The sequence below is a fragment of the Bubalus bubalis genome, chromosome 6 (genome assembly GCF_019923935.1).
Source record: "Bubalus bubalis isolate 160015118507 breed Murrah chromosome 6, NDDB_SH_1, whole genome shotgun sequence".
Classification (NCBI taxonomy): domain Eukaryota; kingdom Metazoa; phylum Chordata; class Mammalia; order Artiodactyla; family Bovidae; genus Bubalus; species Bubalus bubalis.
Window position 1 is genome coordinate 64,040,222 of NC_059162.1, and position 144,179 is coordinate 64,184,400.

Below are 144,179 nucleotides of genomic sequence, written 5' to 3' on the forward strand. Positions count from 1 at the left end.
CTAATGTTGAAGCTGAAACTCCAATACTTTGGCCACCTGATGTGAAGAGCTGACTCATTTGAAAAGACCCTGGTGCTGGGAAAGATTGAGGGCAGGAGAAGAAGGGGATGACAGAGGATGAGATGATTGGATGGCATTACCGACTCAATGGACATGGGTTTGGGTCAACTCCGGGAGTTAGTGATGGACAGGGAGCCCTGGCGAGCTGTGGTTCATGGGGTCACAAAGAGTCGGACACAACTGAGCGACTGAACTGAACTGAACTGAATACCTTCTCACAGTCAATACAACAATAATCCAGATTCTGCAGTGAAGAGATTTTGCAGAAGTAATTAAAATCTCTAATAAGTTGACTTTATATTAATCAAAGGGAAGATTATTCTGTGTTAGCCTGATTAACCAGCCGAAAGGCTTTTAAAAGAGAGCTGAATTTTTCCCTAAGCACAGAGAATCCAAAGAGTAAGAGAGTCAGCAATCCCACTCCAATCTTGCCTGGATCTTCCTTCCTGACAGTTTGTAGACAACAAAGTTCAGACCATGTCCACAGGGTTGCTGTCTAATCATCACTGTTCAATTCAGTACAGCCACTCAGTCGTGTCTGACTCTTTGGGATTGACTGCAGAATGCCAGGCCTCACTGTTCCTCACCAACTCCTGGAGTTTACTCAAATTCATGTCCATTGAGTCGGTGATGCATTCCAACCTTCTCATCCTCTGTCGTCCCCTTCTCCTACCACCTTCAACCTTTCCCAGCATCAGGGTCTTTTCCAATGAGTCAGTTCTTCACATCATGTGGCCAAAGTATTGGTGTTTCAGCTTCAGCACGAGTCCTTCCAGTGAATATTGAGGACTGATTTCCTTTAGGATGAATTAGTTGGATCTCCTTGCACTCCAAGGGACTCTCTAGAGTCTCCTCCAACACCACAGTTCAAAAGAATCAATTCTTTGGTGCTCAGCTTTCTTTATAGACTAACTCTCACATTCATACATGGCTACTGGAAAAAACATAGCTTTGACTAGACGGACCTTTGTTGGCAAAGTAATGTCTCTGCTTTTTAATATGCTGTCTAGGTTGGTCATAGCTTTTCTCTTAAGAAGTGTCCTTTAATTTCATGGCTACCGTCACCATCTGCAGTGATTTTGGAACCCAAAGAAGTAAAGACTCTCACTGTTTCCATTGTTTCCCCAAATATTTGCCATGAAGTGATGGGACCAGATGCCATGATCTTAGTTTTCTGAATGTTGAGTTTTAAGCCAACCTTTTGACTCTCTTCTTTCACTTTCATCAAGAGGCTCTTTAGTTTTTCTTTGCTTTCTGCCATAAGGGTAGTGTCATCTGCATATCTGAGGTTATTGATATTTCTCCTGCCAATCGTAATTCCAGCTTGTGCTTCATCCAGCCCAGCATTTCTCATGATGTACTCTGCATATAAGTTAAATAAACAGGGTGACAATATACAGCCTTGACGTACTCCTTTTCCTATTTGGAACCAGTCTGTTGTTCCATGTCCAGTTCTAACTGTTGCTTCCTGACCTGCATACAAATTTCTCAAGAGGCAGATCAGGTGTTCTGGCATTCCCATCTCTTTCAGAATTTTCCACAGTTTGTTGTGATCCACACAGTCAAAAGCTTTGACATAATCAATAAAGCAGAAATCAATGTTTTTCTGGAAATCTCTTACTTTTTCAATGATCTAGCAGATGTTGGCAATTTGATCTCTGGTTCCTCTGCCTTTTCTAAATTCAGCTTGAACATTTGGAAGTTCACAATTCATGTACTGTTAAAGCCTGGCTTGGAGAATTTTGAGCACTGCTTTGCTAGCATGTGAGGTGAGTGAAATCGTGTGATAGTTTGAACATTCTTTGGCATTCCCTTTCTTTGGGATTGGAGTTAAAACTGACCTTTTCTAGTCCTGTGGACACTGCTGAGTTTTCCAAATTTGCTGGCATATTGAGTGCAGCACTTTCACAGCATCATCTTTTAGGATCTGAAATAGCTCACTGTAGTTCCATCACCTCCACTAGCTTTGTTCGTAGTGATGCTTTCTAAGGCCCACTTGACTTCACATTCCAGGATGTCTGGCTCTAGGTGAGTGATCACACCATTCTGATTATCTCATTCATGAAGACCTTCTTTGTATAGCTTTTCTGTATGTTCTTTTATGTTTTCCTAATATCTTCTGCTTCTGTTAGGTCCATACGATTTCTGTCCTTTATTGAGCCCATCTTTGCATGAAATGTTCCCTTGGTATCTGTAATTTTCTTGAAGCGATCTCTAGTCTTTCCTATCCTATTGTTTTCCTCTATTTCTTTGCATTGATTGCTAAGCAAGGCTTTTTTTTTTTTTAATCTCTCTTTGCTATTCTTTGGAACTCTGCATTCAAATGGGTATATCTTTCCTTTTCTCCTTTGCCTTTAGCTTCTTTTGTTTGTTTGTTTGTTTTTTCCTCAGCTATTTTTAAGGCCTTCTCAGACTATCATTTTGTCTTTTTGCACTTCTTTTTCTTGGGAATGTTTTTGATCCCTGTCTCCTGTACAATGTCATGAACCTCTGTCCATAGTTGATCAGGCACTCTGTCTATAAGATCTAATCCCTTGTATCTATTTCTCCCTTCCACTGTATAATCAATCATAAGGGATTTGATTTAGGTCATACCTGAATGTTCTAGTGGTTTTCCCTACTTTCTTCAATTTAAGTCTGTATTTGGCAATAAGGTTTCATTATCTGAGCCACAGTCAGCTCCTGGTCTTGTTTTTTCTGACTGTATAGAGCTTCTCCGTCTTTGGCTGCAAGGAATATGATCAGTCTGATTTTGGTATTGACTATCTGGTTATGCCTATGTGTAGTCTTCTCATGTATTGTTGGAAGACAGTATTTGCTATGATCAGTCCATTCTTTTGGCAAAACTCTATTAGCCATTGCTCTGCTTCATTCTATACTCATGGCCAAATTTGCCTGTTGCTTCAGGTATTTCTTGACTTCTCACTTTTGCATTTCAGTCCCCTATAATGAAAAGGACATCTTTTTGGGGTGTTAGTTCTAGAAGGTCTTGTAGGTCTTCATAGAACCTTTCAACTTCACCTTCACAGCATTACTGTTTGGGGCATAGACTTGGGTTACTGTGATATTGAATGATTTGCCTTGGAAATGAACCAATATCATTCTGTCTTTTTGGAAATTGCATTCAAGTTCTCCATTTCAGACTCTTTTGTTGACTATGATGGCTACTCCATTTCTTCTTAGGGATTCTTGCCTACAGTAGTAGATATAAACTCATCTGAGGGAAATTCACCCATTCCAGTCCATTTTAGTTCACTGATTCCTTTTGTCAATGTTACTCTTGCCATCTCCTGTTTGGCCACTTCCAATTTGCTTTGATAATCATCATTATACCTTCTTAACTGCCTGCTCTATTGACTATGTATTTGGTCAGCCATTCCTCCACAATTGCATAAGCCAATTCCTTGACATACATCTCTACATATTATTCTATTTGTTTTGTTTCTCTGGTTGAGCCCTGACTGATGCACTGCCAAAAAACATTTATTGAAACTAGTGCAATTACCAGAGATTGCTGTTGAAATAACTGCATTCTGTAAATGTGTATGGATGCTTGGGGCTGGTGCACTGGGACGACCCAGAGGGATGGAATGGGGAGGGAGGAGGGAGGAGGGTTCAGGATGGGGAACACATGTATACCTGTGGCAGATTCATTTTGATATTTGGCAAAACTAATACAATTAAGTAAAGTTTAAAAATAAAATAAAAATTAAAAAAAATAAAGTTCAAGCATGAAGAAAATTAATTTGTATAATAAATTTTGTTTTGTACAGAATGTCTGTGAGAATGCAAGTAAACTATGAACATTTTGAACAAGAATTCACTTGGTTTTATAGTCAGTTCATCTGAAGTAAAATGAAATGGGAAAATTATAGTTTTATACTGAAAAACTGAGTAAATGTGTTGAGTAAACCATAGACTGAGACAAAATCTCCATAACACTAATGCCTTGATATTCTTTGAATCGGCATCATTGAAAGATCTAATATATAATATGGTAGTTGCAATATGTTTGTAGTTATGGCATTTTTCTACAGGTAATCATTTGCTAATCAACCAGTGTGTGTTTTTCATAAGAGAATTTAGGTCAATGATAGTCATCCTGTTTGTCCCAAGAGAGAATTCACAGGGTATAATAAAGAAAAACTTCTGAGTTAGGATGGTTTGTTTTTGTTTCTCCTTACTAGGAAGATCTGTTGTTGAAGGACAAAGGAGGAACAGAGGTAGAAAACCATATCAATATTTACTTTTCGTAAAGTATGTGTCCCTGTATTAGGAAATGTGCTAAGTTTAATTAAATAGTATAATGTATTTGATATTTTTATATTTTTCATAGAAGATCTGTGTATACAATACCCACCAATGTGCCAGGAACCCCTGGGATCCCTAACAATCAACACAGATATCAAGTAGAGTGATCTGGACTCTGTTATTGTTATTTTTGATGTTGTACTTACTTAGGATAGAACAATGAAAAAATGCATTGCCTGGGTATTATTTTAAGTACCATGGGGAAAATAAAGATGAAAAACATGTATTTTCCTATGGCTGACTCATGTTGATGTTGGGCAGAAACCAACACAATTCTGTAAAGCAATTATCCTTCAATTAAAAAATAAATTTAAAATTAAAAACAAACAAAAAAGCATGGATTTTTATTTTAAGCAAAGTATAATCTAAAACTCTTTAGTTTTTACTTAAAAGTTCAGAAAATCTTATATTTATATTTAATTAACTAATTGGTCATTTCTTTTATGTGTATATGATCTATTAGTAAGAAAGTGATAGGAAAAGCACAGACTTTGTTTTGAAAAAACATACATTTTAGTAAGTAAATGAAATGATCATGAATTTAGATCATTGAAGAGATTCTTAGGAACCATAAGTAGAAATATGAGTCTTATGTAATATGACATAACACAATAGTGAAAACTAAATGTCTCTAATGTTTACTAGAATTTTCATAAAAGTTGATGCTTAAGTATACAGACATAATTTTTGATGAATTAACTGATTTATATAAATTTCATTTCTTAACTATATAAAATCTAGATTCCCATTTTATTTTATGGAATGCTTTAATTGTCAGATGTTCTTGATCCTTAGTCACCCAGAACCTAGGGAGTATCCTTATAAATAAATGTCCTCTGATTATCACCTTTTGTAAAAGTGGTTTACCTTACAACAGAAAAGAACTAAAATGTATTCTTGTACTTAGTCATGTCCTCTTCTTTGTGACCCCATGAACTGTAGCCTGCCAGGCTCCTCTGTCCATAGAATTTTTCAGTCAAGAATACTGGAGAGGGTTACCATTTCCTCCTCCAGGGGATCATCCTGGCCCAGGGATTGAACCCACATCTCCTGTTTCTCCTGCGTTGCAGGCAGATTTTTTACAACTGAATCACTCAGGAAGCCCTAAAACGTATGCTAGAACTCAGCATTTCAGCATTGAAGGGCATCTTGCTGGCTACAGAGTCAGTCACATTTCTAGTATTTCCTCTCAAGTGAACCATTTCAATATTATAGATACTTGATATGGTGGCTCTTATGCTCTTCCCCTAGGGTTTGTTCAGCTGAATTCTATGTAGTATGCATTTAATGTGAATCTGTTTCTAACAATTCTGAGTTCACCATTTAGCTAGATTGAAGACTGCAAACTACGATCTAGGGACAAAATCCAACTCACATATATTTTTATAGATAAAGTTTTATTGGTAATCATGCTTTTTCATTCACTTACATTATTTTTCTCTGCCTGCTTTCACACTAAAGCATGAAGATTTGGTATTCTGACAGATACCACATGGTCTGTGTGGTAGACAGAAGCCTAAATGGGCCCCTGTGACTTCTTGCCCTGATTCCCAGGACTGTGGATATTGAGACTGTCTGACATGCATTGTAGCTCAACCTCTCCCTCTGCCCAATTTTACTTCTTTCACTCCCTTCCACAGGTTATGATCCTGATACAGGGGTGCCTTAGCCTGCTTCCTGGAGGACACAACCTACATCACAGAACTTCATCATCAAACTCACTTATTCTCAAGGGTCTGGGCTGGGCTTTCTCCAACTCTGTTATTCTTGCTACTTGCAAATAATTGACAAGTCTTTAACCATTTATAGGAATGCGGTGATTTTCCTCTGAATGACTTTTTTTTTCCTCTCTCTCTCTGCAATTGCCTTCTTCCCTGGCTTGATGTCTTACTTAGAAAGGCCTTGATATTGTGGTGTAATTAACATTATAACATTCTGAATCTTGCACAATTGATGTAAGAGTTGGGGCTTTTTAAAGAAAAAGCCCCTACAGGTGAGAGATTCTAAAACTTAAACTCTACCCTAAATCCACCTCTAATTAGAGCCTGGGATTTGAAAAGAAACAAATTAGCTCTTTCTTATCTTATCTGGCCTCTTATTAATTTTTGAAAGTAGCATTCTCAAAAGATGTCTGATTTGGAGTCAAAAAGTATTGATGAGGGTTTAGAATTAAACAGACCTTATTCAAATTCAGTTTTTCCCATACAAGCTGTGTCATCTTGGACACCTTATACAGATTCACTAAACCTAATTTATTCAACTGTAAAATGCTGTTATTAACATCTACCTTGTCATTTTTCTGTGAGCAATACATGGAGGAAAAACAGTACAAAACCCATGGCACACTGCCTGGCACGCGTCTGTCCTTAATAGCAATATTAGTCATTTTGATTGTTTATTATATTAGGAATATTATTATTATTGCTTCATGCTATATATCAATTCTTCTTTATAATCCATTGACTATTTTCCTTAAGATAAAATCCACAATCATCAGCATGGTTCATAGGGCCCTATGTGACCTGGACAATGTTGCCTAATCCTCTGCCTTAATTTTGCCATTTTTACTTACACACTGGCTTCATTTTGATTTCTTGAATGCAGCAAACTGTCTACGTCAGGGCACTTCCACATGCTGTTCCTGGGTATGGTATTGTCCCTTTCTCTCTTTAATTTAGCTAATTGCTACCTATCCCCTGAGTTTCTGCTCAAAGTTAGTTTTAAGGGAAAAAAAAGTTCTTTATCCTCATTACCATGACCCTTCTTTCAGGTTTAAATTAAGAACACCTTATTATAATTACTCAACTCAGTCCTTTCTTTGGCTTCATAGCATCTATTGTTGGATATAATTACATTTCTGTGACTTTTTTTAATAATGATTTTTTTTTATAATTACATTTCCTACGATCAATGTAGAATGTAGCTTCCATGACAGCAGGGTCATTACTCATTGACGTGATTCCAAACCTACAGTAGTCCTTGCTCTTAACAGGGATTAAATGAATATTTATCAAACAATTGTTGTGTTCTTCATTAGACTAAAATCTTTTTGAAAGCAGGCTGCATATGATTTTATACTCCAGGGCCTTATATAATGCCTGACATGTATTAGGATCTCAAGAAACATTGGTAAAATAATTAAATAAATGAATAAGTAAATGACTCTAATGGAGAAGGAAATGGCAACCCACTCTAGCATTCTTGCCTGGAAAATCCCATGGACAAAGGAACCTGGAAGGCTGCAGTCCACGGGGTCCCAAGAGTCAGACACTACTTGACAACTAAACCACCACAAATGGTTCTATAGTTTTCTCTTATTAGATAAATAACTACATAAGAAAAGGTATAAAAATATGTTAAAAGGTAAAACCTTGATAATGTTTGCATCAGTTCAGTTCAGTCGCTCAGTCGTGTCCGACTCTTTGCGACTCCATGAATCGCAGCACGCCAGGCCTCCCTGTCCATCACCAACTCCCGGAGTTCACTCAGACTCACATCCATCAAGTCTGTGATGCCATCCAGCGATCTCATCCTCTGTCGTCCCTTTCTCCTTCTGCTCCCAATCCCTCCCAGCATCAGAGTCTTTTCCAATGAGTCAACTCTTCACACGAGGTGACCAAAGTATTGGAATTTCAGCTTTAGCATCATTCCTTCAAAAGAACACCCAGAGCTGATCTCCTTCAGAATGGACTGGTTGGATCTCCTTGCAGTCCAAGGGACTCTCAAGAGTCTTCTCTAACACCACAGTTCAAAAGCATCAATTCTTCGGTGCTCAGCTTTCTTCACAGTCCAACTCTCACATCCATATATGACCACTGGAAAAACCATAGCCTTGACTAGGCGGACCTTTGTTGACAAAGTAATGTCTCTGCTTTTCAATATGCTATCTAGGTTGGTCATAACTTCCTTCCAAGGAGTAAGCATCTTTTAATTTCATGGCTGCAGTCACCATCTGCAGTGATTTTGGAGCCCAGAAAAATAAAGTCTGACACTGTTTCCACTGTTTCCCCATCTATTTCCCATGAAGTGATGGGACTGGATGCCATGATCTTCGTCTTCTGAATGTTGAGCTTTAAGCCAACTTTTTCACTCTCCACTTTCACTTTCATCAAGAGGCTTTTTAGTTCCTCTTGACTTTTTGCCATAAGGGTGGTGTCATCTGCATATCTGAGGTTATTGATATTTCTCCCGGCAATCTTGATTCCAGCTTGTGCTTCTTCCAGCCCAGTGTTTCTCATGATGTACTCTGCATATAAGTTAAATAAGCAGGGTGACAATATACAGGCTTGACGTACTCCTTTTGCTATTTGGAACCAGTCTGTTGTTCCATGTCCAGTTCTAACTGTTGCCTCCTGACCTGCGTATTACCAACATAAATAGCATTATTTATCCAGGCTCACTTGTTAGCTTGGGTCTAGGGAAAAAAATAAATTAGAATATTTCATAAAATTTAAGAAAAGTTATAAAAGAGTAAGATAAGTTTTAGTTGTAATTTGGTATACATACTTAGGGGTCTTGATTGGAGTTGCATATCTGTTTTTATACTGGGAATTGAAGCTGGTTTTGGTAATAAAGCTTTAGAGAAACTTATTCCAACAGAAATGGTGGTTTTAATCCATTCTACTTTTATACTGTCATGTAAAATTTGGACTATGTTACAACCAGCACTTTCTTTATTTGAACATTTAATTGATTTCAAACAAAATTGATATGTTGGTTTAAAACTTGGCTATTGATTCCACCATACTGAAAACAGTCTGGGAAATGTGCTCTCCAGTGAGCACAGATCAAAATAGTTAATGTATTACAATGAATTCCCCAATGCAGCTTCAATGAAAATTTATTTTTGCTATCTCAATTGCAGGGCTCTCACTTGACATAATTAAATGCAGTTATAGAGACAACAAAACTTCTTAACATAACTATCAGCCTGCTCCTTGCAGCTGTTTTTCTTGAATGAACAGAAAGGGACAAGGAAGGGGCAGCATGGATGACATTTAATGATTTCTTTTCAATTGATATTTATGTAATATATAGGAGCATCACTGTAGTTGATAAGAAATTACATAGTTTATGAACACAGTATTTGTTTCATCCAAGCTTCAAAATACAATATTGTTTGAGAGTGACAATGTCTCCAATGATATTTTGAATATACAGATTTTCAAAAATTTTTATTGTGCAGCATATTATCTGCCTTCAGCAAACTAATCCAAGTACACACACACACACACAATCTTGTTATTAGCAGCCCCATGGACTGCAGCCCACCAGGCTCCCCCATCCATGGGATTTTCCAGGCAAGAGTACTGGAGTGGGGTGTCATTGCCTTCTCTGTTATCATTTTTAGGTGCCCTAAAAAGTATTGTAGCTTTTTAAGGAACTTACAAATAAAGAATTCAATGAAATGTTTAAAAAGTTAAATGTGGGATGTAAGTTACTTGAATCACACTGTGTGAATCTTACATGTTGTATTTGGAATACACATTTTATAATCATGCATAAAGAGTATTATAGTAAATATTTCATGGCAACTCATAAAATCTGTTATTATTATTTGTGTTTCTGTAATACAATAGACATATCATAAAAACATTTATATGAAGATATGTTTTCCTTTTTGTTTAAAATGCAAAGTTTTTTTTTAATAAATCAATTTTATACCACAATCTTGCATACCTGATGTGTGTCCTTAATGCTCTTTCATAAAGCCAGCCTTTAAACTCTTAGCTAATGCAGGAAAATTTGATTTACTAAAATATGCACCTTGATTGCCATAGGAAAATGTTTACAGAGGTTTGCAGTATTAAAATTACTTCCAATTTCTTTTTACTTAACTCTACGGATGATTGACTAATGTCAGAAGGTTCTATATTTATAAGCAGACACATTGATGGGGATATCATTACTCTATTCATGTGTAAGTATTAACTTTCTATGTTTCTGATGATACATAAAGGAAATTATTATAATAGAAGAGAAGGTTTGTTGACATCAATCCTAGTGCTAAAACAATAGTGAGCTCTCTGGGCTAAGGAAATCTGTTATTGAAACATCATAGATCAATATTAAATATAAAAACAATAAAGAAACACTACAATGCTTTTTCTTTGTAATCATTTTTCATTTCGTCTTTGTGCTTTATTGAGCTAATCTGGGCTCAAAGCTCCAAATGAATTGAAAAAGAAATTTTAGAAGCAGAAGAATGAGAAATTAGCCTGAGATATAGTCAGTCTAATACTAAGCCTACAGCTTTTATTTTTAGAGTTAGACAACATTGAATATGTCCTATTATGTTTCTGTTTTTGTGTGTTTGCTTGGTTGGTTTCTGCCATATTACTCTTTTCAAGTTTTCCTGTCAATTGCTAAACTGCAAATCACTCCTTATTTTTCTTCTTTACCAGAACTTGTTCACTGAGTTGTTCTTGGTGGTATCTTGCATTCTGTTTATTCTCCTATCACTCTTCTACTTTTATATTCTTACCTTAAGGAATATTATCTGTTCCCATAGTTTCAACTATCAACTCTGGAAGCAACCTTGACGTCCATAATTCCAATCAACATTTCTTTCAAAATGCAGAATGATATGCAACACTTGTAAAAATGTCTGCCTTGACACAACAAAGAAAATCTACAAATCAAATCTGGCTCTTTACTGTCCTTTTCCAAAATATTATCTCTGTAGGAGAGGAAAAGACTAAATCAGAATTTCTAGTCCTAAAGGGCTTCAGCTAGTGCAGAAGAAACAAAGAACAGTGGGAGAAGCAAAAAGATTGCACAGAATTTTTGGAATGTATCGAACAATATTTTCTACAGTAGAGAAGAGATTCCAGAAATGTTCTAAGCTGAGTGTTGAAGCATGCCAGTGTTCTATAAGGGTTTCTCCACAGCAGTCTTAGGCAAAACCAGTACCCTGGGATTGGCTTTCCCCTGTTGGATTGACAGAAGCAAGGATACAATAAAAAGCAGAACATTTCTTCTAATAACTGTTAGAGAAAGACGCTGAAGTACCTTAGACTTTGCAAATGTTTTCTCCAGTGGTCCAAATGTGAGCTAGTCAAGTGTCATTTTAGATGTGGAGACTTTTTTCCGATTTGCTGTGATTTGTGCCACCATAAAACCAACTTGGTAGAAGAGTTGAGAAAAAGGAATAGTCTTATGTTGGTAACAGCAAGTGGAGGCAGCAAAAACCAACAGATGAGGTGGTTCCAGTACATGGGGAAGCATTTCACAAACTCCAGTATTGATAGTGATATCAAAAATGCACACTTGTCTCACAGAGAATACTTCAGTATTCTACTGAGAACCAGAATAAATTGGGAAAAGTGGAGAAAGTGTAATAACTAAACAATACAGTAGGAGACCTAAGTCGAAATACCTTGTATTTGTTAATAATCTATATCACCTCCACAGCTCTTAGAAAGAATGTTCTTGAAAAAATGGCACTGTCATACATTAAATCAACCAAGTGAGAAAAGCAGGAGTCATCTTATGTCTCTTTAAACTAGGTCTAACTTTGCTCTGATTAGCTCTACCACTTTGATGCTTGGGGCCTCATTACTACTACATGGGATTTTTATAGCAGCTTGCATTTCTGAAATTTGAGGTTACCTTCTTATACCACATCCATCCACATTTCTGTTATTAATCTTTCTAAAATACACATTTGGTTATTTCAGCATCTTCTAATGTTTTCTAACATTATAAACTTCACTTCTTTAGTCTGGTAAAAGAGACTTTATACCCTGTCCTTTGATTTCCAATAAGTACCTGCCATTCCAGACTACAAGGCACATCAAGCCTCCAGTTTCTTCCTTCCACACTCAGCAGACCCGGTATATCATATCCTATACATATTTCAATAATTTGTTAACTTTAGGGAGGAAAAAAAATTTTTTTTTCCTTTCCTCTCTTGGTTCTTTTAGCTGATCGAAATATTAAAATGATGTAAGACAGAGTAACAGGAGATAATCAAATTTAATTTTATGTATACAGGGATCTGGAGAAGGCAATGGCAACCCACTCCAGTACTCTTGCCTGGAAAATCCCATGGACCGAGGGGCCTGGTAGGCTGCAGTCCATGGGGTCGCTAGGAGTCGGACACGACTGAGTGACTTCACTTTGACTTTTCACTTTCATGCATTGGAGGAGGAAATGGCAACCCACTCCATTGTTCTTGCCTGGAGAATCCCAGGGACAGAGGAGCCTGGTGGGCTGCCGTCCATGGGGTCGCACAGAGTCGGACACGACTGAAGCGACTTAGCAGCAAACAGGGATCTCATAAGAGTTTGAGCCAAAAGGACAATTAGTTAAAGTAAGGTAATATGCCATCCTGGACCAAAGAGAAGTGGAGGGGTCTGGGACTTCAAAGGGAATGAAGACAATTCACAGGGAGATTAAAAAAGAAAAAGCACAAATATTTGGTAAACAAATATTTGCAGGGCCATACAGAAAAACTGGCTTCTCAGATGGCCCAAGGGGTAAAGAATCCACCTGTCAAAGCAGGAGACACAAGAGACGTGGGTTCAATCCCTGGGTTGGGAAGATCCATGGAGTAGAAAATTGTAACACACTCCAGTATTCTGGCTGGGAAAATTCCAGGACAGAGGAGCCTGATGGGTTATGGTTCATGGGGTTGCAAAGAGTCAGACACTACTGGACATGTGTGTACAACATACAGAAACAGTGGGGCACAAAAAAGAATTCTGATAAACAGACTTTGCTAGGTGTTTCCACATCCACATCCTAGTTCATACTGTGCTGTCGTTATCTGTAGTGATATCTATGGTGTTCTTTTTCTGGGACAGATTCTTAATCTAAATATCTTAGGGAGTTAATGTAGAGGTAAGAAAGAAAAACTTCCTGACTTGTTTCTTAAAAATATTCAATCTAAAACAATCCTCATGCCAAAAAGATACATTTTGGGATGGCAAATTTTGTTCCTCTATGCTAATCCAGTACCTCCTGAAAGGGATCTTCATTTAACCCTCCTCTCTTTTTTGTCTTCCATAAACAGAACTAGTGACTAGTATATTATCTGTGTAAAATTTTCTTTTAACAATATAGCAAAAGACTGAAATATGATCATATTCTTAAATCTGATAATTACATTTCTAAAAATTTGTCCTAGTTACAATGCTTAATTTTTATTCATTGATCTACCTTATAATGGTAATTTGGTGACTTATAATAAGAAAATATATGTTCTTCTCCATTCTGGCACAGAATTCTGAAAATTCTTGGAATTTCTGAATGATGAGAACCGTAACTGTCTTTGTATTACTAAAACTAACTACTTTAAACTTATTAACCATGTTAATGGGTTACTTTTGGAAAGCCCTTGAGGATTTTCCAGGGGAACCAACCAAGTGATTAAATTTTGGAATTTTCACCACTCCCTCACAATTTCTGGGGAAGGGAGAGGTAATATTTGAATTAATCACTCTAAAGGCAAATGATGGAATCAGTCATGCCTAGGTAATGTAGATTTCACAAGAAAATCTAAAAGGATTAGGTTTGGAGAGCTCCAGGTTGATGAGCCAGAATGGATTCATGTGCTGGGAGAGTGGTAAGTGTTACACTCCATAAGGACAGAAGTTCCTTTGCTTGGGACCCTGTCAGACTCTGCCTTGTATATTTCTTCACCTAGCTGTTCATTTGTATCTCTTAATATCCTTTGTGACAAAACAGTAATCCAGTCAGTGAACTGTTTTCCTGACTTCTGTGAGCAGCTCTACCTAATTAATTGGACCCAGGGTTGGGATAGTGGAAACCTCCAGTTTATAGTGGGCCCAAGGAAGTGTGGGTGAAATCTGATTTATAACTGGTCAGTCAGAAGCATAGGCAATAACTTGGACTTGCAATTAGCATCTGAAATGAAGGAGGGGACAGTTTTGTGATATTGAACCATTAACCTGTAGGATCTGAAGTTAACTCCAGATAGCATGAGAACTGAATGTATTGTGGAATACCCAGCTGATGTCACAGAATTTCTTTATGTAGGGGGGAAAAAAAAAAATCCCACATATTTGGTGACCAGAATTGAAGAATTGAGAATAGTGCTTGAATATACAGAAAATATGGTTTTTTTCCTAAACGATATTTAAAAATTTTTAAAAAGTAATGATCATAGATTAAGAAGATTATTAAAAATTAAGAAATTACTGTACCACTAAAATCACTCAATAAATATTATATCAATGACATTGCAAATGATTATTGAATAATGATGGTTGTCAAATACATTAGTGTAAAACACTCTATATGGTATGTGATACCAATTTTATCAATGACTACTAGTATATAAAGACTTACTTCACCAACATCTGTGAAAACATTTATCTCTGTTAATATTGTTTCCATTTTTTTAAATTAAGAATCTGTATATATTAAAGACTTTCTTTCATTAAATCATTCTGAAAATTACCAAGAGCATACTTACAGATCTTTTTTGACTTAGGAGGGGATTACACCCTGCTACAGCATTAATATTTTGAAATTATCATAAATTGAAAATGCATATAGTACACCTACCTACTGAACATCATAGCTTAGCCTAATCTACCTTAAACATGCTCAGAACACTTATATTAGCCTATAATTGGACAAAATCATATAACACTAACTTTGCTTTATAATAAAGTGCTAAATATCTCATGAGATTTATAGAATACTGTACTGAAGGTGTTTAGATATATACTTTTTGAAATTCATATTCAGCTTCATTTTCTTACCTTGTTACCAGGTGTTCTTATGTAGGATAAATTCTAGTATTACGTGCATGCTATACCTGGAACTATTTTTCTTCTCTACACTTACTGTCCTAGTCTACTCAAGTTTGAATACAAAATGTCATAGACTGAGTTGCTTAAACAGCACAAATCTATTTATCACAGTTTTAGAGGTTGGAGAGTCCAAAATCAAGGTGCCAGATGATTTAGCACCTGGTGGGACCTCTGTTCCTGGCTTGCAGAAGTCTGCTTTTTGTTGTGTGCTCACATGGTGAAGATAGACCTCTGGTTCTCTTCCTCTTCTGATTAGGGCACCAATCCTATCTGATTATGTCTTCATTTAATTTTAATTACCTCCTGAAGGCCCTATCTCCATATATAGTTGCATTTAAAGTTTAGACTTCAAAATATGAATTTTAAGGGAACACAATTCAGTCCATAGCACTTACCATCAATTATTCATCTATTCATAAAAATTGACTGAGTACCTAGGGTTACACAGGGAACAGAGGGTACAAGTCTGAATTAAAAAGGCTCCCAGCATGAAAGGAACACACATTCTTGAAGGAAAAAGAAGTACATCAACAAATAATGGATAGAGTCTGATAAATGCTAAAACAGAATTACTTACAATACACTTTCAAAAACAATGAGTAATTATTTGTTTACTGAAAAGTGACATTGCTCCTAGTATTTGAAAATAGGTATAGACTTCCCTCATAGCTCAGTCGGTAAAGAATCTGTCTGAATGCAGGAGTCCTGGGTTGGGAAGATCCCCTGGAGAAGGAAATGGCAATCCATCCCAGTATTCTTGCCTGGAAAATCCCATGGACAGAGGAGCCTGGTGGGCTATAGTTCAAGGGGTCGCAAGAGTTGGACATGACTTAACGACTAAACCACCACCATAGCAAATTAAGAGGCACATATTGCAAAACAGGTCCTGGAAGGTAAAAGAAAAAAAAAAATAGAGTATGACATGTTTGGAGATTCCTGTATTGTTTATTACATTTAAAGCATTTGTGTGTGTGCTAAGTCGCTTCAGTCATGTCAAATTATTTGTGATTCTATGGACTGTAGCCTTCCAGGCTCTTCTGTCCATGGGATTCTCCAGGCAAGATTGCTGGAGTGGGTTGCCTTGCCCTTCTCCAGGGGAACTTCCTGACCCAGGGATCAAACCCAGGTCTTCTGCATTATTGGCAGTTTATTTACCATCTGAGCCACTAGGGGAACCCACATTTTAGTATAGTTATAGTTTAAACTGTATTAAACATAATATTATCTAGTTGAATCAAGAATATTGGAAATCCAGGGGCAAATTTCAATGTAGGATGTGAAGTTGGAAGGCTGTGGATTGGATAAAGGTTAAGTGTATGAGAGAACTGCAGAACTCTAGGGCCTCAAAAGTAAAACAGTTTGTTACTCTATACTTTCTGGACTCAGACTGTTCTTCCAAGCTGCATGATTTCATTCTCCAAAATCTACAGCAGTGAAGACTTCTAAAATCTTAGTTAGAAATTTTAGAATCTAACAACTTTTAGTTTTCTGAAAACTTTCCATAGTTTCTAATCTATATTTCTTTAGTTTGTTCTTATATATTTGCATTCTATCCTTCATATGTATCTTTATTCATTCAATGAATATTTATTGAACATCTAATATTCAGGTAACTTTCTAGTGTCTTGTTACACAAAATTTAAATACATGCCCTCAAAAATATTGCGTTCTTTCTTGAAAGAGGTAGTCAAATTCAGGAACAGAATGTAAAGAATTTCAAAACTCTAGTCCAGACTTTATCCCAACATCATAATACTCAGTTAGGTCATGTATATATGGCCCAGATTAGAAGACAAAGAACTGCAATCTGGGTCAAGAAGTCCCTGAATCTAAAGAACAAAGAATTCTCTATTCACCTTTTAAGAAGTTTTGTTTGAATTTTTTTGAATTGAATTGTTGAGAAAATTGAGCACACATTTATCAAATGGCTGATAACTCCATAGAACACATTTCTTTCTTTCTTTCCTTAAATGAAAGAAATGACAGTTTCAGTTAAAAACACATATTGTGTTTTTTTCTATAATTTTTGTTATTAACTTATTGCCCTGCATATATTCCACTGTGTTAATTTTTGAATGCAGTTTAAAATGTGTTCTTTTTAACCTTCAGTTCATTTCAGTTCAGTCTCTCAGTCGTGTCCGACTCTTTGCCACCCCATGAATTGCAGCACGCCAGGCCTCCCTGTCCATCACCAACCCCCAGAGTTCACCCAGACCCATGTCCATTGAGTCAGTGATGCCATCCAGCCATCTCATCCTCTGTCGTTCCCTTCTCCTCCTGCCCCCAATCCCTCCCAGCATCAGAGTCTTTTCCAATGAGTCAACTCTGCGCATGAGGTGGCCAAAGTACTGGAGTTTCAGCTTTAGCATCATTCCTTCCAAAGAAATCCCAGGGCTGATCTCCTTCAGAATGGACTGGTTGGATCTCCTTGCAGTCCAAGGGACTCTCAAGAGTCTTCTCCAACACCACAGTTCAAAAGCATCAATTCTTCAGTGCTCAGCCTTCTTCACAGTCCAACTCTCACATCCATAACATGACCACAGGAAAAACCATAGCCTTGACTAGACGAACCTTTTTTGGCAAAGTAATGTCTCTGCTTTTCAATATGCAATCTAGGTTCGTCATAACTTTCCTTCCAAGGAGTAAGGGTCTTTTAATTTCATGGCTGCAGTCACCATCTGCAGTGATTTTAGAGCCCCAAAAAATAAAGTCTGACACGGTTTCCACTGTTTCCCCATCTATTTGCCATGAAGTGATGGGACCGGATGCCATGATCTTCGTCTTCTGAATGTTGAGCTTTAAGCCAACTTTTTCACTCTCCACTTTCACTTTCATCAAGAGGCTTTTTAGTTCCTCTCCACTTTCTGCCATAAGGGTGGTGTCATCTGCATATCTGAGGTTATTGATATTTCTCCCGGCAATCTTGATTCCAGCTTGTGCTTCTTCCAGTCCAGCATTTCTTACGATGTACTCTGCATATAAGTTAAATAAGCAGGGTGACAATATACAGCCTTGATGTACTCCTTTTCCTATTTGGAACCAGTCTGTTGTTCCATGTCCAGTTCTAACTGTTGCTTCCTGACCTGCATAACAAATTTCTCAAGAGGCAGGTCAGGTGGTCTGGTATTCCCATCTCTTTCAGAATTTTCCACAGGTTATTGTGATCCACACAGTCAAAGGCTTTGGCATAGTCAATAAAGCAGAAATAGATGTTTTTCTGGAACTCTCTTGCTTTTTCCATGATCCAGCGGATGTTGGCAATTTGATCTCTGGTTCCTCTGCCTTTTCTAAAACCAGCTTAAACATCAGGAAGTTCACGGTTCACGTATTGCTGAAGCCTGGCTTGGAGAATTTTGAGCATTACTTTACTAGCGTGTGAGATGAGTACAGTTGTGCAGTAGTTTGAGCATTCTTTGGCATTGCCTTTCTTTGGGATAGGAATGAAAACTGACCTTTTCCAGTCCTGTGGCCACTGCTGAGTTTTCCAAATTTGCTGGCATATTGAGTGCAGCACTTTCACAGCATCATCTTTCAGGATTTGAAATAGCTCAGCTGGAATTCCATCAGCTCCACTAGCTTTGTTCGTAGTGATGCTTTCTAAGTCCCACTTGACTTCACATTCCAGGATGTCTGGCTCTAGGTCAGTGATCACACCATCATGATTATCTGGGTCATGAAGATCTTTTTTGTACAGTTCTTCTGTGTATTGTTGCCACCTCTTCTTAATATCTTCTGCTTCTGTTAGGTCCATACCATTTCTGTCCTTTATTGAGCCTATCTTTGCATGAAATGTTCCCTTGGTATCTCTAATTTTCTTGAAAAGATCTCTAGTCTTTCCCATTCTATTATTTTCCTCTATTTCTTTGCATTGATCGCTGAGGAAGGCTTTCTTTTCTCTCCTTGCTATTCTTTGGAACCCTGCATTCAGATGTTTATATCTTTCCTTTTCTCCTTTGCTTTTCACTTCTCTTCTTTTCACAGCTATTTGTAAGGCCTCCCCAGACAGCCATTTTGCTTTTTTGCATTTCTTTTCCATGGGGATGGTCTTGATCCCTGTCTCCCGTACATTGTCACGAACCTCATTCCATAGTTCATCAGGCACTCTATCTATCAGATCTAGGCCCTTAAATCTATTTCTAACTTCCACTGTATAATCATAAGGGATTTGTTAGGTCATCCCTGAATGGTCTAGTGGTTTTCCCTACTTTCTTCAATTTAAGTCTGAATTTGGCAATAAGGAGTTCATGATCTGAGCCACAATCAACTCCTGGTCTTGTTTTTGTTGACTGTATAGAGCTTCTTCATCTTTGGCTGTAAAGAATATAATCAATCTGATTTCAGTGTTGACCATCTGGTGATGTCCATGTGTAGAGTCTTCTCTTGTGTTGTTGGAAGAGAGTGTTTACTATGACCAGTGCGTTTTCTTGACAAAACTCTATTAGTCTTTGCCCTGCTTCATTCCGTATTCCAAGGCCAAATTTGCCTGTTACTCCAGGTCTTTCTTGACTTCCTAGTTTTGCATTCCAGTCCCCTATTATGAAAAGGACATCTTTTTTGGGTGTTAGTTCTAAAAGGTCTTGTAGGTCTTCATAGAACCGTTCAACTTCAGCTTCTTCAGCATTACTGGATAATCTTTTACTGATGATTTCCAACTTAAAAATCAATTCCAACATAATAATCTTCTAAATATATCCATCAGAAAGTTCAGTTTTGTTTGTGATTAAATCAATTTGATGTTCTTATATGAAAGATCTTTATATTTTTTAAAACCGAGGATTTTGTCTTAAGCTTATTAGATTTTAGCACACCAATTTTACATTACTGAAATGCTTTGATTTTTAAAGCATCAGACAGTAATGCAAAGATTTTCAGGTCAAGAAAAATATGTACCATTTTTAATGTCATTTGGGTGAAATGAGATACACTTTCTTTAGCTAATAGTCTTAGTAAAATATTTCAATAATGTTTTTATTGAAGTTTGGTGGCTACAGTTTATCAGTTGATGAATGAACTATATGTTAGCTTTGTTTAGTAATAAAGCTAGGTTTAATTATATAGCAGAAAACACTACTGGAGAAATAAAATGACCGGTAAGTAGCCTTACTAATGTATTTTCATAGGAGAGTTTAGAATGTTTATTATTTTACACACATATCTGTTAGATTTTCACACCACCAAAGATTAGCATTATTGAGAATCCATGGCATCCCACCACATCTGGCATCTAACTGACCCCATATCACTGGTTGTTACTCCTATCACTCTCTTCAACACTCTTCTCTTGTTCTCCTACTTGCAATAGGTGAATTTATTCATCAGTGATATCACTGAATACCAGAGAGCTCTAGCTGTGGTGTGGGCCTCAAGGATTTTCAGAGTATTTCTCTTTTGGCAGAAGGCAAAGAGGCTAACTCTTCTGGTCAGAGGTAGAGGCTAGGGGAATAAAGAGAAAAACAATATCCCAGTGAAATTGGCTGTGCGGGGCTGGAAACTTGAATTTTGTATGTCCTATTTACAGTTAGAATCTACCTGCAAGGCAGGAGACCTGGCTTCAATCCCTGCATCAGGAAGATCTCCTGGAGAGTGAAATGGTAACCCACACTCCACTATTCTTGTCTGGGAAATCCCATAGACAGAGGAGCCTGGCAGGCTAGAGTCCCTGGGGTTGCAAGGATAAGACATGACTTAGTGACTAAACCACCACCACCACTTAATGTTAAGTAAAGTTTACTTGTGAAATATCAAAGAAACCATGTCTTCAGAATATTCAGAGAGAGTAGATTTATTCTTATTTCAAATTAGATCCTTAGGAGTGCTATATTCTCTGACTATGAGGATAGTGGCCAGCAGACTGAAAGAGGGTGAATTTAGAGTCAAAGATATTGGGGAATCGGTACCTAAAAGGATCTTTCTTAGCCTTTTCTTTCAAAACTTAATTTTTACAAAGAGGCTTATATTATTATACTCCCTCCCAGAACACAGGAAGAAATTGACATTTATTGTTTTCAGATTTAATGTATTTGGCTCATTTTTAATGCCTGTCAAAATTCCTCAAAATTCTGATTCTGTCCTTCAGCTTATTCAGTCTATATTCAGACATGGGCAGTGCCTCAGCAGTGCCTTCATCTCGTGCGTATGTGTGTGCTCAGTCACTCAGTCATGGCTGACTCTTCACGGCTCCATGAACTGTGGCAGCACATCGGCTCCTCTGCCCGTGGAATTTTCCAGGTATGTATACAGGAGCAGGCTGCCATGTCCTACGTCAGGAAATCATCTCCCAGGGATCAAACCCAGATATCTTGAATTGACAGGCAGATTCTGTACTACTGTGCCACACAGGAACCCCATCTTCATCTAGATGTGGATTGTATACACTGAATATAGTCAAATGGTGTGACTCTAGAAAACTCCAATCCAGTTGACATAAGTTTCATTATCTAGCATATTCTTCATGAATGGTCATTTAATAATGAACGACATAATATAAAGTTTTGTCATAAATCTACACAGTTGTATTATTGTTTATTTCCTACTGTTTCATCTGATTTACATGAATATCATCCACTAATTCAATTTTTGGGCAAGGGAGACAAGTTGTCCCTAAGTAAAATCCAGATGTGTACACTTATTTATCAGGCTAGAAACCCAGCAGAAAATATTTATATAGAATTATTTTATGATCAAAGTATTAAAATGCAACTTTGTTTAAAATACAAATTCTTTGGCATTTAGCCCTTTTTATGGTCCAACTCTCACATTCATACATAACTACAGGAAAAACCATAGACAGACCTTTGTCGCCAAAGTAATGTCTCTGCTTTTTAATGTTTTCCATAGCTTTGCTTCCAAGGAGCAAAAGTCTTTTAATTTTGTGTCTGCAGCTACCATCTGAGATGATTTGGGAGTCCAGGAACATAAAGTCTGTTGCTGTTTCCATTGCTTCTCCATTTTTTACCATGAAGTGATGGGATCAGATGTCATAATCTTAGCTTTTTGAATGTTGAATTTTAAGTCAGCTTTTCCACTCTCCTCTTTTACATTCATAAAGAGGCTCTTCAGTCCCTCTCCACTTTGTGCCATAAGGGTGGTGTCATCTGCATATCTGAGGTTACTGATATTTCTCTCAGCAATTTTGATTCCAGCTTGTCCTTCACCCAGCCCAGCATTTCACCTGATGTACTCTGTATATAAATTATATAAGCAGGGTGACAATATACAGCCTTGATATATTTCTTTCCCAATTTGGAACCAGTCTGTTGTTCCATGTCTGGTTCTAACTGTTGCTTCTTGACCTGTATACAAGTTTCAGAAGAGGCAGGTAAGGTGGTCAGGTATTCTCATCTCTTTAAGGATATTGCACAATTTGTTGTGATCCACACAGTCAAAGGCTTTAGCATAGTCAATGAAGCAGAAGTAGATGTTTTTCTGGAACTCTCTTGTTTTTTCTATGATCCAGTAGATGTTGGTAATTTGATTTCTGGTTTCTCTGCCTTTTCTACATCCACCTTGAACATCTGGAAGTTCTTGGTTCACCTACTGTTGAAGCCTCACTTGGAGAATTTTGAGAATTACTTTGCTAGAGTGAAATGAGAGCAATTGTGAGCTAGTTTGAACATCCTTTGACATTGCCCTTCTTTGGTATCAGAGTAAAAACTGATCTTTACCACTCCTGTGGCCACTGCTGAGTTCTTCAAATTTGCTGTCTTATTGAGTGTAGTACTGTAATAGCATTATTTTTTAGAATTTGAAATAGCTCACCTGGAATTCCATCACCTCCATTAGTCTTGTTCATAGTGATTCTTCCCAAGGCCCACTTGAATTCACACCCCAAGATGTCTGGCTCTAGGTGAGTGATCACACCATTGTGATTATCTGGGCCATGAAGATCTTTTTTGTACAGTTCTTCTGTGTATTCTTGCCACCTCTTCTTAATATCTTCTGCTTCTGTTAGGTTCATACCATTTCTGTCCTTTATTGTGCCCTCTTTGCATGAAATGTTCCCTTGGTATTTCTAGTTTTTTGAATAGATCTTATCCTTTTCTATTCTATTATTTTCCTCTATTTCTTTGCATTGATCACTTATCTCTCCTTGCTATTCTTTGGAACTCTGAATTTAGATAGATGCATCTATCCTTTTCTCCCTTGCCTTTCACTTCTCTTCTTTTCTCAGCTATTTGTAAGGCCTCCTTGGACAGTTGTTTTGCCTTTTTGTATTTATTTTTCTTGGGGATTTTTTTTTCTTTTTAATTTTATTTTATTTTTAAACTTTACATAATTGTATTAGTTTTGCCAAATATCAAAATGAATCCACCACAGGTATACATGTGTTCCCCTTCCTGAATCCTCCTCCCTCCTCCCTCCCCATACCATCCCTCTGGGTCGTCCCAGTGCACTAGCCCCAAGCATCCAGTATCCTGCATCGAACCTGGACTGGCAACTCGTTTCATACATGATATTTTACATGTGTCAATGCCATTCTCCCAAATCTTCCCACCCTCTCCCTCTCCCACAGAGTCCATAAGATTGTACTGCCTCCTGTATAATGTCATGAATCTCCATCCACTGTTCTTCAGGCACTCTATCAGATCTAATCCCTTGGATCTATTTGTTGCTTCAACAGTATCATGGTAAATGATTTGATTTAGGTCATACCTTAATGGCCTAGTGGTTTTCCCTACCTTCTTCAATTTATGTTTGAATTTGGCAATAAAGGTTTCATTATCTGAGCCACAGCCAGCTCCTGGCCTTGTTTTTACTGACTGTATAGAGCTTCTCCATCTTCCACTGCAAAGAATGTAACCAATCTGAATTCAGTATTGACCATCTTGTGATATCCATGTGTAGAGTCATCTCTTGTGTTGTGTCACTGTGACCAGTGCATTCTTTTGGCAAAACTTTGTTAGCCTTTGCCCTGCTTCATTTTGTACTCCAAGGCCAAACTTTTCCACTTCACCCAAAACTCTCTGAGATGCAATATGGTGCTGGTATTTAGAGGTTTGGCTTTGTAAATAATATTTCTGTTTGCTATATTCAGAGATGTAATTTGTTTTATATATATATATATATATATATGTATATACACACACACACACATACATATATATGACTGAAAGAGGGTGTGAGTCTGGCTGCTCGCTGCTCAAAAGCCAATAAACAGGCCAGGCTGGTGGAAAGGAGATTTTGCCTTATTTCAGATGTCAGTAACTGTGGAGGGGAAGGGCAGCTTGTCTGTCCAAAGGTCAACTGCCCCTCGCACCTTGCCACTGGCGACCACTGGGGCAAATCTTTTATAGACAGAAGGGAGGAAGCAGCTACATACAGAAACAGCTTAGCTAGCTCTGACAGTCATATTCAGATTGACTGTTGGTTATCTGACCAGCATCATCTTGATTGTTTTAGGTAGCTAACCTCCAGTCCGTGGGTGAGAAAGATCCCCTGGATAAGGAAATGGAAACCCACTCCAGTATTCTTGTCTGGAAAATCCCACAGGCTATAGTCCAAGGGTCAGACATGACTTAGCAATCAAACCACCACCACCAATATTCAGTTCTAGGGTCAGTTTGTTTCCATTTCTTTGAGGCCAATTCTCAGAATTATGGTACCTCATGCTGTGGGTACAGTCTGGTCATCATGTAGTTAAATTCTCCACCTGTGTGGTTTAGTATCTAATAAGACAGCTCACAGGATTGTCTCAAAATATTATCTATAGCCCTTGAGAAGGAAATAAAGGTCCTTGACTATGCTTAATGACTACAGTATTATTATTTAGTCTCTTTTGACTATTTTCCTTTGTTTCTGCATTTCTCATTTCACTGATTAAACTTATTCTTTGACTAAAGTTCTCCACAGATAAAAGGCAGGCAGAGGACATGATGGGGGGTGGGGGAGGCGAGCAAGGACCATAGTGTCCTGTTCCGTTTCAGTGCCCCCTTTTCCTTGATAATCCTCAGTCCTGAGGAGTGATAGGTACAGAACAAGAAAGGGAATAAGCTTTCATATTACCTGGACAAACATCTGAAAATTGCTAGATATAACACAATGAGGATAATAATCAAAAAACAACTTTGCATTTTTTCTGAATATATTTTTTTTCATAATGGTTAAAGCAGATGTACAATGCATGTTTAATAGGCCAGAAAAGTCTGTTTTGGTTAGCCTAAAGTTCAAATTAAATCATCTATAGGTCAGAATTATTTCCCAATACCTCAATATGCAAAAATTTCTTTCATCATTTTCCCCAATTAAGTTGCAACTCTTTCCATACGAAGCATTGATAGTCAATATATTTTTCCAACATTGCCAGAGTGTTTCAGTTGCCTGCTCTGAGTCCATCCGTGTCCCTCGATGCTAGACCTCCTTTTTGTTCATATATTTGCCTAGTTGTCCACATTGGGGGAAAACTAATCGGGTATCACGAACAGGTTCAGAGATACATTAATAGGGAAATGCTTTACAGGCTATACACTTTATCATTTATGCCCAATTGTCACACAAATATTGTACATGTGTTTTAATCAGTAAACTTAAAACCAAGAGTATTACACTCTGACAACTTTGTTGGACAAATTTTTCCATCCTAAACATTGGGATCAAAAAACAAAACAATTACTTTTCATTAGAAATCTCTGTTACCAAAATCAAATCAATATTCCAGGAGAACGTTACCTTCTTAATAGAAAGAAAAACCAAATTCAATCTTGCATCAGTTTGCTATTAATAACAATATTCATTTACCTATTAAATTCCTGTCTAATCTTGATCCTGACAACATAAAAAAAATTCTTTGCTCAAAGTTCCTTTTTAATAAACCATGTTTCTGGATCCAAATAAATTTGTCCTATATTTCCCTATACGGAAACAAACTATTGTAGGACAAAATTATCATCATTTTCCCTCAACAAAAAAATCTCTGTTTTTTATGCCTTCTGTTCTCCAACACATATCCTATTTATTTTACACACAGAAATGTTTCCCTTATTATTTTTACATATCACAATTTTTAACCCTTGAAACCTTAACAAAACCAAGTGTAACAAAACCAAATGTTACACCAGTATTTTCTGATTGGCAAACTTAAGAAACATATTCCATACCTCTAAATATACACTTTCTTCATACAATAACTTTTCTTTAATGGTACAACATGCATGTTTAATAAACTCAAACATCTTTAATTTTCCTCTTTATCTTACAAGAAGACAAAAGTAGGTAAATTTAGATTTGTTTGATTTGTAAATGCTTACCTTTTTTAAGGCCAATTAAAGAGGTCATTTACAAATTAACCTCAGCAACATTTTTCAGAGATAAAAACATATATCTAAGCATATAAAACTCCAGACTGAGATCTCATTGTTTCATCTTTCTACATTTCATAAATTACTCATTGCAATTAAACCTGTCTGTTTATAAGTAACTTCCATAATAGCCAAATTCACACACTCAGTTTTAAAGGCTTCTCTCTTTCTTTCTCTCTTTTTTTTTTTTTCCTCTTGACTTGAAGTTTTACAGTTAACTGAAGGCTGAAGTCCAGGCAAATGTACTGTGTTTGTATTTCAAGAACATGATAAGAGTTAACTTTAAACGTTCTGCTAAATATATATTTGTTTTCTCAGGGTCTGAAAAACAATGTTTTATTAAGCTAGCTTTCTCTAATTGCATATACAAAAAGAACAGGTTTTTGGAATTTCAAGAGAGTTTCATCTTAACCAATTTTCTGCAGAGTCTAAAGAAAACTGTTGCCATACACTGTCCAAAAAAAAAATTTTTTTTTCAGTCATAATTTTATGACCAAATTTTTTCTTAATGAATTGAACCTGAATTTCCTATTTCATTAAGGCAACAAGAGCACCAATCATACAAATGGAGTACACACTCACACATCAAATGACAGATCTGTCACAAACCCTCTCAAAAGGTGACTGACATGGAGTCCTAAACAAACACTTCCTCAAAACAAATGGTCCTCAATGGTAGTCAAACATCAGAACCAATTGGCAAAATGCCAAAATGGTACTCAGTGCTCACAAACAGTCCTCAACAGTAGACAGATGTCAGAACCAATTGGCAAGAATGCCCAAATAGCACTTCATGCTCACAAACGGTCTTCAGTGGTGGACAGACATCAGAATTAATTGGCAAAAATGCCCAAATAGCAGTCAGTGCTCAGAAACAATCCTCAACAACAAATACACATCACAACCAATAGGCAAAATACTCAAAAAGCACCTCATATCCCAAATAGTTCTTACATCAGACAAACTTCAGAACCAAAGGGCATGAATGTCCAAATAGCACTAAGGCTCACAAATGGTCCTTAATGGCAGTTAGACGTCGATCCAATTGGCAAGAATGCCCAAATAGCACTCAGTTCAGTTCAGTTGAGTTCAGTCGCTCAGTCTTGTCTGACTCTTTGTGACCCCATGAATTGCAGCATGTCAGGCCTCCCTGCGCATCACCAACTCCCGGAGTTCACTCAGACTCAGGTCCATCGAGTCAGTGATGCCATCCAGCCATCTCATCCTCTATTGTCCCCTTCTCTTCCTGCCCCCAATCCCTCCCAGCATCAGAGTCTTTTCCAATGAGGTAACTCTTCACATGAGGTGGCCAAAGTATTGGAGTTTCAGCTTTAGCATGATTCCTTGAAACATGTAAAATATCATGTATGAAACGAGTTGCCAGTCCAGGTTCGATGCACAATACTGGATGCTTGGGGCTGGTGCACTGGAACGACCCAGAGGGATGGTATGGGGGGGAGGAGGGAGGAGGGTTCAGGATGGGGAACACATGTATACCTGTGGCGGATTCATTTTGATGTTTGGCAAAACTAATAAAATTATATAAAGTTTAAAAATAAAATAAAATTAAAAAAAAAAAAGCTCAACATTCAGAAAACAAAAACAAACAAACAGACAAAAAAACAAAAAAAACAAAAACACCCAGGGCTGATCTCCTTTAGGATGGACTGGTTGGATCTCCTTGCAGTCCAAGAGACTCTCAAGAGTCTTCTCCAACACCACAGTTCAAAAGCACCAATTCTTCTGCTCTCTGCTTTCTTCACAGTCCAACTCTCACATACATACATGACTACTGGAAAAACCATAGCCTTGATTAGACGGACCTTTGTTGGCAAAGTAATGTCTCTGCTTTTGAATATGCTATCTAGGTTGGTCATAACTTCCTTCCAAGGAGTAAGCATCTTTTGATTTCATGGCTGCATCAACATCTGCAGTGATATTAGAGCCCAAGAAAATAAAGCTTGACACTGTTTCCACTGTTTCCCCATCTATTTTCCATGAAGTGATGGGACCAGATGCCATGATCTTAGTTTTCTGAATGTTGTGCTTTAAGCCAACTTTTTTGCTCTCCTCTTTTACTTTAATCAAGAGGCTTTTGAGTTCCTCTACACTTTCTGCCATAAGGGTGGTGTTATCTGCATATCTGAGGTTATTGATATTTCTCCCGGTAATCTTGATTTCAGCTTGTGCTTCTTCCAGTCCAGCGTTTCTCATGATGTAGTCTGCATATAAGTTAAATAAGCAGGGTGACAATATACAGCCTTGACGTACTCCTTTTCTTATTTGGAACCAGTCTGTTGTTCCATGTCCAGTTCTAACTGTTGCTTCCTGACCTGCATACAGGCTTCTCAAGAGGCAGGTCAGGTGGTCTGGTATTCCCATCTCTTTCAGAATTGCCCACAGTTTATTGTGATCCACACAGTCAAAGGCTTTGGCATATTCAATAAAGCAGAAATAGATGTTCTTCTGGAACTCTCTTGCTTTTTCACTGATCCAGTGGATGTTGGCAATTTGATCTCTGGTTCCTCTGATCTCTGGTTACCTAAAACCAGCTTGAACATCTGGAAGTTCACGGTTCACGTATTGCTGAAGCCTGGCTTGGAGAATTTTGAGTATTACTTTACTAGCATGGGAGATGAGTGCAATTGTGTGGTAGATTGAGAATTCTTTGGCATTGCCTTTCTATGGAATTGAAATGAAAACTGACTTTTTCCAGTCCTGTGGCCACTGCTGAGTTTTCCAAGTTTGCTGGCATATTGAGTGCAGCACTTTCACAGCATCATCTTTCAGGATTTGAAATAGCTCAGCTGGAATTCCATCACCTCCACTATCTTTGTTCATAGTGATGCTTTCTAAGGCCCACTTGACTTCACAGTGCAGGATGTCTGGCTCTAGGAGAGTGATCACACCATCGTGATTATCTGGGTCGTGAAGATCTTTTTTGTACAGTTTTTCTGTGTATTCTTGCCACCTCTTCTTAATATCTTCTGCTTCTGTTAGGTCCATACCATTTCTGTCCTTTATAGAGCCTATCTTTGCATGAAATGTTCCCTTGGTATCTCTAATTTTCTTGAAGAGATCTCTAGTCTTTCCCATTCTGTTGGTTTCCTCTATTTCTTTGCATAGATCACTGAAGAAGGCTTTCTTATCTCTTCTTGCTGTTCTTTGGAACTCTGCATTCAGATGCGTATATCTTCCTTTTTCTCCTTTGCTTTTCACTTCTCTTTTTTTCACAGCTATTTGTAAGGCCTCCTCAGACAGCCATTTTGCTTTTCTGCATTTCTTTTCAATAGGAATGGTCTTGATCCCTGTCTCCTGTACAATGTCACGAACCTCCATCCATAGTTCATCAGGCACTCTATCTATCAGATCTGGTCCCTTAAATCTAAAGTAGCACTAGCACTCACAAATGGGAAGGTTGCCCGTGGGCACACCAGTGGACTTACCCAGCCTTGGAGCTCGTCCCAAAGCAAGTTTCCATTCCACCAAGAAAAAACATAAATTGGCAGCAAGTGCCAAACAGGGGAGAAACAGAGAGGAATCTCAAAACAAATGGTTTTTGACAGCTGCTAGGAATGCCCCCCAGGCCTCCCCAGTGGCTCAGCCATAAAGAATCTGCCTGCAATGAAGGAGACTCAGAAGATGCTGGTGAGATCCATGGGTTGGGAAGATCCTCTGGATGAGGGCATGGTAACCCATTCTAGTGTTCTTGCTTGGAGAATACCATAGACGGAGGAGTCTGGTGGGCTGCAGTCCCCCAACCCTGCCTGGTGCATGGCTGAGTCACAGGCACCTGCTGACAGAGGCTCAAAACCTCCTTAAAGCCTTGGTCCCAATTGCTTAGCCCCCAGACCAGCAAGTGCTGACTGACCACCTCACCTGGTAGTGCACCTTCTCTCACTGGAATGCCTTTTAGCACTCATTCTAAGGTAAGCATTTTAATATGTGCTCCTGCAGAAGACAAGATTATTTCCTTAAAGTACATAAGAGTATAGTAAAAAAGGCAAAAATGTAAATGCATAATTATGTCATGGGTTATAATAGAGGTCCTTTATTACAGACTTTTGGGATTCTACAGGAGGAAATATCAATTGTGCCTGGATGAATTAGGAAAGCCTTCACAGGTGAAAATATTCTTGCACTAGACCTTGCAGATGAGCAGAAATTCAATCAGCAATTGAGGGGAAGTAGAAGGCAATGGCACCCCACTCCAGTACTCTTGCCTGGAAAATCCCATGGACGGAGGAGCCTGGTAGGCTGCAGTCCATGGGGTCACTAAGAGTCGGACACGACTAAGCGACTTCACTTTGACTTTTCACTTTCATGCATTGGAGAAGGAAATGGCAACCCACACCAGTATTCTTGCCTGGAGAATCCCAGGGAAGGGGGACTCTGGTGGGCTGCCGTCTATAGGGTTGCACGGAGTCAGACTTGACTGAAGTGACTTAGCAGCAGCAGCAGCAGCATAGGCTTTCTAGGGCTTGCCCGGTGGCACTAGTAGTAAAGAATTTGCCTGCCAATGAAGGAGACCTAGAGATCCAGATTTGATCCCTGAGTCAGGAAGATTCCCTGGAGGAGGGGATGGCAACCCACCTCAGTATTCTTGCATGGAGAATCCCATGGACAGAGGAGCTGGTGGGCTACAGTCCATGGGAATCAGATATGTCTGAAGAGGCTTAGCATGCACACATAGGCTATCTACAGAGAAGGAAAGATAGGCAATAATGCTAAGGCAGACATGAGACACAGTAATAAATTTTAGAAACATATTAAAGATTTAATATGACTTGTCCACACAAATTTCAGAAATTCAGTGATGATAGATTTTAGGCAAAACTCAGATTGTAAAGGGCATAGGATTATACATGGTGAACATGCTAGGATTATACATTTTATTCAAGATTAAGTGCCAGCACCCTGAAGAATGGTAGTATGGAGAAGTCAGTGCCATATTTACTTTTAGTATGCCCTCAGGCCCTTTCTTCCCAGAGCAATGGTATAGAGGATAGAAAAAATAATGTTAAATGAAGATGTTCAAAACTTTCTAACACTACACCAGGATAACTGGCTCATACCCCGTGATATGTTGCTAAAGAGATGTGGCTTAAATTTGAGAAAATATTAATTTAGAAAGTTATACAGTATTATCTTTTGTTGCTTATAATTCTGAAATGAGTTAGTATAATTCTGAAAAAGGGAAGTTTTATAACCTAATAAATTATCAGGATACTAAGCTCTTATTCTCACATTTTGAGGTTTGCTCCTTAATACTGCGTGTTGTGTTGGTTTTCCATTGGCAAAATCTCTTAACATTTACTCTCTTCCCACGAGTACAGCTGCTGCATTGTTTTCCCTAAGCAGCTCACCCTGTTTTGCTGTTACCTGTCTCAGTAGTTCCATACCTGAGGCCAATTTGTAATTCTCTCCTGTAGTTAAACCAGCTGTTTTGTAATAACTTTGTTGATTTCTCTGAATGGATAGTACAGAGAACAGTCTTTTACATTATCATAACACTTGTAAGACACGAGCCCTAAAGTGTTTGGGAAAATCTATGGTATGAGATAGCATAACATATTTCTCTAATTTCAAAATGTTCTGTAACATGGAAATGCAATAATGAGGAATAATGGCAATCACTTTCTTATTACTAAAGAGAAATGGTCTTTAAAATCAGATTAAAGAAAATGAATGTTGGTCCATCAAGACTGTACATCTGTTTAAATCCCAGAACAACATAGCAGGTGAAGAAAAGGAAAGTGGTAAGTCAAGCTTTAGCTACTTAAATGTGAAGGTATCTGTTTTTCTAATCAGCCTAATAGGTTAGGAATAAGGATACATTAAACTACCATTTGTCTTTTCAAATTATATTCCATTTCTATCACTTCATTAATAAAACCCATGCTTTTAAATTGCATGTAACATCTCTGAGCTATATCTAAACTGAGATATTAAACCCTAAGAATTTCTATAAAACCATGTTTTATTAAAAAGAATGAATAATATGTAGAGAAACTTGGCAAACATTACACTGATTTTTAATGTCTTTCAAAAACTTGAATATGAGAAGACTTTTCTAGGTCTTCAATAGCTTAATTTTGTATTTTATATTGTTTCCAATATAGAAGTTACAATTTTCTAATCATCATGTTATTTAACAAAAAAAATTTCATTGAAAACAGTTTTACATACAAGTCAATGTTTTGGGTTATTTTATCTCCATATCAATTTTTGATAAGTATCAAAATGAAATTACTCCACTTGAGTTCATGAAATGATGCAGTAAGCCCTTTTATACTATGATTGATGAATTACTGTAAGATGCTACTTGTCTCCTAGTGTATGTTCCAGATGTTAAATATTATGAGCAATCTCTAGTACTTATAACTGGAAAATATCTTAGAAAAGACTATTATTAAATTTTAGAGAAGAAATCCAAAACTGAGGACAAATTTGTTAAACATTTATTTAACACTTAAAATATATTATCTCCCATTAGTAAATTGTATTGTGATGAAATCATAATCAACATATTCTTTAATAAATATTATTAAAAAATTGGACCAAAGTTCTCCACAAATCATCTGTGATAGTCTAGTCAAACCTGTCATATATATAAGTGGAAGGTCAGTAGCCACCATAAACTTTTATTGAAAAGAGCTAATAGGATTTTCATCTAAAATAAAAGCCCTACAAAAAAGAAAAAAAAAATCTGCCTCATTTATAAACTCCACAAATATTTGTGTAGATTGGCAAAGGCCAGTATTAACACAACCTTACTCTTATTCTTTAAAAATTTTACATTTTCAAGGAAATAAATGTACACTAATTTAATGATTCTCCTACTATTATATTTCTTAAACTTCAGATATATCAGAATCATTTAGAGAGCTTGTTTAAACAGTGTAGTCTGCCTATAGCAGTATATTAGGCCTTCTTGCTGGCTTGGTATATATCTGATTTTTGCTCAAGAATAATTTATATGTTTGGTAGATGGATTTATAGTTCTCTGTATGACTATTAGTTTAATCAAAGTAATTGTATTATTCAATTTCCCATGTGAATGCTATTTTTCTACTTATTTTATTATTTTTGAGAATGATATGTTAAAATTCCATTACAATTTTTCATTTCTGAAATTCTCTCAAATTCTTTTAGTGTTTCATATATTTGAGCCAATATTATTGAATTCAAATATGTTATTGGTCATTACATTTTGCTGTTGTTTTTGTCTCTTTTTCTAATATATAATAACTAACTTCTCTTCATGATGGTTCATAACTTAAATTTCAATTCAATAAGTAGAAAATTTGCTACCTTATTTGTCTTTTTTAAAAATGTTAATGGATAAATAATTTTTTCAATCTTTCACTTTCAATATTTGATATCTTTTTAATATGGCTATTGTAGATCAGTCAGTCAGTCAGTTCAGTTGCTCAGTCATGTATGACTCTTTGCAACTTTATGAACTGCAGCACAACAGGTCTCCCTGTCCATCATCAACTCCCAGACCCAAACTCATGTCCATTGAGTCAGTCATGCCATCCAACCATCTCATCCTCTATCGTCCACTTCTCCTCCTGACCTCAATCTTTCCCAGCATCAGGGTCTTTTCAAATGAGTCAGCTCTTTGCATCAGGTGGTCAAAGTATTGGAGTTTCAGCTTCAGCATCAGTCCTTCCAATGAACACCCAGGACTGATCTCCTTTAGGATGGACTGGTTGGATGTCCTTGCAGTCCAAGGGACTCTCAAGAGTCTTCTCCAACACCACAGTTCAAAAGCATCAATTCTTTGGCACTCAGCTTTCTTCACAGTCCAACTCTCACATCCATACCTGACTACTGGAAAAAGCATAGCCTTGACTAGATGGACCTTTGTTGGCAAAGTAATGTCTCCGCTTTTTAATAGGCTGTCTAGGTTGGTCATAACTTTCCTTCCAAGGAGTAAACGTCTTTAAATTTCATGGCTGCAATCACCATCTGCAGTGATTTTTGAGCCCCCCAAAATAAAGTCTGACACTATTTTCCCATGTATTGTATATAACTTATGGCTATTTTCTAATAATCGGATTTGGATGTCTTTCTTTGATTTCTTCAACATGGGTATATTTATAAATATCTGCAATTATATCAGGAATTATTCCTACTGTATAATTTTGTTTATTTATAAAGCATTTTCCCCCTCATTTTACATCTTTCATTCTATAGACAGACTATGCTTCTAGTTTTAAAGAACCATATTCTATTTCTTTTCTGTTTGAGTTATTCTTATTTAATAAGAGCTATAAGTATACTTGTTTTTCTTCTCATTGTGTAAAATGTTTCTCTATGTATTCTGTGTAAATAAGAATAGGACCTTGGCAGACAGCTCTGAATTCTTCTCCCATGGCCAAATTCCATGCTGTCTGGAATTCTAGTTTTGATAGTTGTCAATACTCTCTGTCTTATTTGTCACTGCTATTTTAGAGAAAAGCAAATTTCCTCAAAATCTTTGTTCACTCTTGTCATATCATGTTTTTCTTTCTCCTCTATTTATCTATTGATTTTAATGCTAAAATACATGTTTTTATCCCCCCACCTTTTTTTTTTTTTTCAAAAAGAATCAAACACAATAAATCATTTCAGGTCTTATTTACTCGAGATTGTTACTTATTTATTTTAGCTACATATGATGATTTTCCTGGGTTTGCAATTAAAGGTTATTGCTTACTGTTTCTTCTCTCACCTCTCATTTATATAAAGGAATTTGATATTAATCAGACTTTCATTCTTTCTAGTTATCTTTGTTTTTTGTTTTTTTCCCTCTGGAAGTAATTAGATTGTTCTTTGATTTGATATCTTTAAATTCCACTATCATTTCTTTCCTCACGATATGTGTTCTCACAATCTGAGTACACCAAAATTTTTCTGTTTTAAAAAAATTCTCCAGGCTTTCACTGGTATCAATGAAATAAAGCATTTTCTGGGTTTCTTTCTTAGTGCTTATACATCGCAGATATTTTGTGCTTTTCTTTGTGAGTTCATCTTTTATTCCTTTAGATTTGTGTTTTGCTAGTGATAGCTACCTAAGGGTAGGGGACAGAGCCTATCTTCCAACCTTTTCAGGTTATTCCCAAGAGTGTTAGGAGGTGAGCATTTTGCCTTAGAGACGACAGCCTAAAGATTTGCAATTTGAGATTAATCACTTTCTGTTTTATACTCCAGGTATCCTTATGTCCCAAGAAAACTACTGTATTTTTATTCCAGGGACTAACCACTTCCTTCGTTCATATCTAGGTGTTCTTTAGGGTCATTTACTTACTCTTGATATGGAGAATAAAGGAGAAAGAGTCCTCAGCTATATCTGCTCATTCAGAGCCTTGATAGAGGATCAAGACACTGCATAGATATTGATTTTGTTATGAAAATGTAAAAGCCAGTATATAAATTTTAAGGATGACTTCATTTCCTAATATGATAGTGAGCTGACATCTGTTTCTGGTTCTTCCTTCCTAAAGAAACCCTGAAATGCTACACAAGAAACATAGGAAATACAGGCTACAGGTAATTATGATTCTGCAAGATATGGTGAATAACTTACTGAAACTCTGAAGGTATCTTGGGAAGACCGTGGGTGTTTGAGTACCGAGAAACAGTGGCAGAAAGGCTAGCCTGGAGCAGATGTTCAGAGGTCACAGATGCGGGGTTGTTTACAGAAAGCTTTTTCTTCAAGTTCAATCCACTATTCTCCCCTACATAACCTTTCACTGACTCTCAACTCCATCAAGTGTCCTGGACAGATCACTGCATAGCTAGCTAGAAGATTAAATAACCATAAGCTTATAACAGTTCAGTTCAGTTCAGTTGCTCATTCGTATCCAACTCTTTGTGATTCAATGGACTGCAGCATGTTCAAATAAAAGTTAATATATATGAATAACATTACCCCTTTATAAGTACCAGACTAAACCTAAATGTCACTATCTAATATCCATATTTTGTTAATTTTGAGATGAATAACACCATGGAGACTACATATTAGAAATAAAATCATTGCTAAGTTTTTTTTTGTTTGTTTGTTTAAGAGAGATGATGGCAATGAATCCAGATAAACTAAGAGGTAGGCCTCTAGTTGTACCCTCCTCTCAACTTTCCCAATCTAGGGCTTAACAGTTCTTATAAGAAATGCCCCTGACAGCTATTCTTGCAGTAAGCCTAGTTTAAATCCTTGTGTAAATTACCTTTTTTTTTTTTTTTTTTTAAGATTTTCCTCTTTATCCTTGAAGTGCTTAAATTTCACTCTGACATGTCTAGGTATGTATGTGTTTTTATTTAGTTTGCCCAGAATTTGATGTTTTATTTCCAGATGATTACTCATGTCTTCCTTTGGTTTAGGTAATTCTCTGTTATGATCTCTTTAAATATGAACTCTAATACAATGTGGGGTTCCCCGGTGGCTCAACAGTCAAGAATCTGCCTGCAATGCTGAAGATGCAGGTTCAGTCCCCGGGTCAGGAAGATCCCCTGGAGAAGGGTACAGCAATAGACTCCAATATTCTTTCCTGGAGAATTCCATGGACAGAGGAGACTGGTGGTTACAGTCCACGGGGCTGCAAAGAGCTGGAGATGACTGAAGCAACTACACACACAGGCACAATCAGATGTATGCCAAGTATGTCCCTAATTATCACTTAGCTTTTTTATGGATCTATAAAACTCTTCTTGTATGGTCAAACATTAGGTAATCAAACATAACTATATTTGTCATAGATATATCCCATCCTGGACATTCTTTGCTTTCTAGGCATGTTGGTCTACTATTTTTTTATTTTAGCGTTTTTCTATAGGTATTTTTTTCTTTTCTCTCATAGTCTATCTCCTGGTTTTCAAAACTTTAGTGTTTATTGTTTTTATCTTTCTTTCTGTTTCTTCACTTTGTGTGTACATATCTCCCAGCAGAATTCTAATAAAAGGTGTGTTAAATAATTGAAAATGGCTTAATTTTATACCCAAATTTGACTTAAAGTTTCACTAAACCTTCTGAGTTGAAGATTATTTTCCTTTAGTATTTCAAACATCATTGTCTTTAATTTCTAGTATTGCTATTTAGAAGTGTAATGACATATCATTTAATGCTTTTTTATATGTGCAATCTATTTTTTCCTCTTCAAAACTTTTAGACTCTTTCACTTATCTATGATGTGTTGAAAACTTGTGATAATGTGCTTTTCTGTTGAACTTCATTTTTTTTATTGATTATACTAGGAACTTAATGTCCCTGTCACAGTGAAAATTGCTACTTACTGTTTTGGGCTTTTATTTTTTATTTCTGATCCATTGAAATATTTATTTTGAGTATTATTTTTCACTTTGACATTTGAAAAACTGTTTATTGTTTCTATATATTAAAATTAAAGGCAATTTCATTCATAATGTTACAGAGTCATCATAGTTATCAGTTCAGTATAGTTCAGTCGCTCAGTCATGTCTAACTCTTTGCGATCCCATGAATTGCAGCACTTCAGGCCTCCCTGTCCATCACCAACACCCAGAGTTCACTCAAACTCACATCCATCGAGTCGATGAAGTCATCCAGCCATCTCATCCTCTGTCATCCCTTTCTACTCCTGCCCCCAATCCCTCCAAGCATCAGGGTCTTTTCCAATGAGTCAACTCTTCGCATGAGGTGGCCAAAGTCCTACAATGAACATTCAGGACTGATCTCCTTTAGAATGGACTGGTTTGATCTCCTTGCTGTCCAAGGGACTCTCAAGAGTCTTTTCCAACACCACAGTTCAAAAGCATCAATTATTTGGCACTCAGCTTTCTTCACAGTCCAACTCTCATATCCATATATGATCATTGGAAAAACTAGCCTTGACTAGATGGACCTTTGTTGGCAAAGTAATGTCTCTGCTTTTGAATATGCTATCTAGGTTGGTCATAACTTTCCTTCCAAGAAGTAAGTGTCTTTTAATTTCACGGCTGCAATCACCATCTCCAGTGATTTTGGAGCCCTCAAAAATAAAGTCTGCCACTGTTTCCACTGTTTCCCCATCTATTTCCCATGAAGCGATGGGACCAGATGCCATGATCTTAGTTTTCTGAATGTTGAGCTTTAAGCCAACTTTTTCACTCTCCTCTTTCAATTTCATCAATAGGCTTTTTAGTTCCTCTTCACTTTCTGCCATAAGGGTGGTGTCATCTGCATATCTGAGCTTATTGATATTTCTCCTAGCAATCTTGATTCCAGCTTGTGCTTCCTCCAGCCCAGCGTTTCTCATGATGTACTCTGCATGTAAGTTAAATAAGCAGGGTGACAATATACAGCCTTGATGTACTCCTTTTCCTATTTGGAATCAGTCTGTTGTTCCATGTCCAGTTCTAACTGTTGCTTCCTGACCTGCATATAGTTTTCTCAAGAGGCAGGTCAGGTGGTCTGGTATTCCCATCTCTTTCAGAATTTTCCACAGTTGATTGTGATCCACACAGTCAAAGGCTTTGGCTTTCTGGAACTCTCTTGCTTTTTCAATGATCCAGTGGGTGTTGGCAATTTGATCTCTGGTTCCTCTGCCTTTTCTAAAACCAGCTTGAACATCAGGAAGTTCACGGTTCACGTATTGCTGAAGCCTGGCTTGGAGAATTTTGAGCATTACTTTACTAGCATGTGGAATGAGTGCAATTGTGCAGTAGTGTGAGCATTCTTTGGCATTGCCTTTCTTTGGGATTGGAATGAAAACTGACCTTTTCCAGTCCTGTGGCCACTGCTGAGTTTTCCAAATTTGCTGGCATATTGAGTGCAGCACTTTCACAGCAACACCTTTCAGGATTTGGAATAGCTCAACTGGAATTCCATCACCTCCACTATCTTTGTTCATAGTGATGCTTTCTAAGGCCCACTTGACTTCACATTAAAGTAATTCTAATTGGGCTCCACTTATTTATTAGGCTCCTTCAATCAGTTCTTAATAGTGATCTTCCTAATGCTCAAATCTGATTATATAATTCTTACCCTTGAATTACTTCAGAAGTTTAGGAATTTGGCAAGCTCTAAATTCCGTTACACAGAAGACAAAACCAAATTCCTTAACATAGAGGACAAAACTCCTTATGACCTGACCTTGCTTAATTCTTTGTTATCGTGGAACTTGATTTTGCCCACTGATGTACTCAACATTCACCACACCTAAATTGATTATTCTACTTCACAAATTACTACTTCATTAAGATGTTGCCCAAAGATGACATTCATTTCTAAATTTTGCCAATTGAATTCCTGCTCATCAGGCAAAATTTAATTTAAGCATTGCTGCTTTTAGATAGTGTGATTTGAATCTTCAATCTAAGCTAAATGAGTTCCTAATAATCTGCATACACTTATATTATACTTTTTGAAAAATTTGATTTTTTTATTTAGCTTTGTGACAAAATGATATACTCATTGAGTTTCAACATTAGGGAAGAATAGCTATAACAAACCTAGACAGTGTACTAAAAAAAAGAGACATCACTTTGCTGACAAAGGTCCATCTAATCAAAGCTACAGTTTTTTCTGGTAGTCATGTATGGATGTGACAGTTGGACTGTAAACAAGGCTGAGTGCCAAAGAATTGATGCTTTCAAACTATGGTGTTGGAGAAGACTCTTGAGAGTCCTTTGGGCAGCAAGGAGATCAAACCAGTCAATCCTACAGGAAATCAACCCTGAATAGTCATTTGAAAGACTGGTGCTGAAGCTGAAGCTCCAGTACTTTGGTCACCTGATACAAAGATCTGACTCATTGGAAAAAACCTGAGACTGGGAAAAATGAGGGCAAGATGAGAAGGGGAAATCAGAGGATGAAATGGTTGGATGGCATCACTGACTCAATGGACATGAGTTTGAGCAAATTCATGTTTAATGAGATAGTGAAGGACAGGGAAGCCTGGTGTGCTGCAGTCCATTGAATCACAAAGAACTGGATGTGATTTAGCTACTGAACAACCACAATCACTGTGTACTTAAGAAATTGAGTACTACCTATGACACAGTAGACCACTGTCTTTATTGTCTGCTTTTTGAGAATAGAAACAATTTAAAATGCTGTTTATAATATAAATGAACACAAATTACAAATATATGTATTTAGTAATGGATTCAACTTGAGGAGGTCTTTGCTACTGCTAAGTCGCTTCAGTTGTGTCCGACTCTGTGCAACCCCATAGACAGCAGCCCACTAGACTCCTCTGTCCCTGGGATTCTCCAGGGCAAGAATACTGCAGTGGGTTGCGAGGTCTTTACTAAAGTTATAAAACTGTGAAAAATAATTAAGGAAAATTGTAAAAATAGTTTTTTATATCACTTTGCTTTAAAGGTTGTCTCATGGAATGAAGGAAAATACAGATTAAAACTACCAAAAAGCTTTTATGCATACCAGATGCTAGGATGAACACAGTTCTTTTCAAATCCCAGAGAAATTACAATTTAAATAGCTTACAAAATTTATGCTTCATTGAAAAATACTGACTCTGTAGAATAGATGTATGAGGGAAAATGTGTGCACTTTTTTAAAAAATGTGAAACTAGAGAAGTATCTCATTGAATTTTTTTCAATATAACGAATTCTAATCTCTGTTATATGTATAAAGTAGTATATTTCATTTATTTTATTAAGGGGTAATACTTAATTTTCCAATTGCTATAGTTTCAGGATTTTGCTATTGAGTATTTGGTCAGATATATAGCATTTTATTTAAACTCATATAATGACATTCTCTTATATGGATTTTAATTGCTAGAGAAGAAAAATGTAGACTGCATGTCCTTTTTGTTTATTTTTCAAATTTATTCCCCCCTTTTTTTCTGATAGGGTTACTCAGATTTGGCTTGGTAACATACTTTCTTCAGTGGATACTATCATGCATGAGTTTCATGGACACTACACTTCACAGAAAAAAAAATTTTTTTTTAAAAAACTAAGAATTTGTTGGGCAAAAATTTACAAAGATAATTAGTAAAGTACATGGTTCTTCATATTTTTCCTGGCCCAAAGAGAACTGTGCCTAGATTGAGACTGGTTGAACTACACACTTCATGGACAGGATTATGGTAAAGAAAGATTTCTCAAAGGACCTAAGCATTGTAGAACATTTCTAAAAGGGAGAAGAGAAGATCTATGGAACTTTGTAACAAAGGAGGCTCCTTGTGTGGAAATAGTGACCTTGTTAGAAGGGGGAAGCCCTCCCAGATGCAGACTCTGGTATTGGCCTGTTCTTTCAATTGACTCAGTTAGAAGTACTTTGTTAGCTTTCAGCCTATGTTTTGTTAAGTTACTAGAAAGGATGAAAGAAGCAAGTTCTATTGTATTTGTCTTTCTAAAATTACAGTATTGATGATTTGTCAACGATCTGTATTTTTCTGACTCGGGTGCAAACCAAGGAATGTCCCTGTCATTAGGTAGCTTTCATTCTCCGGAAGGAAAAGAACAGGAATATAAATTAATTAGTACATGACTAAAGGCATAATTAGTAAATCACTAAATATAATGTGGTACAAATTGCTTTGCACATAGTTAAATTTAGATAATGTGGGAAAAGAAATGTTACTAGGTAACTGCTTGTTTAAGTGGCATACCAAAGACTGTTAGTGAACAGCAACATTCTTGTTTTTCTCTTCAGTCTGGGAAAACCACTAAGCTATATTTTCCAACCTCTTTTCTTTAGTGTGGTTATATAACTGAATTCTGGCCAATGGAATCAGAGAAAATTAATGAACTCTATCTGGTTCATAAAAGGACCCTGTTCAATTCTCCACAAACTCTCTTCCTTATGGTGATATAGGACAGATACAGAAGAGTCAAGGTGGAGGGAATGCAGGAGCTTCTGTAGGCCCTATAAGATATTGGAGCCACTAAATTGAAGAAGCACCTGGAAAATTCATGGGACTGATCAAATTCTTAGCATGTGCATATATACACATAAACACGCATATAGATTTGGTGAATTAAACAGAATACATAAGTGAGAAATAAACCTCATGTGTGTGTTTGTGTGTGTATGGGGGATTGTAAACTTGAGACTTTGGACTTTTTTGGTATGGCAAATGATTATATAATGACATGAATTTAAAATCATGATCAAATAAAGGAACCATCCATATACAAATCATGGGTAAGGGATTTCTCAAAGGTGGAGAAGGACAATCTATGTACAATCAATGTAAAGAAGACTGGTGGGATGAGCAAAGGGTGAGCTAGCATGCAATGAGGCCAGAGAATTGGTGGAATTATATTACAGGCCAAAGCAGAGTATCAGTATGATTTTATTGTAAATGTGAGGAAATCTCATTGAAAAGTTATAAACAAGAGGGTAATACTCCAAGCAATATTTCTAAAATATTATTTTTATCCTATTGTGGAGAAAACAGAACTGTTGAGATACAAAATGAAAAACTATTCAGGGTGCTATGGTAGTAGTCCAAATGAGAAATAAGGATGGTTTAGTCTAGATGGTCTTAGCAGAGACTGAAACCAGTGGATGGATTTTATATACACTTTAGAAGTATAATCAATAGAATTAACTGGGACTTCCTTGGTGGTCCAGGGGCTACTCTGCACTCCCAATGCAGGAGGCTTGGGTTGGATTCCTGGTCAGGGAACTAGATACCACATGCCACAACTAAGTATTTACATGCTTCAACTAAAGATCCCTCATGCTGCAACTGAGGCATGGCACAACTAATTAAACAAATAAATATTAAAAAAAAAAAATAGGTTCTGCTAGTGAACTGAAACTGTTATAGATTTTGGGCTTGGCCAACTGATTATATAATCATGTGGTCTACCAGGGTGGAAAAAATGAAGAAAGATCAGATTGGGAGTGGGAATTGTTTACGCATTCTGCTTTTCACATGGTAAGTTTTAAGTGCTTATTGATCATGCATCTGAAGATGCTAAGTGGACAGCTGGATACTGTAAACATCTTGAGCTGAAGAGAAGACAGATTTGGAGAGAGATATTTGGGATTCATTGACAAGTGTAGTAACTGATGAGAAAGTTGAATGAGGTCACAGGTGGAGAATGTGCAGATAGTGAAAAGGTGACACGGACAAAACCCAGGAGACACTTCAACACTTGGAAGTCAAGCAGAGGATGACAAGCTGGCAGATGAGCTTGAAATGAGTAGCCAGTGAGTTAGAAAGGACATTTCTTATAGCAGATAGAGATTTTTTTTTAGAATGATTAAGAAGGCTAAAAACTATTTAGGAGCCAAGTAAAGTAAAATAAGAGAAGTGACCATCAGATTTCACAAGGATGGAGACTCATGGTATGTTTCATAGGTAGTTTTTTTACTGTTTGGTCATGAAACAATGGTGTGGGTTAGGAAGACAATGCCATGTGAGGAAGTGTAAATAGCAACAAGTTACCATTCCTTTTAAGGAGCAATGATGTGCAGGATAATGGAAAAGTGGTAGATGATGGCAGAATGATAACAAAAAAATTTTTCGATGAGTATGAATATGAACAAAGGTAAAAATGAGGGGAGAAATATCCTGGAGAGTGTAAAATTGTCAGAATTCAGTCATAACAGATGACTTCCACAGTGCAAATGGGGAATAGACTTTGGTGCAAACAGGACATTCACTTCCGTGTAACAAGAGGAAAGAACTAGTTTACCAATAATTTGACCATATAATGATGATCTAAAGAGATATTTCTATAGTTGCTACTAAGATTCAGAAAGCTGCTCTGGTATTTCCTTTATGAAACCTGGGTCTTCAGTTCTTATTTAAATCTCGGTATTACCTCATATCCTGCCAATACATTTTAGTTTTCTTTAGTTAACTAACTCTTTCGCTTTGTAAAGAAAATTCCAACAGATAAAATGTCAGTGCTATGTGAAGATACCAGTGTTCATGAAAATTTGAGAAGCATTAGGTAGAAGGATATTTTTGTACTAAAATACCTTTTCAAGCTTCCTCAAACAGATCCACAGATTGCAGAACTAAAGGATATTCATCAGGGTCTCAAAGACTACATGATTACAGAAAGCTCATCATTGATGTGAACTGTTAAGATAGTCAGGGTAAGGTGAGTAGATGTTAAGCAAGTAAATGTTAAGCTGATTATCTTTTCCCTGTCTCCATTTCAATAGGTAAGAAATAGTTCCCAGCCTCTTTTATGACAATAATAAAAATTATTTTGCATATAAAATATTTTTCTGTGATCAAGGTTGATATTTTAATGTAAAAAAAGTCAGAAGAATTGAATTTCTCTAGGGCACTGCTTTTTCCCCATTACTTTAGCTATGGAACTGATTCAGCAAATGCAAACATGAAAAAACATATTCTGTAAAGTTAAAAACTGAACAGATTTGCTTAAATTAAGAATGGGTATCCACAAACCCAACTTTGGTTAGCTTCTCTCTCAACCCTACCCATAGACTGCATAAACTTGGGGCTCTATTGGAGAACATGATTTGGAAAACTACAGATGTATATAGTAGAAGGAATTTATCTATCTATTTATCTATCTATCATCCATCTATCTACTTTCCAAATGTTAAAAAAAAATAACACAGTGATATTTTGAATGTGTTACAGTATGAGTAGTTTCCTTGATCAAAATGCAAATCAGAACTGAAAGTGCTTAGTGAATTTGCTTCTGATTATACCACTATAAACTATAATTTGGATGGTTTGAATACATGCTCAAAGCCTTAAATTAAGTAGTATCCACTAATTCAACAAATCATATGGATCATTACATGCTAATTATATGCATTTTAACTTTATTACTTGTATTATTTTTCTTTTTGTGTTGATGCAGAATAGCAGTGTCCAAACAAACGTGTGGGTGATAATACTAGTATATCATTATCTCAATAATGAATAAGGTTGATTCAAGACAAGATGGGCTGGCTCTCCTCCTCCCTGACTATTTATTGTCTGTGCTTCAAAATATGTGCTCATTAACAGTGAGTTTTTCAGATGGGGAAGAACGTTATTTAGTCAAGAGTACATTAAGCACAACCTATCAAATTATTTTTTGTACATTTTATGATGAGTGCATTTGCCTCTTAAAAGAAAGTTTTATGTGGGCATGAACCCTTATTGCTCAGTTATCTTCAAAAGAGGTTATGAAAGTTAGAGGGGTTAAGAATTGCATTCTTAAGATAATTAGCTATGGCATTTATTTAAAAAATAGCTAAATCAACATGCCCACTCTTATATATAGAACCATTCATCAGAGAACAGATGGTCCCCTAAAAGTGAAACTAAACAATTCTCAAAACATGACAATCCATTTATCTTAATGTGAACATCCTCTAGCAGATATTAAAAAAAAAAACAAGCAAGGCAGATTCATAACTTTTGTAGTATATTATACTTGCTTTTGAAATCCAAGAACGCATGTTTGATTTAATAATCTGATTCATATTGGTAAATTCTACATGAAAATGTATATTAAAACAGTGTTTAAATATTTTGATTATATTCAAAGCTGCATTAGTAGGAATGATAACATTTATCATCAATTTTTTTAAGCTGTCTATTCTGTTGTGTGGCAAAAATTATCTGAAATTCCATTCTGAATATCTCTATTTGCCTAAATATTTGAAATCTGGGTATCTTTTGTGGAGCTGCATACTTTTACATTAAATTAAATAGTAAACATATGTGCATTCTATTTTATCTTTTTGTAATTCATGCATTCATGTTTCAATTATTTAGCAAGTAGTTGTTGGACAACTGCTATGCATTCTACCAGGAAATGGAAATAAATAGCTAAATCAGTGGTCTTTACTTCTGCCCTTACAGTCTTATAGTATGAGGGTTGAGACACACTTATAAAAATATATCACAACAAGTGAAATAAGAATTGAAATATAATGGGGAGATATACATTGGAAATATCATCTAATGTTACTTCCTCTCCTTATTTACAACTTCTTGGTACCTTTCAGTGCTCCCTCCTTTTCCTTCCCCTCATGCTATAAATTGGCTTCTTCCTGATTTTTGAGTTATAAAAATATAGTTTCTGAAGAAAAGGAAAAGGACTAAGGGCTTTCCAAAGACTGGTAGACACCCAGTGTAGAAGAGCAGGTTCTAGCTAGGAAAGGATTTTCTGTATTGGAGGAAGGAAGGAGCTGGAAAGAATATGATAAGATTAGGTGGTTGTTGGTCATTGTGAATGGGTACTCTTCTGAATCTCTAGGAGAGCTGATCTACCAGAGTCAGAGATGAGTACATAGATTCTGTAGATACATTCATGAGATCTGAGAGTACAGGGAGACTGTACTGCTACACACCTTGCCCAGTTTTAAATTAGGCATTTGTGCTGGTCCCAGATAAACATTGATTGTGTGTTATGCTAAGCAGACAAGGCAGGCAGACTCTTATGGAGTTCCCCCAGATACACATGTGATACTGTAGCAATAGTCTTTCACTCATTTATTTTTTTATTTGCTTATTCATTCATTTTTATATTCATTCAATAAATGTTCCAGAAACCCTTCCTGACACTTGGGATATGTAGATTTCAATAGGCAGAATTCTAAGATGGCCGTCAATGACATTTGACCTTATATGATTCCCTCCCCTTTGAGTGAAAGGGAAACCTGTGAATATAATGAGATATCATTCATGTGACTATGTAACGTATAGCAAAGGCAAAGTATATGGATGGGCTTAACCTAAATTACACAAGAGCTTGAAAACAACGTTTTATACAGCTGGTAGCAGAAGCAGAAAATATAGAGAACCTAAGCATGAGAAGAGTTTGACAAATTTTTCTGACCTGACAATGGAAAGAGTCATAGGGCAAGGAGTGAGGGCAACTTCTAAAAGCTAAGAGTGGCCTCTGCTGACAGTCAGCAAGGAATTGGGGGCTTTATTCTTATGACTGAAAGGAACTGAATTTTGCCAACAATCTAAACAAGCTCGGAAGCACATTTTGTACCCTATCCTCTGGGTAAGAGCCCAGCCTGGCTAACTGACACCTTGGTTTTGGTTTTGTAAAACCCTAAGCAGAGAATCCTGCCAAGTCCCTCCAGACTTTTGAACTATAGAACTGTGAGATAATGAAAGATATTGTTGTAAGTCACTAAAGTTGTAGTAATTGTGTAAACTGTTACATAACAATAGAAAACAAATACACATATGAATAAGAGAGACAAAAAGCTCTACCACATGGAACCTAAGGTCTAGTGGGAAGAAACAGATAATTAAAAAAAAGTTTTTTTCTGTGACATCAAAAAATGCAAAATGGGAATTATGAAAGAGAACTGGAAGTGGGGAGATGTTGCAGTTTTAGAAAAGTGACTGAAAAGCACCAAGCTGAGATAATATTTAAGTTAAAAATTTCAGAAGGGGAGAAAGTTAGTCATGAAGATATGTTGGGCAAGCAAGTCTGGGAATGGAAAGGATAAATTCAGCTCTAAATGCAACATTTTTGAATAAGAACAAGAAGGGCAATGTGGCCAAAGTAAAGTGGACAAAGAAGAAATTAGGAAATAAAATCAGAGGAGTAACAGGGAATTAGATCACATAGGGATTTAGAGACCATTGTCTCAATACTGGTTTTTCCTCTGAATGAAACCTAAATCCAGATAGAATTTTGGTCAGAGGAGTGAGATGATCTGACTTTTTATTTAGTCACTCTGCCACAAAAGGAGCAACAGAAAGAGTATGATAAAAACATGGAAAAAAGAACTTTTAGGTCTAATGATATAGAAACAAAGCAAAACTCACATGAAACCTATATATTCCTATAGCAAAGGACAAGATAATACTGTGAAGATCTCAGAAACGGTCTTTGAGGACAGATATCCCCTAGCACATAAACTCTATGAGGCAAAGGTTATTATTTGTCTTTGTTTTTGGCTTACATTCTTAATTAGGATATTTCTTGAGGCATACAATAGAGTTCTACGTAGTAATGAGTTGTCAAATAAATAAAGACATATTATGAGTGATCACCATAAATCCCTCATTTATCCATTTTGCTTTTCAAACTGGGAGAAGTTAGGTGGTGTGGCAATGGGTTGAGCCTGTTTGTGATGCATTGATATAAGTATATATTTTGATTCATTTTAAAGATATCATTTTCCCATTATTATTGAGAACCAATAAACTCGAAGTCTCTTGAGGGAAAGGAGAATGGTTGGTTTATGATTATAACCCCAGAAATGAGCAGACTCTTTAATACATTATAGGCACTGAAGAGGAGATATATATACATAAACACACACATACACACACACACACACACACATATGCATACATACATAGAACGTACATATGGGCTTCCCTGGTGGCTCAGACAGTAAAGAATCTGCCTGCAATGTGGGAGACCTGGATTCAATCCCTGTGTCAGGAAGATCCCCTGGAGAAGGGAATGGCAACCTACTCTGGTATTCTTACCTAGAGAATTCCATGGATAGATGAGGCTGGCAAGCTCTAGTCCATGAGGTCACAAAGAGTCGGACATGACTGAGTGACTAACACATAGCATGTGCATATAGGCACTGAAAAGGATGTGTGTGTGTGTATGCTATATATGTATATACACATATGCACACAAACATATATGTACATAGCATGTGCATACATATATATATATATATATATATACACACACACACATCCTTTTCAGTGCCTATAGTATATGAAAGAGTCTGCTGATTTCTGGGGCTATAATCATAAACAAAACATTCTCCTTGTCCTCAAGAGACTTTGAGCCTATTGGTTCTCAATATAATGGGAAAATGATATCTTTAAAAGTGAAGAAAGTATCAAAATATATACTTTAATCAGTGCATCAGAAACACACTCAACCCATTGCCACACACATATACACATATATGCTTTTGTGTGTATATATATGTATATGTATATATATATATATATATATATATACATATATATGTATATATACACACACATTTAATCTATGAATAAAGAATGGGTTCTGTGAGGTTTATTCTAGGGATGCAAGGATTCTTCAATATATAGAAATCAGTCAATGTTATATAATATATTACCAAACTGAAAAGTGAAAACCATATGACCAGCTCAATAGATGCAGAGAGAGCTTTAGACTAAATTCAGGAACAAGACAAAGATGTCCACTCTCACAACTATGATTCAACATAGTTTTGGAAATTCTAGCCATGGAATCAGAGAATTAAAAAAAAAAAGGAATCCAAATTGGAAAAAGAAGTAAACATCTCACTGTTTGCAGATGACATAATACTATACATAGAAAACCCTAAAGATGCTACAAAAAAATCCACTAGTGATCATAAATGGATTTGATCAAGTTGCAGGATACAAAATTGATGCTCAGAAATTTCTTGCATTCCTGTAGACTAACAATGAAAGAGCAGAAAGAGAAATTAAAGAAACAATTTCATTCACCATTGCAACAAAATTTTAAATAACCAGGAATAAGCCTACCTATGGAGAAGGAAATGGCAACCCACTCCAATATTCTTGCCTGGAGAATCCCATGGACGGAGGAGCCTGGGGGGCTACAGTCCACGGGGTTGCAAAGAGTCAGAAACGACTGAGCAACTTCACTCACTCACTCACTCAAGCCTATCTAACTCTACCTAAGGAGGCAAAAGACCTTTACTTAAAAAGCTATAAGATATTGATGAAAGAAATCAAAGATGACACAAACAGATGGAAAGATATACCATGTTCTTGGATCAAAAGATTAAATATTGAAAAAATTACTATACTATTGCAACAAATCTAAAGATTCAATGTTATTTTTTTAATTTTATTTTATTTTTAAACTTTACAATATTGTATTGGTTTTGCCATATATCGAAATGAATCCACTACAGGTTTACATGTGTTCCCCATCCTGAACCCTCCTCCCTCCTCTCTCCCCATACCATCCCTCTGGGTCGTCCCAGTGCACCAGCCCCAAGCATCCAGTATCCTGCATCGAACCTGGACTGGCGACTCGTTTCATACATGATATTAGACATGTTTCAATGCCATTCTCCCAAATCATCCCACCCTTTCCCTCTCCCACAGAGTCCATAGGACTGTTCTATATATCATTGTCTCTTTTGCTGTCTCGTACACAGGGTTATTGTTACCATCTTTCTAAATTCCATATATATGCGTTAGGATACTGTATTGGTGTTTGTCTTTCTGGCTTATTTCACTCTGTATAATAGGCTCCAGTTTCATCCACCTCATTAGAACTGATTCAAATGTATTCTTTTTAATGGCTGAATAATACTCCATTGTGTATATGTACCACTGCTTTCTTATCCATTCATCGGCTGATGGACATCTAGGTTGCTTCCATGTTCTGGCTATTATAAACAGTGCTGCGATGAACATTGGGGTACACGTGTCTCTTTCCCTTCTGGTTTCCTCAGTGTGTATGCCCAGCAGTGGGATTGCTGGTTCATAAGGAAGTTCTATTTCCAGTTTTTTAAGGAATCTCCACACTGTTCTCCATAGTGGCTGTACTAGTTTGCATTCCCACCAACAGTGTAAGAGGGTTCCCTTTTCTCCACACCCTCTCCAGCATTTATTGCTTATAGACTTTTGGATTGCAGCCATTCTGACTGGTGTGAAATGGTACCTCATAGTGGTTTTGATTTGATGAGTGATGTTGAGCATCTTTTCATGTGTTTGTTAGCCATCTGTATGTCTTCTTTAGAGAAATGTCTATTTAGTTCTTTGGCCCATTTTTTGATTGGGTCATTTATTTTTCTGGAGTTGAGCTGTAGGTGTTGCTTGTATATTTTTGAGATTAGTTGTTTGTCAGTTGCTTCATTTGCTATTATTTTCTCCCATTCTGAAGGCTGTCTTTTCACCTTGCTTATAGTTTCCTTTGTTGTGCAGAAGCTTTTAAGTTTAATTAGGTCCCATTTGTTTATTTTTGCTTTTATTTCCAATATTCTGGGAGGTGGGTCATAGAGGATCCTGCTGTGATGTATGTCAGAGAGTGTTTTGCCTATGTTCTCCTCTAGGAGTTTTATAGTTTCTGGTCTTATGTTTAGATCTTTAATCCATTTTGAGTTTATTTTTGTGTTTGGTGTCAGAAAGTGCTCTAGTTTCATTCTTTTCCAAGTGGTTGACCAGTTTTCCCAGCACCACTTGTTAAAGAGATTGTCTTTAATCCATTGTATATTCTTGCCCTCTTTGTCAAAGATAAGGTGTCCATATGTGCGTGGATTTATCTCTGGGCTTTCTATTTTGTTCCATTGATCTATATTTCTGTCTTTGTGCCAGTACCATACTGTCTTGATAACTGTGGCTTTGTAGTAGAGCCTGAAGTCAGGTAGGTTGATTCCTCCAGTTCCATTCTTCTTTCTCAAGATAGCTTTGGCTATTAGAGGTTTTTTGTATTTCCATACAAATTGTGAAATTATTTGTTCTAGCTCTGTGAAGAATACCGTTGGTAGCTTGATAGGGATTGCATTGAATCTATAAATTGCTTTGGGTAGTATACTCATTTTCACTATATTGATTCTTCCAATCCATGAACATGGTATATTTCTCCATCTATTAGTGTCCTCTTTGATTTCTTTCACCAGTGTTTTATAGTTTTCTATATATAGGTCTTTAGTTTCTTTAGGTAGATATATTCCTAAGTATTTATTCTTTTCATTGCAATGGTGAATGGAATTGTTTCCTTAATTTCTCATTCTGTTTTCTCATTATTAGTGTAAAGGAATGCAAGGGATTTCTGTGTGTTGATTTTATATCCTGCAACTTTACTATAATCATTGATTTTTAATTAGAACAAAAAATTTTTTCAATTTGTACAGAAACACCAAAGACCCTGAGTATCAAAAGTGATCCTAAGGAAAACAAAGCTAGAGGAATCAAGCTCCCTGACTTTAGACTATACTACAAAGCTACATTCATTAAACAGTATAGTGCTGACATAAACACAGAAATATAGACCAATGGAACAAGAAAGAAAGCCCAGAGATACATCTATGCATCTATGGGCACTTTATCTATGATAAAGGAGGCAAAAGTTTACAATGGAGAAAAGACAGTCTCTTCAATAAGTAGTACTGGGGAAATGGAACAGCTGCATGTAAACAGGTGAAATTAGAATACTCCTTAACAGGATACACAAAAATAAATTCAAAGTGGATTAAGGACCTAAATGTAAGGCTGGATACTATACAACTCTTAGAGGAAAACATAGATGGAACATTCTTTGACATAAATCACAGCAAGATATTTTTGTTTGACCTCCTAGAGTAAGGAAAATGAAAACAAAAATTAATAAATGGAACTAATTAAACTTAAAAGCTTTTGCACAGCAAAGGAAACCATATACAAAACAAAAAGACAACCCTCAAAGTGGGAGAAAATATTTGCAAATGAAACAACTGACAAGGGGTTGTTTCAGATGCAAATATGAAGTAGATATTTCATTTGCATAGCATTTGCAAATACACAAACAGCTCATGCTGTTCAATATCAAAAAAGCAAAAAATTAATCAAAAAATGGTATTTGACCTATCTAGACATTTCTCCAAAGACCTACAGATAGCCAAAAAGCCACATGAATAGATGCTCAACATCACTAATTATTATAGAAATGCAAATCAAAACTACAATGAAACATCACTTCACACTGGTCAGAATAGCCATCATAAAAAACTCTATAAATACTAAATGCTGGAGAGGGTAAGGTAAAAAGGGAACCCTCCTACCCTTTTGGTGGTAATGTAAATTGGCACAGCCACTATAGAGAACAGTATTAAGTTCCTCAAAAAAAAAAAACCTAAAAATAGAACCATCTTTTGACCCAGCAATCTCATACCTGGAAATATGCCAGAGAAAACCATAATTCCAAAAGATATATGCACCCCAATATTCATTGCAGCACTAGTTACAATAGCCAGGCATGGAAGCAAGGGGGTAAGGAGGGAGATGAATAAATTGGGAGATTGGGATTGACATATAACACTACAATGTATAAAATAAATAATTGATAAGGACTTGCTGTATAGCACAGGGAATACCAATCAATAATCTGCGATGTCCTATATGGGAAAGGAATCTAACAAAGAGTGGATATATGTGTGTGTATATATATATATATATATATATGTTATATATATTCATATATATATATGTTATATATATTCATAACTGATTCACTTTATTTTACAGCCATAAGTAACACAGCATTATAAATCAACTATATTCCCATAAAAGTTAAAGAAAATAGAATAAATTCAGGGATGAAATCACTTGTTTAATCTCTTGTATAGTATCCCCAATTACTACTGGGGGACAATTACATTCACGAGGCTGGACTTACACACAAGTAATAGGTACCATGTATACTAGAAACAAAGAAGAAAAAGTAAGCTCTGTAATTGAAGAGTTTCTGTCATTTTTTAATCACCGGTTTAACCCCAGTGCCTGGAAAATTGACTACTCATTAAATGAATGAAAATATCAAGGAAAAATAATCAGAAAAACTGAATTCTAGTTTCTACTCACTATCCATCAGGAAGTCATACTTTTAATTATATAGGTAGAAAGTAGATTGTCCAGTCAGTTGATTTTTATTGCTTGTTCTAAACCTAGGTAAGGAAATCAATTGTGCTAGTTTAGTAAATGAATGGGTTTATTACACTTAACATGTAGGATTTGCTAATGTCTTACAGATTACTTCATTCATTTCTCTAGATTATTCTTAGTAATACTTTGAGTGAATACAGGCATTTTCTGATGAGAGAAAAACCAATCATGCTGGGTAGGATTGCCTGAGAAGGCAATCTGAAGAATAGGGAATACAGGGGGGAAATCTCTAAGCAAGAAAGTTATTCTTTTGAGAAATGCACCTACAAAAGAAAAGTTGGAAACTTTAAGATTAAATTTAGGTTTACTGAATACCTAAAGAAATATTAATCATACAATTAATCATACAAGAGTTATTAATTGGAGAAGGCAATGGCACCCCACTCCAGTACTTTTGCCTAAAAAATCCCATGGACGGAGGAGCCTGGTAGGCTGCAGTCCATTAGGTTGCTAGAGTCGGACACGACTGAGGGACTTCACTTTCAGTTTTCATTTTCATGCATTGGAGAAGGAAATGGCAACCCACTCCAGTGTTCTTGCCTAGAGAATCCCAGGGACGGGGAAGCCTGGTGGGCTGCCATCTATGGGGTCACACAGAGTCGGACACGACTGCAGTGACTTAGCAAGCAAGCAAGCAGTTATTAATTATACAATCATATGACCTGATCCCATGTACAACAGGTATTATACATACTTCTATCTGCTCTTCACAGGTTGCCAGAAATCTTTATAATAACAAATCTTATTTGCCTTGCTAACAAAAATTTGATGCTTCTTGTTCTCATAACATTAAATCCAAGTTTTTTACAAGGAACTCTAAAATATGTGCAATATGACTTTCATTTTCAAACTCTTCAGATGTCATGGTCAGTCCATCATTACAGACTATGTTCCAGTCACAAGAAATTCTAATAATAAATCCTTGTCTTTGTACACTATGTCTCCACTTCCTGCAAGGATCCCTTTCCTTCTTGTCCTTGTTACATCCAATTTATCTCTCAAGATTCGGCCAAGATTCACTCTCCCTCCAGGAGGTCTTTTCATATAACTTCTACTGAGTGAACAGAGTTCTACTGTTAGGCTCCAATGGTGACATTGCAGCAGAAATCATTAAAGGTTCCCAAAAGGCATCATGTCCTTCATTCCTTTGACAATAAAACTCTTAAATGTTTATCACATGGTACTATGACTGCTTCTGCCCATGGAATGTGAACAGAAGATCTGCAAGCAATTTCTGGGTCACATCCTTAGAGGGGAACTACTTGATTTCTACTTTGTCTTTTTCCTTCCTGTACATTGAAATCTGAAAGCAATACATTAGAGAATTACAGGGCAAAAAGATAAATAAAATTTAGATTGGTGGTTCACTTGGTGGAGCGTAGCATCCCTATAGTTAGTTGTCATAATTGTCTCTTAGTTAAGGCTTTTTATATAAGGGAAAAATAAACCTATCTTGTATAGTTTAGTGGTAGCTGGTCTTTACAAAGCAGCTGGACTAATGTCCTAATAAATGTAATACACCCTAACTCTTTATATAGCTCCAATGATGTTATGCTATTATTAGTTGCCATAGACTGCCTTTGTTAAGAGTATTTTGATTACTCAGGTGAAAAAAAGGAGGATTGATTTTAGGAATAAAGTAGTATTTCACAGAACTCCAAGGAAGTATATCTGGGTTTCATGGATGTCCAGTAACAGAAATTGTATAGCTACCAGAAAGCCAAATAATTCTTATTTGAGGCTTAATCATATACCCTGTGTGTCTTACTCTGCTCTCTCTGAAAATCTACTTCATTCTTTGGTCTGGTAGTTAAATGCCTTGGCCTTCTTCACACTGGGAAAGAGACAGCCTTCCACCTTTCCAGAACATACCACTTAAATTTTAAGCAAAATGTCAGATGAAACTAGATCCTTTAATTCTTAATTCTAACTTCATTAAAAGAGAATCTCAGTGCCTGAGTTTTTCTTCGATCCTAATCTAATCATGAAGCCAGTGATGGGACATTCCTTTTCCACAATGAAAGGAAGTAATTGTTTGTGTACATACACACTGAGAGGTATCTCCTGTAGAAATCATTTGTTACTGGAGAGCCTTGTCAAGATTTTACTCATTTTGTTATCCTCAGAGCCTACTGCCCTTTCTGATAAAATAAATGTTTGCTGAATGTAGAGTTGGAGAAAGAATAAATAGAATCCAGAGAGAGCATGCTGATGTACGGCAGCCAAAAACAGCTTTTATTGTTTTTGGTGCAGATGTAAAAATTCCTTGTCTTATAGACAAGAAGTTATATCAAAACTGTACAGAACTCAAAGAAGGTATTTTCTGGATGCAAATTTGTCACTGGCAGTTCTCAACAGGTAACATGTAAAACACAGACAGAATTACCCTGTGTAATGTCCTCATCTCCTACAAATCACAGATCTCTGTGTGTGCTTATATTACTATTTTTTAATTTCAAAACATAATTTAAAAGTATTGAACTATCTGAATTCTTAAAATAATTCTGTCAGTTCAAAAGGCCTCTGCTCCACTGCAACCAAACATGCATGATAAAATATCTAACCAAATGTATACCAGTGACAGAGAAATAATGAATTCTAATTTAATTCCATATTTTTGTTTTTTACTTTCCTTAGTCAATGGAACATTATCTGAATTATCTGACATAGAAAACTAAATCACCTCAGCTATGAAGCCCTCTTTTACTGCTAAAGGTAAGAAAAGATAGAGGATTCATTCTGCGATAAAGACATTCAATCTTACTCATCACACTAGGCATGTCAGAAAAATCACCTCATGGATGAAAATAACAGATCGAGGATATCAGAGAATGATGGACTTGGGAGATAGAAAGGCATAGTTTATGTCAGAGCAATCCTGGATGGTGTAAGATAACAAAACAGTGCATCCATACCTTCTATTTTCAGTGAGGATAATCATCGGAGGGTTAATCCTTTAGACATTTGGAGTTTATTCTATACTTGCAGAGATATCATAGTAATATCTTATCCTGTATTTCAATTACAGCACATAATTGTAATGGTAAACCTTGTGGAGGAAAAATAAATAAATATTACTCATGAACATCCCTGATTATTTTATTTTTAACTTTTTATTTTAAATAATTAAAAAAATGAGATGAAAGTTTCAAAAACTGTACAAAATACTTTTGTGCACCTTTTGTTAATATTCCACAAATGTTAAGATGCTACTCTCTTTACTCTATACTGCCTCTTCTCTCTATTTTTTTTAGAACTATTTCTGAGTCAGTTGACAAACAGATACCCTATCAACGAAGGCTAGGCTTTACATTATCCCAGAACAGCTGAATGAAGAAATCATTTTGGACATGGATCACGCAACTCTAGTTGTTTTAGCCTGCAGCCATTTAAGTCAATCCTAGTCATCTGGATCACTTCTTCCCCACCATTTCAGTCTTGAAAGCCATGGCTTCAGACTTCTTGGAGCAAAGGGAAACCATTTTCATTGTGCCCCTAACTGAATATCTGATCCATACATTTGTAAGCATCACAAAATTGTTGTTATTCTATAGCATTAAGTTTCAGAGTGTTTGGTTATACAGTCATATAAACTGAAATGATTAGTTATGAAATTATTTCACTCAGTCAGTCAGTTCAGTCACTCAGTTGTGTCCGACTCTTTGCGACCCCATGAATCGCAGCACGCCAGGCCTCCCTGTCCATCACCAACTCCCAGAGTTCACCCAGACTCAACGTCCATGGAGTCAGTGATGCCATCCAGCCATCTCATCCTCTGCCGTCCCCTTCTCCTCCTGCCCCCAATCCCTCCCAGCATCAGAGTCTTTTCCAATGAGTCAACTCTTCACATGAGGTGGCCAAAGTACTGGAGTTTCAACTTCAGCATCATTCCTTCCAAAGAAATCCCAGGGCTGATCTCCTTCAGAATGGACTGGTTGGATCTCCTTGCAGTCCAAGGGACTCTCAAGAGTCTTCTCCAACACCACACTTCAAAAGCATCAATTCTTCGGCACTCAGCCTTCTTCACAGTCCAACTCTCACATCCATACATGACCACAGGAAAAACCATAGCCTTGACTAGACGAACCTTTGTTGGCAAAGTAACATCTCTGCTTTTGAATATGCTATCTAGGTTGGTCATAACTTTCCTTCCAAGGAGTAAGTGTCTTTTAACTTCATGGCTGCAATCACCATCTGCAGTGATTTTGGAGCCCCAAAAAATAAAGTCTGACACTATTTCCACTGTTTCCCCATCTATTTCCCATGAAGTGATGGGACCGGATGCCATGATCTTCGTTTTCTGAATGTGGAGCTTTAAGCCAACTTTTTCACTCTCCACTTTCACTTTCATCACGAGGCTTTTTAGTTCCTCTTCACTTGCCCAGTTTAAAATGTATTTTATCTTCTACCCAGTTAACATTAGTGGAAATGAAGGGAAGTAGAGGTGCCTGAGAAATAGTTACAAATTAAAAACATAAAAAGAACTTAGTGATGGTTTAATGAATGATGCATGATAAAGCAGATAAAAATATCAAGAGACCTAATTTGTTCTACACAGTGGGTAATGTTGTCTTTCAGTGAGATGCTGTTTATGATGTCTACTTTTTTTTTCCCCCATCCTGGAAACATGGGAAAATGCATTGCAACCTCTTAGAACATTGGTGATGTTACTTATCTAATTCTGGCCAACGAATTGTGAGTAAGGTAATGAAAAGCTTTGGCATATTTTTCATGTTTTTTCTATTCCTTTTTTTTTTTTCTTTTGGTGATGAGAATAGATCAGCCTGAATGACTGATTGACAGCAATAATGATAACTTCTCTGGAGAGTTACCCATGATACAGAGGATTTGTGTAAATAATAAATTAATTTTATGCATTAAGTCTCTGACTTTATGGGGTTGTGTTTCACTATAGATTGGTCTCATTTGTTCTGACTGATTGCATGGGCAGTGCTTAAGAGAACTTTTTTGCCTCAGGAAGTTGGTTAGAATAATGTTTTTTTGTTTGTTTGTTTTTGTTTTTGTTTTTTCTAGTTAAATGTGAATTGTGTCCATTATTAGGCCATTAATAAATGGCAACTATTTTAATTTGCTTTTTTCTTCACATGTTTTCACAATATTTATTTAAAAATCACATTACAGAGACAAATAATATCACAAGTACTATTCTAGGTGACAGAGATTTGGGTTAGATATAAATATATAACTACATATTAATAGATAGGCAGATATTAGATTGAACAAGCATAAAATTTAGTAGATTACAACACACAACTATAAGTACCATGATACAAGGGATAAAATCATCAATGATACAGAAACTGTTCAAATATGTTATACTTATTCAAGGAAGCCTAGAAGTTTCTGGGGTTATCCAGGGAATCTTCCCAACTCAGGGATCGAATGCATGACTCCTGCAGCTCTTGCGTTGTAGGCAGAATCTTTACCACTTAGCCATCAGGGAAGCCCTAAATTTTAGGTATATTTAATTCCAATATGTTTATGTGAAATTTTTAAATGTCAAACTTCAATGAATACAAAAAAAGTCTACTCACCATATTGCAATGATCTTTGTAGTATTTGTGTGTGTGTATGTGTGTGCCACAGTGCAATTAAAATATTGAGGCTTCAAATTTTTCTTTTTTCTGTTTAGATACCTTATGTTCTGTAAAACAGTTTTAAAACTTGATAACATTATTCAACTAGTGTTAAACAAATGTGTGAGTTGTGCTGCTCAGTCTAAAATTAAAAGCACCTATGCAGTGTCATTTTGAGAAGTGAGATGAAAGATTTATCTGATCATATGATTGGAGTGATAGATACATGATAAAGAAAATTTTCCTATTTTTGAGTGTGAAGATCTATGGGAAAATATTTTAAAAAACCATTATTTATCTCGAGGTTGAAAAGTTAATAGTATTTCACCAGGGAAGAAGAAGGAAAGACACTCTAAAAAGAGGGAATAAAAGGCATAGAGAGATGAGAACACAATAATTATTTTAAGAAGTGTGAAAAATCTGCCTGAATACAAGCATTTCACAAGGTTAGTATTTGTGACCAGTCCTTTACATCTCTACATTCCATAACTCTGCCCACAATTCATACTCTTATTTTGAAAACTGCATTTTTTAAAAAAACATGATCTGGCTATTTTATTCCTCTGCATTTGTATCTTTGATGCATCTTCACTGCCTACAGAAAAAAAAGCTCAACTCCTTTTGCATTAGCTCCTGAATCCTTTACAGACAAGACTTAATTGACCTTTCTGGTCTCCCCTCATACTAAACAAATTGTTAGGAATTTAGATAGCAGTAACCTGGACTTCTAAATTACCTTCCAACCCCTTGCTATACTCAGAGTTCTTAACTTTTTCTACGCCACAATTTTGATGTCAGATATTTGGAATTACTTGTAGACATCATCACCTGTTTACAATTCTGAAGTGAAGTGAAACTTGATCAGTCGTGTCTGACTCTTTGTAACCCCATGGACTGTAAAGTCCATGGAATTCTCCAGACCAGAATACTGGAGTAGGTAGCCTTTCCCTTCTTCAGGGGCTCTTCCAAACTCAGGGATTGAACCCAGGTCTCCCACATTGCAGACAGATTCTTTACCAGCTGAGCCACAAGGGAAACCCAAGAACATTGAAGTGGATAGCCTATCCCTTCTCCAGCAGATCTTCCTGACACAGGATTTGAACCGGGGTCTACTGCATTGCAGGTGGATTCTTTACCAACTGAGCTATGAGGGAAGCCTTAAAATTCTGAACTTTGTTCTGACCAGAAAGGTCAATTAAGTCTTGTCTGTAAAGGATTCAGGAGCTAATGCAAAAGGAGTTGAGCTTTTTTTTCTGTAGGCAGTGAAGATGCATCAAAGATACAAATGCAGAGGAATAAAATAGCCAGATCATGTTTTTTTAAAAAATGCAGTTTTCAAAATAAGAGTATGAATTGTGGGCAGAGTTATGGAATGTAGAGATGTAAAATACTTCACTTTGTCCATGTACTCCATCCATCATTTCTGACATTTGACATTATTCTCAAATCCTTTATCTCTTGTTGAAAAAAGGGGGCTTCACTAGTCGTTCAGCTGGTAAAGAATCCACCTGTAATACAGGAGACCCAGGTGCTATCCCTGAGTCGGGAAGATTTCCTGGAAAAAGGAATGGCTACCCACTCCAGTATTCTTGCCTGGAGAATCCCATGGACAGAGCATCCTGTCAGGCTATAGTCCATGGTCTTGCAAAGAGTCAGACACAACCGAACGACTAAGCACATTATATTGTGTATAAATTGTACTGGATTTCTAGTATTTTATGACAAATTGTGACAAATTAAATGACTTAAGCAATACACATTTAATTCACAGTTTCTGTGGGGTGTGGGTAGGGGCATGGTGAAGTTCAGTCCTCTGTAAGGCTACAATTAAAGTATTGGCCAAAGGTAGACTGTCATCTGGAGACTTGATTGGGGAAGGGTCTATTTCCAGCTTCACTCATATTATTGACAGAACTAATTTCTTTGAAGTTGTAGATTCATGGTAACTTGCTTCCTCACAGGGAGCAAGGGAGAGAGAGAGAGACTCCAGTCTAGTAAGATGGGGTCTTTCATAATGTGACACAATCGGAAAATGACAGCCCTTTGCCATAGTTTATAGGTCAGAAGCAAGTTACAGGGAGAAGGCAATGGCAACCCACTCCAGTACTCTTGCCTGGAAAATCCCATGGATGGAGAAGCCTGGTAGGCTGCAGTCCATGGGATCACTAAGAGTCAGACATGACTAAGTGACTTCACTTTTACTTTTCACTTTCATACATTGGAGAAGGAGATGGCAACCGACTCCAGTGTTCTTGCCTGGAGAATCCCAGGGATGGGGGAGCCTGGTGGGCTGCCGTCTATGGGGTCATGCAGAGTCGGACAGGACTGATGTGACTTAGCAGCAGCAGCAGCAAGTTACAGGGCTCACACAGCCCCTGGATAATTAAACTGTAAAAGGATGTGAATATCTAGAGGCAGAAATCATGAGGGAATTATAAATTCCCTCTGCTACACACATGAATCTGTTTTTCTTGATATCAGTTCAGTTCAATTCAGTCATTCAGTCGTGTCCAACTCTTTGTGACTCCATAAACTGCAGCACACCAGGCCTCCCTATCCATCACCAACTCCTGGAGTTTTACAATCTCATGTCCATTGAGTCAGTGATGCCATCCAACCGTCTCATCCTCGGTCGACCCCTTCTCCTCCTGCCTTCAATCTTTCCAGGCATCAGGGTCTTTTCCAATGAGTCAGCTCTTCGCATCAGGTGGCCAAAATATTGGAGTTACAGTTTCAATATCAGTCGTTCCAATAAACACCCATGACTGATTTCCTTTAGGATGGACTGGTTGGATCTCCTCGCAGTCCAAAGGACACTCAAGAGTCTTCTCTAGCACCACAGTTCTAAAACATCAATGCTTCTGTGCTCAGCTTTCTTTATAGTCCAACTCTCACATCCATACATGACCATTGGAAAAACCATAGCCTTGGCTAGATGGACCTTTGTTGACAAAGTAATGTCTCTGCTTTTAATATGCTGTCTAGGTTGGTCATAACTTTCCTTCCAAGGAGTAAGCATCTTTTAATTTCATGGCTGCAATCACCATCTGCAGTGATTTTGGAGTCCCCCAAAATAGTCAGTCACTGTTTCTACTGTTTCCCCAACTATTTGCCATGAAGGGATGGGACTGGATACCATGACTTAGTTTTCTGAATGTTGAGCTTTAAGCCAAATTTTTCACTCTTCTCTTTCACTTTCATCAAGAGGCTCTTCAGTTCTTCTTCACTTTCTGCCATAAGTGTGGTGTCATCTGCATATTTAAGGTTATTGATATTTCTCCTGCCAATCTTGATTCCAGCTTGTGCTTCTTCCAGCCCAGCATTTCTCATGATGTACTCTGCATATAAGTTAAATAAGCAGAGTGACAATATACAGTCTTGACATACTCCTTTTCCTATTTGGAACCAGTCTGTTGTTCCATGTCCAGTCCTAACTGTTACTTCCTGACCTGCATAAAGGCATAGAGGTAGGTCATGTGGTCTGATTTGCCATCTCTTTCAGAATTTTCCACACAGTCAGGGTCAATAAAGAAGAAATATATGTTTTTCTGGAACTCTCTTTTTCGATGATCCAGCAAATGTTGGCAATCTGATCTCTGGTTCCTCTGCCTTACCAGCTTGAATAACTGGAAGCTCACGGTTCATGTATTGCTGAAGCCTGGCTTGGAGAATTTTGAGCATTACTTTACTAGCATGTGAGATGAGTGCAAGTGTGAGGTAGTTTGAACATTCTTTGGCATTGCCTTTTTTTGGGATTGGAATGAAAACGGACCTTTTCCAGTCCTGTGGCCACTGCTGAGTTCTCCAAGTCTGCTGACATATTGAGTGCAGCACTGTCACAGCATCATCCTTTAGGATTTGAAAGAGCTGCACTGGGATTCCATCACCTCCACTAGCTTTGTTCACAGTGATACTTCCTAAGACCCACTTGTCTTCACATTGCAGGGTGTCTGGCTCTAGGTGAGTGACCACACCATTGTGATTATCTGGGTTTTGAAAATCTTTTTTGTACAGTTCTTCTGTGTATTCTTGCCATCTCTTCTTAATATCTTCTGCTTTTGTTAGGTCCATATCATTTCTGTCCTTTATTGAGCCCATCTTTGCATGAAATGTTCCCTTGGTATCTCTAATTTTCTTGAAGAGATCTCTGATCTTTCCCATTCTGTTGTTTTCCTCTATTTCTTTGCATTGATCACTGAGGAAGGCTTTCTTTTCTCTCCTTGCTATTCTTTGGAACTCTGCATTCAAGTGGGTATATCTTTCCTTTTCTCCTTTGATTTTTGCTTTTCTTTTCACAGCTATTTGTAAGACCTTCTCAGACAACCATTTTTCTTTTTTGCATTTCTTTTTCTTGGGGATGTTCTTGATCCCTGTCTCCTGTACAATGTTACGAACCTCCGTACATAGTTCATCGGCACTCTATCAGATCTAGTCCCTTAAATCTATTTCTCACTTCCACTGTCTATCATGTAAAAGTAATTCACACACATAACACAAGCATTTATCCATGTACACACATGCCTTCACACACACGTGCGCACACACACACACACACAAGGCATCCCAAGTTCTCAGTGTAATTTCAAGCTTTAATAACTTCAGATATATGAAGTGTGACAAGTGTGTAAATACTACAAACTATGATATTAAATTTTTTATAATTATTTAATTTTATAAAGATTCAATTTTTAAAAGTTTAATTTTTGGTCAATTTTCAAATTTTCAGTCAGAATCTCTATTTTTCCTCTCTTTCCATATGCATATTATTTTACAACAACTCTGTCTCTCTAAAATATCAGGTATGTATGTTTATATATCTATATTTGTCTATATATCTATATAAATCTATCAATATAGATCGACCTATACATATATATGTGTATATATATGTTAAAGTGAAAGTTGCTCAGTTGTGTCTGACTCTTTGCGACCCCATGGACTACACAGTCCATGGACTTCTCCAGGCCAGAATACTGGAGTGGGTAGCCTTTCCCTTCTCCAGGTGATCTTTCCAACCTAGGGATCAAACCCAGGTCTCCTACATTGCAGGCAGATTCTTTACCAGCGGAAACACAAGGGAAGCCCATATATAAATATGGAACTGATGACTTTACTGAAACTCAAAGATTGTCTAGTTTAAATACCCTCATTTCAGAGACAAGAAAAGTGAGGAAACCTCAATGGATCAAGTGATATGATTAACAGCAAATCTAATACAGTTATGTAAAGTTTAAAAATAAAATAAAATTAAAAAAAAAAAAAAAAAACAACAAGTTAATAAGAGAAACAAAATGAGAATTCAGAACTCATAATAACTTTTTTCAGTTTTTTTTTCAATCTCACCACAATACCTCTCTTAATATATTGTTAATAACAATGTAAGAGCAAGAACAGCCTCTAGCATGAAGCTTAAAATATAATAGGTGCTTAATAAACTTTTTCTGAATAAATGAGAGAAATAAAGAAAAAAGAGAATAGAAATACAAAATGGGAGGAAGGTCTCTTTAAAACAGATCTTTCTATACAAGGATTAAAAACAATCTCTTTAACAAGTGGTGCTGGGAAAACTGGTCAACCACTTGGAAAAGAATGAAACTAGAGCACTTCCTAACACCATACAAAAATAAACTCAAAATGGATTAAAGATCTAAACATAAGACCAGAAACTATAAAACTCCTAGAGGAGAACATAGGCAAAACACTCTCTGACATACATCACAGCAGGATCCTCTATGACCCACCTCCCAGAATATTGGAAATAAAAGCAAAAATAAACAAATGGGACTTAATTAAATTAAAAGCTTCTGCACAACAAAGGAAACTATAAGTAAGGTGAAAAGACAGCCTTCAGAATGGGAGAAAATAATAGCAAATGAAGCAACTGACAAACAACTAATCTCAAAAATATACAAGCAACTCCTACAGCTCAATTCCAGAAAAATAAATGACCCAATCAAAAAATGGGCCAAAGAACTTTCTCCAAAGAAGACATACAGATGGCTAACAAACACATGAAAAGATGCTCAACATCACTCGTTATCAGAGAAATGCAAGTCAAAACCACTATGAGGTACCATTTCACACCAGTCAGAATGGCTGCGATCCAAAAGTCTATAAGCAATAAATGCTGGAGAGGGTGTGGAGAAAAGGGAACCCTTACCCTGTTGGTGGGAATGCAAACTAGTACAGCCACTATGGAGAACAGTGTGGAGATTCCTTAAAAAACTGGAAATAGAACTGCCTTATGATCCAGCAATCCCACTGCTGGGCATACACACTAAGGAAACCAGAAGGGAAAGAGACACGTGTACCCCAATGTTCATCACAGCACTGTTTATAGTAGCCAGGACATGGAAGCAACCTAGATGTCCATCAGCAGATGAATGGATAAGAAAGCAGTGGTACATATACACAATGGAGTATTACTCAGCCATTAAAAAGAATACATTTGAATCAGTTCTAATGAGGTGGATGAAACTGGAGCCTATTATACAGAGTGAAGTAAGCCAGAAAGGAAAACACCAATAACAGTATACTAACACATATATATGGAATTTAGAAAGATGGTAACAATAACCCTGTGTACGAGACAGCAAAAGAGACACTGATGTATAGAACAGTCTTATGGACTCTGTGGGAGAGGGAGAGGGTGGGATGATATGGGAGAATGGCATTGAAATACATGTAATATCATGTATGAAACGAGTTGCCAGTCCAGGTTCGATGCACGATACTGGATGCTTGGGGCTGGTGCACTGGGACGACCCAGAGGGATGGTATGGGGAGGGAGGAGGGAGGAGGGTTCAGGATGGGGAACACATGTATACCTGTGGTGGATTCATTTTGATATTTGGCAAAACGAATACAATATTGTAAAGTTTAAAAATAAAATAAAATTAAAAAATAATAATAATAAAAGGTAAAAAAATAAATAAAAATAATATAGATCTTTCTATTTATCTGCTTAACAAATATTTATGTTACCAATATGTAAATATATGTGCATGTGTGCACACTCAGTTGTGTCTGACTCTTTGTAACCCCATGGACTGAGTCCACCAGATTCCTCTGTCCATGGAATTTTCCAGACAATGGTGCTGGAGTGGGTTTCCATTTCCTTCTTATATATATATATATATATATATATATATAATCCCTAAAATGTATATTCTCATGATATTATCATATATGTATATATAATTGAAGGAAATTGTATATGCAATTAAAATTATATATAATTGAAGAAAAGAGGAGTGATTTTATAAAATGTTATCCAAGAAGCTCAGTAACTTGAAAGATCATAATGATAGGCTATCAAGGAAATGGTATATGAGAAACAATGCTGTAACCAGAAAGAGATAATTTAAAAATAATTAATTGTTTTTAAAAGCACATCTTACAAATGAGTCAATGACCTTACAATGACCTTACAAAAAGGTCAGAAATAATATTCAAATAAAGACAAAATAGTGTTTACCCAGGTCTGGAATTTACCCTGCTGGTATTATCCAAACCAGTGGCTATTGGTACATAACATTCTCAAATGACTGCAAAATCAAAAGCGATTCTACTCTTAAAGAAATATTCTGCCAACTATTGATTTGTTTTCTACGCTTTCTTTTCTTTTTCTATTTTTTCTTTTCTTTGTTTTCTATGATTCTGCTTCTGTTTTGTTTGGTCATTTGGTTTACTTTTTAGGCTCCATATACTAGTGAAAGCATATAGTAATAGTTTTTGTCTGATTTATTTTATTTAGCACATTACCCTCCAGGTTAATTCAGGTTGTCACAAATAGCAAGATTTTGTTATTTTTTATGGTTGAATAATATTTGCATGTATTTACATGCCATATGTTCTTTATCCCTTTCATTGATCAGTGGATCCTTTGGTTGCCTCCATACCTTGGTTATTTATTGTAAATAAGATTGCAGTGAACAAAGAAGTTCATATATCTTTCCAAGGTAGTGTTTTTTTTTTCCTTCATATAAATGCCCAAAAGTCAATTGCTGGATTCTATGGTAATTCTATTTTTAAAATTTGAGAGACCTCCATACTGTTTTCTGTAGTAACTACATCAACATACATTCTGACCAAAAGTTGAGGAGTGGGCTAAATAGGTGAAAGGGATTAAGAGTTACAAACTTTCAGTTATAAAACAAATAATGTGTATGCAATGTGCAACATAGAGACTATAGCTGATAAAACTATAATAACTTTATATGGTGATAGATAGTAACTAGATTTATAAAGGTGACCATTTAGGAATATATAGATATCAAATCACTATACTGATACTGTATGCCAGTTATACTTTAGCTAAAAAGTGTGCTTCAATCAAGGCTTGCTCATGCATGCATGTATGTGCTTAGTCATGTCTGATTCTTTGCATTGAAATCTGTCATCAAAGACATTAAAGAAAAGTTGACTATTCTTAGGGCTTTCCTTATTGGTGATGGCAAAAGAGCTTTCATTTCACATCAGATTTCTCTTATTTAATTCTATCCTATCAACGATCACAATCTACTAACAGTATGTTTTTATGTAAAAAAGAAACTAACATAATATTTTCAAAAGAAAATAAATACAATAACAGTTATCATACTCTATGTGAGTATCTCTGATTAGAGTCTTCATAGGCTACGTGGTATTGAAAGTTTCCTTTTTTTAGATGAATGCTTGTATGTAGTGTGTGTATATATTCTCTATTTCCCCAAACCTAGAAGCTGCAATTTAATAATGAATTATTAAGTAAAAATTTATATATACCGTGTAATTCAATTTGTAACTAATGCATACTTGAGTGTATTCAGAATATTTGATTTTAAGTGTCATTGGGTTTAGCAATCAGAATGTTTCAAGGTGTATGGTTAACTGTTAGAATTTTGAATAGCCATGCTCCAGAGTCACTTGAAGTCTCTATACATAATAGCTATGATTTAAGCTAAAAATGATGTTTATGCAGTAAAAATAGTCCTATTTACAAAGCAAAGATATCAGTTTAAAGTACATTTAGGTCAAAGTTGAATGAATAGTGATTCAAATCATTTATTTTGTAAACTAGCTGCAGGTTTTAAATTAGTTTCTAAATAATTTACTTCTACATTTCATATTTAAGCAGTGTTGCCAGGGTATTTTGTTTTTGTGAACCATAGCCAGTTAGCAGGATGTTCATTAATGTTTGTTTATTTTTTAAATAAACAAAGGTGTGCTAAAATAGTTCAAACACTATTTCACTGAATGCTATTAGGAATTTAAAACATCTAATTACTTCTGGCATGCAAATTTAGTGAAACCTAATTAAATAAATATCATATCTATGAATCAACCTATTAAACAAATGCTCTTGCTTTATATCAGTCTTACACATCCTGTATTTAAGGGGAAATGTGTTAAACAAACAAGTGATAAAAAAAATAACTGTAAAATAATTCCCTTAAGTAATAAGTAATGAAGCAAAACAATTTTGTCCACCTTGAAGTTGCACTTACACATTTTTTTAAATTCTTGGAAGAGAAGTTCATCCTTAAGTGAATGAATTCCAAATAAATGTGTGAGATTTTGGAGGGGTGAATTATCTTTGAATTATTGCTTTATGAAATTGGTTATATATAGTGTAACAAAGGAAATAGTCATTCACATGTCATAGGAAAAAATCTTGCAAAATTATGAAGATTAAAGTTCAAAATGAGGAAAACATAAAATGTAAAAGTATTTGCAATAATTGCATAATTTTATCTAAGCCACTAAAGGTGTATTAACAAGCTGGATTCCTTTGATCCACTATAAAGCTTTGTCAACTAAAGCTTTTTTTCTTTAAATTGATTCTCCATTTTGTCTTCTCATTTTCTCAACAGTGCACAGCAGGAAATACTGTCTACAGACAGAAAACAGGATCTAGCTGTAGGCACGCATATGAAACAAAGAGGCCTCGATTAAATGAAAACAACAAAAAAAAAACTTCTGTTACTATTTGATCTTAAAATATTGAACTTGTCAATCAAGTACAGACACAGAATCCCATTTAAATCTGTTATAACAATGTTACAGTTGTATTGCTGACCATTTTAAAAGTCAAAGAGGTCCACAAGATGTTATGTCATTTTACTCTAATTGTTTATATTTTATCACTACATATTCTATTTCTTTAAATGTTTCATTTCGTATTGCACTATAGCTGATTAACAGTATTGTGATAGTTTCAGGTGGACAGCAAAGGGACCCAGCCATACATGTATCCATTCTCCCCCAAACTTCCCTCCCATCCAGGCTGCCAAGCAATACTGAGCAGAGTTCCCTGTGCTATACAGTGACCTTCCCGAGCCAGGAATTGAACCCGGGTCTTCCGCATTGTAGGCAGATGCTTACAATGATTCAAATCATTTATTTGTCCCTATACAGTAGGACCTTGTTAGTTATCCAATTTAAATAGAGCAGTGTGCACATGTCCATCCCAAACTCCGTAACTATCCCTTTCCCCATCCTTCTCCTGGCAATCATAATTTCATTCTCTAAGTCTGTGAGTGTCTTTGTTTTTACACATTCTATTTTACAAACAAAGTCAGTGAATCGCCTTTTTAAATCAGGTTTAAACCCTTATAAAATCAGGAAACCTGTCTAGAGTTTAACCCTATGTGGTTTAAGAGCAAAACTGAACTTGTAAGTCGACCTTGTCTACTTATTTCTCTGTAGGTTAGAGAGTGTTAGGAATGGAGAAAACAGAAGAAAGGGTGTGGAAGGCATTTGGCTAAGCTATAATTGAACTTGGTTTGGAAAAACGCATTGGGCAATACCTACAAACTGGCAGCCTTCATTCAAAAGTGTGTAACTGGCATATTCTAAGTGAGAATGTTGATTCCCATGTGTTGATTTTTGTCTCCTTTAGGCCAAAACAGGACAATTTCTGGTTCTTCTGTAATAATGCAACAACATTTTACCCTCACATTAAGTCCATGTCCTCCAGTTCATTAAAGAAGCTAACCCTCTACTTACAAGGCTACCTGATTTCACTTTGAGAGCCTTTTTTTCATTCAGTGGAAGAACTTTGCTGTTTCTTTCTTAATAGGGTCAGTAGCACCTTTGAACTTATTTTCACTTAAAATACAAAGAGATTTGCACTGAATAATAAAGAAACCTATGTTCACCCTACATAGGCAGAACATGCACAAGGTCCTGAGTTGATGGCCCTTCATATTCTTGAATCTGCAATATGGGGCCTGATTAACCTCAGAACATTCATGGTCATTGCAACTAACATTGCATCAGGTCTCTGTGAAGTTGCATCAAAAAAGACTAAATTGCGTATTCTTTTTTGAGGAATTTCTGTTATTCTCTTTGAATTCCAAATTCCCAAATAGATTTCATTTATACATCTCCTCTTTAATCCAGTGAAGGTAGTGGTGATCTGATAAGTGTTCAAATAGATCCATTTGGGACTCATCAGCAGTCCAAAAGAACATTCTCGATTCTATATTTTTGGTTATTGAAATTATAAAAATTGCTAGTATCATTATGGATATGTACTTCATGTTTAGGATAAAGTCTAGAAATCAAATCTGTAGCCCTTGAAAGTAATATTTGTAATATTTAAAATTATTTTCAGAAAGAAATACTTTAAAAATAGTTTATATTTTGTCCCTGTAAGAGAACATTTGTCTATGGAAACATAACATAAAAACAGTTCACTCCATAAGTTAGTATGCTTTTCCATCAGTAAATGAAAAAAAAATTTAAAAGCTAAACTAAACTTTTCTGACTTCAAAAATAATGTAGCTTGAAGGAAAAGAAAATCAGAGAAGTTTGAGAAACTCGGTTTCACAGTCTCAGGTAGAAAGAAATTAAGTGAACAATTCTCTTTTCATTAGTTTTCCTAAGTTTTATTCATGGAATCATATGCACAAGCAAACAGCAAATTAAATTTTAGTTTGAGCTTAATTTAGAAAGTAATAATTTATATTTATATAATACTTTATAAATTGATTTTATGTATGTCATTTCATTTGATGCTTCCTTTTACGTTTGTGATTTACCATAGAAAATATCACAATTTCTTTACATTTATACATGAGAAAGAAACTGAGCCTTAGAAAAACTGCGATTTAGATGAGGAGGTTATATAGCTAGCTACAACATGGAAAAATCCCCTATCTTTTTTATTCCTATTCAGGTGTTATTTCCTCTAAAACCAGAATGCATAGCTATGAGTAATAGGAGTTAAACACCGATTTGAATAAATATAAAATGTGTATTATACAGAGGAAGCAAATAAAAAACAGTTGGAGATGCTCTAAAATAAATGAACAGTTTTCTAAAAATCCATTAAAAGAAAAGTATACATGGTGAATTCTGCATTAATGGTCTGGAGATAACCAGGAATATTAGCAAGTGTATAGTTAAGATTACTATACTGGGAAAGGCACAAAAAGCCAGGGAAAAAACTGGAATATTGGGAAATAAATGAATCAATCAAAATAGAAATTGATATTAAGAAAACCTTTGAAGACTGGAGAGCTCTGTAAAACATAGCCAGCTGGGACAAAGCAAATAAAAGGAAAAAAAAAAAAAGATGTTATAGAAATAAATGGCAAGTATATAAGTAAAGGCTTTCTAAATTAAAGAGGGAAGAAAAACTTGAATACAGAAAATATTATTAAATGTGTATTGGTATTAACAAGGCCTCTTTATAATGTTCATTATAAAAAAAATAGGGCAGGGTAGTGATATATTTAATGCTCTCCAACAATGAGAGAAGTTGAAAATTTGACCCTAAGAAATTTATCAGAGATCATAAATAGGTATTTCTCTTTCTAGAATCTTGAAGAAAATAGAAGTCAGCAGGAAGACATCCCACGAAGGGCAAAATTGAAAGAGTGGCAGAAACTTTCAAAAATAGTATCAAGAAGCCTGAAGCACAGGATGAACTGAGGCTTTTGAAAAGCACTAGAGAAAATTTAAATATAATTTTTAAGAAATACTGAGCTAAGGGATAAGCCTGATTCCTGGGCCAGATGGTATAATATTAGCAGATGACATTGGAAGGACTAAACTCTTATTTTGCCTGTTTTCTCAATCAGGGAAAAAAGTGATCTTCAAATGGAAAAGGGTAGGACAAACAAGGGAATCAAATCCTAAGATAAGTAAAGAGATAGTAAGGGAGCACTTAGTTACTTCAAAGAGTTCACATTACCAGACTCAGATTGATTACCTCCCCAAGGACTGAAATAACTTGTTCTTAGACTCTGACTCATCTCATGAATCTGTCTGCTCCTCTCTGTCTTTGCTGCCACTTTCGTGCCCACGAAGTCATCATCATCTCTCTACTAGATTATTTTAGCAGTCTTCTATACACTTGACCCCAGCCAGTCTCTATTGAGATTTATCCTCCACACATCTTAGGATGCTTTGTGTGGACCTCTCTATTGTAGCACCAGTTTGCAATTCCAATACCAGCTCCACTAGTACCATTTAGCTGATGCCATAGCTGAGCTAAGCTACTGTTCATTATATCATGCTCACATAAGCTTACTTGTCTTGGAACATGCTGTCCAATTTGCCTAAAAAAGATTGTCAGAGTTCATAGATCCATTGGCTTCTTTGAGGCCTGGGTTAATGATAATTCTCTTTTGTAGTTTACTCTATGTCTAAAGGAAGAGTTAATTCTATACCTTTCTGTCTTCCTGACTATGTAGCTTGTTTCTTCAAATGAATGGAAGAGATTTATCTATATTGAAATTCTGCAGGCCAAATGTTAAATGTCTGCTGAATTAAATGTAGTTATTATTATACCACTAAATATTTTCACAAATGCTTCAAAAAACATGAAACACAAAACATCATTAATTTATGATTCCTAAGATTATATATTAGGGGCTTCCCTTGTGGCTCAGCTGGTAAAGAATCCACCTGCAATGCAGGAGACCTAGGTTTGATCCCTAAGTTGGGAAGATGCCCTGGAGAAGGGAAAGGTTACCCACTCCAGTACTCTGGCTTGGAGAATTCCATGGACTGTGTAGTCCATGGGGTCTCAAAGAGTCGGACACTACTGAGTGACTTTCACTTTCACCTTCATGATTATACTTAGTATTTTTAAAATTAACGTATTGTCATTATAAAGATTCCAACACTGTATGGTCTGAAGGGGTATACATTTAGTAATATAATTCTTCTCTCTCTTCACCATGTCCCCATCTTTGTAAATAATCGTGTATGTGTGTATGCATGTGTGTATGTCAACACATCAACATATATAGATCTACTTTACCCTTTTAAACAATTATATGATATACCTTAGCTATCAACATATCATGATTTCTTATATGGTAAAGAAGAGAGCAAAGAGAAGGTATTTTTTATTTATATATTGTAGGCATTTTTAACTGAGCCTGATTCATATATTTAGGAATAAGAATGCAAAAGGAGAATAATATCACAGAACTTCCACTTTCTTGACATTATCACAATGTAAGCATGTCTCTCGAAGAAGGCAAAGGCAACCCACTCCAGTACTCTTGCCTGGCAAATCCCATGGACGAAGGAGCCTGGTAGGCTGCAGTCCATGGGGTTGCTAGGAGTCGGACACTGAGTGACTTCACTTTCACTTTTCACTTTCATGCCCTTGAGAAGGAAATGGCAACCCATTCCAGTGTTCTGGCCTGGAAAATCCCAGGGACGGGGGAGTCTAGTGGGCTGCCGTCTATGGGGTCACACAGAGTCGGACAAGACTGAAGCGACTTAGTAGCAGTAGCAGCAGCAAGCATGTCTCTGTGCTGAGTGATTATAACATTTAAGGAACTTTTAAGAATGTTTATCATTAGCCTAAACTTCAGAAAATAGGTAACTCCACTCTATAAGACATGTTAAAAATGAGCATATATATTATAAATAGTAATAAATATAATATATGGTAACATATTAATATAATGTGGATTATATTATGTGCATGTATGTCTTTATTAAACAAATTCCAAATAAATTTAAATAAGTGAGCATAATATGTATATACATTTGCTTTTATTTTGCAAGACAGATTTTAAGAAATGGGGCTGCTGAGTCAAAACATATATGCATTTTGAAGCTTCATACTTGGGAAGAACCATAACTGATTTTATCATGGTAGTCATGTATAATTTTGATTATTGAATGGATGTCCACATAGAAAAAAAATCTCTAAACTTGTGTTTCAGCCTTATATCATTTCTAATTTTCTCAATTCCTATATTAAAAGTATAAAACCATGCTTATTAAATAAATAGATAATAAAAAAGAGTGGATGTGCAGCTAATTCTGTGAGAGAATACATAAATATCTTGACAAGTTGAATGATAAAAACAATAAAAAATAAGAATTAATGAAAATATGTATAGAGATCAAAATTTTTTTTCACAAATATTTCAATGGAAAACGCTCAGAAGTTTCAGCTGACAAAATTTCTCCCTAGTCATCGATATATAATAGTCAGTTTATATTGGTATTAATATCTAGAGCATGAATGGCACAGAGTCCATTATTCTTTGAGATGCAGGCTCCACCTGAAATATTGCTTCTCATTCTCTATACCCCATTTTAGGATGGATATTTTTGAATTGAAAATACAAAGAATAGTCCCTTGGACTGCAAGGAGATGCAACCAGTCCATTCTGAAGGAGATCAGTGCTGGGATTTCTTTGGAAGGAATGATGCTAAAGCTGAAACTCCAGTACTTTGGCCACCTCATGTGAAGAGCTGACTCATTGGAAAAGACTCTGATGCTGGGAGGGATTGGGGGCAGGAGGAGAAGGGGATGACAGAGGATGAGATGGCTGAATGGCATCACTGACTCGATGGATGTGAGTCTGCGTGAACTCCTGGAGTTGGTGATGGACAGGGAGGCCTGGCGTGCTGCGATTCATGGGGTCGTAAAGAGTCGGACCCGACTGAGAGACTGAACTGAACTGAACTGAACTGAATGACTAATAAGAGGAAGGATCTTGCAACTATATCATAGGAGAAATAGGGAGGAGAGAGGGAGGTTCAGGATGGGGAACACGTGTATACCTGTGGTGGATTCATGTTGATGTATGGCAAAACCAATACAATATTGTAAAGTAATTAACCTCCAGTTAAAATAAATAAATTTATATTAAAAAAAATAAAATAAGTTCACACACAAAAAAATAAAGCAGAGACATTACTTTGCCAACAAAAAATAGAAGGTAGTATCACATACTTTGGCACTAGTTTTGCAATCAGAAAGTGGCTCTCTTTGTGTTATTTTTAAGCGTCATGATATACCATCCTCCCAAAATGGAATACACATTTTATCTTGTGATGAGTTACTTTGTAACAGGTTCAAATGGGTGAATGCAAGTGTTTGCATCTTATCCTCTAATAAGGGCCAGAACATTTTTATTCTTCTCTGTTTATTAAGTGACTGCACTGCATCCAATGTTCTAAGAATAGTATCTGTAGGTGTAGTAGTGTAGAGACCCTAGTAGTCTGTTTGACCCTTACATCCTGGTTCTGGGAATTTCACCTCCCATGTCCTTTCCATCTGTGCCTAGTGCATTGTAGTAGTTCTCCAAATTTTCAGGGATGAGTAGCATGCTTGCTTATTCTTTGAACTACAAGCTATGACAGCAGCAATAGTTTTAAATTGTTCTTTGCCAATCATAAGCTATTTGGCTATGGGCTAGGTCATAACCTGCCTAGTCATAATTTTCCTCACCTGTAAGATGAAAGGTAATAATGGTAAGAACATTGGAGATTATAATGTGGTTTAAATAATGTAAGTTATTGTGGGGATTACATACAGAAACACATAGAAGTTTCTGAGCACAGTAACTGACACATGGTGAATGGTAGATAAATGTTAGCTATTACTGTGATGATGGAGATGATGACATCTGTCAGCATAATGTTCTGTACTTCAGATTCATAGAAAACAGGATGCATGGGAGCACATACGCATGTTGCAAATCTTGATAATAATAAACATTATTATGCATATGTTTTTACAAAGCAGTTAACAGAAGTTCCATACTGCAATAATTTCTAAAATGTCCTGTAATGAAAAAACCTAGTTCTCAGTTCTGAGCAAAGTTCCATAAATCATTAAAAATTCTTATTCCCACTGAGTCTCTTTGTGAAACCTCCAGCAGCTCAGCAGTCCTTCACAGGCTCAGCAGCTTGAAGGTCAAGGATGCAGGATCTCCAGGTACCAGGGCCACTTCAGCATTTAACCCCTAGTCCAGTCAATTTAAGGCTATGCACATTTGTTCTCTCCTTTGAGACAGGACCCAGCACAGTCTTATCAGGTGGTTCTCCCCAGGGAAGAGAAACTTACCCCAGGACAAGCTTACCAACCACATCAAATAAGGGCAGACAGGGGACAGTCCTCTATGTCCCATGTGTGAATGCTCTGGGAGTTATGAAAAGGCCTTGAGAGTGTCATGGTAAATAAGAGAAAAAATATACAAAAGAGGGAAGCGGAGATGGTTTTGCAGACAGATGGGCCACTGTGGTTGGTTGTCAGAATCTTGAGTGGTTTCTTCAACCTTATGGCCAGAGCAGGAAAGAGTTTCAAGTAAAAGAAAATGGTTTGCGAAGGTTATCTTCTCAGACAGATATTTATGATTTCACGGATTGCATATGTGGTGCTTTTGTTACTAGTTTATATACAATGAAATTGATAAAACTAAATGTCTAATCCCATTCCCTTATATAAACACCTCAAAAGTTTAAGAAAAAAAGAAAGATTAAAATTTAAGATCTGTCTTACTTTTTTCCATAAGCCTGTTTCAATTTGTTTACTGCTGTTTGAATGATATTTATAATAAATTATTATTATTTGAACTTACATAGGGACTAGAGCACTTTAAATTGGGGCTTTATTTTATTTTTGATTTTTGAAATAATTAACAGCAAACCCACAAAGATGAAATGTCACAGTGTATGGGACATCCCTTTCTTTACGTCTGAAATACCTTCTCTGCCTTAAGCTTTAAGAAATGGTAGAAAGCACCTGTATATATGGATATATTTGTTTTCCTCAGATTTCTTTTTCTCTCAGACTTATACAAGGGGAAGATATATAAAATACTCACAGTGCTACTACTTTTAACAAACTCAGTGTCTATGCGGTTGATTCACATGTTAATATTACTGGGTAGAGATAATTCCATAACAAAAATTAAAATATCCAGAAGTCATCAGATATAAGTGAGAAGTTTGGAAAATGGAGAATAGAGTGCAGCTTTGCTGGGCTGTAGTCAATAATCCTCTGGTGTAGGAAATCACAACCCACTCCTATATTCTTGCCTGAAAAATTCTGCAGACAGAAGAGCCTAGCGGGCTACAGTCCACGGGTGTGCAAAGAGTCGGACATGACTGAACACACAAAGAAAATAATTTTTGAAATTTTGGTAACTTAAAACACCACAGAATAGAAGCTAAAACTTTTCAGTCAAGTTCTGCGTATCTATTTTTTAAGTTCTGAGCTGTTTTGAATGGTAATAGAAAGAGGCACAGAGAAATTCACTTCTCTCTCTATAAGAAGACAACAACACTCATGTGCCCTGTTTACTCACACCAATATTTACTTGTGTTCCCATCTGCTGTGTGCTGGTTCCTTTGGCATCTATGTTTCCAGAGAGAAGATGACTGAAATGCCCTTTGCTTTCGAAGACAGAGTTTATATCCTACAAGGGGGGACTTAGCAAGTATATATATGACTATACAAGGTGGAATCACATAGGTACCAGAGAGAAAGATGACTAGGAGAGTAGAAATGGACCTATAAAATCAGCCAGTCTGTCTAGTCTGCCTCACTTTATAGATGAGAAAAGAAGTCAAGAGTAGTAAGTCAGTTTTGCTTAAGGTCACACAACAGAACACACCCAGGACTAAGTCAGGTCAAGTCAAATCAAGGGCTGTTTTAAATTTAAGAAAGACCATGAGAAAATACTTGAGGAGATAATAGTTGAAAACTTCCCTAAAATGGGGAAGGAAATAATCACCCAAGTCCAAGAAACCCAGAGAGTCCCAAACAGGATAAACCCAAGGCAAAACACCCCAAGACACATATTAATCAAATTAACAAAGATCAAACACAAAGAACAAATATTCAAAGCAGCAAGGGAAAAACAACAAATAACACACAAGGGAATACCCATAAGGATAACAGCTGATCTTTCAATAGAAACTCTTCAAGCCAGGAGGGAATGGCAAGGCATACTTAAAATGATGAAAGAAAATAACCTACAGCCCAGATTATTGTACCCAGCAAGGATCTCATTCAAGTATGAAGGAGAAATCAAAAGCTTTTCAGACAAGCAAAAGCTGAGGGAATTCTGCACCACCAAACCAGCTCTCCAACAAATACTAAAGGATATTCTCTAGACAGGAAACACAAAAACGGTGTATAAATTCGAACTCAAAACAATAAAGTAAATGGCAACAGGATCATACTTATCAGTAATTACCTTAAACGTAAATGGGTTGAATGCCCCAACCAAAAGACAAAGACTAGCTGAATGGATACAAAAACAAGACCCCTACATATGTTGTCTACAAGAGACCCACCTCAAAACAGGGGACACATACGACTGAAAGTGAAGGGCTGGAAAAAGATTTTCCATGCAAATAGGGACCAAAAGAAAGCAGGAGTAGCAATACTCATATCAGATAAAATAGACTTAAAAACAAAGGCTGTGAAAAGAGACAAAGAAGGTCACTACACAATGATCAAAGGATCAATCTAATAAGAAGATATAACAATTATAAATATATATGCACCCAACAAGGGAGCACCGCAGTATGTAAGACAAATGCTAACAAGTATGAAAGGAGAAATTAACAATAACATGATAATAGTGGGAGACTTTAATACCCCACTCACACCTATGGATAGATTAACTAAACAGAAAATTAACAAGGAAACACAAACTTTAAATGATACAATAGACCACATAGACCTAATTGATATGTATAGGACATTTCATCCCAAAACAATGAATTTCACCTTTTTCTCAAGCGCACATGGAACCTTCTCCAGGATAGATCACATCCTGGGCCATAAAGCTAGCCTTGGTAAATTCAAAAAAATAGAAATCATTCCAAGCATCTTTTCTGACCACAATGCAGTAAGATTAGATCTCAATTGCGGGAGAAAAACTATTAAAAATTCCAACATATGGAGGCTGAACAACACGCTGCTGAATAACCAACAAATCACAGAAGAAATCAAAAAAGAAATAAAAATTTGCATAGAAATGAATGAAAATGAAAACACAACAACCCAAAACCTGTGGGACATGGGAAAAGCAGTCCTAAGGGGAAAGTTCATAGCAATACAGGCACACCTCAAGAAACAAGAAAAAAGTCAAATAAATAACCTAACTCTACACCTAAAGCAACTGGAAAAGGAAGAAATGAACCCCAGGGTTAGTAGAAGGAAAGAAATCTTAAAACTAAGAGCAGAAATAAATGCAAAAGAAACAAAAGAAATCATAGCAAAAATCAACAAAACCAAAAGCTGATTTTTTGAAAGGATAAATAAAATTGGCAAACCATTAGCCAGACTCATCAAGAAACAAAGGGAGAAAAATCAAATCAATAAAATTAGAAATGAAAATGGAGAGATCACAACAGACAACACAGAAATACAAAGGATCATAAGAGACTACTATCAACAATTATATGCCAATAAAATGGACAACGTGGAAGAAATGGACAAATTCTTAGAAAAGTACAACTTTCCAAAACTCGACCAGGAAGAAATAGAAAATCTTAACAGACCCATCACAAGCACGGAAATTGAAACGGTAATCAAAAATCTTCCAGCATACAAAAGCCCAGGTCCAGATGGCTTCACAGCTGAATTCTACCAAAAATTTAGGGAAGAGCTAACGCCTATCCTGCTCAAACTCTTCCAGAAAATTGCAGAGGATGGTAAACTTCCAAACTCATTCTATGAGGCCACCATCACCCTAATACCAAAACCTGACAAAGATCCCACAAAAAAAGAAAACTACAGGCCAATATCACTGATGAACATAGATGCAAAAATCCTTAACAAAATTCTAGCAATCAGAATCCAACAACACATTAAAAAGATCATACACCATGACCAAGTGGGCTTTATCCCAGGGATGCAAGGATTCTTCAATATCTGCAAATCAATCAGTGTAATACACCACATTAACAAATTGAAAAATAAAAACCATATGATTATCTCAATAGATGCAGAGAAAGCCTTTGACAAAATTCAACATCCATTTATGATAAAAACTCTCCAGAAAGCAGGAATAGAAGGAACATACCTCAACATAATAAAAGCTATATATGACAAACCCACAGCAAACATTATCCTCAATGGTGAAAAATTGAAAGCATTTCCTCTAAAGTCAGGAACAAGACAAGGGTGCCCACTTTCACCATTACTATTCAACATAGTTTTGGAAGTTTTGGCCACAGCAATCAGAGCAGAAAAAGAAATCAAAGGAATCCAAATTGGAAAAGAAGAAGTAAAGCTCTCACTGTTTGCACATGACATGATCCTCTACATAGAAAACCCTTAAGACTCCACCAGAAAATTACTAGAACTAATCAATGACTATAGTAAAGTTGCAGGATATAAAATCAACACACAGAAATCCCTTGCATTCCTATACACTAATAATGAGAAAACAGAAAGAGAAATTAAGGAAACAATTCCATTCACCATTGCAATGGAAAGAATAAAATACTTAGGAATATATCTACCTAAAGAAACTAAAGACCTATATATAGAAAACTATAAAACACTGGTGAAAGAAATCAAAGAGGACACTAACAGATGGAGAAATATACCATGTTCATGGATTGGAAGAATCAATATAGTGAAAATGAGTATACTACCCAAAGCAATTTATAGATTCAATGCAATCCCTATCAAGCTACCAACGGTATTCTTCACAGAGCTAGAACAAATAATTTCACAATTTGTATGGAAATACAAAAAACCTCGAATAGCCAAAGCGATCTTGAGAAAGAAGAATGGAACTGGAGGAATCAACCTACCTGACTTCAGGCTCTACTACAAAGCCACAGTTATCAAGACAGTATGGTACTGGCACAAAGACAGAAATATAGATCAATGGAACAAAATAGAAAGCCCAGAAATAAATCCACGCACATATGGACACCTTATCTTCGACAAAGGAGGCAAGAATATACAATGGATTAAAGACAATCTCTTTAACAAGTGGTGCTGGGAAATCTGGTCAACCACTTGTAAAAGACTGAAACTAGAACACTTTCTAACACCATACACACAAATAAACTCAAAATGGATTAAAGATCTAAACATAAGACCAGAAACTATAAAACTCCTAGAGGAGAACATAGGCAAAACACTCTCTGACATACATCACAGCAGGATCCTCCATGACCCACCTCCCAGAATACTGGAAATAAAAGCAAAAATAAACAAATGGGACCTAATTAACCTTAAAAGCTTCTGCACATCAAAGGAAACTATTAGCAAGGTGAAAAGACAGCCTTCAGAATGGGAGAAGATAATAGCAAATGAAGCAACTGACAAACAACTAATCTCGAGAATATACAAGCAACTCCTACAGCTCAACTCCAGAAAAATAAATGACCCAATCAAAAAATGGGCCAAAGAACTAAATAGACATTTCTCCAAAGAAGACATACAGATGGCTAACAAACACATGAAAAGATGCTCAACATCACTCGTTATCAGAGAAATGCAAATCAAAACCACTATGAGGTACCATTTCATGCCAGTCAGAATGGCTGTGATCCAAAAGTCTACAAGTAATAAATGCTGGAGAGGGTGTGGAGAAAAGGGAACCCTCTTACACTGTTAGTGGGAATGCAAAGTAGTACAGCCACTATGGAGAACAGTATGGAGATTCCTTAAAAAACTGGAAATAGAACCGCCTTATGATCCAGCAATCCCACTGCTGGGCATACACACTGAGGAAACCAGAAGGGAAAGAGACACGTGTACCCCAGTGATCATCGCAGCACTGTTTAAAATAGCCAGGTCATGGAAGCAACCTAGATGTCCATCAGCAGATGAATGGATAAGGAAGCAGTGGTACATATACACAATGGAGTATTACTCAGCCATTAAAAAGAATACATTTGAATCAGTTCTAATGAGGTGGATGAAACTGGAGCCTATTATACAGAGTGAAGTAAGCCAGAAAGAAAAACACCAATTCAGTATTCTAACGCATATATATGGAATTTAGAAAGATGGTAACAATAACCCTGTGTACGAGACAGCAAAAGAGACACTGATGTATAGAACAGTCTTATGGACTCTGTGGGAGAGGGAGAGGGTGGGAAGATTTGGGAGAATGGCATTGAAACATGTAAAATATCATGTATGAAACGAGTTGCCAGGCCAGCTTCGATGCACGATACTGGATGCTTGGGGCTGGTGCACTGGGATGACCCAGAGGGATGGTGTGGGGAGGGAGGAGGGAGGAGGGTTCAGGATGGGGAAGACATGTATACCTGTGGCGGATTCATTTTGATATTTGGCAAAACTAATACAATTATGTAAAGTTTAAAAATAAAATAAAATAAAAAAAAAATAAATTTAAGCTGCACTCTTACTTTTGGGGAACTTAATTAACTTTAATTTTGTGGGGGCTTTGGTATGTTTCACTTTAATTCGAGTATAAAAATATATAAAAAATATTGTTGGACACTATAAAGTGCATGGAACAAATTAAATTTTGGGGTTAGCAGATTAAATATTTTTGGTAACTGTCTAAACCCATTATTCATGTATCTGATCCATTTTACAAAGTAGTAAAATTCAGAACTGTAAGTTGGACAAAGCAACTGATAAAGTTGCTTTGACTTCATAGATAGGTCATGACAAAAGCAGTTTTGTTATCAACAGCTATTTGAAATCTAACTAGGGTCCATGAGAATAGTGGTTGAGAATCTCTTTAAAATTGTCTGAACCTTCACATGATTGTAGTTTTACTCTCAGTGAATGTTGATTAGAATGAACATAAAATAGCTAAAAGCTCATAAGAATTCTTTAACAGTTTTAAATTATGATTAAAGGACACATCATTTATAGATACCTGAAAAAATAAAAATAGTGAGCATGTGTGTATTCTGTCATATATAGTCCTTCAAAGTGCCATCTTACATGAATATGAGACTAACTGATTCACTTATTCATTCATCATTTATTCATCCAAGAAAAATTAATCTCTTGCAGTCATGAGACATAATATCAATAAAGTTTGTGTTTAGAGTTCTTTTTCTACTACATACAAAATCAAATGTTCGTCTCCTGATATTCTTTCGACTGGACTTCCTTGTGTCCAGTAGAATAAAAACTAGCTGTGGAATTTTTTGTGGATCAAAGCAATAAATGAAAACATAATTTTTTAGCAGGATATTCTCACCAACTACAGTATTTTTCTTGTGTACTTCACAGAAGTTGATGTAGAATATCGTCCCACCAGTGTAAGAGATGGTAAATAACCATGGGCTATAATGTGTGCTTATTACTGATCGCTACTGAGCTCAACAGATCAGCAGATGATTTTTAAATAGGTTGATGAGTGGTTCTTAAGGGAAAGGACAGAAGCTGAAATGTCCACATAGCGCTAATAGGCACTTTAATTCAAATTAGCCAGGCAGAGTGTTATCTTTAAAGGCTGCTGCTGCTGCTGCTAAGTCACTTCAGTTGTGTCCAACTCTGTGCGACACCATAGATGGCAGCCCACCAGCCTCCCCCGTCCCTGGGTTTCTCCAGGCAAGAGCACTTGGAGTGGGTTGCCATTTCTTTCTCTAATGCATGAAAATGAAAGTGAAGTCTCTCAGTCGTGTCTGACTCTTAGCGACCCCATGGACTGCAGTCCACCAGGCTCCTCCGACCATGGGATTTTCCAGGCAAGAGTAATGGAGTGGGGTGCCATTGCCTTCTCCATCCTTAAAGGAAAGGATTTAAACTCTACCATGTGTAAGGCTTACTTGGCAGTGCTTGTTTTAAGGTTGGCATGAAGTACATTTACTCCAGTTACAAAATCCTAGTAACACTGTTGATATGAAATATTCATTTGCTTTTGATTTCCAAGTTCTTCCAGTAGACCTGTATGCATTCTGAAGCTGGTTACATATTGAAAAAAAATTGAGGAGCTTCATAGGCATTCCTTGTTCAGGGATTTCCTTTTCTTTTCTTGGAACTTTGGGTTCCTGGTAAGAACAGCAAACTAATAGAAATGTGAATGAACCCTGTCTATTTAAGTGAAAACTTTCTTTTTTATCACATTCATTTTTTTTCTATAATAACTAGGGTATGTATTTACATGAAATTTTATACAAACAGCATTGCCATGGTCTGTTTGCTTTGCCTTTTAATCAGATCATTTCTGATAGGTTGTATAAACAAGGATGTTAGTGTCCTCTTTCCAAAATAAGTACAGCTGAAAAACAGCTTACTGATTTTAAATCATGGCTTTCACATCCGCAATTGGACTTAAATATCCAGGAAGATCTTTATGGACTGTAACAGATGATGGCTGCCCTCTAGTGACTAGACATTCTTGCTGTTTCAGTTTAGGTTAGAAAAGGGCGTTTAAAACATATGTCCTAATTTCTATTCAATCAGTTGGGCGTTAGCAACCTTTATAGAGAGAACACAATACATACTGAATATTAATTATATTCTATGAATGCAGATATATATGAAATACAGATATATTTTCTCAATCACAGCACTTCTGCCAACATATATTTCTTAAAAATTCAACCATTTTCAAGCTAAACTTATCAATTAAATAACCCTAGTTTTATTTCAACTCATAAAACAAAAGCTAGTTTTTTTAAATGTAGAAAGGCTAATTATCTAATAGTATTAACTATTGAATCTTCTTCCTGTCTCCATCTTATTCTCTCTGGCAAAGAAAACATATTCTGTTCATTTGACAAACAGTTCGCATTTCTAACTATCTTCAGAGAAATTACTTTTTTTTTCTAATTGCTAAAATACCTGGAGTTGTATTTAGATGATCACACATAACTGGATACATCAAGCCACATTTAAAATTCAGCCAGCAAGACTATAACTGCCCCCAATCAATAGTAGTGAAACTTAGTGATCCTGACCACACCTGCAAGGTGGCTTTCTTATTCCATTGCAGCTACAAGGCACAGCAGGGCAATATTAGATTTGATTACTTTCAAACTAAACAAAAACAAAACAAACAGAAACAACAACAAAACCTATGGCACTTCAGCCTATTGCTGATAGAACTGAATCAAAATAAATCATTTTGCCAAGCAGACCAGAGAAAAATCACCTCTTTGAAGGCTGACAGGAAAGCAAATCGTTTTTCACTTACTACCTCATTTTTTCCTTTATCTTCAAACCAAAAGATATTTTCTACAATGTCTAGATGTTACTTTTTTCTTTAAAAAGCAAGTTTTTGCTGAAAGTGTGAAAACCTAAAAATCAGCCACCATACAGGGAAAAATTCTTCCCAGCCTCTATCAAATGATGAACTATCCCTTGTTTAAAATACAGGACAGTATTTGACCTTGGATCACATTCTGATATATATAAATATTCAGGATAAAGGTGTAGTTGGAAAAATTGATGCATCTTTATTGCTATAGTATCTAATGAAAAAATATTGATAATTTTAAAAGGTTGACTAGATAATCTACTCAAATTTTCCACATGGTCAATCATCTAAATGGTCTATTGCATGGTCTAAAGCTAATAGAGTAAATTCAATTGATGATTGGTTCTGACTTGGGTGTATATTTCCAAACCTTTATAAGAGAATCTTTTTTTTTTTTTTTTTTTTTGTCCTTGTTCCATTTGTACTTTTCTTTCTGCATAGTAAAACCAACACATGAGGAATCAGAACAAAATTTTCTGGGCTTTGTGGCTATGTAAAAACGGCTAACATCACCTGATCAATATCAGCCTTTTAGTTTATCTCTATCGTTCCTGGAAAAAAATATTCAGTTCATTTCTGCTTAATAAATATTTGTGGAGTTCTGATTCTGTTAGGTGTACTAGCTCTAGGAGATGAAAATACAGATAAGATTGAGTTTCTGCTTGAAATGAACAAATACTTACAAAAATTGTGGTATCTAATAATAAACATATACGCAATATGCAAAAAGAGTACAGAATAAGGATTCATTCCCTGCAGACTAGGGAAGACCTATTAGAAGGGATGATTCCCAATAGAGTCAACATTTTGAAAGATAAATAGGAAATCTCAAGACAGATAAGAGGAGGAAAGGACACTCAAGCTGGACAAAAATGACCACTTTTTTTCTTGTTTATATTTATTGAAGTATGGTTGATGTATAATATTATATGTTACAGATGTAGTATATAGTGATTCACAATTTTTAAAGGTTATACTCCATTTATGCTTCCCTGGTAGCGCAGAGGTTAAAGCGTCTGCCTGCAATGTGGGAGACCTGGGTTCGATCCCTGTGTCAGGAAGATCCCCTGGAGAAGGAAATGGCACCCCACTCCGGTATTCTTGCCTGGAGAATCCCATGGATGGAGGAACTTGGTGGGCTACAGTCCACAGGTCGCAAAGAGCTGGACACAACTTCACTTTCACTTTCTATAGTTATTATAAAACATTGGCTATATTCCCTGTTGTGGTACATTATATTTTGTGGCTTATTTTATATATAATAGTTTGTATTTCTTAACTCCCTATCCCCTCCCCCATTCTCCCTTGCCACTGATAACCAGTAGTTTATGCTCTAAATTTATCAGTATGCTTCTGTTTTATTATATTCACTACTTTGTTGCCTTTCTTAGATTCCACATATAAATGATATCACACATGATTTGTCTTTCCCTGTCTGACTTATCTCAGTATAATTTCCTCCAAGTCTGTTCACATTGCTGCAAATGGCAAAATTTTCATCCTTTTTATGGCTAAGTAGGATTCCATTGGGTGGGCTTCCTAGGTCACTCAAGTGGTAAAAGTCCACTTAACAATGTAAGAGATACAGGTTCAATCCCTGGATCAGAAAGATCCCTGATAAAAGAAAATGGAAGCTGACTCTGGTATTCTTGAATGGAAAACCCCATGGACAGTGGAGCCTGGAAGGTTACAATCCATGGAGTGGTAAAGAGTCAGATATGACTTAGTAACTGAGCATTGAGCCTGGTATTCCATTATATATTTCGCACAGTGCCTGCACCAATTGCATTACCACCAACAGTGTATGAGATATCTCTTTTCTCCACATTCTTACTGAATTTTTTGTGTGGTTTTTTGAAGATAGTCATTCTGACAAATAAGGAGTGATATCTCATTGTAGTTTTGATTTGCATTTCCTTGATGATTAGCCATGTTGAAGATCTTTTCATGTACCTATTGGCCCATTTGCATGTCCTCTTTGGAAAAAAATCTATTTAGGTCTTTTGATTTTTTTTTTTTTTTTGATGTTGAGTTATATGAGCCACTTATATATTTTAGAGTTTATGAGCTGCTTATATATTTCAGATATTAACCTCTTATCTGTCATATTATTTGCAAATATTTTCTATTTTGTAGGCGGTCTTTTTATTTTGTTGATTGTTCCTTTATACGTGCAAAAGCTTTTAAGTGTAATTAGTTCCAATTTGTTTATTTTCTCTTTTATTTCCTATGTTTTAGGAGATAAAAAAATTGTTATGATTTATGTCAAAGAGTATCGCGTCTGTTTTCCTTTAGGAATTTTATCACTTCCAGTCTTAAATTTTGATCTTTTGAGTTTGTTTGAACTGAATTATGTCAATTGTTGTGTATCTTATTATAAATGTTGTCCATACTATTATGTTCCAAATTTAGTAGTTACTTAATAAATACTGATTTGAACAATCAGTCCCTTAACAAATTGCTCTTCTGAACTCCTGCCTTATTTCATTCAGTGTCCTAGATGCTGATGAGAAAATAAAACTAAACATAATATGGCTGCTGCTGCTAAGTCGCTTCAGTCGTGTCCGACTCCAAACATAATATGGCACATGCCCTCAAACTGCTTACATGTTTGTAAAGCATGCAACCCTACCAAAGTTGTAGTTATAGAGTCAATACAGACAAAGAAAGGTGGGGGAAGAGGCAGCAATAAAGGAGTTCTTCCAACATATCTTTGGAAGAGAAAAGATAATTGAAAAATTGATAATATCAAAGGATAGGAAAAGTTATAAAGGAGTTATATATCCTTACAAAAGAGTAAGGAGTTATACATTCTTACAAAGGATAAAGGAGTAGATGGCCAGGATAAGTAAGGCAATTCACATTTTATGCCCTTCTGAGAGCCTCAAAGCTTAAAGACACAGGTCACAGGGAAGGTGGGCGTGAAACTCATGCTAATAACAGGGAATTTGTTTAAGAATTTGTACAGTGAGGTAATGAACCACACCAAAGTCTGCCACAAATACATACAACTGGTCTCTCATGCATAGTCAAGATCAAGGTTGAGGACAGGGTTAAATAAATAGTAAAATGAATAGAGCATACCGTCTTCCATAGTGGCTGTATCAATTTACATTCCCACCAACAGTGCAAGAGTGATCCCTTTTCTCCACACCCTTTCCAGCATTTATTGTTTGTAGACTTTTTGATGAGGGCCATTCTTACCGGTGTGAAGTAATATCTCCTTGTAGTTTTTGATTTGCATTTCTCTAATAATGAACGATGTTGCTATGTGGCTCAGGAAACTCAAACGAGGGCTCTGTGTCAACCTAGAGGGATGAGATGGGGAGGGAGATGGGAGGGAGTTTCAAAAGGGAGGGAATATATGTATACCTATGGCTGATTCATGTTGAGGTTTGGCAGAAAACAGCAAAATTCTGTAAAACAGTTATCCTTCAATATAAAATGAATAGAGAAAAATCTACACTCAGCTGGTAAAGAATCTGCCTGCAATGCAGGAGTCCCTGATTCTGGGTCAGGAGATCCCCTGGAGAAGGGATAAGCTACCTACTTATGTATTCATGGACTTCCCTGGTGGCTCAGATAGTAAAGAATCTGCCTGCAATGCAAGAGACCTGAGTATAATTCCTGGGTTGGAAGATCCCCTGAGGAATGTATGCCAACCCACTCCAGTATTTTTTTTTTAATTTAATGCACATTTATCAGGCATCTTTTTTATTATCGTTGTTGTTGACACAGAGAGCAGTTTATCTAAAAACAAATCGATTTAACTGATGATTGTGTAGGTTAACTCACAAGTCAGTAAGTCTCATTCCCACTCATAGAGAACAACTAGTCAGCTTTTTAGTGTCTTATGTCCAAAAAACATGAATAGAGTCAAGCAATACTTGACTTTTAAAAGGAAATCTCTCATGAGAAAGCAATGAATTAATATTAACAGCATCTTCTCAAAGGGAACCCACAGGAAAAATACAATGGCAGAAGCAGAAGCCAATGACCAAACTTTTAATTATCACAGAAATAAGAGAAAGTATTGTGTCCATGAAGTAAGGATATGGCATGAAAAAAAGAACAATTCAAGAATATGAAGACGTTCTTGAAATTCCAAATTGTTTTAACAAAATAACCATTCAATTTAAAGGCTAACAGAGTAGTAAATCTCTTAAAAAGTAGAACATAAAGATAAAAAATAGAAAGTAAGTCTCAGAATATATATATAGACATAGATATAGATAGGTAGACAGATAGGTAGATATAGATATATAGATATGGCTTCCCAGGTGGCTCGGTGGGTACAGAATCTGCTTGCAATGCAGGAGACACAGGTGATGGAGATTTGATCCCTGGGTTAGGACAACCCCCTTAAGGAGGGCAAGGCAACCTACTCCTTCTTGGCAGGAGAATCCCATGGACAAGCACCTGGCAGGTTACAGTCCACAGGGTCACAAACAGTTGGATGCTACTTTTCTAACAGGATAACAATTAGAAGATTTCTGAGCATAAAGGGAATATTGAATGCACACACATATATTTTGGCTTCCTCCATACTCTTGGCTTCCCTCATAGCTCAGTTGGTAAAGAATCTGCCTACAATGCAGGAGTCCCTGGTTCAATTCCTTAATCTGAAAGATCTTCTGGAGAAGGGATAAGCTACCTATTCCAGTATTCTTGGGCTTTCCTTGTGACTCATCTCGTAAATAATTCGCCTGCATTGTGGGAGACCTGGGTTTAATCCCTTGTTGGGAAGATTCCCCTGGAGAAGGGAGAAGCTACCACTCCAGTATTCTAGCCTGAAGAATTGTGTGGACTGTGTAGTCCATGGAGTCACAAAGCATTGGACATGACTGAGCAACTTACACTTTCACTTTCCTCCATAATGACAGTGAAATGTGTATATACAAAAATGAAAAAAGCAAGAGACAGCAATTTAAAAAAATAAAATGTGGAAAGCAATAAGTAATAAATGACTTATTAGATCTAAGAAAATTGAATCTTATCCTAGAAGGTGAAAGCTGATAATCACACCACAAAATTTCCCAAGGGCTCTAGATTTAGAAAAATCAAAATAGGTAATTTTGTCTCTAAAGTTAAAAGAAATATTAAAATTAAGAGGATTGTTTGAAAGCTTGATTAAGAAGCAAGGAGGATTGCATATTCTTTAGTGTTTTTGTAGTTTTATGTGTTGTCTTACTCCAACACATGAGAAAAAAATTGGAAGTTTATTCTTTGGAGATTGTAATTTTGGACTTTGGGCTGTGAGGCATATTTGAAAATAAGTGTAAGATATGATATTTAGAGGGATTGAGTGAATTTACTAGTCTCTTAGTGTGCTGAAAGCCAAGAAGTCACCCTTCACACAAAAGATTAGAAGACAAATCCAAGAGGAAAGACTTTGGGAGTCATGCTGATAGTAGCTTACATAGTAATGCTGCTTAAGTGTATATTTGATGAGATCCATCCATGGACTTAGAGATTCTAATTAGGTTTTTCATGATGAAATGATGACTAAGGAAAGTACAAACCAGGATTTCTGGAAGGTTCTGATAATATTCTTTTTTTTGATCTGAGAACTGATTACCAAGGTGTGATCAGTTTGTGGATATTATACTCATTAAATTAAAATATGTGAAAAATAATAAATATTAAAAATATGTAAAAAATAATAAAGGATCAGAATAATCCCAAATAGTTGCTAACTGGCAATGGCATAATCCTCCTGATATTTATTTCCTTTAAATAACTTTATTTCTGTCAGCAATGGTCTTCATCACAGAATAGATCATTTGAGGGGAAAAAGAAAAAAATGAATTCCAAAATATTGGATTAACTTTCTTTTAAGTTTGTCCAGTGGTATAACTTGAACTAATATTGTGACTCCTGGGCCACAGATTTTTCTGGAGGCTACACTGGCAGCTCTTTACTATGCTCCACATTTTTTTTTCCATTAATAAAGGCTTCTAAACACATTTATCTAAACTATTTTAACCAAGGTCATACTGTATGTGTTTAAACTTGACACCATTAAAATCTTAAACCCCAAGATTTTACCTACAAATATGTATGTTGCCTTCTAATTCTGGAGCCTTGGAGTTAAGATTCACATAGGATTATTTGAACAAGTAGCCATTTGCCTGGTACCAATCGTTAAACTTTCAGGGCCTTCCCAATGGCTCAATGGGTAAAGAATCTGCCTGCAATGCAGGAGACACAGGAGACATGGGTTTGTTCCCTGGGTAGGGAAGATCTCATGGAGGAGGGTACGGCAACCCACTCCAGTATTCTTGCCTAGAGAATCCCATGGACAGAGGAGCTGGTGGGCTATGGTCCATGGGGTTGCAAAAATTGGACAAAACTGAGTAACTGCACACACCAGCAATTGTTAAACTGAATGCTGTTACAGTTTAGAAACTATGAGCAGTATTTCTCACACGGAATATGACTTAATAAATAAAATATTTCAAAGGAATTAGGAAATGTCCTATTTTCCATGTTTTGCTTACAAAGATAAGTAGCTGAACTAAAGTATTCCTATATGAAGCTGAAGAAAAATATCTCTGTGTATTGAAATGACGTTGATAATTCACAGATATTGCAGAAGAGAGTGATCTAAAGGAAATAATGCATGTTTATTCTAACAGTTGATTTCCTAACAGTGGTGAATTTTGCCAATTTTTACTCCACTAGGATCCTCATATTTGTACTTCAGACTTAAGAAATCCTTGTCACTGACCTGTTCTCACTGGCCACTAATCTTGGCCTGGAGATTTTGCAGTGAGCTCTCTTGCTGAAAGCCTGGCCAAATTCCAAGCGTTCCATGCAAAGGGGGTTTTCCTGCTGTGTGCCATTAACTATGGAAATATTTATATTTTGTGGATTCTGGTAAAATTAGATGCCTCTGAGCTCAAAACATCTAAGAGAACATGCAGAACTTCATGCTGAAAGAGCCAGTAGTAGTACCGTGTATAAACTGCTGTTTGGAGGCAAAGCAAGGAGAGAGAGTAAATCCCCAAGACTACATTCTTGCTCCTCTGTTATCCGTTCTCCAAATAGCAACACTTTATTCTGTAACTCAAGCTTTGTCACCCCTTTTATAAAAATATGTCCCAAGTTTCTCAATGACTTACCTGTGTAGTACATTAGCAGCATGCCCATGATAACACCGTCCTGTGCAGCTGGTTGTAAGCTGTTACTTTGCCACTTACTCTCCTCTCTGCAGCCACACTATGTATTGACTATACCAAAACCCAAAAGGGTATTGCAATAGTTATGCATTGACACAGTTGTGTTGATTGATTATAGACAATTCATGTTTTATTAGTCACTAAAATGTTTTGCGTGTCAGCTCTTCCTGGGCCTGGAAACTTCTGCAATTACTAGCTGTTCCCACTGCCTGAAATGTGCTCATCACCTTTGGTCTCTTGCCATGACTGGCTCCTTCCATTTTCAGGTTGGCATAAATGTCTCCCCTCTAAAGTCTCTTTCCCTTTCTGTTTTGCATCAAGATTTTTTTTTTCTTCCTGTATGGTAGTCACTCTCTCACAAAACATCAATCAGATGTTCATAGCACTTCTCATGCCCTGTACCTTGTTTATTCAGGATAATCGCCAACCTTTGTTATTGGAGTGTAAGCTTGATAAGGGCAAGGTCTTCCTGTCTGTTTACTGGATTTTCAGCTTTGAGCAGATGGTTTGACTCAGTTAATCCTAGTATGTGAATGAACAAATAATAGGGATTTAAACATCATCACATGGATGTGAACCACTATGCAGTACTATCATGTAACTACCCTAACGTGCACAAATAAAGAGAAACAAGCCTTAGCCAAGGGCTTTTGTAGATTAAGAACCTAAGTCATAGAGTCAAAAGTCCATGAATAGCTCTGTAAATAAGGTGGAAGATTATAGATCAAATAACAGTATTTTAGTGTGCAAAATAGGAAGAAATTTTTCTGTCTTTCCTGCTGTATCTTGACATCCAAATACCATCATCACTAATAGTACTATTTCTGAATGTGAAAATATAAAAATGTCAGGATCGCACCACTGACCTAGTGTATATTTAATTGAGAATTGCATTGATAGGGTTGAACTTTCTAATCTGTGATGAAAATCCTCTGAGGTAAGAGCTTCAGTCAACACAAATGGATTCCTGAGAGCTCAAGAATTAGTGGAGCTTGATCGGCTTTAATTTGAAGGACCAAGAAGCTAAGGGATAGGACATTTCTTAATCTCAATTCCAAATTTCCACAGATCTGTCCTCAAAACATTTTATCTAACTATGATGCCGCTGATTGAACAAAAGTGTGAATGCTTTCTCAGATAGAGAGATCAATGGTCCTCGGGTCAGTTTTCCCACATTCTTTGAGTCCACTACTCTAATAACTTCTATCCTAAATTCCCACTGGTGGGAATTCAAAATTTAATCTCCAGGAGGATTTGGAATGGATTAAAGGAGTGAATAAATAAATTTCAAGGGTCCTATATATCTAAGGCTGAAACCCCATTCTATGTTCTGTTTTTCAACTCAAATTATATCCAGATTCATTGTCTCATCAAAAATTCTATAATGACATCACCCGATTACCTTTATATGAAAAATGACAAAAATGACCAAAATTTATTATATAATTGCATCCTATTATCAAATTTCTAAGGATAAATTAATACTCCAAAATATTAATGTCAAATCTTATAAATTCAAAAGATTTAAAGTCTAAAATCAGATTCCCTTGACTTCCTAAGTTGAAAGTCCAAGATCTGGAAATGCAAGAATACAACAATAAAGCACAAAAGATTTTTTTTCTTCTTTCTACTCTCAGTCCAAGGGTTTCCAACTAGGTTCCTGGGTGGAGTCAGGCTAGGCTCTATTGTACATGTACCTTTACCACTGCTGAAGTTACTTATCTAAATTATCAGTTGAGTTGCTCCGTCGTGCCTGACACGTTGCAACCCCATGGACTGCAGCCCACCAGGCTTCTCTGTCCATCACCAACTCCTGGAGCTCACTCAAATTCATGTGCATCGAGTCGGCGATGCCATCCAGCCATCTCATCCTCTGTCATCCTCTTCTCCTCCCTTGAATCTTTCCCCAAATCAGAGTCTTTTCCAATGAGTCAGTTTTTCATATCAGGTGGCCAAATATTGGGCCTTCAGTTTCAGCATCAGTCCTACCAATGAATATTTAGGATTGATCTCTTTTAGGATTGTCTGGTTTGATCTTCTTGCTGTCCAAGGGACTCTCAAGAGTCTTCTCCAACACCACAGTTCAAATGTATCAATTTTTTGGTGTTCAGCTTTCTTTATAGTCCAACTCTCATATCCATACATGACTACTGGAAAAAACATAGCTTTGACTAGATGGACCTTTATTGGTAAAGTAATGTCTCTCCTTTTTTCTAAACTATATGACATTGATAATCCAAAGTTTCATGTTGAAAATGAAAGGATACACAGCTGATTCATAGCTCTAACACACACACACACACACAATTTTTAAAATGAATCCATGTACTGTCCCTAGAAATGTTTTGCACAAGCAAAATTATAGTTATATATTCTGGAATTTAGTTGTTAAGACCATAGAAACTGTGACAGAAATTAATGGATACTGTATTAAAAGAAGTCAAGTTTGAAAAAAAAAAAAGTCTTCAGGGCCACCCTCCTCACATTCCCAGGTAGTCTATGCTAATGTTCCAGAATCTATCATCTGTTAATCTAAACTTACTTGGTAAAAATACCATCTTCTGCCAAGATGTATATTTTAAACCCTACATTGATAACCAGAACATAATGTTTCCTCTTTCAGGAAGTGATATTTTTGAGAAATTGTAGCCCTTTGACAAAATTTTTAAATTTTAAATTTAAATTTTAAATTTTAGAGATGCTTTTCTATATATAATTATATATATGGGTTATATACATATTATATAATTTATATAATCTATAATATATATATATATAAAATCTATATACTATATAGATTATATATGTATATAATTATATATCTATATATAATTCATATTTGCTTTAATTGGAGGATAACCCTTGGCAGATTTTCAATGGATGTTGCTGCTAATGTTTTTGAACCATATCCTTCTACTCATCTGGAAAGAAGCAATACCTCTGTCATGCCTTTTCACAGTAACTTTTTTTCATGGGACATCTGTATTTATTTTTTTCATATACAATTTTCCAAAGTGAAATTGAATCAACATAAACCAGATTTTCTCAAAGCATCCAAAAGTACACCCTTTTTCATCTCCCAGAATCAGGTACACCTAATGAGAAATTATTTTCTCTGTTCACCAACGTCAGAACCAGGGTTGGATTGTTTCTTATAGTTCTGCCTGGTGTGCTGCAGTCCATGGGATCTCAGAGTCACACATGACATAGCGACTGAACAAGAGCATCCTTTAAACCCTCTAAAGTTTGCTTCTCTTAGAGAAGCATAGATTTGTCAGGCATATTGTCTACAATAACTACAACACTCTGAAATGCCACCTAAAAATATTTTGACTATTTTATGCTGACCTTCCCTGTCCCTCCACTTTTACCTATTTAGGTATTCAAAAAGATGTGTCCTGTATTGATATTACAGAGAATTCTCCATCAGTAGCTTTGAAAGTCTTCTTCTCAATAGTGTCCTTGGTCCTGGCTTCCTCTGGCAGATGTATTCAAGTCTCTTATCTCGGATTTTGCTCTCTTCTTCTGTCAGATGTCATTGGGCTTCAGTCACTTTCTGATCTAGCAACAACTTAAATATCTCTCCCTTTCTAATATCCTCTTTAAAAAAGTTTTACTTAGGTGCTTCATCTTTATAATACAACAAATTTGAAGAAAAAAAAGAGAGAAGGAATAGAGTCATGACTTAAGTTCCTTCTCTAAAATTTGCTTGTTAGACAAGACATTCTCCTCCTTTCTGTAGAAAGTAAGTTAAGAGGACAGCTACAGGTCAGATTATTCTAATGATTCAATTGGTTACAGGATGCCAAGAGACAGGAAATTATTTCTCAACAATTTTTTTTAAACTAAGAATTGAAGATTTGCAAAAAGTGAACAAGTAACAATGACAATAAAACCATAGGAGAGAGTCAAGGTTAAAATATAAAGCAAATTTTAATAATTAAGGATAGAACTAAAAAATAAAATAATAGCAATAAATGTATTAAGAAATAAGCTGAAATACATTATAGATATGACAAAGAAATTAGAATATTATTCTAATATTAAGGAGAAGGAAAGTGTATTGAAATATTAAAGCAAAAAATAAGCAAACAAAAATCAGTGCAAGAGTCTAGACTTCTGGACAGCTGCGAGAAATGGCAAAAACAAACTAAGTATCTCCAAAAACACTCCCCTACTCATATGAAAAAGCAAAAGAAAAACATAAATTATATTTTAAAAAATCATCATAACTTGAAGAGAGAGAATACTAACCCCACAAAATCAGTATGAGTAACAAAGAAGAAAATTGTTAATTCTCAACATGCAATCTCTCATACTTCTGCCCCACCTCCAGCCAGATTCACTGCTTTGTGGTGGCTAAAGTTCAGGCTGGAAAAAAAAAAAAAAAATCTACAGAGAAGACAGATGAGGATGGCAGGTAAAGAGGCCTAATACAAGAGGCCTAATACTAATCCTTATACTAAAATTATTGCATATTAGGTTACAATATTCCTGATATAGCTCACTAATACCATAAAATGAACAAAAGTAAAATATTTATAAATCTATTAAAGAAAATTAGAAAAAAATCACATGAAACACATAGAAAACACACCACTTCCTCCCCCAATTAACAAACCAGAAGATATGTGTAAATGAATATTCCAAATAGAAGTATATGTACTCAAATGAGTATTTGAATCAGAAATTAACAAAACAAAACAGGATGAGCAAAAAGCAGAGTGAAATTAAAAAGAGAGTGAATTGAACTCTAGAAAGGAAAGTAGTGGAAAAGAAATATTAAAAGTTGAAAATATATTTCAGAGCCAAAAGGAGACTGTACACAAATAAAACATATATTAACTATGTTGAGAAAAGCAAAAAAAAAATCCAGAAAATAAAAATGACATTAAAAGATGAAAAGATATGAGAAAGATAAAAAGAAACTGAAAGTAAGTAGTATAAATTCAAGACAGGCCAAAACAATTGTCTTTCTATAAATGATGCCCCTGAAGAAAATTTATGAATTAATAAAAACAGAGCTAATATCTACATACACAAATACAACAAAATCAGCATTTGTAAAATATAATCAAAGAGCTGAGATTAGCTATATTTGCCATATATTTATAAATTCATATTTATATATTCAAATGTGAACTCATTTACCTAGGAAAGAAAAGATATTTTCATTTTGGGTCACAAAACAAGACCTAATTAAATACTGTGCATAAGAGGCACACCTATAACAAAGTGATTCAGGAAACAGTGGATAAAAATATACTGCTGCTGCTACTGCTGCTGCTAAGTCGCTTCAGTCGTGTCCGACTCTGTGCGACCCCATAGAGAGCAGCCCACCAGGCTCCCCGTCCCTGGGATTCTCCAGGCAAGAACACTGGAGTGGGTTGCCATTTCCTTCTCCAATGCATGAAAGTGAGAAGTGAAAGTGAAGTCTCAGTCGTGTCCGACTCTTAGCGACCCCATGGACTGCAGCCTACCAGGTTCCTCCATCCATGGGATTTTCCAGGCAAGAGTACTGGAGTGGGGTGCCATTGCCTTCTCCCAAAAATATACTACACAAGTGCAAATCAAAAGAGAAGGAATAGTGATCCTAATATCAGACACTGTAGATCTCAAACTGAAAACCATTAAATGTCATAGCAAATGACACTGTACTATTTGACCTGGTTCTGGAAGTATTAGTCAATGCAATTAAATAAGAGTAAATTGTTTCCAATTATCATGGTAAAATATTAAGAGAAAATATCTAATGTTGATAAATCAAAAGGCGTATTTAAAGACTATAACCACCAATCTCATTATGAATAGTGATGATTATATTTAAATTCCCCTCAGGAAGAGAATTAGAAGTGGGCAGCCATAGGTGAGCCCTATTTTCTTTGTGTGTGTGTGTGTTTAATATATTTAATGATGTGACATATTGTAGAACTTCTTAAATATTAAACAAATATAGTAATCACAACTTCTAAGATAATTAATGTTCAATTGTATAATTATAATACTATTGTCCTCTTTTGTATCACTTGAGAATTTACTTTTCAAAGCTATGCTCAAAATTCATTTTACTTCATCTCAATATTTATGAATAATACTTACATACTCATAAAACTTTTTCTTGCTATCCCAGATAGGTTTACTATTTTGCTTCTCCATACTCCAAGAATTCTTTATGACTCCATTAAACAACTAATCACAATTATTGTAATTTATGTAGTAACTATCTGTTTCCCTTATCAGAATGAGAATGACTCAAGATTAGGTATTACGTATTTTGTTCATGTTTGTACTTCAGGCATTCAGGGAGACTGAAATGTATTTTTCTCAATATGTAAATATTTATGAAACTAAAAGTAATATTCTGCTTCTTTTAGGCGTTAAGAAGATCTCCATATAGAACAGAAGACACTCAAATTTTGGAAAATTGTCTTGGCTCTGTTATTTCTCTATTCTTCAGTCATTAATTCTTCAAGATAAAAATAAGAAATAATTTGGAAAAGGAGAGTCAACATTTGAAGCCTATTATCCTGGGGCTTCCCTCATAGCTCAGTTGGTAAAGCATCCACTTCCAATGCAAGAACCCCCAGTTTCATTCTTGGGTTGTGAAGATCTGCTAGAGAAGGGATAGGCTAATCACTCCAATATTTCTTGATCTTCTCTTGTGGCTCAGCTGGTAAAGAATCCACTTGCAATGCAGGAGATCTGGATTCAATCCCGGGGTTGGGAAGATCCCCTGGAGAAGAGAAAGGCTACCCACTCTGATATTCTGGCCTGGAGAATTCCATTGACTGTACAGTCCATGGGGTCACAAAGAGTTGGACATGACTGAGTGACTTTCAAAATCTTGACAAGCCTGGTGTCACCCTCCATGATTAATACTTTCTTTTTTAATTTTTAATATAAATTTATTTATTTTAATAGGAGGTTAATTACTTTACAATATTGTATTAATTCTGTCATACATCAACATGAATCCACCATGGGTATACACATGTTCCCCATCCTGAACCCGCCTCCCTTCTCCATCCCTGTACCATCCCTCTGAGTCATCCCAGTGCACCAGTCCTGAGCATCCAGTATCATGCATCGAACCTGGACTGGTGATTCATTTCATATATGATATTATACATGTTCCAATGCCATTCTCCCAAATCATCCCACCTTCTCCCTCTCCCACAGAGTCCAAAAGACTGTTCTATACATCTATGTCTCTTTTGCTGTCTTGCATACAGGGTTATCGTTATCATCTTTCTAAATTCCATATATATGCATTAGTATACTCTATTGGTACTTTCTAATGGTGGTTGAAGGCAAAAACAAACAAAACAAACAGAGTTGATTTGCAGCAACACCAAAGACATTGAAGTCCTAACCCCTGCCTCCTTTTTTCTGTGAATGTGGCATTATTTGAAAATGGAACCTTTGCATATGATCAGGTTAAGATAAAATGACATTACCGTGGGTCCTAATCCAATATGACAAATGTCATCATGAAAAGGGAATATTTGAACACAGAGACTGATGTGCAAATACTGCCTGAAGTCTACCAAAAATTAGGAAAGTCTTGGATCAGATTTTAATTGGAATCTTCACAGGGGGTGTGGCCCTGCCAACTCCTTGATCTCAGATTTCTAGCCTCCAAATTTGTGAGACAATATATTTATATTGTCTAAGCTGCTGGACTTATGGTACTTTGTTACAGTAGCCCTAGAAACCTAAAATGGACTTTATTGGAAATATTTTCAAGCAGAGTCAGTGAAATGAAGAACTCTACTTTCTTATTCTTCCCTCTATGCTTGGAGAGAATTACAAAGAGGAGAGAGCACAGCAGCAAGCATGGAGTGCTCCAAGAGAGAGACTTCCAATTAATGTGTAATATTGTAGGGTGTGGAGAAGGTCTGGTGAATATGACTGGTGAAACTTTGACCTTAGTGCTAGGTCTCTAGAGGAATTATTTGGGGAGCCCAACTGATAGTACCTAACAATGTCAAGAAAATTAGAATTGGGTTGACTAATGGAGTGAGTTGCCATTCCTTTCTTCAAGGGAGCTTCAGGACATTAGGATCAAACTCGGGTCTTCTGCATTGCAGGCAGATTCTCTACCATCTGAGTGATCAGGAAAGACCATTTATATAGTATATACACATGATTTATGTACAATAAGACATTTTTATAGTATATACCATGAATTGTATATATATAAATTGTATATACAAATTGCAAATAGTATATACTATAAGTTGTGCATATATTTTTCACTTTCATATTCTTCACTTTCAGTCAGTCAGTCATGTCCAACTCTTTGTGAACCCATGGACTCAGCATGCCAGGCTTCCCTATTCATCACCAACTCCCAGAGTTTATTCAAACTCATGTTCATCGTGTCAGTGATGCCATCCAAATATCTTATCCTCTATCATCCACTCCTCCTTCTGCCTTCAATCTTTCCCAGCATCAAGGTGTTTTCCAATATGTCAGTTCTTCTCATCAGATGGCCAAAGTATTGGAGTTTCAGCTACAGGATCAGTCCTTCCAAAGAATATTCAGGATTGATTTCCTTTAGGATGGACTGGTTGGATCTCCTTGCAGTCCAAGGGACTCTCAAGAGTCTTCACCACCACCACAGTTCAAAAACATCAACTCCTTGGCCCTCACCTTTCCTTACAGTTCAACTCTCACATCCATACATGACTACTGGAAAAACCATAGCTTTGACTAGGCAGACCTTTGTTGGTAAAGTGATGTCTCTGCTTTTTAATATGCTGTCTAGGTTGGCCATAGCTTTTCCTCCAGGGAACAAGCATCTTTTAATTTCATGGCTGCAGTCACAATTGACAGTGATTTTGGAGCTCAAAAAATAAAGTCTGTCACTTTTTCCATTGTTTCCCCATCTATTTTCCATGAAGTGATGGGACTAGATGCCATGATCTTAGTTTCACGAATGTTGAGTTTTAAGCCAACATTTTCACTCTTCTCTTTCACATTCATGAAGAGGCTCTTTAGTTCTTTGCTTTCTGACATAAGGGTGGTGTCATCTGCATATCTGAGGTTGTTGATATTTCTTGGTGCAATCTTGATTCCAGCTTATGCTTCTTCCAGCCCAGCATTTCACATGACATACCCTGCATATAAGTTAAATAAGCAGGGTGACAATATACAGCCTTGACGTACTTCTTTCCCGATTTGGAACAAGTCTGTTGTTCCAAGTCCAGTTCTAACTGTTGCATCTTGATCTGCATACAGATTTCTCAAGAAGCAGGTCAGGTGGTCTGGTATACCCATCTCTTTCAGAATTTTCCACAGTTTATTGTGATCCACACAGTCAAAGCCGTTGGTGTAGTCAATAAAGCAAAAGTAGATGTTTTACTGGAACTTACTTTCTTTTTCAATGATCCAGCAGATGTTGGCAATTTGATCTCTGGTTCCTCTGCCTTTTCTAAATCCCAGCTTGAACATCTGGAAGTTCACAGTTCATGTACTGTTGAAGCCTGGCTTGGAGAATTTTGAGTATTACATCGCTAGCATGTGAGATGAGTGCAATGGTGCGGTAGTTTGAATGTTCTACGGCATTGCCTTTCTTTGGGATTAGAATGAAAACTGACCTTTTCCAGTCCTGTGGTCACTGCTGAGTTTTCCAGATTTGCTGGTGTATTGAGTGCAGCACTTTCACAGCATCATATTTTAGGATTTGAAATAGCTCAGGTGGAATTCCACCACCTCCTCTAGCTTTGTTCGTAGTGTTGCTTCCTAAGGCCCACTTGACTTCACATTCCAGGATGTCTGGCTCTAGCTGAGTGATCACACCATCGTCGTTATCTGAGTCATGAAGATCTTTTTGTATAGTTCTTCTGTGTATTCTTGCCACCTCTTCTTAATATCTTCTGCTTCTGTTAGGTCCCTACCATTTCTGTCCTTTATTATGCTCATCTTTGCATGAAATGTTCCCTTGGTATCTCTAATTTTCTTGAAGAGATCTCTAGTTTTCCCTATTCTATTGTTTTCCTCTATTTCTTCACTTTACAACCAATTAAGTTTGTTTTTTTTTTTTTTTTTAACTATTTCCCTTTGTATTTTAGATACCGAAGAATAGAGGTGTTCAAAAAGTTTTACCCTAGTAATTATATGGCAGAATTCAGACTCCACAAATTGTGGCTCAGAAGACTATGCTGTTAATACTAGTTCTTAAGGAATTCTCTAAAGCCAGCATAAGTAAAAGAAAAATAAAGGAATTTTTACAGAACAAGAGGCATTCTTAGGGAGTGAATGGATTCATAAAGTGAATATAATTAGCTCTTGTCTTTGGGACCCTCTGGCAACTGCTTTATTTTCTTTTCTAACTACAGACTAATTTTCGTGTATACGCTGTTCTAGAAGCTACTCAAAATAATTAAAAGGGGTACGACATACACATTCTCCTTTTAAATAATGCATATATATCACCTAAATTTAAAATCACGTAACCTTAATTTGAACTTTTCCAAAGAAGTAGGTCATTAGCTCAGTATAAAACAATGGGCCACCCTTGGTACAAATAACTATTGTAGGGCTGGAGGTACAAGATAATGCTTAACAATCACAGTTTCCAGGACACTGATTTTGTACCTATGAATTTGAGTGGAGGAGAGACATTTTATAGACAAGTAAAATGGGGACAGGTATCCAGTAAGCAAGCATCCATTATTGACTTCCAATAATCATCTTATAATAAGCTAAGAATAGAAGGGTCGCTAATTTAAAAATAAATGCATGGGATAGATGACTTTCAATCCTCTTCTATGTATAATAATTTTGGGTTTTAAATATACTGTTCCCTCCTTAGCATCCGAGTTTTTGATTTATGATTTTTAATTATTTCTAGAAAACACTCCTATTGTGTATATATTTCTAATCTTCACTCACTGAACATATAGAATATGGTTATAGCTGGAATTGCATTCCCAACTGTCCAGAGGATGTTTAAGTTCTAATTCTCAGTATCTGTGAATGTAAGCTTATTTGAAAATAGGGTCTTTGCAGATGATAAGATTAATACGAGGTCTTTAGGGTAGTACTAATCCAACATGACTGCATCTTTGTAAACCAGGGTAATTTGGGCATAGAATCAGACAGGTGAATGGGGAGAACACCATGTGAAGATGAAGTCAGACATTGGTGTGAATCATCTACCACCCCAAGAAGAACAAGACTACTAGTATACTACCAGAAGCTAAAAAGGGCCATGGAACAGTTTCTGGGACTCTGTTATGGCAGCCCTAGAAAATTAACACAAAAATGTGCATGTGCATAAGCAGTTGGCCCTCAGTTCAGTTCAGTTCAATAGCTCAGTCATGTCCAAGTCTTTACGACTGCATAAAATGCAGCATGCCAGGCCTCCCTGTCCATCAACAACTCCCAGAGTACACCCAAACCCATGCCCATCAAGTCGGTGATGCCATCCAACCATCTCATCCTCTGTTGTCCCCTTCTCCTCCTGCCCTCAATCTTTCCCAACATCAGAGTCTTTTGAGTCAGCTCTTTGCATCAGTTGGCCAAAGTATTGGAGTTTCAGCTTCAGCATCAGTCCTTCCAATGAATATTCAGGACTGATTTCCTTTAGGATGGACTCATTGGATCTCCTTGCAGTCCAAGGGACTCTCAAGAGTCTTCTCCAACGCCACAGTTCAAAAGCATCAATTATTTGGTGCTCAGCCTTCTTTATAATCCAACTCTCACATCCTACCTGACTACTGGAAGAACCATAGCCTTGGCTAGACAGACCTTTGTTGGCAATGTGTCTGCTTTTTAATATGCTGTCTAGGTAGGTCATAACTTTCCTTCCAAGGAGTAAGCATCTTTTAATTTTATGGCTGCAATCACCATCTGCAGTGATTTTGGAGCACAAAAAATAAAGTCAGCCACTGTATCCACTGTTTTCCCATCTGTTTCCTATAAAGTGATGAGACCAGATGCCATGATCTTCGTTTTCTGAATGTTGAACTTTAAGCCAACATTTTCACTCTCCTCTTTCACTTTCATCAAGAGGCTCTTTTGTTCTTCTTCACTTTCTGCCATAAGGGTGGTGTCATCTGCATATCTGAGGTTATTGATATTTCTCCCAGCAACCTTGATTCCAGCTTGTGCTTCATCCAGCCTAGCATTTCTCATGATGTACTCTGCATATAAGTTAAATAAGCAGGGTGACAATATACAACCTTGAAGTACTCCTTTTCCTGTTTGAAACTAGTCTGTTGTTCCACGTCCAGTTCTAACTCTTGCTTCCTGATGTGCATAAGGGTTTCTCAAGATGCAGGTCAGGTGGTCTGGTATGCCCATCTCTTTCAAAATCTTCCACAGTTTATTGTGATCCACACAGTCAAAGGCTTTGGCATAGTCAATAAAGCAGAAATAGATGTTTTTCTGGAACTTTCTTGCATTTTCGATGACCCATCGGATGTTGGCAGTTTGATCTCTGTTTCCTCTGCCATTCCTAAAACCAGCTTAAATATCTGGAAGTTTACAGTTCCCGTATTGCTGAAGCCTGGCTTGGAGAATTTTGAGCATTACTTTACTAGCGTGTGAGATTAGTGCAATTGTGCAGTAGTTTGAGCATTCTTTGGCATTGCCTTTCTTTTGGATTAGAATTAAAACCGCACTTTTCCAGTCCTGAGGCCACTGCTGAGTTTTCCAAATTCGCTGGCATATTGAGTGAAGCACTTTCACAACATCATCTTTCAGGATTTAAAATAATTCAACTGGAATTCCATCACCTCCACTAGCTTTGTTCATAGTGATACTTCCTAAGGCCCACTGACTTCACATTCCAGGATGTCTGGCTCTAGGTGAGTGATCACACCATCGTGGTAATCTGGGTCATGAAGATCTTTTATGTATAGTTCTTCTGTGTATTCTTGCAACCCCTTCCTAATATCTTCTGCTTCTGTTAGCTCCCTACCATTTCTGTCCTTTGTTGAGCCCATCTTTGCATGAAATGTTCCTTTGGTATCTCTAATTTTCTTGAAGAGATCTCTAGTCTTTTTCTGTTGTTCTCCTCTCTTTCTTTGCATTCATCACTGAGGAAGGTTTTCTTATTTCTCCTTACTATTCTTTGGAACTCTGCATTCAGATGTTTATATCTTTCCTTTTCTCCTTTGCTTTTTGCTTCTCTTCTTTTCACCGCTATTTATAAGGCCTCCTCAGACAGCCATTTTGCTTTTTACATTTCTTTTTCTTGGGGATGGTCTTGATCCCTGTCTCCTATACAATGTCACGAACTTCTGTCTATAGTTTATCAGGCACTCTGTCTATCTGATCTAGTCCCTTAAATCTATTTCTCACTTCCACTGTATAGTTATAAGGCAGTTGATTTAGGTCATACCTGGATGGTCTCATGGTTTTCTCCACTTGCTTCAATTTCAGTCTGAATTTGGCAATAAGGAGTTCATGATCTGAGCCACAGTCACCTCCTGGTCTTGTTTTTGCTGACTGTATAGAGCTTCTCCATCTTTGGCTGCAAAAATATAATCAATCTGATTTCAGTGTTGACCATCTGGTGATGTCCATGTGTAGAGTCTTCTCTTGTGTTGTTGGAAGAGGATGTTTGCTATGACCAGTGGGTTCTCTTGGCAGAACTCTATAAGCCTTTGCCCTGCTTCATTCTGCACTCCAAAACCAAACTTGCCTGTTACTGCAGGTGTTTCTTGACTTTCTACTTTTGCATTCCAGTCCCCTATAATGAAAAGGACATATTTTTTGGGTGTTAGTTCTAGAAGGTCTCGTAGGTCTTCACAGAACCATTCAACTTTGGCTTCTTCAGTGTTACTGGTTGGGGCATAGGCTTGGATTACCATGATATTGAATGGCTTGCCTTGGAAATGTACAGAGATCTCTGTCATTTTTGAGATTGCATCCAAATACTGCATTTCAGACTCTTTTGTTGACCATCATGGCTACTCCATTTCTTCTAAGGTGTTCCTGCCCACAGTAGTAGATATAATGGTCATCTGAGTTAAATTCGCCCATTCCAGTCCATCTTAATTCACTAATTCTTCGAATGTCAATGTTCACTCTTGTCATTTCCTGTTTGACCACTTCCAGTAGGCGTTGATTCATCGACCTAACATTCCAAGTTCCTGTGCATAGTTGGCCCTCAAGAAACTTACAATCTATGATGGGGAGATAGCCTTATAAACATATCTGACAGGACAGTGAGGGACAGTAACATTTTCTTAGTCAAAAATGCCTCAGGTCAAGGTCTGAGGGGATGACAATTCCATCCATCCTGTCTCCCCACAACTAGCTTTCAATTTCATTGCACTGTCTTTTAAATATTTTGAGGTTTCAATTCAGTTGATTCCTTTGAATGATATGGAAATATCTACTCTCCTGTTTTGAAAAAAAATCTCATATCTATATTCTTATACAACTGCATGCTTTATGAATGACACAGCCTTCATAATGTAATTTTACATCTTCAAAATATATTACACATACTGAAATGATTTGTTCACATATTAGATAGGGACCTCCTGAAAACAAGGGATAATACCTTATTAAAATTTTTATTCAGCTCTTAACAGAGTGACAGTATATTTTGAGGAATAGATGAACAAATAAATATCAATAGACATTATACAGATATCACCTTTACAAGGCACCAAGTCTTTTCTCTTTTATGCAGCTTCCAGACAGGTCTATCTCTGTTAAATAAATCCAGTTTGAGCTCAACAGAGAATGAAACATATATGGGAGTTAATATTCTTGGTACTACTCCATATACTTTCCTGGGTACATAGGGCATGACCCAGAATAGCATTCCATTTGTTTAAATGACAGATTAGTTGATTGATTTTTGTGACAAATGACAAATGCCAGTTGCCAAATTATATCTTCAAACAACTTCTGTCATTCAAAATTCAACTGAACTATATTCCTAAAACAATCTATTCCTGGGGAAATACAACAGAAAAATTACCTTAAGTGCCTCTGTATTCTGGGTCATCAGTATTTCTATTTAGGAGTGATCGAAAGGAAGCTTTCTAGTCTAGACTGGGCAGACTAAGCACTTATAAAAAAGATTCTGTCCATTGAAATGCAACAACATTCACAGTTCTCTTGGAGGTGAATTCTCCTCTCTTGCCCTATCTGAGAGAACAAAGGAGGGCCAGGTTACTATCTGCTCTGTCTAAGTGGTATCTGGAAATCAAAGTCCACTTGGAACTTCTTTCCTGATTTCTACCACTACTGTGTAAGCATGACGAAAACCAGAAGGATATGGATATAAAGAAGAATCTAGGCCTCCCCGCAGACATAATTAAAGAGTAAAAGATACTATGCAGAGCTGGACCTATGGTATTTTTTAGTTTTATGATCCATGACAGTCCAAAAGATTTTAAATGCAAACTGGACTACTGGGCAGGAAGGCTGGGTTTCTCTCCTGGTTCTGCCTCCTGGTATCCAATGAGATGGGAGGGATGTATACAATATATAGATGCTATGGATATTTAAAAATTCCCTATGACTAGAATCACATTTCATCCAGTGTCTCTACTCTTTTTTCATGCTAAATGTACATCATTTCTATCTGGCCTCTTAGAAATCTCTTCTAATTAGAATATATGTTTTTATTTTTATTTTTTCCTCCTCCAAACTGATTTGATTTTCTTGAAGTGGCATTTATTTTTCTTTTCATGCAAAGAGTTAGTTCAAAAATTTGTAATTATTTCCCTTTAGTCTGCTAAAAAGTTTCTATAGTTATTTTTTGAGTAATGAACACATTTATCCACCCTTCCAGATAGCTCAGTTGCAGAAGACCCCAGTTCAATTCCTGGGTCAGGAAGATCTGCTGGATAGGCTACCAACTCTAGTATTCTTGGGCTTCCCTTGAGGCTTAGCTGGTAAAGAATCTGCCTGCAACGTGGGAGACCTGGGTTCAATCCCTGGTTGGGAAGATCCCCTGGAGAAGGGAAAGACTACCTATTCTAGTATTCTCACCTGGAGAATTTCATGGACTGTATAGCCCATGGGGTCACAAAGAGTGGGACACAACTGAGTGACATTCACTTTCACCTTTAAACAAGCATTTGATTAAAAATAATTCTTATTAGCTTCTAGTATTAACACTGATAGTCCATCCCAGCAATAGCAAGGTGAAGAAAATAGGGTACTAAACTTCAAGAGTTGACAGACTAGTCAAGACAATGGTCAGTTATCTTTAATTCCAAGGGTTATATTCTACAAAGTTACCATGAACCCCAATTAGCAAAAATAGGGTTAGGTTCCTAGTCAAAGCAATGATCAGTTACCTTTATCTTCAAGGGCTATATTCTACAAAGTTACCATGAACCCTAATCACAAATAGGGTTAAGATCCTATGAGCCTCTGGTCACATTTTGCCCAACTGAACAACACATAAGCTGGATTTGTTGTGTGTGTGTGTGTGTGTGTGTGTGTGTGTATATATATATATATATATATATATATTACTAAAGAAACCATATTAAATATTTGTTACTTGATTAATATTGAACTCACAGCCATTCGATGAGGAGAACCCCATCCTCCTCAGCCTGTGGCTTCTGCAGACCTCTTCACATTTGGCTTCCCTGATAGCTCAGTTGGTAAGAAATCTGCGTGCAATGCAGGAGACCCCAATTGGAATCCTGGGTCAGGAAGATCCACTGGAGAAGGGATATATAAAAATATAGTAGCTTGATGATTCTTGACTCTAAAGTTCATATTGGAAAATTTTAGAAGTCTGAAGAGTAAAATAGAAGCCAGATAATGAAAGATCTTAATGTCCACCTTAGTTGTTTGGAATATTTTCTGTGATGAGAAGCCATTGTCATGTTATAAATGTATACAAGGCATGAATAAAGTCTTATAATACTATCTCAGTATCTTGTGAGAAGTAAATATTAAATACATTAAAAAGTGATATTTTAAATAAAAAATTTACTATTATCTGTTCAAATCAGGTTTTATGTTTTAACACAGAATAATAATTTTAGCTTTATTAAAGAAGGAAACTGCAAAGAAAATATTCTGTTGATGTCTAACTGAAATGCAATTCTTAGAAGATTATAAAAGGCCTAATTTGACATTATGAGAAGAGCTGAATCATTGAAAAAGACCCTGATGTTGGGAAAGATTGAGGGCAGGAGGAGAAGGGGACGACAGAGGATGAGATGGCTGGATGGCATCACCGACTCAATGGACATGGGTTTGAGTGAACTCCAGGAGTTGGTGATGGACAGGGAGGCTTGGCATGCTGTGATTCATGGGGTCACAAAGAGTCAGACATGACTGAGTGACTGAACTGGACTGAACTGATCTGGTAAAGGTACAATGTTTCATAGTAAATGGGATGATGACTATGAAATAGCCATTTTTCTTTTCCTAAAAAAAAGCCTTCACTGGCCCCATTGTCTACTCCAGTCTTTATGAGGTGTTTCTCATATAGGCTTCTACCTGGTGGGGATAATATTGTAACTTTCTTCATTTGTGCCCATAGCAATTTGTCTCTCTACATATTATAATATTTATCAAACTGCATTAAGTATACCTTAGTATACAGCTAAATAACTCTTGATGGTGGGGAATATTTTATTCACCATTGTAGCCCCAAGCTGTAATACATGTCTTTCACTTGAGAGCTGATGAACAAATCAATAGTAAGAGTGAAACATTAGATCAGCCTTAGGGTTTAGTTCTGATATCCTTTGCTCTCCATATGGGAAAGAACAATCCAAAATGCTTTTTTTTTCAGTTCTGCATCTAAAATTTTCAATGTCAAGATAATTTGGGAAGGTGTTTGTCAGTTGTGAGCCATTTTATTTGAAAATATTGTCATTTATACATGTTTAATAATCCAGTGATGTGCAAGAAATTATAAAGTTAGACAGTTTCCTTTAAAAATTAGGTGTACATGGCATTTAAGACAGGTGATATACCTTTTGAAGAAATTTTTTTTCAAAATTTTCTGTAAGTGACCTAGCAGCAATTATTTTACCTGATACATGCTGTTTAGAGTGTTTCTATGGCACGACCTGCTACAATGGAAGAAGCCATCCTGCAGAGGCACCTATCATCACAACTGTCATGTTTTTATTTTTGCTAGGGATTTTAAATCTCACCACAAAGTCCACCCAAGAATCCCACCGTGGCTCATGTCTTACACTGTGCATTGCTTCTCTGACTTTTTGAGCAAGATCAATCAATCAATTTCTTCCACCAGGAACTGAGCAGTCATGACATCACCACCAAGTTTAGTCCTGTTCTAGAAAACCAATTGAGCTTGACCAAAATGAGCAGCAATTTATTTTCAACCGGGGAGACTCAGTCTCTATAGGGTTTTAAATATCAGATACTGCTGCTGGAATTGGGTCCAGTAAGTACCTCTATAGAGCCACAGAGGGAAGGGTAAAAGAAGATCAATGTGCTCATTTTCAATAAATCACTAGATTAATCCAGGTGGGATTCTGTGGCTGTGGGTGGAAAGCAAAAGGAGGTCATTATTTGTATTTAAGAGTGCAAAGGCAAAATCAATTTTTTAAACCAAGGTTCAGGAGGGCTGACTGATGGGATGGTAGATATATAAATAAAAGTATAAAATTTGGATTAGAAAAGCTTTCCTACCACTGCCACTCATTAATGTCAATGAAACCCACATTTTAAAATTCAGTCTGGTAGCAATATTCAATATATTTTATACTATTAAAATTTTATTTAAAAAGGGCTTGATTTCCAGGTTGTTTAAGAAGAAATCAGTCTCACCAAGATTTTTTTAAGCACTCACATTTTTACCTATAGCATCAATAATAAATAATGAAATCTGTTACTATGGTCTTTGGTTATATACCTGCAATTGGAAACACTCTTAGTGCATGCAGTTATATTCAGTTCAGTTCAGTTCAGTTCAGTCTCTCAGTCGGGTCCAACTCTTTGTGACCCCATGAATTGCAGCAAGCCAGGCCTCCCTGTCCATCACAAACTCCTGGAGTTCACTCAAACTTACATCCATCGAGACAGTGATGCCATCCAGCCATCTCATCCTCTGTCATCCCCTTCTCCTCCTGCCCCCAATCCCTCCCAGAATCAGAGTCTTTTCCAATAAGTCAACTCTTCGCATGAGGTGGCCAAAGTACTGGAGTTTCAGCTTTAGCATCATTCCCTCCAAAGAACACCCAGAGCTGATCTCCTTTAGAATGGACTGGTTGGATCTCCTTGCAGTCCAAGGGACTTTCAAGAATCTTCTCCAATACCACAGTTCAAAAGCATTAATTCTTCAGCACTTAGCTTTCTTCACAGTCCAACTCTCACATCCATACATGACTACTGGAAAAACCATAGCCTTGACCAGACATACCTTTGTTGGCAAAGTAATGTCTCTGCTTTTATATTACTTAGGCTTAATAGCCTCCTCAGGCAAAAGAATATTATATATGAATATTAAATTGTTAAAGAAAATTTTTGAATCAGGCACAATACTAATTATAATCTTTATAATTTCTACAGTATTTGTTAGAAAGTTTTCTATAAACTAGTATCACTAGGTTGATACATAAGAAAACATTCCTAGGTAGTTGATTATCAAGAAATATTTAACTTACTGAATTTATTTATCTGTGGTTCTTCAAAATTAATTTGAATACACTTTTATTTAAAGTAAGGTGTTTAATATCAGTTATGTGCATCAAAAGGTGTTTGGTCATTTGAAAGGAGGAAAAATGGTAAAAATAGAATAAAATTGAAGTTGTATAAGTTCTATGCAGTCAGAGTAGAAATGATTAGGTGATGTTGAAATGGTTAAAATTTTTTTGAGGCTTTAATATGAAATTGAAAAACTTTTAGTATTGACAGAGAAAAATTGATAGCATATTTCATGGTATAGTAATGGAATAAACAAAGAAATATAGATGGATAAACAGATAGATAGGAACAAAAATCACAAGTTTCTTTAAAAGTGTCTGTAGAATTCCAGGAGATTTATGTTTCTTAAAGACATAGCTGAAATCAAAATTACCGTGTTAAAAAGATGCATCTTTGACCTCTTTCAGACCTCTTTCATGTGGGTCCAAAGAATCTCTGCTGCTGCTGCTAAGTCACTTCAGTCGTGTCTGACTCTGCGACCCCATAGACGGCAGCCCACTAGGCTCCCCCATCCCTGGGATTCTCCAGGCAAGAACACTGGAGTGGGTTGCCATTTCCTTCTCCAATGCATGAAATTGAAGAGTGAAAGAGAAGTCACTCAGTCGTGTCCGAATCCTAGCGACCCCATGGACTGCAGCCTACCAGGCTCCTCTGTCCATGGGATTCTCCAGGCAAGAGTACAAGTGGTGCTGGGAAATCTGGTCAACCACTTGTAAAAGAATGAAACTAGAACACTTTCTAACACCATACACAAAAATAAACTCAAAATGGATTAAAGATCTCAACGTAAGACCAGAAACTATAAAACTCCTAGAGGAGAACATAGGCAAAACACTCTCTGACATACATCACAGCAGGATCCTCTATGACCCACCTCCCAGAATATTGGAAATAAAAGCAAAAATAAACAAATGGGACCTAATTAACCTTAAAAGCTTCTGCACATCAAAGGAAACTATTAGCAAGGTGAAAAGACAGCCTTCAGAATGGGAGAAAATAATAGCAAATGAAGCAACTGACAAACAACTAATCTCGAGAATATACAAGCAACTCCTACAGCTCAACTCCAGAAAAATAAATGACCCAATCAAAAAATGGGCCAAAGAACTAAATAGACATTTCTCCAAAGAAGACATACAGATGGCTAACAAACACATGGAAAGATGCTCAACATCACTCATTATCAGAGAAATGCAAATAAAACCACTATGAGGTACCATTTCACGCCAGTCAGAATGGCTGCGATCCAAAAGTCTACAAGTAATAAATGCTGGAGAGGGTGTGGAGAAAAGGGAACACTCTTACACTGTTGGTGGGAATGCAAACTAGTACAGCCACTCTGGAGAACAGTGTGGAGATTCCTTAAAAAACTGGAAATAGAATGGCCTTATGATCCAGCAATCCCACTGCTGGGCATACACACTGAGGAAACCAGAAGGGAAAGAGACACGAGTACCCCAATGTTCATCGCAGCACTGTTTATAATAGCCAGGACATGAAAGCAACCTAGGTGTCCATCAGCAGATGAATGGATAAGAAAGCAGTGGTACATATACACAATGGAGTATTACTCAGCCATTAAAAAGAATACATTTGAATCAGTTCTAATGAGGCGGATGAAACTGGAGCCTATTATACAGAGTGAAGTAAGCCAGAAAGAAAAACACCAATACAGTATACTAACACATATATATGGAATTTAGAAAGATGGTAACAATAACCCTGTGTACGAGACAGCAAAAGAGACACTGATGTATAGAACAGTCTTATGGACTCTGTGGGAGAGGAAGAGGGTGGGAAGATTTGGGAGAATGGCATTGAAACATGTAAAATATCATGTATGGAACGAGTTGCCAGTCCAGGTTCGATGCACGATACTGGATGCTTGGGGCTGGTGCACTGGGACGACCCAGAGGGATGGTATGGGGAGGGAGGAGGGAGGAGGGTTCAGGATGGGGAACACATGTATACCTGTGGCAGATTCATTTTGATATTTGGCAAAACTAATGCAATATTGTAAAGTTTAAAAATAAAATAAAATCAAAAAAAAAAAAAAAAAAAGAGTACTGGAGTGGGGTGCCATTGCCTTCTCCGAAAGAATCTCTAATGGTTATCATACAGACCACAATTTGAGAGTCAGAGTCACCATGTTGTTAAAGTTTAGCCATATATGAAACCAACTACCAGTACTCACCAGTTAATACTGGCACCTCTTTCCAGACATGATGAAAATTTACGTAGGAAGGTTTGCCTTTTCTTGGGGAAGGACATGATGTTCAAGTAGTTAAAAGAAGTTTTGTAATTCTTCTGACCTTAGTTTGTATCTAAATGACAAACTGCTTCATTTCTCTGAGGTTTGATTTTTTTTTTTTTTTCTTTTTTCCTCTTCAATCCAGGCTGTTAGATTGTTTTGAAGGCAGGGATCATGTCTGCCTGGTTTACAGTATTCTCAGCACCTAACTTGAAAAATTATTGTGGCATACAGATGATGATGCAAGGAGATCCAACAAGTCCATCCTAAAGAAAATCAGTCCTGAATGTCCATTGGAAGGACTGATGTTGAAGCTGAAACTCCAATACTTGGGCCACCTGATGCGAAGAACTGACTCATTTGAAAAGACCGTGGTGCTTGGAAAGATTGAAGGTGGGAGAAGGGGACAACAGGGGATGAGATGGATGGCATCACTGACTCAATGGACATGAGTTTGAGTAAACTCCAGGAGCTGGTGATGGGCAGGGAGGCTTGGCATGCTGCAGTCCATGGTTGCAAAGAGTCAGACACAACTGAGCTACTGAACTGAACTGAACTGAACAGATGATGATGAAATTTACAATTAATTAAGTAAGATAATGCTAATCTCAGTGGAGATGTTAGGTAGCTAGAATAGGAAAAAGGAGTCCAGAATGGTGGTGGTTAAAAGACAAAGAAGGGGAAACCCCATGAAAATAGAACAAAGGAAAGTCGAGGACCAGAATGAGAATCTCAGGTAAAACAAACAGCCCTCCTAGCTAGATCAATTTACATAGGGCAGGCTCAGGGGAAGGAGAAAAAAACATATAAAACGAGGAGTCAAAATTGAGTTGGAGGCTTCTCTTTTTGCATCTTTTGGGTCAGCCTGCCCTCACGACTTGAGGATCTATTTTCCTTTTCTTGCCAAATAAAACTGAGCTGTAACACAGATCTGTAACAGTGATCCATCCATCGCTTGAAATTTTTGCTGTGGTGAGACAGAACCAAGGAAATTACAAACTTTTCCAACATATAGGATGCCATGACTCAGATTTAACCTGGCTGAAACAACCTTGGCTCAGCCCTCAGGAGATGGAGGCCAAGCATAGCAGAAGCCCAACTTGGCAAAAGCTCCCACAGTGGAAGCTGAACGTGAAGAAAACCCAGCTCAGGGGAAGTGACAAGCCCAGCATGCTAGAAACCTGGACAGCAAAAACAAACTCAGCAGAAAGCTCATGTGGCTCAATCTCAGATTCCAGATGACTTTCTATTAAGGTAGGAGGTCCTCGCTCCTATGGCTGGAAGGACATATGGCTAACAAAATCTTAATTTCTTTACAATCTCCCATTTCTTGTTTCCTCAAACCTCCTGTGAACAGGCACGTGGCAGTCGGTGCCCCAGGGTGTCCCAAAGGCTCTACTATCTGCTATGCCTTAGTAGCTATTGCCCAAGTCCCTGGGGATTCTTCTGTCCTGAATCTTCTTTGTGTCAAAGTTCAGGCCAATGAAAACTGTGAGCACAGATTATGAAGGGGACTCCTTGGTATGTTCTTCCCACTGCTTTTTCCTCCCGTCCTTCAGCTCTTCTCTCCTGGGACTTGAGCCCGGCTAAAACACACAGTGCCTGGTTTCAGGACCCAGTGAAAGTCAGGCTCTTGATGTCTCATTGAAAAACATTCAGTGAGAGACAGAGTGATAGGTAAGAGGTGGATTTGTTCAGATTCAGAGAGAAGCGCACTCCACAGGGTGTGGACTATCACAGAGGGTGAGTGCAGTGGCTATGGAATGTGATGTGGTTAGTTTTCTAGGGCTGGGTGATTTCATATGCTAATGAGTGGGAGAATCATTCCGACAATTGGGGAACCAGCCACTCCTTGGTCTTTTGATAGTGCCTTGGCACTGTCTGGGCACCTCTGGTTGTGTCATTTAGCTTGCAGATTGAGGATCAAGCTTTAGTTGGATTTGACTTGTCATCTGATTTTAATTGGTTTACATTATGCCCTTGTGCTATGTCATTTTTTTCAAAAGTTGTGCCCTGCCCCCTTCCCTCCTGTTTCATGCTCTTTTCCTGAGCCCCTTCTGGGCCCAAAATGTTGCCTCTATAATCTTCTGGAGGGACAATCAGAAAGTAGCTGGCCCTTGGGAGAGAAATACTGTATGATATCCAGTTCTTCTAGAGATTCAGGCCTTCATCTTCCATGTCTCCTACAACATGTTCAACAACAGCACCTCTCAGTTAACCTGCTAGGGAGGGTGACAGGCATGCAATACCTGCTAGAAGTCCATCTGTAGGTGGCATCCCTTCAAGGGAATTTGGGTGTCTGGGAATAATGTTTGGCACTTTAGGAGTTAGCTCTGCAGGCCATTTGGACCCAAACCCTTACCACCCTTCTCCTAAATTTACAAACATACCCCTGAAGCTTATCCTACCCAGTACTGTTGCAACCTGAGAGCTTGGCATCCCTGCATCAGGGTGCAGATCCCTAGGCAGGCTGAGGCATGACAGCCTCCTGGAGATTGAATCCCCAGGCAGTGGATTCCATTCCCCTTTTATGGAACATCTAGTCTTTTGCCTCTTATCAATTTGTTCTTAAGCCACTTACTAACTCCTACAATCAGGACCCTGCCCTCTACTAGGCAACATTGCTCCACACTGCTTATTACCAAAATACTCTTAATGTCCCTAACAGGAACAGATAACCTGCTACTCTGTCATACTTCTGTTATTACCTAAAGTGGGTCTATGACAATGAAATGTTTACCATTGGAAACACCCTAAATTGCGCTTATGGAGGACTAGGGGAGGAAATAAGTGACTTATATTCCCTTAGAGAAATAAGAGGATAAGGCTTATGGCTGTTTCACCAAGCCCCACATTGAGAGCATAGGCTTGGATTGCTTTACATCATGATATCTCTTCCCATCCATGGTGGACAAACCAGCAATGAGTTAAGATTACAACCCCTTAATCCTACCCAGCCCTGGTCATGCTAGAGACCTTGGGGATGCCCAACTCCAGTCTAGGGGTCCCAGGAGGTTGACCTGCCTCAAGCTGCCTAGGGATCTCATCCTTGAAAGTTTGTCACACCTCAACCTGCTTGGGGATCCACCAGTCCAGGGGTCCCAGAAGGTTGACATGCTTCAACCTGCCCAGGGACCCAATTCTTGGGAGGCCAACCTGCCTCAACCTGCCCAGGGATTCAATCTCCAGGAGGCTGTCACGGCTCAGCCTGCCTAGGGATCTGCACCCTGATGTAGGGATGCCTGGCTCTCAGGTTGCAACAGTACTGAGTAGGATAAGCTTCAGAAAGAAGTCCATCCATGAAAAGAAAAGCCCCCAGCTCAATTTCGGCTTCTCCCTGAGCCTGTCCTATGTAAATTGGGCTAGCCAGGAGGGCTGTTTGTTTTATCTGAATTTTCCACTCCAGTCCTTGGGCCTTCCTTTGTTCTATTTTTGTGGGCTTTTCCCTTCTTTTTCTTTTAACCACTACCATTCTGGACTCCTTTTTCTTATTCTAACTACCTAATAGCCTAGCAAAAAGTAATCAGCTATGCCTGAGTCAAGTCTCAGCAATAACTCAGGAGTCCAATGAGAACCCCATTGCCTTTCTGAAAAGTCTAAAAGAGGCCCTCCAAAAGTTTACCAATCTGAACTTGGACTGTTATGAAGGACAGGTGATTTTAAAGAACAAAAATCTGAGTGGGATTGTCAGAAGATCCTCTGACCAATCCTGAGGAAATCTGGTACACTGATGGAAGAAGCTTTGTCTTGGATGGAAAAAGAAGAGTTGGATATGTAGTAATCTCCAATTCATGCACAGAAGTGGCATGAAGGAATCAAGCAGCCAATCAGGCAGTTAAGAGAGCAGCATTACAGAGCAATGACCAAATAGGGGTTGCTACCTTAGTTCCACAGACTAATTTGCCAGAAACTCCTTCATATACTGAAGGTGAGACTCTTAAAGCTAAGAGTGAGGGCTTTCAAGATCATATGGGGTGGTTCAAAGAGGAGGGGCTCCTTTTTCTCCCTGAGAACCTCCAATGGAAGTTGGTTAACTTCTTATATACCACCACTCATTTAAGGGATAAGGCCCTCCAAAGATTACTAAATAGGCCCTTCAGAGGAAGAGGCCTCCAAACGACTATAAGGCAAGTTGTCTCATCTTGTCCCATTTGCCAATTAAACAACCCCCAAGAAATGGCAACCAACTCCAGTATTCTTGCCTGGATAATCCCAGGGATGGGGGAGCCTGGTGGGCTGCCGTCTTGGGGTCTCACAGAGTCGGACACAACTGAGCAACTTCACTTTCACTTTCATGCACTGGAGAAGGAAATGGCAACCTACTCTAGTGTTCTTGCCTGGAGAATCCCAGGGATGGGGAAGCCTGGTGGGCTGCTGTCTTGGGGTTGCACAGAGTCGGACACAACTGAAGTAACTTAGCAGCAGCAGCAGCAGCAAGGAGCTTGAAGACCCCAGCTGGCCTGGGCCATCCAATGGCGTGGGAACTACCCAGGAAAAGATAGGCATATGGATTTCATACAGATGTCAGTTTCTCAGGGATATAAATAGTACTAGTCATGATAGATACATCCACAGGATGGATTGAAGTCTTTCCCACCAGGACTGAGAAGGCCGAAGAGGTGGATAAAAAACTGCTCCATGAAATGAATTTGAGATTTGGTCTGCCAAGGTCATTACAAAGTGACAGTGGGGCATCATTTACTTCTAAGGTCACTCAAGGCGTCTCTAAAGCATTGGGCATTACTTATTATCTCCATTGTGCCTGGAGGCCTCAGTCTTCAGGAAAAGTAGAAAGAGCCAGCTAATTCTTAAAATCAGTGATAAAAAAGATAACTCAGGAGACCTCCCTGGGATGGAAAGAGGCTTTACCAATAGCTCTCCTCTGCACCCATATTGCCTCTAAGGAACAGGTTGGTCTTAGTCCTTATGAGATGCTATATGGGAGACCTTTTGTTTATGTTAATGACTTCTTCCTAGATCCAGAGGCTCAGACCTTCCAGTCTTATACCATGGCCATTGGGCAATTCCAACAACATATATGCTTGTGGGGTGTCAACCAGGACCCAAAAGATTCTAAAGAGCCACCACTATATGGTCCAGGGACTCGAGTCCTAATTAAAGTCTGGAAAGATGGGTCCACAAAGGCTCAACTCCAGCCACATGGAAGGGACCCTACCCTGTAGTACTTTCTACCTCCAAAGCAGTCAAGGTACCAGGACACAACGCCTAAATTCACTACTCACAAGTCAAGCCATGGAAGAAAACAGAAGAGGACATTCAATACACCTGTGAGCCCCTGGGAGCTCTCAGATACATATTCAAATGAGTGCAAATGAGTGCCATTCTAATGAACACCACCAAAATCAAGTTTCTGGGGATAAGATTTCTCAGGACAGCGCTAAAGAGCCAACACAGCTTGACAGGGGTTGTACTCCAAAATACACAGGAGATATATCTCCTGAACCCTGAACAAGGAGGGACTTGAGACATTTTGAATGAGACATCTTGAATGAAAAACATTCAGATCCTACAGGACCTCAAAGAATGAGCTGGAGAGTTCTTGGGGTGGCTACAATCTCTCTTTGGGGGATCCTTCTCCTGGTGAGGGGCAATTTGGAGTTGGTTAATTGCACTCATCTCACATGCTAGTAAAGTAATGCTCAAAATTCTCCAAGCCAGGCTTCAGCAATACGGGAACCGTGAACTTCCTGATGTTCAAGCTGGTTTTAGAAAAGGCAGAGGAACCAGAGATCAAATTGCCAACATGTGCTGGATCATAGAAAAAGCAAGAGAGTTCCAGAAAAGCATCTATTTCTGCTTTATTGACTATGCCAAAGCCTTTGACTGTGTGGATCACAATAAACTGGAAAATTCTGAAAGAGATGGGAATACCAGACCACTTGACCTGCCTCTTGAGAAATCTATATGCAGGTCAGGAAACAACAGTTAGAACTGGACATGGAACAACAGACTGGTTCCAAATAGGAAAAGGAGTATGTCAAGGCTGTATATTGTCACCCTGCTTATTTAACTTATATGCAGAGTACATCATGAGAAACGTTGGACTGGAAGAAACACAGGCTGGAATCAAGATTGCTGGGAGAAATATCAATCACCTCAGATATGCAGATGACACCACCCTTATGGCAGAAAGTGAGGAGGAACTAAAAAGCCTCTTGATGAAAGTGAAAGTGGAGAGTGAAAAATTTGGCTTAAAGCTCCACATTCAGAAAACAAAGATCATGGCGTCTGGTCCCATCACTTCATGGGAAATAGATGGGGAAACAGTGGAAACAGTGTCAGACTTTATTTTTGGGGGCTTCAAAATCACTGCAGATGGTGATTGCAGCCATGAAATTAAAAGACGCTTACTCCTTGGAAGGAAAGTTATGTCCAACCTAGATAACATATTCAAAAGCAGAGACATTACTTTGCCAACAAAGGTTCGTCTAGTCAAGGCTGTGGTTTTTCCTGTGGTCATGTATGGATGTGAGAGTTGGACTGTGAAGAAGGCTGAGCACTGAAGAATTGATGCTTTTGAACTGTGGTTTTGGAGAAGACTCTTGAGAGTCCCTTGGACTGCAAGGAGATCCAACCAGTCCATTCTGAAGGAGATCAGCCCTGGGATTTCTTTGGAAGGAATGATGCTAAAGCTGAAACTCCAGTACTTTGGCCACCTCATGCAAAGAGCTGACTCATTGGAAAAGACTGATGCTAGGAGGGATTGGGGGCAGCAGGAGAAGGGGATGACAGAGGATGAGATGGCTGGGTGGCATCACTGACTTGATGGACATGAGTCTGAGTGAACTCCGGGAGTTTGTGATGGACAGGGAAGCCTGGCGTGCTGCGATTCATGGGGTCGCAAAGAGTCGGACACGACTGAGTGACTGAACTGAACTGAGTGCACCTACTAATTCTTGTTATCACATATTGTTGCTGCATATGATTGCTCCATGTATTATCAATTGTCTTGTCTCTGCTCCGGTCAACAAGCTACAACATGCATTGCCAGTTCAAGAAGGATATATAAAAATACAACTGACTCTGGAAAATATCACTCACCCTTAGATGGAAACCGCTATAAGGATTCTGAGGCTTCAGACTAGCAAGAGGGGGAGGCCTGATGCTCCTTGCCATCCCAGTTCAGCAGGAAGTAGCCAGTGAGAACTTGACACCCCTATTCCCAAAGAATTGGGCCTCCCATGTCTTGAGGGTGAAATGTTAGGTAGCTAGAATAGGAAAAAGGAGTCCAGAATGGTGGTGGCTAAAAGACAAAGAAGGGAAAAACCCATGAAAATAGAACAAAGGAAGGTCCGAGGACCAGAATGAGAAATTCAGGTAAAACAAACAGCCCTCCTGGCTGGTCCAAGTTACATAGGGCAGACTCAGGGCAAGGAGAAAAAATATAAAAGGAGGAGCCAAAATTGAGCTGGTGGCTTCTCTTCATTTTGAGTCTTTTGGGTTGGCCTGCCCTCATACCTTGAGGAAGTATTTTCCCTTGCTTGCCAAATAAAACAAGGAGCTTTAACACTGGTCCATCAGTCACTTCAAATTTTTGCCGTGGCAAGACAAAACCAAGGAAATTACAAATTTCCCAAACAGATATATGTTAAAAAAAAACAAACAAAAAAAAAAACCTCAAATAATGTAGTTAATGATTCAATTACAATAGAAAGTCAACCATGCATTCTGCATTTATTTAGACTTTCTGTTCCTGATTAAGTTCTGGGAATGTAAAAATAAATAAGACAGACTTTTTTACCTCAAATATTTTACTGTTTTTTGAAAAGAAATTCAAATAAATGGAAAAATGCATTAAAATATGATGGGAAAATGAGCATGTTGATAGCTTACGGTGAACGATGTCAGATTGTGATCTCCAAAGACAAAGATTTAGCTTTGGGACCAGGGACCAGCCTTGATCACTCAAGAGCTTTTGTGTATCAGAGTTTTTATTAAAGTGAAAAAAGGACAGAGAAAGCTTCCGACATAGACATCAGAAGGGGGACGGAGAGTGCCCACACTTACTAGTCTTATCAAGGCCTTATATACATTTAACAGACCCATTCCCAGCAACATACATATTAAATTAACAAGATTAGTCAGAAGGTTCTTGTCTGGGGAGTGTGTAATTTCCTCAGTTCTGTCTTGCTGCAGCAAAAATTTGAAGTGGCAGACTGGTGTTATTGCTCATCTGGGGCAAGCAAAGGAAAGTACACCCTCAAGGCCTGAGGGAAGGCCGGCCCCAAAGGAAAGGCCTCAATCCATCTTGGCTTCCTCCTTTTCTACTTTTGTCTCCCCACCCCCCACCCCTTGAACCTGCCCCATGCAAATTAGGCTGTGTTTTTTCACCTGATGTTCTCACTTTGGTCTGTGGATTTTCCCTTGCTACATTTTCACACGCTGTCTCCTTTCTTTGTCTTTTAGCCACTGCTATTTTGGACTCCTTTTTCCTATCCTAACTACCTAACAGTTCTTGTTAAGCAGAAGCATGTTCTTCAGCAAGATACATTGTTATATTCACTAAGACAAAGCAATGTAGAAAAAAAGTTTGTCCTTTTCTTCTCCTTGAGAAAGTCCAGACCCCTATCTCCTCCTTAAGAGCCCCGTACCTCTCTCTCCTCCTCGGGGACCCCAGACTTATCAACCTGCCTAGGAATTGACTCTCTAATTCCCCCCTTTTCTTTTAGGAGAATTATGTTGCCAAAGAAAAGGGGAATAGTTTTAATTTCATAAGTACTTCCTGCTGTTGAGGGGCATTGGCCCTAAATTCTTGAGGCAACATATTCTCCTAACCCTCATATTGAGGATCTGATCCAGGGGCCCCAAGCAATGGTTGGAGGAGCCTGTGACACTCGTAGGAATTTGAACAACCATTTGTAAACTAAAAGCTTTCAGATGGTTAGAAATAAACCCCATTATACAGTTACAGAGTTCAGTCAAAATGGTCATCAAACCAAGTTAATACATAATCAAAATTAAAAGTCATGCTAGGCCCATACTTACATCAGTCCATCTTAGGATTGTTGTCACCAACCATATCAAGAAGAGGTGTCACGTACAATTGCTGTTGGTGAAGTTGGAGAAAGTCCTTTTCCTTGAAGCAGAGAAACTCACCATGTTAAGCCTTCAATTGATGAAGAGGAGAGTGCCCTGCAGACCCAGCAATTAGACCAACTGTGGAGGCTGGGTCAGGAGTCACCTCCTGGAGTTCTCGTAATGTCTGTTGAAAAGCTGAAAGCTGAGTCACATAGTTAATTCCAAGGCTTTAGGATCTATGACAATATCTGCATGCAAAAATGGTCTGCCACAGAGACAGTCCCTTTTTTGGGGGGGGTGGGGCGGGCAGTTTAATCCCTCATTAAAGGCTGGGCAAGTTCCCCACCTGCAAGGAGATCCAACCAGTCAATTCAAAAGGAATCAGTCCTGAATATTCATTGGAAGAACTGATGCTGTTGCTGAAGCTCCAATATTTTGGCCACCTGATGTGAAAAAATTACTCATTGGAAAAGACCCTGATACTGGGAAAGATTGAAGGCAGGAGGAGAAGGGGATGACAGAGGATGAGATGGTCAGATGGCATCACTGACTAGATGGACATGAGTTAGAGTAAGCTCCAGGAGTTGGTGATGGGCAGAGAAGCCTGGTGTGCTACAGTCCATGGGGTCACAAAGAGTCGGACACAACTGAGTGACTGAACTGACTGAAGTTCCCCACAATCCACAATCTAAATGTGGCAATAGCCTGTAATGCCCAAGAATCTTCTCAGTTGTCTTAAAGCCATAGGTAGAGGATGATTTAATATAGGTTTAACTCTAGAAAGCAACTTTCAAATCAGTGAGTGAAAAATATTTGGCTCTTTGAGGAATTTTAGAAAATAAATTATAAGAATTATGCACCACCAGGTGTAAAGGAACCACAGCCTCATTTCTTATTCATAAATCTTGAATAGTCTCCATTTATCATTCAACTTTTTCACACTCAAAATAGGATTGTTGTATAGACTATTATAGGCAATTAATAGCCCCTGTTCTTTTAAATTTTCTATGGTGGGTTTTAACCCTTTTTTAACATCAAGCTCTAGTGTGTAGAGCCCACATCTACTGTTTTTGATGTGGAAATAAGTGAGGGTCTTTGAGCTTGAAAACAACAGGAACAGCATTTTGTGTTCAACCCACAGATCCATCAGCCCACACTCTAAGATTCACATTTTATTCAGTTAAAATGAGCAGGTTCTGTACTTATGAAAACAAAAGCCTGGTCCTTGTTCAGTATATTTCTCCCCAGAAGGGGTGAGAGAGACTCTGGTACGATAAGAAACTCATGTGAAAATAGCACAGAGTCCCAGTTCCAGCTTAGAGAATGATTGAAATAGTAAAGTTTGGGTCATTCAGACAGCTCCGTTATGGCAGTTAGATCAGGAGGAAAGAGGACCAGGGGCTTCAGTGAGCACAGAGAAAGTTGCCCTAGTGTCCAAAAGAAAATTGACTGATTGCCCCCACAGTTATCAATACCCGGGGTTCCTCAGGTGTTATTAGGATGGGGACTTTGGTCGGAACCCCCAGACACCTTCAGTCCTGATTGCCTTGAGAGTCTGACCCCTGGGATCTATTGCCTCAGAGGGCAGTCTCTCCTCAGGTGTAGAGCTGGGGGTGACTTAGATGCCTGAGGCCAATCCCACTTGAGATGCCCCTCCTTTCTACAGTAATAACAAATCCATCCCTTTTCACCTGGGTCTCTCTGGGCATTTTTCTCAGGCTGTTTCAGTGAAGGTCTAACAGCCATTGTTGGGGCTTCAGTCTTTCACCTGGTTCTTTTTTGTTGTTATTTCTCTTCCTCATATTCGCTACCATAATATACTATATGAGCCAGCTGCAACAATTTTTTTTTTAAGACTGGTTTGGTCCAAACTCCTGTTTTTGTAATGTACAGAAGACATCTGAAGCCAACTGAGTGAGAAATCTATCTTTTAAGATCATTTCTCCCTCTGTAATTTCAAGATCGATGTTAGTAAACTTGCGGAGAACCTCCTGCAGCCTATCTAGGAATTTACCAGGAGTTTTCTTCTCTCCCTATTCTATGTCAGCCAGCTTATTATAAAGTTTTAGCACATACTCACTTGAGTCCTACAAGAATACATCCGGCAAAATGGCTCTGTTATAGGAAGTTCTTGGCTCCCAATAGGGAGAAGGGTTATTTCATATTTCCTCTGTCCCCTTGCTTTCAAGCTATTCATCTCCAAAAGTAATTCAGTTCAGTTCAGTTCAGTTCAGTCACTTAGTCGTGTCCGACTCTTCGCGACCCCGTGAATCACAGCATGCCAGGTCTCCCTGTCCATCACCAACCCCCTGAGTTCACTCAGACTCACATCCATCGACGTGGCTTACGTGAGTCAGTGAGCCAAAAGTAGTAGCTTCCCCAAAAACTCAAGCTCTCAGGTCATGAGTCAGCAATGTTACCAAGACATACATTATATCTCTGCAAGTAAGGTCATAAAGTAAAGTTAGTCCTGTAAAGGCTTCTATATATATATATAGTCTTGACCACAATTGGGACTGTTTGAATTTCTATCAAGACTGAGGCAACCCCTCCTGGAAGGATGCCCTGAGTCTCAGCCTGTTCAGTTGGGAGTCCCAGATACAGGGGCAAAGTAAGAGAACAGGAGGGAGCTGAAGGTTTCACACTCAAATCTGTATCCTTAGGACATAAGTCTGGCATGCCTTGCAGATAGATAAAGAATAACATATATGGCATTTCTACCCATTTCTCTTGTTTTCTACAGAATCAACCTAATTGTAAAACAGTATTATAATTGAGAGTCTTAAACAGGCCAGCATTCCCCATCTTCCAAAGGATACTGTGGCCATTCAGTATCACAGAAGATCAGGTGTGTCTTTTTTTTTTTAAATTCTGGGCCTCAAACTTGTCCTGCTTTTTTTTTTTTTTTTTTTTTTTTTTAATACATTTTAAAGAAGTGGTTCTGGAACTGCTAGCTCCCATCTGTAAGAGAGAAAAAAGCGTCATCCACAGTTGTGGCTTCTTTCCACCTGAGGTGTCCCTCCCTGTTCTATCTAGATGGGGGTGTAGACAGACTTTCCATGAAGTTTTCCTTCCCTGGCTGGACTTACTCTGTCCCTTAACAACACAGGCACCTTACTCGTCCCTCCTGGTCCTACCACCAAGGAGTGGTGGAGATGCACCAGGGATAGGCCTGATGGCATCCACAATTGAGTTCTAGTTCCTTATCGCCAAACCTTTGTTTGATTCTTTTCCTTTGATGCCACCTGGAGTGGAGCTGAGTAGTTTTCCTGGAATGTTTCCCAAGCTAGGACTTCTAGGGGAAGCATCCATGTTCCTTGTGCCTATGCACATCCCTGAGTACAGTCCTGACCACACGTAGAAATGGTAAGTCATAAAGGGATGAACAACAACCAAGACGTCCCTTCTGAGTGTCACCACACCAGTAAATGTGATAGCAAAATAGTTTGTGAAGGGTTGGCCAGTGAGGAAAAAGTGATTTTTTGTCCTCAAACAATTAGCACCAATACTTCCAGTTCATTTCCACAGATTCCACAGAAAGAATATCTAAGAAACTGAGACAGAAACCACTGGAGAACTTTATATGATCTGCTAAGAGCTGTCACTACCAAAGGAAGAAGCCCATTGTATTTCCAATCTGACCAGATCCTGCAATTCCTGATCTGTGTCCTCAAAAACCTCATGGCCACCAGCAGTGCTTTCATCCCCATAGATCGTAGGCACAGCCCTGACAAAGACTCACTTTCAGGTCGCTGGCCCCTGAGGCAGGCAGCCAAGAGAGTGACCTCTAGTCTGAGATGCGTTCCTGGGGCTAGATTTCCCCTCATTCCCAAACGTGCTCCTCCTAACAAGTCTGGGTTTCTCATGACTACCAAGCTTGAGGTCTAAGTAAAAGTACATAGTAACAGCATGGATCACAAGTCCCTTGAAAGTCTATAATCTGACAGATTAGGTTAGTAGTTCTAATTCCCAATGTAACTATGAAAATGTCAAAGAGACCAGGAAAAGCTGACTGAGAAAGTAAAGTTTGGTCCACATGCTTTGCCCATAGGCTTTCAATCACTCACACACACAGGCACACCGCAGAGTTAGTAAGTAAAGTAGAAAACAGAGAGGCTAAAGATCTGGGTGTTCTTACCTTGTCCTGAAGAACCCAGACAAGCCCCCAAGATGCTAGCTTATGGTGAACGATGTTAGATTCGTGATCTCTGAAGAAGAAGATTTAGCTTCAGGATCAGGGGCCAGGCTTGATCACTCAAGAGCTTTTATGTAACAGAGCTTTATTAAAGTGAAAAAGGGACAGAGAAAGCTTCTGGTATAGACATCAGAAGGGGGATGGAGAGTGACCACACTCACTAGTCTTATCAAGGCCTTATATATTCTTACCAGACCCATTTCCACAACATACATCTTAAATGAACAAGATTAGTCAGAATGTTCTTGTTATGGAGAAACATGTCCTCAAGCAAGATACATAGTTATATTGACTAAGACAAAGCAATGTAGGAAAAAAAAAAAAAAAAAACAAACAATTGTCCAGATGCCTATCTCCTACTTGAAAGCCCCAGACTCCTCTCTCCTCCTTGGGGTCCCCAGATTTATCAACCTGCCTATTGAGAGAGTTACCATATCTCTCAATATGGTAACATGGAAACTTCTAGGTCAGCTGGGACAGTGAGATGAAGCAGGAGACAGTCAAAGATTACCTTGAGGACATGGCATAGTATCTGTATAGGTTTCCTAGAGCAACTATCACAATTTACCAAAAAACAAGTGACTTAAAATAACAGAAATTCATTTCTCAGTTCTGGAGGCCAGAAATCCAAATTTGTCAAATCCTATTCACAAATAGATGTCAACAGGGCCATGCTCCCTCTGAAGTTTCCTCACCTCTTCCTACTTTTGGTTGCCTCCCAGCAGTTTTTGACTTGTACCTACATCACTCCAATCTCTTCTTTCACCTTCACATGGCTTTCTTCCCATGTGTTTCTCTATGTGTTCTTTCCTCTTCTTACAAGGACACCAATAATTAGATTCAGCTTCCCTTTCAACTTCATTCATTGCATCTACAAAGTCCCTATTTTCAAACAAAGCCACATTCTGAGTTTCTAGTGGATATTGATTTTGGGGAAACACTATTTGACTCACTCAGTTCAGTTCAGTTGCTCAGTCATGTCTGACTCTTTGTGACCCCATGGACTGCAGCACTCCAGGCTTCCCTGTCCATCACCAACTCCTGGATCTTGTTCAAACTCATGTCCATCGAGTTGGTAATGCCATCCAACCATGTCATCCTCGGTCTCCCCCTTCTCCTCCTGCCTTCAATCTACCCCAGCATCAGGGCCTTTTCAAATGAGTCACATCAGGTGGCCAAAGTACTGGAGTTTCAGCTTCAACATCAGTCCTTCCAGTGAATATTCAGGACTGATTTCCTTTAGGATGGACTAGTTGGATCTCCTTGCAGTCCAAGGGACTCTCAAGAGTCTTCTCCAACACCACACTTCAAAAGCATCAATTCTTCAGCCCTCAGCTTTCTTTATAGTCCAACTCACATTCATACATGACTACTGGAAAAACCATATCCTTGACTAGATGGATATTTGTCGACAAAGTAATGTCTCTGCTTTGTAATAGACTGTCTACGTTTGTCACAGCTTTTCTTCCAAGGAGCAAGAGTCTTTTGATTTTATGGCTGCAGTCATGATCTGCAATGATCTTTGAACTCAAGAAGATAAAGTCTGTCACTGTTACCATTATTTCCCCGTCTATTTCTTGAGATTGCTATCTATCTTTTGGAGCTCCCGGATCTCCAGACATGCCCATCTACTCTGAAAACAGGAGGTCAGGTCTAGTGTGGATACCAATACTCCTTTCAACAGTTAAATGTCACTGGTCTAGGAAAATCATTTTGCCTTCTAGAATCATGGGTCCTTGCTTATAGAAGTTAAGATACTGGTTTTAATTTCTCTCCAGGATAGAAGACAGCTGGCTTGGTTTAGCAGACAGAGGGTTGGTTTGTTTGTTTTTCCAAAACTTCATCTAACCTGTTTGCGTCTGTGCCTTTCAAAAGTAGAAATAGCAAGAGTCATGCCAATTTGCTCTTTACAACTTTTACAACAGCATTTATCACAAAGAGAGCAAACATACAAGTTGACGAATGTGAATGAAGATCTGCAGTGTCTATTAAAAAAAGATAGAAAAAAGCTTCTGAGTTTCAGTTGTTTTTCCTTCTATTCAATCTTTTCAGCAGAAATTAATACTCTTTTCTCTCCTATTTCTATAAAAGAGCCAGATTAGAGGTTTGTTTTTCATCTTCAGCAGCATTGGAGAACAAGGCTTACATAATATGACTTGTTGGGTCTACTGAAAAAAACACTCTATGATCATGAGGCTTTCCTCCAAAGACTTACTTGAGATTAATGAGTTTTTCCAGTCCTATGGCCACTGCTGAGTTTTCCAAAGGTCAGTTTTCATTCCAATCACAAAGAAAGGCAAATCCAAAGAATGCTCAAACTACCACACAATTGCACTCATCTCACACACTAGTAAAGTAATACTCAAAATTCTCCAAGTCAGGCTTCAGCAATACTTGAACCGTGAACTTGCAGATGTTCAATCTGGTTTTAGAAAAGGCAGAGGAACCAGAGATCAAATTGCCAACATCCACTGGGTCATGGAAAAAGCAAGAGAGTTCCAGAAAAGCATCTATTTCTGTTTTATTGACTATGCCAAAGCCTTTGACTGTGTGGATCACAATAAACTGTGGAAAATTCTGAAAGAGATTGGAATACCAGACCACCTGACCTGCCTCTTGAGAAATCTGTATGCAGGTCATGAAGCAACAGTTAGAACTGGACGTAGAACCACGGACTGGTTCCAAATAGGAAAAGAAGTACATCAAGGCTGTATATTGTCACCTTGCTTTTTAACTTATATGCAGAGTACATCATGAGAAATGCTGGGCTGGAAGAAGCACAAGCTGGAATCAAGATTGCTGGGAGAAATATCAATCACCTCAGATATGCAGATGACACCACCCTTATGGCAGAAAGTGAACAGGAACTAAAAAGCCTCTTGATGAAGGTGAAAGAGGAGAGTGAAAAAGTTGGCTTAAAACTCAACATTCAGAAAACGAAGATCATGGCATCTGGTCCCATCACTTTATGGAAAATAGATGGGGAAACAGTGGAAACAATGTCAGACTTTCTTTTTGGGGGGCTCCAAAATCACTGCAGATGGTGACTGCAGCCATGAAATTAAAAGACACTTACTCCTTGGAAGGAAAGTTATGTCCAACCTAGATAGCATATTCAAAAGCAGAGACATTACTTTGCCAACAAAGGTCTGGCTAGTCAAGGCTATGGATTTTCCTGTGGTCATGTATGGATGTGAGAGTTGGACTGTGAAGAAGGCTGAGCACTGAAGAATTGATGCTTTTGAAGTGTGTTGTTGGAGAAGACTCTTGAGAGTCCCTTGGACTGCAAGGAGATCCAACCAGTCCATTTTGAAGGAGATCAGCCCTGGGATTTCTTTCTTTCTTTTTTTTTTTTAAATTTTATTTTATTTTTAAACTTTACAAAATTGTAATTGTTTTGCCAAATATCAAAATGAATCCGCCACAGGTATACATGTGTTCCCCATCCTGAACCCTCCTCCCTCCTCCCTCCCCATACCATCCCTCTGGGTTGTCCCAGTGCACTAGCCCCAAGCATCCAGTATCGTGCATCGAACCTGGCCTGGCAACTCGTTTCATACATGATATTTTACATGTTTCAATGCCATTCTCCCAAATCTTCCCACCCTCTCCCTCTCCCACAGAGTCCGTAAGACTGTTCTATACATCAGTGTCTCTTTTGCTGTCTTGTACACAGGGTTATTGTTCCCATCTTTCTAAATTCCATATATATGCGTTAGTATACTGTATTGGTGTTTTTCTTTTTTTTTTAAACAGTTATTTTTTTTTAATTTTATTTTATTTTTAAACTTTACATAATTGTATTAGTTTTGACATATATCAAATGGTGTTTTTCTTTCTGGTTTACTTCACTCTGTATAATAGGCTCCAGTTTCATCCACCTCATTAGAACTGATTCAAATGTATTCTTTTTAATGGCTGAGTAATACTCCATTGTGTATATGTACCACTGCTTTCTTATCCATTCATCTGCTGATGGACACCTAGGTTGCTTTCATGTCCTGGCTATTATAAACAGTGCTGCGATGAACATTGGGGTACACGTGTCTCTTTCCCTTCTGGTTTCCTCAGTGTATATGCCCAGCAGTGGGATTGTTGGATCATAAGGCAGTTCTATTTCCAGTTTTTTAAGGAATCTCCACACTGTTCTCCATAGTGTCTGTACTAGTTTGCATTCCCACCAACAGTGTAAGAGTGTTCCCTTTTCTCCACACCCTCTCCAGCATTTATTACTTGTAGACTTTTGGATCGCAGCCATTCTGACTGGTGTGAAATGGTACCTCATAGTGGTTTTTATTTGCATTTCTCTGATAATGAGTGATGTTGAGCATCTTTTCATGTGTTTGTTAGCCATCTGTATGTCTTCTTTGGAGAAATGTCTATTGGGATTTCTTTGGAAGGAATGATGCTAAAGCTGAAACTCCAGTACTTTGGCCACCTCATGCAAAGAGTTGACTCATTGGAAAAGACCCTGATGCTGGGAGGGATTGTGGGCAGGAGGAGAAGGGGACGACAGAGGATGAGATGGCTGGATGGCATCACTGACTCGATGGACATGAGTCTGAGTGGACTCCGGGAGTTGGTGATGGACAGGGAGACCTGGCGTGCTGTGATTCATAGGATCGCAGAGTCAGACATGATTGAGTGAATGACCTGACCTGACCTGAGTGAGTTTTTCTGCTACTTTAACCTAAATTGTTGAGCACAATAAGCTACCACACACTTTTCTGGAAAAACAATACTACCTTTCTCACTGCCTTCTTCCTGCAAATTGATAACATATTTATAGTAAAGTAGCCTCTGATAACTTTATCATTTATCCCACTAGGGGGAAATGGCATGAACAAAGTCAGACTTTGTGTGTAAGGCAAAAAACCTCTGAGCAGAAAACAAATGTCTTCTTAGCAGATTTTTTTGTCCTTTGCTTTATGAAGTAATTTACAAATTTTAGTTCAAGCTATATTACCCCTATTCAGGTGGGTTTATTTCCATTTCTGATTTTTCAATAATTGTTAACTAACCAAAGTAAGGAAAAAGTTAAAAATAAAGTGGATTGTATTTACTTGTAGAAGAACTAGTATGCAGATAGTAAATAACAGCTAGTTTATCTGAATATAAAACAGGGTTAAATCAACCAACTTGGTAAAACAGAATTTTAAGTGGGACATTCTTCAAGTGATATACTAAAATTGCTACAATAGTGACTATATATTTTTTAAATGAATATCATCATATTCTCTTATTTGTATGTATTTGTATGCATTTTGATCAGGTACTTGTTGAACATTTAAAACAGTTGCTTTCGTATGAATGTTGAGATTTTGATAGGATTTTTGGCTGTTTTTTAAAGATAATTTTACACTTTTTCAGAAATAATTAAATGTTGACTATAACCATATAACAAAAAGACAACTTCTACTGAACCAGTAGCTAGAAGCAAGAAAAATGGCACAATTTGCCAGTAAAATTTTTTGATGTTAAAAACAACAGTCAAGGAGCATAAACTAATGATTACATTTTCTGGAAGATAAAGATTTTTAGGTATTTTATATTACTTTTAATATTACTTTAGAGGAAATATATACTCTCACAAAAGAGCTGAGAAACTCAGCTTGTGTACTGGCTGGAAATGTAAATGCTTTATATCATTTTTATTATAATCACATCTATGGTGCCATTTCCCCTGCCTATTAATTCTTATTTTAATGACAAATATTTTGCTTTCAAGAAAGCAAAATGATTCAAAGTTAAGATTATAAACTTTAAATGCAGACCAGCTAAGAAGCCTATTTTAGTTGTAGCTTGACTCTTAGTTTCATCTATACAGCAGAACAGCAATCCAGTACTTAAAGGCATGGGCCTTGGCTTTGACATATACCTTTTATTTAATTGATAAATCTGATCAGGTTAGTTAGTAGTTCTCTACTCAGGTTCCTCATCTGTAAATAGGAGGAATTAAAAAATCTACTCCATAGGATTGCTATGATAGTAAAATAGTTAATACTTGCATATGTACAGTATTTAGAACAATGTCAGGTTTTAAGTACTTACATGTCAGCAAATATTATAATCTACAAATGATATACTAAAGTTCTCTCAGAGCTATGAGGTAATTAAATGAGATAATATGCATGTAGAACTTTTCATAGACTCTAAAGTGATGCAAATATTAATTTATAATTAAGTAACTATAAATAAGGACCCTCTATCTCTATTGTGCTCCTGTATCATGTAGGCTACAGCAAGATTTTTAATCAATGGGTCTCCTCTTTAGATCTCTTGTAGTTGGTTCAAGCAACTGAAATCAATTTGTAGAAAGTAAATTGTCATATAAACATAAATTATTTTAATAGCCTACACCAGAAATTTGTTACACTCTTTTTTTTTTAATTCACACTATTGTGCTGTTAATGATGGAACAGATATTGTCACCATTTTTAGGAGAGAAAACTAAGGACCTGAGACATCAGAAAGTTATTCAAGAACTTTGTAGCATCAGTTCAGTTCAGTTCAGTTGCTCAGTTGCATCCGACTCTTCGCGACCCCATGAATCGCAGCACACCAGACCTCCCTGTCCATCACCAACTCCCAGAGTTCACTCAGACTCACATCCATCGAGTCAGTGATGCCATCCAGCCATCTCATCCTCTGTCATCCCCTTCTCCTCCTGCCTCCAATCCCTCCCAGCATCAGAGTCTTTTCCAATGAGTCAACTCTTCGCATGAGGTGGCCAAAGTACTGGAGTTTCAGCTTTAGCATCATTCCTTCCAAAGAAATCCCAGGGCTGATCTCCTTCAGAATGGACTGGTTGGATCTCCTTGCAGTCCAAGGGACTCTCGAGACTCTTCTCCAACACCACAGTTCAAGAGCATCAATTCTTCGGTGCTCAGCCTTCTTCACAGCCCAACTCTCACGTCCATACATGTCCAGTGGAAAAACCATAGCCTTGACTAGATGGACCTTTGTTGGCAAAGTAATGTCTCTGCTTTTGAATATGCCACAAGTTTGTGAAATTCAAGGTCAAGAGATGGCACTTATAGAAATAAAATTTTGTTGATATTATATTTACAGCAACAGGGCCAATTGAAGTTTCTTACCAGCAGCACAGTGTTTCAGCTAGGGAGCTGAAGGTATGTGGTAACAGCTGATATAAAAATAATTCCTAAGATTGCCAAGGTGTTGCTGAAAGCTTTTACTGATACCTGATTTGTCTAACGGGTCCTTCATGATTATTTACCTCCTGGCATGGATAGTATTTGAGTAAGATTCCAGTAAAAATAAGATCTGTGTTCTGTAGCCAACCTGCTCTGAATATTGCATCATTATTTTATCTCTTTTCTCTTTCCAAATTTAAAGTGTTCACATATCTTTACAAACCCTTCCTGCCTATTCACAAGTTTTTTACAGTAGGCACATAAATACTTTTTAGGGAATGCAGCAGATATAAGTAAATATATACATGAATAAGGTTTTCAGCTTGAACATCTGGAAGTTCACAGTTTACATATTGCTGAAGCCTGGCTTGGAAAATTTTGAGCATTACTTTATCAGTGTGTGAGATGAGTGCAGTTGTGCGGTAGTTTGAACATTCTTTGGCATTATCATTCTTTGGTATTGGAATGAAAACTGACCTTTTCCAGTCCTGTGGCCAATGCTGAGTTTTCCAATTTTGCTGGCATATTGAATGCAGCACTTTCACAGCACCATCTTTCAGGATATGAAATATCTCAACTGGACTTCCATCACTTCCACTAGCTTTGTTCGTAGTGATGTTTTCTAAGGCCCATTTGACTTCACATTCCAGGATGTCTGGTTTTAGGTGAGTGATCACACCATTGTGATTATCTGGGTCGTGAAGCTCTTTTTTGTACAGTTCTTCTGTGTATTCTTGCCACATTTTCTTAATATCTTCTGCTTCTGTTAAGTCCATCCCATTTCTGTCCTTTATCAAGCCATGAAATTCCAGATGATCAAGCTGGTTTAGAAAGGGCAGAGGAACCAGAGATCATATTGCCAACATCTGCTGGATCATGGAAAAAGCAGGAGAGTTCCAGAAAAAACATCTACTTCTGCTTTATTGACTATGCCAAAGCCTTTGACTGTGTGGATCACAATAAACTGTGGAAAATTCTGAAAGAGATGGGAATACCAGACCACCTGACCTGCCTCTTGAGAAATTTGTATGCAGGTCAGGAAGCAACAGTTAGAACTGGACATGTAACCACAGACTTGTTCCAAATAGGAAAAGGAGTACATCAAGGCTGTATATTGTCACCCTTCTTATTTAACTTTTATGCAGAGTACATCATGAGAAATGCTGGGCTGGAAGAAGCACAAGCTGGAATCAAGATTGCCAGGAGAAATATCTATAACCTCAGATAAGCAGATGACACCACCGTTATGGCACCGTTATAACCACCACCGTTATGAAGATGAACTAAAAAGACTCTTGATGAAAGTGAAAGAGGAGAGTGAAAAAGTTGGCTTAAAGCTCAACATTCAGAAAATGAAGATCATGGCATCTGGTCCCATCACTTCATGGGAAATAGATGGGGAAAGAGTGGAAACAGTGTCAGACTTTATTTTTTTGGGCTCCAGAATCACTGCAGATGGTGACTGAAGCTATGAAATTAAAAGACGCTTACTCCTTGGCAGGAAAGTTATGACCAACCTAGATATCATATTAAAAACCAGAGATGTTACTTTGCCAACAAAGGTCTGTCTAGCCAAGGCTATGGTTTTTCCTATGGTCATGTATGGATGTGAGAGTTGGACTGTGAAGAAAGCTGAGCACCAAAGATTTGATGCTTTTGAACTGTGGTGTTGGAGAAGACTCTTGAGAGTCCCTTGGACTGCAAGGAGATCCAACCAGTCCATTCTAGAGATCAGTCCTGGGTGTTCTTTGGAAGGAATGATGCTGAAGCTGAAACTCCAGTACTTTGGCCACCTCATGTGAAGAGTTGACTCATTGGAAAAGACCCTGATGCTGGGAGGGATTGATAGCAGGAGGAGAAGGGGACAACAGAGGATGAAATGGGTGGATGGCATCACTGACTCGATGGACATGAGTTTGAGTGAACTCTGGGAGTTGGTGATGGTCAGGGAGGCCTGGCATGCTGTGATTCATGGGGTCGCGAAGAGTTGGACACGACTGAGCGACCGAACTGAACTGAAGGGTATTCACTCTGTAATTTCTCCCCTGTCATCCTATTATTTTGGTTAAGAAACATGGTCTTTTATATGCTGTTGGACATAATGTTACATATGGCAAAAGACTAAAAAAAAAATTGAAACAAATTTTTTGTAGTGCAGTCTGAGGTCTTTTTGAAAGTTTTTAATTTCTAAATGGGAAATTCCAAACTTGCATATGATGTTTATTCATCAACCCATGTGTATTTATTGTTGAGTAAGATTGTGAGAGTCCCTGAAAAAATGAAGAGAAAAAAAATTTCTAAGATTTACTTGAGTTTTTTCTTCTACAAGTGTTCATGACATAATCTTCAGCACTTGGCTTCAGATTAGAGATAAATTAGGCAGCTTCGGGTTTCAGCTTCACTTCTTAAACTCTTAGATGCCAAAATTAAGCCTAAATTTAGAGGCAGACCAAATTAGTGACATCTGCCTGATGGAGAATGCATTTAAAGACAATGATAGAATGTTAGATTTACCAGAGTTTTATACTTAATTTCTTGTGGTGTATTTTAGACTTGCTTATGATCTTCAGTAAAGAAGTACAGTCATGTAGTAATTCATAGATGATTAATCTTGTTACTTTCCCTAGACTTAAATATATGAGTAGACTTCATAAAGACACCCTGGGAAGGTACTGATAAAGTTAGATCCACTGCTTCTTTCAATGTTCCCCTGCCCTTGTGTATGTGGAGGGCAGATTATGACAATGTGTGATTGTACTTTGGTCTACTTGTTCTGCCATAAATAGAAGCCAGCAAACTCCTGTCCATGACAGTTTCCTAGACTGCACTGGGATTTCCATTACTGAAATTGGATGCTGCTGCTGCTGCTGCTAACTCCCATCAGTAGTGTCCCACTCTGTACGACCCCATAGATGGAAGCCCACCAGGCTCCCCCGTCCCTGGGATTCTCCAGGCAAGAACACTGGAGTGGGTTGCCATTTCCTTCTCCAATGCATGAAAGTGAAAGTGAAGCCTCTTAGTCGTGTCCGACTCTTAGCGACCCCATGGACTGCAGCCTACCAGGCTCCTCTGTCCATGTGATTCTCCAAGCGAGAGTACTGGAGTGGGGTGCCATCACCTTCTCCGTGAAATTGGATAGGATACTTTAATAAAGGGAACAGTTACAAGTTACAGGGCTTCTAAGTGAAACTGTTGACTATTGAGAAATGTACTTAACGTTGTTTTAGACCTCAGTTTTATACATAAGATCAGATCAGATCAGATCAGTCGCTCAGTGGTGTCCGACTCTTTGTGACCCCATGAATCGCAGCACGCCAGGCCTCCCTGTCCATCACCAACTCCCGGAGTTCACTCAGACTCACGTCCATTCCGTCAGTGATGCCGTCCAGCCATCTCATCCTCTGTCATCCCCTTCTCCTCTTGCCCCCAATCCCTCCCAGCATCAGAGTCTTTTCCAATGAGTCAACTCTTCGCATGAGGTGGCCAAAGTACTGGAGTTTCAGCTTTAGCATCATTCCTTCCAAAGAAATCCCTGGGCTGATCTTCTTCATAATGGACTGGTTGGATCTCCTTGCAGTCCAAGGGACTCTCAAGAGTCTTCTCCAACACCACACTTCAAAAGCATCAATTCTTCAGCACTCAGCCTTCTTCGCAGTCCAACTCTCACATCCATACATGACCACAGGAAAAACCATAGCCTTGACTAGACGAACCTTTGTTGGCAAAGTAATGTCTCTGCTTTTGAATATGCTATCTAGGTTGGTCATAACTTTCCTTCTAAGAAATAAGCGTCTTTTAATTTCATGGCTTCAGTCACCATCTGCAGTGATTTTGGAGCCCAGAAAAATAAAGTCTGCCACTGTTTCCACTGTTTTCCCATCTACTTCCCATGAAGTGATGGGACTGGATGCCATGATCTTCGTTTTCTGAATGTTGAGTTTTAAGCCAACTTTTTTACTCTCTACTTTCATTTTCATCAAGAGGCTTTTTAGTTTCTCTTCATTTTCTGCCATAAGGGTGGTGTCACCTGCATATCTGAGGTGATTGATATTTCTCCTGGCAATCTTGATTCCAGCTTGTGTTTCTTGCAGTCCAGTGTTTCTCATGATGTACTCTGCACATAAGTTAAATAAGCAGGGTGATAATATACAGCCTTGACAAACTCCTTTTCCTATTGGGAACCAGTCTGTTGTTCCATGTCCAGTTCTAACTGTTGTTTCCTGACCTGCATACAAATTTCTCAAGAGGCAGATCAGGTGGTCTGGTATTCCAATCTCTTTCAGAATTTTCAACAGTTGATTGTGATCCACACAGTCAAAGGCTTTGGCATAGTCAATAAAGCAGAAATAAATATTTTTCTGGAACTCTCTTGCTTTTTCCATGATCCAGTGGATGTTGGCAATTTGATCTCTGGTTCCTCTGCCTTTTCTAAAACCAGCTTGAACATCAGGAAGGTCACAGTTCACATATTGCTGAAGCCTGACTTGGAGAATTTTGAGTATTACTTTACTAGTGTGTGAGATGAGTGCAATTGTTTGGTAGTTTGAGCATTCTTTGGCATTGCCTTTCTTTGGGATTGGAATGAAAACTGACCTTTTCCAGTCCTGTGGCCACTGCTGAGTTTTCCAAATTTGCTGGCATATTGAGTGCAGCACTCTCACAGCATCATCTTTCAGGATTTAGAATAGCTCAACTGGAATTCCATCACCTCCACTAGCTTTGTTCTTAGTGATGCTTTCTAAGTCCCACTTGACTTCACATTCCAGGATGTCTGGCTCTAGGTCAGTGATCACACCATCGTGATTATCTGGGTCGTGAAGCTCTTTTTTGTACAGTTCTTCTGTGTATTCTTGCCATCTCTTCTTAATATCTTCTGCTTCTGTTAGGTCCATACCATTTCTGTCCTTTATCGAGCCCATCTTTGCATGAAATGTTCCTTTGGTATCTCTGATTTTCTTGAAGAGATCCCTAGCCTTTCCCATTCTGTTGTTTTCCTGTATTTCTTTGCATTGATCGCTGAGGAAGGCTTTCTTATCTCTTCTTGCTATTCTTTGGAACTCTGCATTCAGATGTTTATATCTTTCCTTTTCTCCTTTGCTTTTCACTTCTCTTCTTTTCACAGCTATTTGTAAGGCCTCCCCAGACAGCCATTTTGGCTGCATTTCTTTTCCATGGGGATGGTCTTGATCCCTGTCTCCTGTACAATGTCAGGAACCTCATTCCATGGTTCATCAGGCACTCTATCTATCAGATGTAGGCCCTTAAATCTATTTCTCATTTCCACTGTATAGTCATAAGGGATTTGATTTAGGTCATCCCTGAATGGTCTAGTGGTTTTCCATACTTTCTTCAATTTAAGTCTGAATTTGGCAATAAGGAGTTCATGGTCTGAGCCACAGTCAGCTCCTGGTCTTGTTTTTGCTGACTGTATAGAGCTTCTCCATCTTTGGCTGTAAAGAATATAATCAATCTGAATTCGGTGTTGATCATCTGGTGATGTCCATGTGTAGAGTCTTCTCTTGTGTTGTTGAAAGAGGGTGTTTGTTATGACCAGTGCATTTTCTTGGCAAAACTGTATTCATCTTTGCCCTGCTTCATTCCGTATCCCAAGGCCAAATTTGCCTGTTACTCCAGGTGTTTCTTGACTGTGGCTCAGATCAGAGAGTTCCAGAAAAACATCTATTTCTGCTTTATTGACTATGCTAAAGCCTTTGACTGTGTGGATCACAATAAACTGTGGAAAATTCTAAAAGAGATGGGAATACCAGACCACCTGACCTGCCTCTTGAGAAATCTGTATACAGGTCAGGAAGCAACAGTTAGAACTGGACATGGAACAACAGACTGGTTCCAAATAGGAAAAGGAGTTTGTCAAGGATGTATATTGTCACCCTGCTTATTTAACTTATATGCAGAGTACATCATGAGAAACACTGGACTGCAAGAAACACAAGCTGGAATCAAGATTGCCGGGAGAAATATCAATCACCTCAGATATGCAGGTGACACTGCCCTTATGGCAGAAAGCGAAGAGGAACTAAAAAGCCTCTTGATGAAAGTGAAAGTGGAGAGTTAAAAAGTTGGCTTAAAGCTCAACATTCAGAAAATGAAGATCATGGCATCCGGTCCCATCACTTCATGGGAAATAGATGTGGAAACAGTGGAAACAGTGTCAGATTTTATTTTTCTGGGCTCTAAAATCACTGCAGATGTTGACTGAAGCCATGAAATTAAAAGATGCTTATTCCTTGGAAGGAAAGTTATGACCAACCTAGATAGCATATTCAAAAGCAGAGACATTACTTTGCCAACAAAGGTTCATCTAGTCAAGGCTATGGTTTTTCCTGTGGTCATGTATGGATGTGAGAATTGGACTGTGAAGAAAGCTGAGCGCTGAAGAATTGGTGCTTTTGAAGTGTGGCGTTGGAGAAGACTCTTGAGAGTCCCTTGGACTGCAAGGAGATCCAACCAGTCCATTTTGAAGGAGATCAGCCCTGGGATTTCTTTGGAAGGAATGATGCTAAAGCTGAAACTCCAGTACTTTGGCCTCCTCATGGGAAGAGTTGACTCAATGGAAAAGACTCTGATGCTGGGAGGGATTGGGGGCAAGAGGAGAAGGGGCGACAGAGGATGAGATGGCTGGATGGCATCACTGAGTTGATGGACGTGAATCTCTGAACTCCGGGAGTTGGTGATGGACAGGGAGGCCTGGCGTGCTGCAATTCATGGGGTCGCAAAGAGTCTGACACAACTGAGAGACTGATCTGATCTGATCTGATCTGATGCAACCTTTGGGAAGTTGTCCTGTAGAATGGATAGGCTACCCATTCCAGTATTCTTGGGGTTTCCTGGTGGTTCAGTTGGTAAAGAATCTGCATTTCAGGAGACCTGGATTTGATCACTGGACTGGAAAGATGTCTTGGAGGAGGGCATGACAACCTACTCCAGTTTTCCTTCCTGGAGAATCTCCATGGCCAGAGAAGCCTGGCAAGCTACAGTTCATGGGGTCACAAAGCATCAGGCACGACTGAGCAACTTAGCACAGTACACTTGGGAATTTTATGATGAACACTTTGAGGAATGGCCCAACTGTTTTCCAAACCAGCCGCACTTTTTTGCACACCCCTAAGAAACTTATGTGGAGAAGGAAATGGCAACCCACTCCAGTACTCTTGCCTGGAGAACCCATGGGCAGAGGAGTCTGGCACGCTACAGTCCATGGGGTCACAGAGAATCGGACACGACTGAAGCGACTTAGCACAGCAGCAACATATGAGTGTCAATACCTTTATATCTTTGCCAAAATTTCTTATTTTCTGTTCTTTTGATTATAGCAATTCTAGTATATATGAAGTAGTGTCTCATTGTGGTTTTGACTGCATCTCCCTGAAGATTAATGATGTTGATCACTTTTTGTGTGCTTATTGATAATTTGTATATCTTTGGGGAGGTATCTGTTAAAATACTTTTTTCCATTTTTTAATTGAGCTACTTGTCTTTTTATTATTGAGTTATGTGTTCTTTGTATATTCTAGATAAAAGTCCTTTATTAGATGTGTGATTGGTAAATATTTTATCCTATGAAGTAAGTTGTCTATTCATTTTCTTGATGGTATAATTAATAGAATATAAGGTTTTACCATTCCCTTATTCCTTAGCCATGCTTCCACTGAAGTCCTTTTCTTCAGCAATACTTTTGAAGGAACCAATCTATGATATTCCCCACTGCTGCTGCTAAGTCGCTTCAGTCATTGTCTGACTCTGTGCGACCCCATAGACAGCAACCCACCAGGCTCCTCTGTCCCTGGGATTCTCCAGGCAAGAATACTGGAGTGGGTTGCCATTTCCTTCTCCAATGCATGAAGGTGAAAAGTGAAAGAGAAGTCACTCAATCATGTGCGACTGTTCGCGACCCCATGGACTGCAGCCTACCAGGCTCCTCTGTCCATGGGATTCTCCAGGCAAGAGTACTGGGTGAGTTGCCATTTCCGTCTCCTCTATGATATTTACCATTTAAAATTTTTGATAGGTAATCTCATAAGACTTATTAAAAATGATTATGAAAATAGTATTCTATTAGATAGAATTTCAGTATCTTCCTTTATTTTAATTCAGTTGCAACATTTTGCTTCATTCAGTTGTTAAAATCTGAATTACAACTCTATTTATTTATGCCAAATGAGAATAAAATCTATGTTATATCTTTTACTCATATTTATAACCTACAAGAAAATTCCATACTTAACCTTAATCTATAAGGCTTGTCTTCTTGTAAGAAAAAGTTTTTGTCTGGAAAGAGTATTTATAGTCTTGACCATTCAGATTAGGAGGATATGAGGGGTCTCTCATTTCCAGGAAAGAGACAAAAGAAAATAGTGAAGCACCACATGAAAACCTTTGACTTCTCTCACATTGTTATTATTTCACATGAAAGCAAAAAACAAGAAACATAGGCGCTAAAACTGCCTCTATCACAGCATAATATCTTGCACATAGCAAGCCTTAGTTAAACTTTGCTTCAGAAAGCTTGAAAAAATTTCAAAGAAGCCAGGTAAATTGAATGAGGAAAGGGAATCTGAGCAATGTGATACTAAGAGGAAAAAATAATTGTGGAATAAGAAATATATCAGCAATTTTTATATTGAAAGCTTACTCTGTTAAGGAAAGGTGAAGAAGTTAAATCTTAGGGCAGAAACAAAGGCTCTCAAATAAAAGGTGAGA